Source organism: Tiliqua scincoides, chromosome 2, assembly GCF_035046505.1.
Source record: "Tiliqua scincoides isolate rTilSci1 chromosome 2, rTilSci1.hap2, whole genome shotgun sequence".
NCBI classification, from domain to species: Eukaryota; Metazoa; Chordata; class Lepidosauria; order Squamata; family Scincidae; genus Tiliqua; species Tiliqua scincoides.
In genome coordinates, this window is record NC_089822.1 from 108,054,062 (window position 1) to 108,194,798 (window position 140,737).

General features: G+C 43.8%; 1 protein-coding gene and 2 pseudogenes across 7 annotated transcripts; 2 read left to right on the forward strand and 1 right to left on the reverse strand.

Annotated features, from left to right (window-relative positions):
- The first annotated feature begins 20,894 nt into the window (after positions 1 to 20,894).
- On the forward strand, positions 20,895 to 87,575 carry RIMKLB (ribosomal modification protein rimK like family member B). Of its 7 annotated transcripts, none has more exons than XM_066614440.1 (12): positions 20,895 to 21,641; positions 22,333 to 22,760; positions 25,077 to 25,123; positions 30,770 to 30,989; positions 63,107 to 63,337; positions 67,154 to 67,240; positions 70,327 to 70,530; positions 73,240 to 78,184; positions 80,296 to 80,454; positions 84,770 to 84,799; positions 87,082 to 87,137; positions 87,420 to 87,575. In XM_066614440.1, the coding sequence occupies exons 4-8, from the start codon at positions 30,815 to 30,817 to the stop codon at positions 73,701 to 73,703; spliced, it is 1,161 nt and encodes a 386-aa protein (XP_066470537.1). In that variant the 5' UTR covers positions 20,895 to 21,641; positions 22,333 to 22,760; positions 25,077 to 25,123; positions 30,770 to 30,814; the 3' UTR covers positions 73,704 to 78,184; positions 80,296 to 80,454; positions 84,770 to 84,799; positions 87,082 to 87,137; positions 87,420 to 87,575. The 7 variants fall into 7 exon arrangements, with proteins under 7 accessions (XP_066470537.1, XP_066470542.1, XP_066470536.1 ...); XM_066614445.1 differs by lacking the exon at positions 25,077 to 25,123 and having other exon boundaries at positions 73,240 to 73,385; positions 78,014 to 78,184; XM_066614439.1 differs by lacking the exon at positions 25,077 to 25,123 and having other exon boundaries at positions 80,255 to 80,454.
- A 36,214-nt stretch (positions 87,576 to 123,789) lies between these two features.
- LOC136643064 (5S ribosomal RNA) lies at positions 123,790 to 123,906 on the forward strand (annotated as a pseudogene).
- Positions 123,907 to 124,125: 219 nt separating this feature from the next.
- LOC136642352 (5S ribosomal RNA) lies at positions 124,126 to 124,242 on the reverse strand (annotated as a pseudogene).
- Positions 124,243 to 140,737: the final 16,495 nt, after the last annotated feature.

The window sequence follows — 140,737 nt, forward strand, 5'->3', positions numbered from 1 at the left end:
TTTCTCTCGATACCGAGCTAAACAAGCGCATCGGTAAAGCAGCTACCACGTTTTCCAGACTCACAAAGAGAGTCTGGTCCAACAAGAAGCTGACGGAACATACCAAGATCCAGGTCTACAGAGCTTGCGTCCTGAGTACACTTCTGTACTGCAGCGAGTCATGGACTCTTCGCTCACAACAGGAGAGGAAACTGAATGCTTTCCACATGCACTGCCTCCGACACATTCTCAGCATCACCTGGCAGGACAAAGTTCCTAACAACACAGTCCTGGAACGTGCTGGAATCCCTAGCATGTATGCACTGCTGAAACAGAGACGCCTGCGTTGGCTCGGTCATGTTGTGAGAATGGATGATGGCCGGATCCCAAAGGATCTTCTCTATGGAGAACTCGTGCAAGGAATGCACCCTACAGGTAGACCACAGCTGCGATACAAGGACATCTGCAAGAGGGATCTGAAGGCCTTAGGAGTGGACCTCAACAGGTGGGAAACCCTGGCCTCTGAGCAGCCTGCTTGGAGGCAGGCTGTGCAGTATGGCCTTTCCCAGTTTGAAGAGACACTTGGCCAACAGTCTGAGCCAAAGTGGCAAAGAAGGAAGGCCCATAGCCAGAGAGACAGACCAGGGACACACTACACTTGCTCCCAGTGTGGAAGGGATTGTCACTCCCGAATCGGCCTTTTCAGCCACACTAGACGCTGTGCCAGAACCACCATCCAGAGCGCGATACCATAGTCTTTCGAGACTGAAGGTTGCCAACACCTTCCATCTTGACTGCAGGGAGGGGCAACATGCAGTTTCACCCCTCCCCTGGCTGTTACCCCTCCTCCAGTGCCTGGCACTGACAGGGCTGCCAGCAGCAGCCCAATTGTTACGCACAGGTGCTGTTGCCTACAAGTTGTTGCCCCCTCAGCCATGTTGTTACCCCCACCCACCCTGTAGCCCAGGGCACCTGCCACCCCCTGCACCCCCCTAGCTATGGTACTGCATGTCAATAATCTAAATATTCTTCTGGCACATGCCTTCCAGGCCTGTCCCATTCTCATTCTGCCCTCCCCCTGCCCAGAAACTCCTCAGACTGCCCTTCTGCCACCCTCCCCATGTATAGAATGACCCTGTACAGAATGACCCCATGACCTTGGCTCTGCTGGTGGTGGTCCAATGGTGGCGTCGAAGGGGCGACACAGGCCTCCCCACCAGCACCACTTACTTTTTGGGTACCGCAAACATGTTTTACTGCTCTTTTGTGACACCCAGCACCAGCACTGAGCAGTGTTAGATCAGGTTGCCAGAGTCCACTGGATTAAAACATGTTCACTGTGAGTAAATATATTTAAGAATTAAAATGCTTCTTAAATATTGTGGCTCTCAGACATCTGAAGTGTATCACATCAGCAAGTTTGGTCACCCCTGGTACATACTGAGACACCATGGAGGAGAAGCAGGTACCACCCTAGGATTTCAGTGCTTTCGGTTGTATGAGAGAAGACTTCTTTTGTACAGGAAAGTGGTTTTTGTTTTTTAATCCTATCTAGAATAAAAATGTGGAGAATGATGCTACTGCATAAGGCAGGCACTGGAGGGAGCTGCAACACAGCAACACACCAAGCTTTTGCTCAGCTCTCTTTGCACTGCCTGGGTTTTCAAAAGAGATGGGTCTGTATTGGATGAAGATCCAGACTCAGCTGAATTTGTTCAAGGTCTTACTTCCGAAGTGACCACTGTCATTTCTATAGCCAGAAGGCCCTTCTTGTGAGGCTATTGTTGAAGCTTCAGCTGCCTCCTTTTTATAATTTTTTTTTTCTTATGTGAGTTTTAAAGATATGAATTTTCAGAACAGAATACTTACAAGGGATTTTAAGACACAAATGCTTCCTTCCCCACTCAAACCAACCATGACTGCATTGCAGGAGATCCCATTCCATTTTCAGTGAGTTGGGTTTATGTTGCTTAAAGTGCATTTGCCTTGCATCACCTGCTCCTTTCTGAACATCAAATGCACATTTTCATTCCTATGTCAACACATTTTAGTTGTGCAACAGTACCTGGTCACCCCTTGAGAAATGTGAGGGGCTTAACATTCTCCATTAACTTTCCAGATTTAGCTTTATCATTAATGTGTGCAGTTGGAGGTGAGTGGTTAGTAAGCTGGCCTTTGAAAGAAGCACTACTCCCTGTGCCTTCTGGATGGATTAATTCTGGGTGGATCCAGGGAACGGCTGTCGCTCTGTTCAATCTTTGGCATCTCCAATGCAGGGACCTGTGAGTCGCTGAGGGTCTTAGATGACCCAGCTCACCTGAGGCTCATTCAGAGCTTCTGTGAAGGTGCTCAGTGATGATGTCATTGTTCTGTGCTGCTGCAGCTCAGTTGATCAGCAGTGAGTTGGCTCAGCAGCCCCCAGCAACAGCAGCTGGCACTAACTCACAAAAGGGCTGCCCAAGCAAGTGGAGAAGGAAGATAGCAGAGAAAACAGTACAAGCTGGAGACGGGGAAGGAGTGCAAGGAGTGCAAGGACAATGGAGAGCAGGAAAGGGGGTTGGAACCGAGCTGGAGGAGGCAGAAGTGGACAAAAGTGGTGGTTAGAAGGGATAGTTAGAAGGGCAAAGGAGCCAGAGAGAGACTGAGAGGAAAGAGAGGAGGCAGCTGACCAGTCTCGGGAGGAACCAGAGTGGGGGCAAACCTGACAGGCTAGACCCCCACAACAAAATCACCAGGGACCCACCCTCACATGGGTAGCACCCCAGAAGGACTGCACAGAGTGAGTGGAAGACTTTGGGGCTGCAGTGATCCAACTTGCCAGTTTGGAACGTCAAGTTCTCTTACTCCACCTCCGATTCCTCTGGGCCCACGAGACCTCCCTCCCAGCTCCCAACAAGTACTCCCAGCCAAGAGGAAGGAGGGGGAAGGAAAGCATCCTACTGTTTGTGTTTGAACTTTTAGTTCCTCAGTTGGATTCTGTATTAAAGGGCGCAATCCTATTCTGCTAACCCCTGCTAATTGGGTAAGAGGCACTTTTTCAAGTGGGTGCTCCTCTTTTTAGCAGGGGGAGAGTAACTGGCCCACCTCACCCCAGCACTGTCTGTTCTAGTGGCTGTCTGCTGGTATTCATTTGCATCTTTTTAGATTGTGAACCCTTTTGGGACAGGGAGCCATTTAGTTATTTGATTTTTCTCTGTAAACCGCTTTGTGAACTTTTAGTTGAAAAGCGGTATATAAATACTGTTGATTGATTGATTGATTGATTGATTCTGCACTGGAACAGGCAAGTCGAAAGGCTTGCGCTGTATCTAGTGCAGGATAGGGGCCATAAGCAGCTCAACCAGAGGCAAAGGGAAACATTTCCCCTTACCTCCAGGTAAGGGGCTGGCCCCTATGGGTCTCCTCAGACTTGCGCTACCTCTTGAGGTGGCACAAGTCAGAGGAGAGCAGAGCGGCTTGGAGCATAACTACCGGATCCCAGCCCTGCTTGCCGCTCCCTGCCCGCCCAACCCCAGAGCTGCCCACTGCCCACCCAGGAATGCCTCCCTCCCACCTCCTCTACGCCTCCCCCCTCCTACCTGTGCTCCTTGCATCGGCACAGGTGGGCCAATGCAACCTGCGCGGAGGAAGCCGGCGCAGAGGCTTGCGTCTGCCTCCACAGGCTGGAGCTTCTCTGAGCGCCGGCTTGGCTTCCTCCTGAGGAGGTGCGGCATGTTTGTGACCCTTGCGGCATGTTTGCAACCCTCCTGGGCCGGCACAGGGGACTTGCGCTGGCCCAAGTCAAAGGTTGGATTGTGCCCAAAGTTTTGCAAAAGGCTGCATTATTGAGATATTGGCTATATCAATTTTGGACCTGCCCCCTTGGAACAAGAGGATGGGTGGGGCAACTGTCACAGGCAGACAAAAATTACCATATTGTCTAAAAAACCCTGGAGAGATGCTATCAGTCATTCTTAACAATACTGAGCTAGACAGACCAGAAATCTGACTCCACATAAGGCAGTTTCCTATTTAAAAAAATTATACTATTTTGTACTTCTGCGTACCAGAACAGGCTGCACTAAAGAGAACCAGAATCCAGGCCGATTCTTTATCCCTTTGAATCTTGGCAGGATCTGATAAGCCGCCTTGCGTTTGTTTTGTTTTTTTAACCCAAGCAGGATATAATTTAAATAATAGTAATAACAAAGTCTCTGGAGATCCAGAGTCCAGTTTTCTGGAATACCTGGTACTGAGCCAATGTTGTCCAAGGATGCTTTATTGTTGACTGTACCAATCTCGTGATGTGATCCAAGTTCAAATTAGAAAGTTTCCGCCTTGCCCATGTGACTTCAGAGTTAAATGTTGTCCAGGTGCCAGCTAACTGCATATTCCCTCTCTTTGGCCTCTCTTCTGTCATTCGCTAATATAGTAACCTGCATTGTAACAAGTCAGTAAGTAGACAACGAACTGCTGTGCAACATCTCAATGCACTAGTGTGAATATAACAACAATGTATTCCGCTAAGTCAGCATAGGCAAAGGGACTTGGGGGGGTCACAAAATGCACTTAACTGAATCCCATAAGACATGGGCCCCAACAGTTCCACCTGCTCCGTTCTTAAAATATAGCACTTGTTCCTGAAGGGCCCCAGCTCCCGGTTCAGCTTTCGGGGGGGGGGGGGAGGATAGGGGCTACTGCACAAGAGGAGTACTATTCTGTGAGCAGCGTTCCATTACTGGTTTGTGTGACCAACATATAGTTAAGTGGCAATCCTTATGTAGGTAGTTTAGTAAGGTGGGTAAGTAGTGTCATTTGCATATTGCAGAAGGGGGGCTGTACCTGAGAGAGGGTAACTTACTGAGGGGTATCTAGTGAGTTTGAGGCAGACAAAATTCAAAGAGGAAATGGCTCTTCCTGTTTGGTCACTATGCCAAACAGCCAGCTCTCTATTTACTATGTTTATAAACTACTTTTCAACCGTAGTAGTTCCTGAGGTAGCGTACAGTAAAAACAAGGTAAACTAACAGTTTTAGTTTAACTAAAACTAAATCTAAAAAAAAATATGCAAACGGTCTAGCAAAACCGCAACAACAGCAAAGGACAATCAAAACAATGCATCAGAATAAGCAAAGCAACAAAAATAAACAGCCCAGTCCACGCCCTGATACGGCACCGATGAAATGGCCGCTGGTGTATTCTGCGCAGGCAGAGGCGGCTGGAGGTTGATTCACAGTAGCTGCTATGGGTCTACTCAGTGGCACAGAACTGAGTAGCCCCATGTAGGGTTTTCAGGCCTGGAGGGCAGCCTCTACCACCTTCCCCACCCCCCTACTGGACCTGGTCCACCCACCTCCCACCCCTTTGACACCCTTCCCTTGCCCAGTTTCACCCCCTCCCTGCATTCCCCCACCCTCCCCATGTCCCAGAATACTTCCATGCCACTTGGTAGCAAACTCACTGCCAACAACTGCCAGGGCCCACAAATTTCACCCACTAGTGAAGTGCACTAGTAAGTGTATGTTAACCATGAGAGCCAGTACTGAATCCTGAGGAATCCCACAGAATTCCCCAGGGGAGCAACAATAATCTCTGCACATCCCTATGTGGAATCTACCTGCCAAATAGGAATGAAGCCATCACAAGGTAGATTTCCTAACCCACACAACTGACCTGGAAGGATGCCTTTGTCAATAGTACTGTATATTAAAAGCTGGTGAGAGAGCTGGACAAATTAACAGGGACACATTCCTCCTCTCCTCCTGACTTAAATCATCCAAAGAGTGACGTTCCAAAACCAGACATGAAGTCAAACTTTAGAGCACTTGATTACAGTTGGAGGGAAGCTTTTCTCAGATCCTGTGGGGCTTGGATTTCACCACCCTCATCATTTGTCTCTTTGCACTCTCAGTTATTTGGGGGGGGGGGCAGGAATGGATGGGTGGACTTCTGCTTGCACTGATAACTTTTGGATCCCAAATTGAAAAAAGACCTTGATGAGTTTCAGAAAAGTAACTGTCTTTAAGGTGGCCCAGAATTCTGTTTTTTTTTTTTCCCCTGCAAATGACTAACAGCCCAACCCTATTCCCCACACCACTGCCAAGTGCAGTGGTGTCAAAATGGCTACTACTGTCTCTGCTGGGGCCTCTGCTGGGTATACCACTGGGGCCTCCAGAGGTCTCCTTGGGGAAAGGGAACTTTCAACCCCTTCGCTCAGGGAAAGCCGGGCCCAGCAATGGGCCCAACAATTGCTGGGCAATCGCTCAGGGTCCAGCCGGGTCCAGCAATGGGTCTTCTCAAGTCTGCACTGGCTATTTTGCCAGCAGAGACTTGAGAGCCTCCGTGTCGGGTTTAGCAGCCTGGCACGGAGGATAGAATACAGTGAAGTAGGGCTCCACCAGTCTTACCCCCATCCTGCTCCGGTTCCTCCCCCTGCACCACCCCCTGCCTACCCTACTCCCCAGAATGCCTCCCCCTGCCCCCAAGTCCCTGAGCTCTGGGAGGCATCCGTTCAGCGCTGGGTCCAGCACCAGCCCTCCTTACACTCCATTTGTTGCCGGTGTGCCTTATGGTGCATTTACAACACCCAGCACCAGCGCTCAGAGCCAATAGGATTGGGCTCTAAGTGGCCTGTTGTGGGAAAAGATGGAATTCTAACCTCTGCATTAAAATCTTTAAACCCATCATGTTACCAACAAAGATATAGTTACACTTCCAGGAATCCTTAACTGCGCCCTTGATGTGCAGCTTCAGCCATACCCAAACCAATGTCATGTCCTGCTTTTTCCTTTCATCGCCTTTTGATCTTTACCCTTTCATTTAAATGTTACAAAAAATATAGGCTACAATAACTTTCCTTGTCAGTAAAATATGTCATACACCTGAATTGCACACTTACAATAGAAAATTCAATGTTGGGCTTCTCAGTTAGGGAGTTTCTGTACTAGATAGCAACAATCTTTCATGATCTAATCAGGTATAACTTCATAAATGAACACAGTTCTTCCAAGATGATGATCCCTGGGCTCCAACAGGTTGACATGCTGTCTATGGATGAAAGGTATTAACCTGCACCTAGCAACGCAGCTGAAACTTGGATAGAGGCTTATCTGTGCCTCAAGTTTTTCAGACTATTCTGTTTCTGAGTTGGCAGGGAATTTAGCACAGGGCAACACTCATGCCTCATCATCATGAATTATGCCTCTATTTTGGATCATTCTTCTCAGAGAAATATTTGGTGCAACTGAATAGAAACTTTGCCATTTTCATCTGATAAAAGAGGAGAAACTATGAAAAAGTCATAGCATATTGTTCATATGGCCAGTCACTGCTTCGTCATTGCACTGCACTAGGGTGGCAGAGTGTGTGTGTGTTAATTTCTCTGCTTATACTGGGCACAGTAATCATACAAACTCTCCTTGGAACTGAAGCCTTAGACATCAGATGATGCTTTAATCATTTAATATCTGCTACCCATCGCTGCTGCTGTCTTTGAAGTGCCCCAAATCTCTTCTAGGATTTGGCACAGAACTGGCTCGGTGAAACAGAACTGGTTTCCTTTTAAATGGCTTTCTAGGGATTCCTCTGTCTGACTTCTGTATTTGGCTTTTCAAGGCAGCAGAACCATTTTTGCAGGGGTTGCAGCAAAGTGCTGGTTGGTGAAAACACCCAAAAGTTCCAATTGTCTGCTCATCCATCTTGTCCCTTTTCTTCTTCTCTTTTGGCTGCTTTCCCTCTTACGTTCATCATTCTCTAGATCATCCTTTGATAATTTGCAGGTTTTACTCATACTTCCTTTCCGTTGCTCTCCATTTTGCTGCCTTTTGAGACCACTTGCCCCTCTTTACATCCCCATTCCCTATTTTTTGTTTGCCTCTGTTCGTCTTTCTCACAAATTCCATCTGTGTTCCTTGCTGCCTCTCGCTCTCTCTGTCTCCTTGGTTTCCTTTCAGTCATCTTCACTGGAATGTTGGCAGCGACATTTTCCCCCCCTGAAAACAAAGGAACAAAATAAATTAAATATCTAAAAAGCCTGCTGGCTGGCAGGCGTGTTCTGTTCCTGAAGGTTCTGCATTCTGAAAGTCTTTCTTCCCCTTTGTAAGTGAATAGTTCTGCTCTCTAGCCACCCCACCCCTCCAGACCCTGTGAGTGATGGATTACACTGCAGTAGAGGCTGGGAGCACTGCAGAAAGAAAAGGCTGGGGAGAGGAGGAGCAGAAGAAAGGCTGTCAGCATCAGGGCGGGAAGAAGAGGGACAGTGTGTGAGACAGCACCATTCTGCTTTTGGCTGAGAGGATGGAGCTGGAGAAGGGAGCCAAAGGAAGAGAGACTCTTACAACTGGCTGCTGCTCGGGCATCGAGAGAGAAGGCACAGCAACCCAAGAAGCAGGGGGAAAAGGAGAGTCTGAAGAACTAGGGAAGGCAGGCAAAAGAGAGAATGCATAGCAGGATATTAAGGGGAGACACACAAAATGTAGGCAATGAATTGGCATGCAAAATAAATGTGTTCTCCTTGTGGTATGACTCTTGCCTGCCTGCTCCCCTACCACCCGCCACTTTGTGCTAGCTAGTCCTTCAGCAAAGGAGGTAGCAATGTTAAGAAAATGTTCAAAAGTGTGAAGGGATGACCGTTGCCAGTCATCTTGATGCACAGGGCCATTGTGTAACAAAGTTTTATGACAGCATGACCTTTGCAGCAGAACCAGCCCAGCCGGCTCAGCCAAGCGAACCTCAAGTCGCAGAAGGAAGTGTTAGAAGGACTGTGTTGGATAAGGAAGGTGTCCTACTCAGAATTCAAAGAGCAGAGAGTGTTCTCCACCGCAACTGGCCAAACCATTTCCAGGCATGCAGTGATTATTCGGGAATTACCTGATTGTGAGAATGTGCATTATAGCAGTGAGCTCCATGTGACACATTTGGAAATATCAGGGTATTTTACCCCACTGAAGGGTGATCACTAGCATAGCACTGATTCAGACGGTTTGCACAAACCATTCCTTTGTATTCTGTATCCTCCATGTTGTCTTCCCTTGCACACTCCAGCTTTTCTTCCAAGAGCTTGATTCCTTTCTGAGGTTCCTAAAAATACCATTTTTCCTCACTACCATGCTTCTGCTCGTCTTCATAATTTTTCAAATCCATGCCTGCAGTTCTCGCTCTCATTCCCCATGATCTTCACCTCCTGTCCCTCATTTGTTCCAGCCCTGGTTCATGCTGATTCCTCCGTGTTTAGTGTTCATGCAGAAAAATGAGCTGCACCCTACACTCTTCTATTGTGCATAGTTTTGATCTAGGCAGACAATAGTCAAGCAGGCTTGGAACTGTAACAGGCTTTCAGACAGTATATCACCCAGAAGGAGGAAGCAAGCAATGGAGAGGGAAGAAAGTGGGGGAGGATAGAGGGGTGTGCACCTGACGTTCCTGCAATCAGCCTTCAAGTAGGGTGCCCACCCTGCAACTGCTACCAGTAACTCCCACACTATTGTCTCCTCCTCTACTACTACTGGAGCCTCTCCTGCAAGCCGGCTTTTCATCCCTTCCCTTCTTCCCCCTCAGCACTACTACGCCCCCCCCCCCAGCATCACAGGCAGCTGCTATCTACACACTGACCTACTTCTTTCCACAAGGCATCTCCTCCTCCTCCTCTGCTTCCAGCAATGGCACACTGTCTGAAACAGAAGGAAGGTGGGGAGAGGGATTATCAGCTTGTCTTCCCAGTAAACCCAACACGCTTATGTAAGGCTACACCACACAGAAAACGGGACGACAAAAGAGGCTCTCTTGTACTCTTCCAGTACCAGTGGAGAGTATATGGGACTAAGATTGTATTTGGTTGAAGGAAACAATTGAGTGAAAGGATCCCTCTTCCAAAACAAGACTGATCTAGAGTGATCACTCTTCCTCCATCTCCCTTCAGCAATTTTACCATTTCAGTACATGGGTGCACAGTTTCGTGAGTGCCAGGATTTGAACAGACTCTCTCTAAAATTGAAACAGAAGCCTTTGGATTGCAAATGATGAAAACTTCTTGAAAGTGATAAGCACGAAGAGCCCTGCAGTTGACTATCCACAGGAGTACCCGGTGGTACTCCATGATCCTCTCCACATTCCCAAGCTTCCTTCTTAGGGGACGTTGAGCTTCTCAGGATGACAGCTAGAGGTGCAGACGCCTCCAGGAGCAGTGGAGATGCAGTGCAGATGGCCCCCAAGAGCACAGCAATGGCCTCCAGGTTCATCCTTGCATCTCAGCAGCTGTTTTGCATACTGGTGCATTGGGAGGGGCTATGCAATGCCCATGGCCAGCTGATCCAGGCAGCACCATCACTTGGACTATGGTGGTCCAGCACTGTGAGTGGTGGTGCAGCTCCATCTGGTCCTGCAAATATGCCTCCATGAGGGAAAGGCATAGCAGTCCCTGCATGAGTTAGGGGGCTGGGGAGAAGGCATTAAAGTAGGCTTGTGAGTGCGGGGGGGGGAGGGGAGCAGTCAGTGGTCAGTCTTTTGTAGTGAGTTCCACCGTGTGGAAATGATGAGGTGGTATTAGGCTTGGGTAAGGGCTACAGTGCTTGGCATGTAGCATGATTTGTCACAGTGGGGGAGTGCATTGCGGCCTTGGACTGCCATCCTTGAGATGGCTGTGCCTGCTTAAAGTGTCTAAACCAGTGGTTTTCACACATTTAGCACCGGGACCCACTTTTTAGAATGAGAATCTGTCAGGACCCGCCGGAAGTGATGTCATGACTGGAAGTGACGTCATCAAGCAGGAAAATTTTTAACAATCCTAGGCTGCAATCCTAGGGGTAAGTCCAATTGACTATCATTGTTAAAAGAATATACATAGTAGCTTGTTAAAAGTACAGGTCTGTAACATTTCCCCAAATGCAGTCACATACCATGGTAGCATCAAGTCTAATAGATTAAAAATAAAATATTGAAATGAATGGGGACCCACCTGAAATTGGCTCACGACCCACAGTTTGAGAAACACTGGTCTAAACAATATACTTGGTCTCATCAGGGCTATGGGCCAGATCATCCTGGGCACTAGAATTGGTTTTCAGGAGGCACTTGACAAGATCCTGGCACTGGAGGTGGCCCTCTGACACCATACATAGCAGGACCTTGTCCAGAGCAGGTGTGTGGTGAAACTATGGGTTTTTGGGTGAGCCAGTGTTCAGAGGACTGGGGTCTGCCCTGAGCATATGCTTCATTCCATAACAGCCCTGTTCAGCCATCAGGGGCCAGTGAGGAAGATACAGGGAGTTCTTCCCCCCTTCTGTTTCACCAGCAGAGGACTTGCTGACACAGATTAGACCTAGTCAGAAAGCGCAGCTGGCATTGTAGTGCAAACAGTCCTTGAGGACAATGGACAACACTGAAGACAGTAGGGGCTGTCCCCTGGGTGGCACCTATGTCCAGCCAAAGCTGGTCTTCTGGACAGGGAACACAGTGCTCGGCCTTCCACCCTTCCTTTCTCCATAAATCCCATGCCTCACCAGGGCAAGGGGTGGCAATGCATGCTACCAGTGTTTTGGCTGTGCATCGGCAATGCCAGGGCAAGAGCATGCACCTGCTGCACAAGGAGTCTTGATGATGGGAATGCAGGGCTGCTCCTGGCACCTGTGCCATGCTCAGGAGTCAATATTCTGCTCCTTGTACCCCTGTGGTTTCCCCTTTTCTTTGGACAAGGATGCCTCTCCTCCTTCCTCTCCCTAGCTTTTGCCCGGCCATCACTTGTCATGTGTCTAGGCATGTTGGCAATGCATCTCCAGAAATTTTGCTTCCAGTTTTTCACATGGATAGCAGTCTGCTGCCCACTTGTCGTTTGCACCAGGTGGCTGCCATTCACTGGCAGTGGCCACTGGTATGCTTTGTATTCCAGCAAGCTTGGGGGGGGGGGGGGAGAGGGTCAGTCTGTTGACTGCTGTGTGTTCTTGTTTCTGGGGAGCTATATTGGGAGGTTATCTCCTCATCACCATGGTTTGATTGGCTCCTTGTCCATCTGTCCCTCAAGGGGTCATTGTTGGGATGCTTCCCTGTGGCTGGTGTGAGGCATCTGTGCTTCCTCTGATGCTGGGAAGATTGCTGAGGGACTGGCAAAGAGGGTTGCACATCTCTGTGGGGTAGTTTGGTTGCTTGTTTTTCCTTCCCAGGTTAGGATTTGTTGGGCATCAGTGTAACGAGAATGCTAGCATCTATTTACATATGCACTGCACTGCACTGCATACATACTCGCTGCACTCAGAGCCCCACTCTGCAGATGGGAAACGCAAGGCTTTAGCCAGTTATTCTCAACCAATGTGCCATGGCATATTAAGGTGTGCCGAAAAGGGTCCACAGGTGTGCCACGGGAGCTTAGGGGGGTCATTTATTGGTAGGGCCATGGGGGCGGGGTGAGCCTGTCTCCAGCAGCATGGTGTGCCTTGTCAATTGTCAAAACACTGATGGTGCAACCTTGACAATTTTAGTGCCTTGTCAGTGTGCAGAGAGATGAAAAAGGTTGAAAACCACAGGCACATGACTTGGAAGCGGAACATTGATCTGATGGATCAGTAGATCCCATGGATCCACATTCACCTCGCTGCCTACTGAACTGCAGGTGTCTGGCATGCAAAGCTTTCCTCCCATCATCTGGGGTCGAAAAAAACGGGCCGATAAAGGGTCAGAAAAAGCAGGGGTGACGATCATAACCCGCACCTCAGCTACGCCCCCTCCCCATCTCAGGGGTTCGATTCACGGGGGAACAAAGAGACGAATGGGGAAGCGCCATCTAGTCGAGCCCCACCTCTTAGAGCTTCGCCTTCCTCCTCCCGCGGAGTCAGTCTCGGGTGCTGCAGCTGCAGAGCAGCAGCCTTTGATCGGAAGGGGCGGGGTGGGAAGGGAGGCGAAACGAGCGGGCACTTAGTCATTCTGAGAACAGCAGCAACAGCAGCCGACACCTCGCTGCTGCTGCTGCAGCCGGTTTCAGCCGGCTTGCACCGGGAGAAGAGAAAGCTGAGCAAGGCTGCAACGCCATCTTGCTCCAGCTGGCGCTCGAGGGCGAGAAGAGGCGCCGCGTTCTCCTGCACGCCCGGCACGCCACGTTCGCTCGGGCGCCCGGCGGCCCCTCCCCTCCCCTCCGGCCCTCCTGCTGCTGCTGCTCTTGAGGCGCAAAGAGCCACTGCGAAGCTCCTGTTGCGCTCTTGGCTGGTGCGTCCTGCTGGCCTGATCGCCTTTCAAAGAGGAGGCTGATCGTCCGGAACACCCCAGAACTACAGACCCTGCTGGGCTACCGCTGTTTTCTGCCCTCCAGAACAGAACAGTGTTAGCCCACGTGCACCAGACAGCTTCTGCAAAGGGGACGAAGGGGGAAGAGAGACAGGGTCGCTTAATTTATTGCTTTATTAATTTATTGCTGCTGCAGGACACTTTTTTGGTTATATATAAAAACATAAATAATCCCGTTTCCAAACTTGGCCTAGAGAACTCATGCCCACTTGAAGCTAATTCGTTCCCTTTCCCCAACAATGGCCCTAGTTCTGCACTGCAGGGTGGCTTGCCTGTTCAACCTGCAGAGGTCTTCCTTCCACCAGCAGCTTTCTTGGCCACCACAGCAAGCCCTTGGTTCTCAGCAGCTCTGGGGCATGGCAGCCACACACCAGTCTCCAGCAGTCTCTGTTGAGCAGTTTTCTGCACTCGACATTAAGTCCATCAGTTAGCCCATCCATCCATCCATCCTCTTTCCTCCAAGTTCCTTCCTCTTGCTCTCTCAGCTCTCTAAGCTCCTTCTTTCTATGATTAGCAGAAAGGTTTCATTCTAAATAAGAAAAGCATTAAAAAGTCATCTTTTAAAAGCCTGGTTTTAGCTTGGTATTTGAAATGGCACAGTGTTATTGGCTACACAAAAAGTATCTATTTGTGAGACCTATTGTGAGACCCCCATAGCCATGTCTCTTTGTGAGACAGCCATGTCTTTGTGAGATAGCCATGTCTATTCTAGCTTTCCAACATTCAACAGGTCATGAGTTGAGTAACATACAAAAATAATAAAGGGCTTAAACAAGATCTCCTAAAAAGGCAAGTGCACCCCATCCACTCAAAACCAAAAAGCTCCCTGAAGATATATACTCTTCTTAAGTTATGTGGTCTTGCATACCCTTCAGAACTCAGGAATTCTTGCTGGCCCTAAAGGCACCAAATATTTGATTTTTAGGGACAATCTCTTCATAGCCCAATCACCTACAGTTGCTTACTAGCAAGCAAGCTTCACTGCATTCAGTGGAGCTTACTCCCAAATGAACATGCCTAAGATTGTAGCCTTATTTGCAAGATAAGATGCAAGAGAATGCATGAGAAGGAGAGACCATGTGTCTCATAGTGAGATAGCTACTTACCAAGAAGGGGTACCAAGTATAACCCCCCTGGTTTCCCCAACCCAGACACCACTACAGCTTGCCCCTCCTTTAAACCATCCCTTTCTCTACCTTCTTCTCTTGGCCACCATCACCCACCTTCTCCCATCACTCCACTTTTCAGAAAAACTAATCCAGAAGGAATAATTTGAAGTGGGGTGGCCAGGACAGAGGAAGAGGAGGTAAGGGGGTAAATTGCCCACACCCCCCATTTAGAAATGACAATGTATTTGAGAGGGGTGTCTTCTCATGTTCTGTAGCCACACTGTGCTTAGTGCTGCTTTGGGGGCTTTTCTTGCCCCAAAGCAACTATTTAACTTTGCCATGGCACTTTAAGATTTAAATAGACACTTTAGACGTACATATTTTAGTGGAAATAACTTGCTCTCCCCCCTTCTACCTTTCTGTGTTTGGCCCCTCTGCTTTGCGTTCCTTTTCAAATTACTTTATTTTTCTCTTTCTTTCCCCATGGCGCTCTATTAGTGATTTGTTCACACTGGAATGCATCTGAATTTGTTCATACTGGAATGCAGCTGGATTTGTTCACACTGGAATGCAGCTGTTAACTGTAGGGCTGATTCAGATGTAAAGCTTCTGACATCATATAGCCCCCTCTCATGTGACTGCACCACCAGAGTTCATGTGGGAAATCAGATAGCCAATGCTTAGCTTTTACACTGCCAGACAAGTGGGGTTGCAGGTTGAGGTGAAACTACATGTTAACATGTAGTAGCATCAAACATCTGTGTTTCCTTTTACTAGAGAAAAACAGTTGTGGGGGATTTGGATCAGAGAAGCTCTGTGTGCATATCCCTCTCTTCAACCGCCACTGCTCTGCCCTAAATTGTTCCCTCAGCTGCTTTCCCCCTTGGAGTTCTAAATGCCAGGTTTGGAGAGGCAGGGATGTCTGGAATTCTGCAAGGAGAAAAGCGGTTGTGGGGAGAGGAGAATTTTCCCCAGGAAAAGCAGCCACTGATTACACATTTGTTATATTTGCTTTCCTGTACAGTAGTTAAATGTCCATAGAATATTGACCATATATTTTTAGATCGATGTTTGTACGTTGAATGAATTTAATGTACTCAGTTTCAGGATTGTGAACAAGAGAGTAGCAACTTAATGAATACAAGATGTGGAATTGCAGGATGAACACACAGCAAAAAAGGGTTGTTATTCAAATAGTGATGAACACCTTGGCATGCTTTTAAATGGGAGCCAGGAGGAAAGATGCATCATTAAACCTGAACTGGTTGGATAACTGTTGGTTTGAAGGAGTGTCCCATGTCCAACATGTACTGAAGAATACTAGACATGACCCATTCCTGTTATAGCAAGGATTCTTTGGAGAAATCCTGTATAAATTGCATTAGAAAGTATGCTTCCAAACCTGGTACAGATAATAAAATTTTCATTTGTAGCAATGTGCATTCTTCACAACACATAATATATACAGCAGTTTGATTTTAAGGGTGAAAGCCTGGGCTGCATTAAAGGCTGGCTGCATACAGAGGCAAAAACAATTCAATGGCAAAACGGTTGTCACCATGGATTTAATTCTGGAGAAACAAGCTGATCTTGTACTATGCACTATGGAGTTTGAATGGAAGAAGCAAGTGGGGTAAACATCTCTCAGTGTTGTCTTCTAAATACAGCAACAGCCAAGAGGTGGAGGTGCACTGAGTGTACCCTGTCTCATGTATTGAAGGCAAGATGGCTCCCTAGGTTTCTGGAGAACTACTCGCAGTGAAGTGCGTAGGGAGTTGACAAGTGGAACTGTGGAGGAAGACTCATGATGAATTTGAACAAGCATGAGCTAGAGCAGGGGTGTCCAGACTTTTCAGTAGGAGGGCCACATCATCTCTCTGTCACTGTGTTGGGGGCTGGGGAAAAAATTAATTTACATTTCAATTTTGAATAAATTTACACAAATGAATACATTAGAGATGGAACTTGGGAATCCCTGAGGACTGCAAGTGGCCCCCGGGCCGGGGTTTGGGCACCCCTGAGCTAGATCCCATGTTAGGATGTACTCTGTGGCAATGATGGTGGCCAAAGAATGTACAGGTCCAACCTTGTTATACACCGACATGGATCTGACTCAATGCGAATGGCCACTGCAAATGAGAAGGAATATGCTGATCCCTGGAGAAGGGGAAAAATGCACCCCTTTAAAATCAGTTTTAAAAACTCTGTTTTAGAGTGAGTCATGCAAGTGATCATTCCATTCTTCAGCTGAGCCAGGCAAAGGCAAGAGCTCCTTTGCATTTCTAATTGCTGACTGCTTCTCTACAACAATAAAAAAAAACTGTTTTTAAACCACAATTGTAAAGGGACACACTTTTTAATTTTTTAAAAATTGCTTTTATTTAACACATTTTATGGTATCAGCAGGGAGTCCCAGAATCAAACCCCTGTGAATGTCAAGACACAACCTTATTAGGAGCAATGGAGTGGCAAGAAACTTGGAAGTGGGTCTTTAAATCTATTTTTCCATGGTTTTTAATCCACTGATTTTTTTATCCACTAGGGATTCTGGAATGGAACCCTAGCAGATAACGAGACACAACCTGTATTGTAGTTTTGTGTCACCATTATGCCCATGATACAGAGAAACCCCAGTTGGGTTTACATGCAGGTAAACATGCATGGGATTACAGCCTCAGGCTGCAATTGTATGCATACCTGAGACTAGCTCCACTGAGTTCAGTGGGACATTATCCAGTAAATTGTACTACTATTAACATAATTAGCAAATAGTAGCAAATATCTGAACAATTAGCAGATACTGATGAAGATATGATAGAAAAGGTAGGTACAGAACAGTTTATACCTGTTTCACTAACTTTTACAGAAAAAAGATGGCAGATTCTGAAGGCATAACCTTTTAAGTGAATTGTCTATTTTTTACAGTTATGAAGGCTATAAACTCAGCATACAGTACAAGAATATTGCTGTATCTGCCTTTCCACATTTTCAACAATGCAGAACAGTGATGAAATTACTATTTTGTTTTCTTATTGAAAGTTAGCCAAGAATGTCAGCTGCCTGTGGGCACAAATCTATGTTCTTACATGAGTAAAGACATTTATTCAAACAAGAGGCTTTGACTTGTGTTTATGAAATTATTCTTCAGCTACCCATGCACAGAACTGAAACAGTACTAAGAGATTCAAAGGACCAATTGAGCAGCTGGCACAAATATTTCACAAGAAATCAAATGATTAGAAGTTACTAGTATGGTACAAATTGCTTGTTCTCCATATTCTTCCTTCTGTTAGAACTATGGGCTGGGTTACCTTCTTTCTGTAAACTCTATGGGCTCAGATCCATACTCAGGAAATCTGGGACCCCATTTATATACTTGGATAAATGCTACCCCATTCACAAACATATATATCAAAAACCAATTCATCTATTCAAATACAAAGAAAGAAACAATTACATATCAGACACTAGTAGTGATACCCCAGAAGTTCATGGAAACTTTACAAACCCAAAAAAGTTTCACACCTATGTCTATGTACTTGGTTGAACAATCCCTGTGTCTGAGCCCTACTCACCATTCTGCTGAGACTGCAGTTGTTGCCAAATATCCTCTCCACCCCATATCTGGAGTGCCCTCCAAACTAAAACCTTTGCTCTTCATAAGATGGAGTTGTTTTGGAATCCTCTCCTCACTTCTTAGCCATGATCCAACCTCTCTTCTGGATCTGTTGTAACATAAGGTTTCATATAATAGAGTCCATTCCATCTGATGTATGAAAAGGTGTGTAACCCATGTGCTACAATAAACTCATTAGTTTTTAAGGTGCAACAAGACTTGTTTTGACTACAACAGACTAACAGCCCAATCCTATCCATGTCTACTCAGAAGTTAGTCCCATTAAATTCAATGGGGCTTACTCCCAAGAAAGTGTGGATAGGATTGGGCTGTAAGACAGCTACCCTTGTGCAAGTTGTTTCTTCCTAAATAAATGGCCTTAGCAAAAGGTGCTAGGGAAGAGGAGCCACACCAGATCAGTTATTTCAACTGAAGAGCCTGCCTCCAGCATTGATACAGCAGATGCCACAGTAGTATCTTTGTCTTCAGGAATTAGCCCTACTGAATAAGGCCCCAATCCTATCCAACTTTCCAGTGCTGGTGCAACTGCAATGCAGCCCTGAGGAAACAGAATGAATGTTCCCTTACCTGGAGGAGGCCATCATGATGGTTCCCCTACTGCAGGGTACAGTGCATGCCCCATTGGCACGACTGCACCAGCGCTGGAAAATGGAATAGGATTTGGCCCTAAGACCAATTACTTAGGAATTACTTAGTGTAGGAATTACTAAGGCTACAATCCGATGCACTTTCTTGGGAATAAGCCCCATTTAAGAACTTGAACTTACTTTTGAGTAGAATATATATAGGATTTGGCTGTGTGTACAAGAAAAGCACTATATGAGTATTAACTGTAGTCATGCATGTGTACTCAGCCCTATTAAGTTCTACGAGACTTACAGCCCAATCCTATGCATGTCTACTCAGAAGTAAGCCCCATTAGAGCCAATGGGGTTTACTCCCAGGAAAGTGTGGGTAGGATTGGGCTGTCACTCTTGTGTGTAGGATTCCAGCTTGAATATTATGAAAGTTACTTGTGCAATCAAGTTTAACAAGTGAGTGATGTGGTGGGAATGTGTCCATAAATTCTTGGGATTTGCCCCTTAGGTTAAAGAAAGGTTGTGTTATGCATACAAATGACATGGTAGGACGGGGAGACCTGGCAATTAGGGAGGATGAAAATCCAAAGCATCGATTTCCAACCTTTTTCATCTTATGGAACATTGACAATGCATTAAAATTGTCAAGGCACACCACTATGCTGCTAGTGGGGGACTCACATCCCCCAATTATTTTAATAATAAATGACCTTCCCTTAAACTCCCACAGCACACCTGCAGACCATTCACAGCACACCAATGTGCCCTGGCACACTGGTTGAAAATCACAAGTGAAAAGGAACAAGTGGCTCCCCCAACAGTCTGCAATAATACAGGTCTGCTTTCTAAGACTCAATGTAGAAAATTGTTCACCCTGCTTTTCTCACAGCAGCTCACAATGAACAACATGGCATGGTACAAACAATGCATTGCGAGCATTGTGCCAAATGCTTTGAGTGTTTAGATACTAAAACACCAAATCTTTTTTAGTGCAAGCACCAAATCTTCATTTGTGCAAGCCCTTTATAGCAGTGCCTGCATATGCGTGGTGGGCATGGGCTTATAGTGGGGCAGGGACTTGCGGTGGTTGGCGAGGCCCGTGAGGCACAGCCTCCCAACTGGAGTCCTTCAAAAAGTGCTTGCTGCCATGTGAGGCGCACAAGCACTCACAACTGGAGTCCTTCGAAAAGCGCCACTGCCTGGTGAGTTGCCCAAGTACCACAACAACACACTCTGCTTGGGGAGGCAGGTGAGACAGAGCCTCCCACCAGAGTCCTTCAAAAAGCATCACTACCTTGTAAGGTGCCTAAGCACCCACAACCAACACACTCTAAATGGGCAGGCAGGTGAGACAGAGCCTCCCCACCAGAGACCTTCGAAAAGCACCACTGCTGTGTGAGGTGCCTAACAACCCACAATCAACACTCTGCATAGGGAGGCAGGTGAGGCAGAACCCCTCCCCCCAGAATCCTTCGAAAAGCACCGCCACTGTGAGGCACGCACTCACAACCCACACACTCTGCACATGGGTTGTGAGCACCTGTGCTCATGGTGGCAGAGCTTTTCGAAGGACTCCGGTGTGGAGGCTCAGCCTCCCCTGTCTCCCCACACAGAGCCTTTGGGTGCTTGGGCACCTCACATGTTGGCAGTGCTTTTTGAAGAACTCAAGTGGGGAGGCTCTACCTCACCTGCCTCCCCACACAGAGGCTGGGCCTGTGGGTGCTTGGGCACCTCACACTGTGATGGCTCTTTTCGAAGGACTCCAGTGGGGAGGCTCTGCCTCACCTGCCTCCTTACCTCCCACACGTCCCAGAACGAGGATGCCACCACCGTCTCGCAGAGGACTACAAAGAGGGTGGGGTGGTGGGTGACACTGACAGGCAAGTGCCTCCCTGAGGGAAACGAAGGCAGCCCCCAGTTCTCTGGAGGGGGAGGAGGAAGCCGTCAATTTCACCGGGGGGGGGCAAAGAGAGAGCTTCTGAAGACGAAGGAAGCGGAAGGAAGGCGTCGACTTGCTAGGCTGTCGCTTCCCTCAGCCCCTCACAGACGCCCCCTCCTCTTAACTGACGCTGCCTCGTAGGCAGCAACGACCAAGCGGTGGGTGGGTGGGTGATGGGGGCGGGGTAAGATTTGCGCGCCTTTCCGGCTTATCGAGCCGGATTGGCTGAGAGTAGACGGTGAGGAGGGGGGGGGCTTCCAGACAGCGACTGTGGGCGCGCGCGAGCTAGCGAGAGGGAGGGGTCGCAGCCCTCAACGTCCTCGTGTGCGCGAGGCAGGCGACCACACCCCCTCCTGCCCAGTCCTCGCGAGCGCGCGCCGGTGGCGTCTTTCGAGTCCTCCCCTCCCCATCCCACCCACCCAGCCAGCCAGCGAGCGAACGAAGACAGGCTGGCTGGCTGCGGCGGTTGTCTGTAGCGGTGGCGTTCTGTGCGCGACCCAGGCAGCTGCAGAGGCCGTGAGGGGGAGGGAGGGTGGAGGCTCGCTCTGCTGAACAGCCTCGAGGCTGGCTGGCTGCCTGCCTCGCCTCCTCGCCTTCCTCCCTCAGCCGAAGAGGGGCATTCATTACGCGCCCCTTCGGCTCGCTGGTGCCTGTAGGGAGGGCGGCTCGCCCCTCCCTCCCCCCCAAGTAGGCTTGTGCTCGTGGTCTTGTGGGGGGGCCCGAGGCGCGTGAGGAGGAGGAAGGCAGGGCGGGTGGGGTTTCGCCCCCTTCTTGTGTTCTGCCTCAAGGACTGCGCTTTTCCTGTATGTGGGTTTTTTTTTTCATATATGGTGAGCGTTGGGGGAAGCCACTGAGCAGGCTTGCTCAGGAAGGGCTCCAAGTAGCCCCACATCTGTGGGGCTCCAAGAGCACTTGGGGGGGTGTCTTAAAGTGACTGAGCCTCCCCCTCTCAGCTTCTCCCCCCCATCCCTTTGTGGTCTGTATATGGTCTATAGGGGGCCTCCTCTTTTTATGTTATTAACCCTCTTTATATATATAATTTGGGGTGTTATTGGAGGCCCTGCCAAGCCTCCCCCATCCTAAATCCAAAGTCTTGCTCAGGAACAGCGGCAGCAGGAGGAAGAGGAGGAGGAAACCCCAGAAGCAGCAACCAGGTTAGTGACTGACTCTCCTGAAGCCCTGCTGCCTCCCAAATTGTATTGTCTTCCTCGGTTCTCTGTGTCTGCCTCTGATTGAGAACACTGCACACGTGCGTGTTTTATTTTAGGATTCTTTGTCTGGGTGTTTGTGGTGACGTGCATGAGCCACCTTGTGGGAAGCGTTTCTCCTGCCTGCTCTTGAAACAAAAAACCTTTTCCACTGGATGTTTTTATTAGTATTTTGGAGAGGGAGAGAGAGCTGCATAAAAAATATTGCCATCTCTGTAGGATGCAGTGTAAACCTGTGTTTTTGGAGCAGTTAAACTCCTATAAGCCTAAACAGTGTGGCTGCAACAATGACTTCCTTAGGCATTGTGGATTTTGCACGTGGTTAATCTGATGTCATTTTTTCATTTAGGTTCTGTGTATAATAACCGATTCTGTTTAACTTGCACTGTCTTCTAGTAAAACTCAGATGCAGGTTTTGTTCTTTTAATCACTTTTCTGTTATACTGTACGTACGTCCGAATATTTAAAGCTGCATTCCGTTTGGTTTCTTAACCTTTCCAAGGTGCCTTAGGTTGTGCAGTGGTCTGGTAATTTTGAGACTTAATTTTTGGTGGTTCTGTTATGCATCATTTGGACTTCTCTCAGCAGGGCTGTAAGTGCAGTAAACTAAACTAGATATTTTTCTTTCTCTTTCTAGGTGTTGGTGATGCCACATTCTGCCTTTTTAGCCACCCAGCTCTGAGGGAGCAGAAAAATACAAGTTTTATGTACTTTGAACACTTAATTTTCTGACTTGAAAGGTCTTTATTTTTTTCTCTTGTTCTGCCTCAGAGGTAGCAGAAGTATTAAGTCTTTCCCCTTGCCCCATTTAGTTTTCAGAGCAGCAGTTAAGCATCATCCTTTTGGGTAACAGAAGAATACAGTTCACATGACACCTTTTTTTGTTTTGGAGACTTCCTGACCAAACCACTATCCAAGAGTCTAAAGACACTGAGAGGGCTTGATTACCTCCCTGAGGGGCCCTAAAGGTGGAAAACAAAGACAGTCCCAGAAAAACCTCTCCTAGCTAAGAGGAATTGAAGCAACGGTCTCTTGATATTGCTGTTTCCCACCCCTGAACCTCTGGTAAGTCACAGGACCATGATTTATTCATTCACTCACTCACTCACTTCTCCCCCCTCTGCCCCCCCATCTGGTGGAGAGACATACTGTGGTGGGGGAAAGGGAGCAAAGATTGCTCTGTGCATACAAGTAATATGCACTGAGACTGTCTCCTGTGCATTATCAGTTTGGGGTTAAAGATATGTGTGGCGATTGATGGCACCAGCAAAAAGGATGTATGTAAGGAAAATGATGCAGGTTAATTGGGTGTAGAGAGTAGTATCTCAAAGAAATAAGACTGAGAGGCTTTCTCTAGCTTAGGGGAATTGTGCTATAAGATTCATTGATGTGTTTAAATGCAGTGAATTGCGTAAACAGCAAAGAGGTGGGGGAGTCAATCCGGTGTTTTCCCATATATATTAAATAACACAACAGAGGAGGAGTGAGGAAGGTTAAGGGAGTGTTCAACATTTCTGCAGTTGGCCAAACATAGTAGCTGAAATATTCCTTTCTCTCCAGGCTGTGGCGTCCTTTGCATATAAAGGGAAAGCAGAGGGGTGTGTTTACAGTATTGATGCTTTCAAAGAAGTATGTGGTTGGTCACCTGGCTGCAGTGATGATTCTGTAATGGAGGCAGAGAGAAAATGAACAGACTTAGATGTAATAAAGTTACTTTATTGATTTATGTATTTTTTGTGTTACGAACCCCAAACAGTTTTTCTCATAAAGATCAAAGAACAAAATCTTGAACAAATAACACAATTAAAGGTTGGATGAAATTGTATCAGCTGAAGTGTGATTTTGGGATATAGATATTACATCCTTTTGGTAGTTTAGACATAATACCAAACTTGATGGGACCCCCAAGCTAATTTACTCCCTCTCCCTTTTATATGGGTATGCTGCAGTTCTGTAGTAGTAGTAGTAACTTTATTGTCATTGTGCTACAGCACAACGAAATTTATGCACCTTTGAGATACAAGCATAAATATATACAACAATTCCAATAATAATAATAATAATAATAGCAGTATTTATATACCGCTTTTCAACTAAATGTTCACAAAGCGGTTTACAGAGAAAAATCAAATAACTAAATGGCTCCCTGTCCCAAATGGGCTCACAATTTAAAAAGATGCAAAAAGAATACCAGCAGACAGCCACTAAAACAGACAGTGCTGGGGTGAGGTGGGCCAGTTACTCTCCCCCTGCTAAAAAAAGGAGCACCCACTTGAAAAAGTGCCTCTTACCCAATTAGCAGGAGTAATTCCAACAATCGCACTCTACACACTCACCCACACATTCTATACAACATGCATCATAATATAAAAACAGTATAACAGACCATAATGCCCAAGAGCATGGTAACTGTATCACCTTATTCAATGTAATTATGACTGTGGGATAAAAACTGTTCAGGAATCTTGTGGTGTGTGCTCTAATAGTTCTGTATTGTCTACCCGAAGGCAACAGTTCAAAGAACTTATGAGCCGAATGGAAGGGGTCTCTCAGAATACTATGTGACTTCTGCAGACAGCAAGCTGTATAGATGTCCTCCAAAGCTGGTAGATGAAGGTTGATGATGTGCTGCGCAATCTTAATAATTCTCTGCAGAGCTTTTTTGTCCCCTGCAGAGCTGTCTCTATGCTCTCTTCTATGTTGTCTTACCTGGTTTGATTCAAACTGTGGCTTGTTGTTTTGTCAGAACTGGCAGATTATTAGTCCGTTCTATAAACCAGGATTGGGTTTTTGATCCTGATGTGCTAGCAGATGCAAACCATAGTGTCAGTTTTGACAAAATAGCAAGCTATAGTTTGACTCAAGGGAGGCAGGTAATTCCTCTCAGGGTACACAAGTGTCTGTCTAATGGCTGAGTCTCTAGCCAACCTCTTGCACATACAAAGTCAGGCTGTTGGAGTCCGACTTTTTATTCTTTCATTGTTTAAAAAGGATTGCACTTGACTAATTGTTCCTCATGTTCCCTCATGGCTAATAATTCTCTGATCAGAATATTTCAGTGACAGAGTAGAGAAGTTTATTGAATTACCTGAATCTGTTCATGGGTTTGTCCCAAGAATCAGAATTAGTGAGCCTTTTGTCTGGAGGTAGACAGAAGAAAAAGCAAGTACTGTACAAAGTATAGGCATTTATCTTTTCAAAGTACTATATTATAATCTTAAAGCACCCAGTTCTTGGGGTTCTGACACACTCTTGTACTAAGAAACAGAGCATTGGGTTAGGCCTGCATGTCACAAAGTTCCCTGACCTGTGACCCCCCCCCCCCATGCTGCAAACATGATGTGTGGCTCCCGGAAGTAATATTAATATTATTCCTTCCAGGTTTGGAGACTGTGATGTTACAAACAGCAATAAGAGGTTCAGGACAGGTGGGCAGTCTTTTTTAAGCACACAAAAATTGTGCACAGGAGTTTAGCTTGTTGAACCACCTAATGTCGCTTGTCCTGTCACAATCTTGCTGCCAGCCCGTGGGTGTCCCACCACGCTTCTGCATGTTCGCCATGCTGCCCCGGGAGCTGTGCCTCACAGATGGGGGACTTTTGGGTTAAGCTATGCAGCATTAGGGGTGGGGCCTCATAGACAAGAGCTGGCTCAGTTCTACCATTGAATTACTTTAATAAAAAAAAACATTTTTACTAAAATAAGACAAACTCTGCTCACCAAGAGGATATAACAGTCCAAAGCATTACAATACACAAACATATCAAAAATGTGTTATTTATTTAGTAAGTCCAGTGGCAGTTTTGTAATGGAAGTGATCTCAATCAATTTATAATACGCTAACCAGTATTTAATGCTTTTACAACAAAATTAGTTCTAACCTGGTTTACTTATGATATGACAACCAGTATCATTTGAAAGGGACTCTGTATCAGAAATGATATTCTTAATTTTTGGTATAGTGTTTGTCATTTCACTGTCCCTATGCACCTTAAGTTAACTGCTCCATCTTTTGAATGCATTTTTTCTTAACTTTCTGTTTAGCTGCAGAAATGGTAATGGATCCAACAATAAAATATCTGACTCTATTTTATTTGATGGATTTTTTTTTACTGCCCCTTGTTTCTCATGATAAGGCACTTAAGGAGGTTTAAAATAGTGATAAAAATACAATAATAAGATAAAAAGTAGTAAAAGACCCCATTCTTCTGTCTTCCTATTGTGCGCAGGAGTTTGTGTCACAGATAAGTATTGCATGGTAAAGCAAGAAGTTCTTTATATTTAAAACGAGAGGTGGAGCCTGTTTATCCATGGATTTTTCATCCACTGATCTGGCTCAGTGCGGGTCCGTTGGACTCGCATTAAGCCAGTCTTGGGTCCACCTGGACCCTCCAAAGGAGACCAGATCTGTGCTCCGGTCCCCTGCGGAGGGCTTTCTGAAGCCTGCAGAGGCAGCGCACATCTGCCCCCGCCTCTGTGGGCTTCATAACGGCCCTTAGAGGCGAAGAAATGCCACTTACAATTTCCTGAGGGAAACCAGAAGTTACTTTTTTACCATATAAGGCATTTGGAGGCCTGGGGAACCCCTGAAGGCTTTCCCAGGCCTCAGAATGCCTTAAAAGGCATAAATACATCACTTCTGGTTTCCATTGGGAAACTGGAAGTGGCATTTTTTCACTTCTATGGCCCATTCTGAAACCTGCAGAGGCAGCAAGCTGTTTCCCCTTTCTGTATTCTTCTTGATAGGTTTCCTTTTGTTCTTGTGAACTGGTTGAGCAATCTTCCCACTTTTGGCATAGCTGTGTTGTGCACAAATTTGACCTTCTTCATTAACATGAAGTGTTGCAATTGTATTTTTCACTGCATGATGTACTTTAAAAATATATTAATTCCCTCGCAGATGTTTCTAGTATTATGAAACATCTAGTATTATGTGCTGAGAAAGTAAAACATGTTGTTCTTAAAATACTATGATGTGTATGGGAATTAATGTTGCAGTTTCTTCTGTCAGTACCTTTTCTTGTTAGCTCAAATAACGTATTTTAAAGGAGGTAAGTGAGAACTTTCAGTATTGCCCTGTGCGCTTTGACAAGTTAAAAGAAAGTAGAATGAAAGAAATTGCAATTGTTTACTGTAGAATGCGCCTGGGAATTGAATTCCTATTTTTAGACTTGCATTCTCTACCTATATATTCTTAATCTTAAATGGTGCACTGAGCTCTTTAAGGAAAATCTTTATAAACATCTGTATTTTGCCCTTTAACTTTTTACAGGAATATCACTCAGAATATTCTAAAATCTATATAAAATGTATTTCCTGTATACTAATTTAATGTACAGTGGACACCTGGTTTCTGCGGTTTCGTCATCTGTGGATTTGTCCCAGATGCTACTGGATACGGGGAATTTAAAGGGCTTTTTATTTAAAAAGTGCCAAAATTGAGTTTCCTATCTTTGTGCGCCAAGACCGCACCATGTCTAAGCCTGTGCCGCTATTTTTAGAGCTGAAAGACCAATTTCCCAGTAGGGTGGAGGTTCCTGGCTCCTCCCATTCTCACCCCAGAATGGATCATGATGCATTCTGGGGCAAACCTGAGAGGAGCCAGGAATCTTCACGCAACCCAGAAATGGGTCTTTCAGCTCCAAAAATATCTGCAAAGGCTTGGACATGATGCAGTTTTGCTGCACAAAGGTAGGAAACTCTATTTGGGCACATCTTTTAAAAAATGCCCTTTAAATTTGGTCCCCTGGTATCCGTTGATTTCTGTTTCTGTGGGAGTTTCTGGAATGGAATGCCTGCAGATACAGCAGGTGGACCAGTATAAAATTTATTTGCACTTGCAATCTGCGAAGTCCTAGAGTTGTTATAAGGCAAGGCTCATTGATGCAGAGTGGAGGTGGTGGATAAAGAACTTTAGTGAGGACAAGTAAGCACAGTCAGTTCTCTTTATATGCAAATTCACTATCTGCAAATTTGCTTATAAACTTTGAGGGACAAAATTGCCACCTGCTCTGTGCTGGTGCCGGGGGCGGGGGGCGGGAGTGAACTTAGCACAGCTAAGAGCTGGAAGGGGTGACAGAAGTTGCAGGAGGAGAAGAGACAGTAGCCTCCCATAGAGCAGAAGGCAGCGCTGGCACTGCAGGGGTGAGAGAAATAGGTACCTATATAGTATACAGCCAGCAGGGGGTATTGGCCCATGGAGAATTGGACACATTTGTGTCAACTTCCAGACTTGCCCTACTATCTTGGTTTCCAGCTGAACCTTCAGAACTCTGGTAATGTTGAGAGGCCTCTGGAATGCTGCCTGAGGGCTGCTCTGGGGCTTGTGCAAGCCCAGGGAAAGTGCCAAGAGACAGGTGGAGGAGCAAGATGGGTGAAGTAAACCCCCCCCCCACTGCTGAACTCTGACACCTTGTTGGGCCAGCAACCTTCAACACATTAAGGGATATCCAGTATGGAGGAGGAAGCGTTAGATGTTGGAGATGTTGTTGAGCCCTCACTGTTACCCAGCCCCATAGACTTCAAGTTAAGATTTAGGTTCATAGAATATATGGTGAAGAGGGTCCCCTGGAACTTTACCCCGTTTTCCCCATAGGCTCCGTGATTCAGTATCAAACAACTTGAAGGATGACTTGTTTAATGGATTGCTGAATATTCATGGAAACAATAACTAGAATAAAGGAGAGGAAAATAGAGCTTATTGGGGAAGAAAAAGTAGCAGTAGATGTCTGTGATTAAGAATTAAATGGGATCATCCTTACAGTCCAGGTTATTTATTGGATATAATGTATGTTCTGGGATCTTAAAACCTCAAAAGAATTTGTAATATAACTCACAGGTCCCTCAAATATGTGAAAACTGTACATTAAAGCTCACACTTTAATCTGCATTCCAAGTAAGTAGTGAAGACATCAGGCAGTCTCATGTTGTGCTCACATAATTGTGGCTTGATGTACCACACTTTATAGTAACTTTTCACCCTGAATCTTCTTCAGGTTGAGGTCTCATAGTTTTAGGTATGCATAATAGATTTTTACCAAAACAGTAAAAGGGAGACCCTGAAATATACTTGAATTTTTAGATCTTTTCAACCACCAGAATATTTTTTTTTTACTGAAGGTATATTTTGAGTAGACAAATGGTCTCAAGTATGATAATCTGATCTTATGTTAAATTTATATAATTCAGCATTATGTCACTAGACTTTCCTGAAACTTGACTTATACTCTCACCATGTAGATTTTTCGTACTAAATTTTTACTAAGTATGATTTTATGATTTTGCAGAATTTTCTGGCTTTATAATGGTAAATGTGAAAAACCAAGTTTCAGAGTTCTTCTGCAACTCCATAACAAAAGCTAGGGTCAGGTTATTTTAGTGGTACACTAGCATAGGGTTCCACTAGCAAGGAATGAAACCAAGGGTCGTAGTTTGTTCATTCTTGATGACTTCCACTGAAATCTTTGGGAGAAAATAAGCTATAATATGTGACACTGAGTTCAGGGTTCATTGTACTATATGGGATCTCTCCCACTGGGCCAACCGTCATAGTTTACCAAGGGAGCTGGGAGGGAAATTAGTTTGCTCCCTGATAAGAAATATTTTAACTGGTTACAAGCATGTGCAGTAGAGAGAGAGAGAGAGAGAGAGAGAGAGAGAGAGAGAGAGCAAGTTTAAGGAAAATAAACTGAGGGCTTCCAGTTGAACAATAAAGTTTATCGTAAAAGAACAGACATCAAAACTACAGCAAGGAATATTATTAGGTTTGATTAATGTGCATGAAGCTGGGTTGTGGTATGAGTATATATGCATTAGTATTGGGTTCACCAATATAAAGGGAAGTGGGATAAGTATTAAGGGGGGGGAGAAAGGGAGATTAGGGATGCTTTTCTCTTTGATCTTTTTCCCTAGGGTAATGAGATGGGATGGAAACTTGTAAAAGGGAAAAAGTGAAGGATGCAATAATAACTACCTTCTTATAGATAACTGGACCAATTCCTTGTGTAGAATATCATGTGGTACTCCCAAAGATGTTGCCAGGGAGTCTGTCTAGATGTAACCCTCCCTCCTAATCTTAGGGCAGTCCTTGAATGTATAAATCAGATTGCAGCTGGGCGGGTTGAATAGTCCTAGCTAGTTCTGTGTCAGCTGTTCTTTTTGGGTAGCAGGGGACATGTTTAACTTTCCAAATGGTTAAGAGGCAGAATAGCAAACTCTACCTAAGAATGCTCTCACCCCCCATTTCTTCCAGCGATATACAACTTTTAACAGGCATCGTTGTGGCCTAGAACATTAGGGCTCATGTTTCACACTAACAGTGGCCATTGATTCAACTAGTCTGGAATTAGCGCTGGGTTGGCATAAGGAAGCAGTTTGACGTGAGTGATGCGGCCTTGCATCAGAGCATATGCAAATTGCAGTTACGATTTATAACCACATTCTATATTAAAAGCAATACAAATAATAACATTGAAGAAAACCATCATGTGTAACAATACTGGTGGACATTTGGGTACTGAATGTCCAAATTCATTGGGTACTGTACTATGAAATAAAATTTTTTTGGGTACTGAAAAAATTCAGTACATTTTTTTCTGGGTTCTGGGTATAGTTTTTTCTGGGTACTGAAAAAATTCAGTACATTTTTTTCAATTCAGTTTTTTTCAAAAAATTTTCAAATTTTTTTTCAAATTTTTTTTCCAAAAATTCAGTACCAAATTCAGTACATAGTACAGTACTGTACTATGAAATAAAAATTTTTAGGTGTTTCATACCCCATGTACCATGCATGTTTAATAATTTATAAACAGTCTCATCAAGGAATTGGATTCCTTCCCCCTAGCCACATTTGTTCTACTATTCTTGCCAAAAATAGGGTTTTTGAGACTGTCTTCTGTCCCAGAGAACATCAGCAGAGAGAACCTTTTAATAGTAGTGCTCATCTTTTGATGCCTGCAGTTCTTGAAGAGAAACTATGTCAACGTCCATTGCTAGTTTCATACAAATGGAAAATTGTAGATACAAAAAGATGGGAACCTTTTATGTGTTCTAAGTTTCTTTCCTTAATATTCTAGACATTCCTTTCAAAGGAGATCTAAAGTCTGTGGGACTTGACGAAGATGTGTAGCTCTGTTGCTCCCAGGCTGTGGTTTTTAACGGATCGTCGTATCAAGGAAGACTATCCTCAGCAAGAAATCCTGAGGGCGCTCAAAGCCAAGTGTTGTGAAGAGGATTTCAGCTTCCGGGCCTTGTTAATGGATGAAGTGGTCCTGACCATTGAGCAAGGAAATCTGGGTAAGAATAAGGATGGTATAAAAGGGTACCAATGGGAGGGTGTGGCATTCTCTGAATTTAATTGTAGCCTAGATTGTAAAAAGTACCTTCTTATTGGAACCAATGAACAAAATTGTTGAGAGGCCTGAAAGAAAAAGCAGCAAAAATATTTGGGAATCTTGAGAGGTTGTGTTAAGATAAGCATATTATGCTGGGTCTGAGATTGTATTGTACCATATTGAGCAAAAGATATAAGCACCAAAAATGAAAGCTAGGCTTAGGTGATGAGTAGCTAGGTTTGGCAATTCCTGGCAGTTTTAGATAGAATGAAATGGGTTAAAGCTGCAGAAAGAAAGAGAACTAAATCACAGGGGTTAAGAATTTCTAAGGCATTTCAAATCCCTTTCTTAGTACAAGTATGTTAGGTTTCTTCATTTGGTTCTGGTTTATACCTTGTTGATTGGAAATGTAATAAGAGTCTTTTTCTGTTAAAATTAACAATGCGACTGTACTTTGGGGCTTCTAAGATACCTTTTTAAAACACAGAGTTCTTTGTGGTTTCCATGGAGTCTCATGTAGTAGTAGAGTTGTGCACATGCACATAACTTATCTTGGAAGCTTCCGAGCTGCTTTGAGCATGTTGTCCTATGCTCAAGTGGGGACATACCACACAAATTTGTATGCCTCAAGCATGGGATGAATACCCAATCCCTCAGTTCCTTTTCAGCTGCCACAGAAATGGCATCACTGGGAATGCTTTCTGTCATCGCTCATGAACAAAAATACAGACTTCCTTCAGTAGATAATATATTCAAACACCAAATAAAATACAGCCATCCTTTTTGCCTTATATCTTTTCATTGTCTGTTTTCTGACATCTTTTTGTCTAATTCTATGTAGCATAAATGTTTTAGGTAACATTTAATTTTTCCCTGTATGATTATTTCTATCTCCATGTGACCATTTGAGTAACTTGTTGTTTTACCAGTCTTATAGTAAGTCCACAAAAATTATTAGCCTGCCTCTGCAAACGTTTATGGTGCATCAGTAGCCTAAAAGCACAACCCTGCATGTCTACCCAGAAGTCTCATTATATTCAGTGGAACTTATTCCAAGGAAGAATACTATCAGTCTAAAAATGAATTCTCATTTAGTTTACAAAAATGTTCCTATTGCCTCACCTGGAGGCGATTCTTACTTACAGGTTAGTGACTGTCCTACTTAATGACAGTTGTACTGCCTCTTAAGATATCAGAGTAGTGCACTGAAGTGTCTTCAGTATCCTATTTCAACAACTTAATAAGTTAGCTGTCCAGTTGGATCTTTACAGGGGAAAACGTCTGTCTTATTTGGAAAACTAACTCAATGTATTAACTTCATGTCTTATTCTGTTATCTCTTAATCTTGATTATCTAAAGCATTGCCAAAGTGATTCAGGCTAAACTTCATTTGATTCCTTAACAGATTAATACTTAAGACTTAATGACACTATTGCAAGAGGGATTGTAGCATTCATATCTGTGGAGAAAACATGATTCCTTGACCCTGGGCATAAGCTTTCTGTATCATGACCACTTAAAGGAACTTGGTCATGGAAGGGATTTTGAGCTCTTGTACTAGCACAATGCTGTCAAGTCAGTTTTTCACTGTCATTGCAGACTTAAATATCTGCTTGTAAAGCACAGTATTGTCAAGGTGGAAACAAGCATATTTTTAAAAGCCTCATTTTATGAGCAGTCTGGTTTTGATACTGGGCTACATATTCTTTCAACAGCTTACTACCTTGGTAAGCTTGGTACCCAGTCCTTGATTCAGAGACACTCTCAACCTCTGTTCGGAGCAGTAGTCTCTACACTGAGATTCCTTGGCATAGACTGCTCAGTCTCTGGTACTTGGCATAGTAGCTACATCATGTGTTATCATGTTTTAATTGTTTTTAAGTGTTTTGTATTTTTAATGTTTATTTGTATTTTAGTTTTTTTTTGTATTTTAAATGGATTGTTAGCTGCCTTGGGTGCCCTTTGGGGAGAAAGGTGGAATACAGATCTAATAAATAGATAAATAAATAAATTAATTAATGTGTTATAAGTGGTCCAAGCTATGATACCAAGCTACAGCCTCTGTACTGAGCCTTTTGGACTTTATACAGTAGTTTGGCAGTTAGATACCTGGCTTAGTCTTGATGATTAGCTTCCTATTCATGAATAATTGTAGCTTTGATACCCAGCAGTGATCTCCATATTGTGCATCTTTGAAATGGACAGCTCCAAAAACTTGGGCATTTAGCTAACTGACCTACAGTCTCCACATTTAGCTCTTTTGGTATGGGCAATGTAATGCTTAAGCCTCAGTAATTGGCTCATGGTTTACTGGCATAAAAAAAATCAGGGCTTGAGGCAATTAGTTATCTGATCTTTCCATTACCTGTATTTTCATTGGAGGTGCTACCACCAGAAATCAGGTCCCAACCCACAGTTGCACTTCCCTACTGCGTTCTGGAGGCTTTCTGAAATAAGAACATCTTCAGGCCTTAATGGAAGTCGTCTCACGAGAGAGCTGTTCTCAATTCAAAGGGGAGGGAATTCCATAGAACAGATGCTACTACTGAGAAGGCCCTTGAGCCTATGCCTTCTTTGTTCATATAACTGCATCAGTCTGAGCAGACAACACTTCTCAACTGTTCCATGACTCGGTGCAATTAACAAAAAACACATTGTGCTAAATTCCATAGAGTTACGCAAATACACTGCAGCCTGACACTTCTGGATGGAAGAAAACTAAGGCAGCTGTTATCAGTTCCCTCCCCTACGTACTCAGCCCTCCCCATTGCCAGCTCCCCAGCTTCTTTCACATGGGTTGCTGGTCTTTTAAGAGTCCAGCCCTATGCATTTCTACTCAGAAGTAAGCCCCATTCCAGTCAATACTTACTCCCAGGAAAGTGTGGAGAGGATTGTAGGCTATATCACATGCTTTGCTTGGTGGGAAGGCTTGCTTGTGTCGGTGATTGCCTGCACCATCTGAATGGGGGGGGGGAATTTGGCGAACACTCCCTGGGTTTTTTAAAGCAGCCCCCTCTGTTGCTACCACACCTGCCCGTGTGTGAGTGAGTGAGTGAGAGAGAGAGAGAGAGAGAGAGAGAGCGCGCTCCACGTGTTCTGGCTACAGAGATTTTCAGCCCCCCCTTCCCCTCTTCAGCCTCTTTGCTGGTTCAGAGGCTCCAGGAGTGTTACTGTTCCTTTGCAAGGGAAACCTCTTCCAGGGCTTTTTCCCTGCCTGGGTGAGGCAGAGCCTTTTTGCAGTGTTTTGGGCTGCCTGGAAATGGAGCGAGATGCCATCGCAGGGCAAAGGAGGCAAAGGTGTGTGTGACTTTCGGTTCCCCCACCCCATTCTCATTGAGACAAATCCACAGATAAAAATTCTGTGGATGCACCTGTACCACTAAAAATCTGTATAGGCTGCACCTGTACCACTAAAAACCTGAGAGGTGTTCATTTTTAGAATGTTGCAGTGCAGCACCATCAACCTTTACTGAGGTTACACTACAACCTGGATTTGGTCAGAAGCTGGTGACTTGTCTGGGTGCACTGATGCAGAACATCCCCTCATGATTGATGTGCACCCCCCCTTCAGGTAAGGGATTGATACTAGCTAGTCTCCACTACATGTGACTGCACAGAGACTATAAAAGAGGATGATAGATTAATTGTAGCTTTGGTTCTTTGAATGGTCATTGGTGCTTACACATGACCTACACAACCATCCTCTCTGCACGTCTTGGCTCCCAGCAGTTACAGCTTAAGTCTGTGTCATTTGGACAAGAGGGCAGTCTTCAAACTAAAGTATTTGGCATTCTACCTGCACTTGAAGTATGCAGCCATGCATGGGATCTCCGCACTTGAGCACAATGGCAGAACACTTGACAAAGCTCTGAAAGCTTCAGAGTGGCACTGTGCACATATATAACTCTGCTATGGGTATGTGTGCAGATGACATCTCAAAGAACTACTGTTTCAAGAACATAAGAAGAGCCCTGCTGGATCAGGCCCAGGGCCCATCTAGTCCAGCTTCCTGTATTTCACAGATGCCTCAGGGAGCACAAACAAGACCACAAGATACTTGCATCTTGCTGCTACCTCCCTGCATCTAGCTTTCTATTTACACTCACACTCCCCCAGCAAAGGCATCAGATCGCAATTGGATTTAACTTGTGCTATGTAAACACAGTGACCAATTTTTAATTCATGAAATCTACTGAATATACCTTCCCTCCCTCGCCAGTCTGCAGTAGGTGAAAATACTGCTATGCATGGCCAGTTCAGATGACAGCAAAAAAAATTCCTAATCAGCTCTCATAATGAGCGATCAGCTAATCTCAGACTGTACAAACCCATAATGGCTTGTTATCTATGATGGAGTTTTCCTCCAGAAATCTGTCCAATCCTGATTTAAAAGCATCTAGGTAGGATGCCATCACCACATCCTGTGGCAAGGAGTTCCACAGACTAATTCCACAGGTAAGTAACTGGTCCTATTTTATGCTGCCCTAAGTCCATGTTTTGGAGCATCAGATCCAATTCATACATGTTCCAATACCCCTTGCTTTTAGGTTGCTACTATTGCACTATTTAAAGCACCAGGGAGGGAGACCGCATATAGAGGCCTCCAAATGGCCTTGCTGCTGTGGGAAACCATGAAGGTGCAGGATCCAGTACTCATGGGTGTACTGTGCTACGAACTGTGATTGATAGGAGCATGATGATGGCCACATTTTTGAAATTGAGTTAGTGCGGTGCTTGGAATAGGAAGAAGCACCTTCCGAATTTGGGATGGGGGAAATAATGTTTCCCGAATCCAATTCTAATCAAGGTGAGGAAATTATTGCATTGCTCCTATTTTGTATTGTATTGCTACATAACAGAAAAGGGACTCGCTGGATCATATGAAAATGTTGTGAAATGGCATTGTTTGCTTGTTCTTCTGACTTCTTGAGATTGTTGCATTATCTAGACCAGGGGTGCCCAAACCCCGGTCCTGGGGCCACTTGCAGCCCTCGAGGACTCCCAATGCGGCCCTCAGGGAGCCCCCAGTCTCCAATGAGCTTCTGGCCCTCTGCAGATGTGCTGGAGCCCTCACTGGCCCGACGCAACTGCTCTCAGCGTGAGGGCGACTGTTTGACCTCTTGCACGAGCTGTGGGATGAGGGCTCCCTCCACTGCTTGCTATTTCACATTTGTGATGCAGTAGCGGCAGCGAAGGAAGGGCCAGTCTTGCTTTGTGCAAGGCCTTTTATAGGCCTTGAGCTATTGCAAGACCTTCATTCATTCATATAAGTTCATCTTTAATATACACATTTATGTAAATATATGTAAATTCATTCAAATTTTAAATATAAATTCTTTTTTTCCCTGGCCCCCGACCCAGTGTCAGAGAGATGATGTGGCCCTCCTGCCAAAAACTTTGGACACCCCTGATCTAGACTGCTGTAACAGGAAGTTTTTGCTACTGATGAATAGTAACTAACTTCTTACCTAGGTTGTGTTCTAAATCCATAACTGTGTAGACTTACAGTAATGATTGTAATGATTTAGGTTGTGATTGTGGTGATTTAGATTGTGAACCCTTTTGGGAGAGGAAGCCATTTAGTCATGTTTCTCTGTAAACAACTTTGAACTTATTTGTTGAAAATAGGTGTATAAATATTTTTAATAATGCATTTTCATCATATGGAATCCTTGTTCTGTGTTATCGCTATGTCAAACCACATATAGAAAATGTGGATAGCCAAAAAAAAAAAAATACTACAAAAAAGAGTTCTTCCTGCTGTGCTTATTTTGCTGTTTTAAGTATTACCTTGCTTTTTCTCTGCTATACACATAGCTTTATGATCATTCTCTCCTTTCCTACTTGCCCTATGTCTAGGCTGCTGTCAAGTAGCTGCTGCTTCAGCACCATCAAGATCTAGTCATCTCCGTCACTACACTGGTTTCCTGTTGCTTCCCTCACAGACTTACCTCTCCTCTCCTGTTTTTTTCTCATAAAACCCTTTTTTCCTCTTTTCTACTTGGGTTTGTATGCTGTGATGCTTTCTATTTCCAGCCAATTTTCTTAGAATTGGAAGTAAGAGATGTGCCCAATGTGGTGGACAGGATGATATCCACATTGTAAGCTCCTCGCTTATGCAGCCTGTTCTTGAGCAATTTCAGGGCGATTCAGGAATATGGCAGTTAAAGTATGCCTTCTTGGAAGTTCCTCTCCAATATGCGTGATTGTTGTGTCAGGGCTGTTAACTTTGTCCAGTGGTTTATAGCACACTTCCTATCACTGATTAGACATGGTATGCTCAAAGAAGCAGATCTCCAGAACCATAATGGCAGCTGGAGCATCTCCAGAGGCCCCTATCTCTCCATCCATGCTTCCCTTCTGTCCTTGGGATGATGAAATTTGTATAATTTTTAAACGTTTTAGAAGATGTCCTCAATCAAAACTGTTTTCCACACTTCAGTGGAAGATGGAGCAACTGGAAGAGAGGGTGGACATGGTAGAAGACTACATTTCAGAGGTTGAAGATCAAAGACCATCTTCTGTGGTTGCCATTACAAAACTACGTAGAGAGCTTGGAAGCTCAAAATGGCTTGCCTAGAAGGACATGCCTGTTGAAACTTGGGGGCTGTGGGGTTCCAGAGAAAGCAAAGCAATCCTATGACATTTATTTCATTGTTTCTAATGAATTTGCTAGCATTGCCTGCTCACTGTGTTAGAGGTCCACTGAGATCCAGCACCTCCTTGGTTATAAACTTTTTAAGCAGGACCCCTGAACAGCGGGCACTGTTTTGGGGTGACCCACAAGTTTGCATTGTGATAGTTCATGATTTTTCCAAGACAGTGGATGAGCAGAGGAATCAATTCTCCATTGCATGCTAACTGGCATGGTAATAAAACTTGCCTTCCCACTTCGTTGTCCAGTGACTTTTGCAATCACAGAAATGGACATGGTCACATGTTTGGAGAAGCTAAGGTGACTGAGGCTTATCTGATTTAATTTGAACTTTACTACCTGTTCACCATTTCAGCTGTTCTGATAGCTGTAAGTTGAGTAACATCATTTCTGTTCATGCTTGCAAGAGATATGGCTCTGAGGTCATGCACAGAATACTGTAGACCAGAGATTCTCAAATTGTTCAGTCTCTGGAGCCCTTTCTACTCCCAAAAAGTCTCAGGGAGTCCAGTGCATGCACAGAGTGGTTCAGGTTCAAGCCCAACACCGAATACCTGCAACAGCCTGAACAGGAAGGGAACAAGGAAGGAGAGCGACAAATGAGCGGCGGGAGGGATGGATGAGCAAATCGGCTAGGAGGCACATAGTGGCCATTTATGGACTATTTCTAGAGCCCCTGAAAGAGTCTTGGGAAGCCTCAGAGCTCCTAGGAGCACACTTTGATAAACACTGCTGTAGACATTAAGGGAAGACCAATTCTATCTCATTTGGACTGTCTGTGGTGTTTTCTCCTTAACTGATTTTTGTAATGCCTATGGCTATCCTGTTACCAAAATTGTATGGATTGGTACATGCTATCCTTTTTTAGTATATGTATTTTTATATTCAATTGTAAATGTGTTCAAAATTGGAATTTGTACCTTATTGTAGTTGATACTAGAAGTAGCAGCAGCCTGATGGCATATAGAGTAGTCTTTCTATTAGTGACATGAGAACCTCTTCTCGTATCTTTTCAGCAGTTAAGAGTGGTCTGTGCCAGTGTTTCTCGAGGTGGTGTCTGCTAGTATGCATGGGATCCCCAGACCCTGCCACCTTTCATTGTGATTAAAATGCAATCTTTCATGCAGCTGTAGGGGGTTTCGGCAGGAGAGCTCCAGCATCTGCTTTTTGCATGCTCACAAATTCCCTCCTTTTCACCCTGAGTCTCTTACGAATGTTTGTCAAATCACATCTGGCCCTCCAATTCAGTATTTCTGGTGGTAGTTCCAGTAGTGGAACATGTGAAGTGCTACATCAGGGGACAAACGTTGAGAAACACTGGTCTATGTATATCAGAAATTATGCACCTTCCAAGCTAAGGTGCATGAGTTGTTTATTAGACTTGTCTGCATTGTATATTTGAAATCATGTGAATGGGAAAAGAATATATATAAGTTGTAAAATAAAAATACTTTGTCAAACTAATTGCTGGAAAAGTTCTGAAAACAGATTTAGTTGGATAATTCTGTGCGGCCTTCTACAACCTAAGAAATACCCAGGGCAACTTATTTGGTTAAAAATGCAGTTCACATAGTTAAATATTTAAAATTGCAGCAGGTGGAGGGAGGCAATAGTGAATTCTGCCTTGCTGGCTTTTCACCTAGTTTTGGCTACCTCGTTTGAATAATAGCAAATCCTAGTATACTAATTTATTCTAATAGCTTGGCAGAACACTGCCCTTGTGAGAATATGAGACAGCTTGAAGAAGTGATGCTTTTCTTTTTATTTTAGGTTTGGGCAGAATTTCAAGAGCTTTAAACTGAGGCAGAACACTAAAGAATACAGCATCATAGGCAAAATTACTCATATTCTTTTTTGTTCCCGTGTAACTTGCTCTAACAAGACTTATACTATCTGTAATTTTAATGCCCAATGAAGTTCTACATAACTGTAAAATTGACAATTCATTCTTGTTCAAATGCTTGCAATCTAGAAGACATAGGTAAGTACAGAAGTACAAAAAAAATTATTGTGCATATTGTAGTCATAATACAAACTTCAAATCCAGTATGCATTCTGCATTGAGACTGCTTCTGTCTTCATGAGAGGTGCATACAGGGCATTGCTTGTAGATGGCTGCTTACTGCTTTCTGATGGCTGTTCTACTCTGGCGAGTTTAGTCCTCCTGACCTTTAGACATGGCCCTAGTCAGCCTTTTCATCTCTCCCTTCAAACGTCTGACATAGACATTTCAATACAAACTGGGAAACAAACATCTTGTTCCCCTTGCCTAGCTAGGGACTAAAAAGGCCAGGTGAGCTAGAAATTGTTAGGAATTGTTGTGGCCTCAGAGGAATAAACCGAGTGAGAACAAAACTCTAATCAGTCCCAGCTATAATAGGGTTTGGCTGTTTGCAGCTCTCTTGTAGGGATATTTGCAATTATGCACATAGAAAGTTAAGGCTTTTATATCTTTAAATTTCATATAGAGTAGAATCCTGCTTATGTGATCTCCTGTTTTCTGACTTTCCATTGTATTCAGTGTGTTACCTATAGAGGTTACAGAAGCACTTTCTTTTAGCTCTCTAGTATTAAGAACATAAGAACAGCCCCACTGGATCAGGCCATAGGCCCATCTAGTCCAGCTTCCTGTATCTCACAGTGGCCCACCAAATGCCCCAGGGAGCAAACCAGATAACAAGAGACATTCTGGTGCCCTCCCTTGCATCTAGCATTCTGACATAGCCCATTTCTAAAATCAGGAGGTTGCACATACAAATCATGGCTTGTAACCCGTAATGGATTTTTCTTCCAGCAACCTGTCCAATCTCCTTTTAAAGGTGTCCAGGCCAGAAGCCATCACCACATCCTGTGGCAAGGAGTTCCAAAGACCAACCACACACTGAGTAAAGAAATATTTTCTTTTGTCTGTTCTAACTTTCCCAGCACTCAATTTTAGTGGATGTCCCCTGGTTCTGGTGTTATGTGAGAGTGTAAAGAGCGCATCTCTATCCACTCCCTGCATAATTTTGTATGTCTCAATCATATAATCAGGTGCCTCTTTTCTAGGCTGAAGAGGCCCAAGTGCCGTAGCCTTTCCTCATAAGGAAGGTGTCCCAGCCCCGTAATCATCTTAGTCGCTCTCTTTTGCACCTTTTCCCTTTCCACTATGTCTTTTTTGAGATGCGGCGACCAGAACTGGACACAATACTCCAGGTGTGACCTTACCATCGATTTGTACAACGGCATTATAATATTAGCTGTTTTGTTCTCAATACCTTTTCTAATGATCCCAAGCATAGAATTGGTCTTCTTTACTGCCGCCGCACATTGGGTTGACACTTTCATCGACCTGTCCACCACCACTCCAAGACCTCTCTCCTGATCTGTCACGGACAGCTCAGAACCCATCAGCCTATATGTGAAGTTTTGATTTTTTGCCCCAATGTGCATGACCTTACACTTACTGACATTAAAGCGCATCTGCCATTTTGCTGTCCATTCTGCCAGTCTGGAGAGATCCTTCTGGAGCTCCTCACCATCATTTCTGGTCTTCACCACTTGGAAAAGTTTGGTGTCGTCTGCAAACTTTGCCACCTCACTGCTCAACCCTATCTCCAGGTCATTTATGAAGAGGTTGGAAAGCACCGGTCGCTGGACAGATCCTTGGGGCACACCACTTTTCACTTCTCTCCATTGTGAAAATTGCCCATTGACACCCACTCTCTGTTTCCTGGTCTTCAATCAGTTCTCAATCCATGAGAGGACCTGTTAGGGAGGACCTGTTAGGGAATTAGAGAATTCCCTGACTGTGGAGGTTTTTCAGTAGCCTCTGTTGAGGGACCGTGTTGAACGCCTTCTGAAAGTCCAGATATATAATGTCTACGGGTTCTCCCGCATCCACATGCTTGTTGACCTTTTCAAAGAATTCTATAAGGTTCGTGAGGCAAGGTCTGTTTGTCTATGTGTTTTGAGATTCTATCTTTGATGAGACATTCCACCATCTTAGTATAGATGTTAGGCTGATATTTAAAGTGACAGAGCTCTTACTCCTAGAAGAGCAGGAAATGTAGGGAAGGGGGCATCATTAGCAAAGGTATCTTCCTGTTCTGCCTCTTTCTGCAAAGTGGAGTTTTTTAATTTCCTTTGGAAGCAGCTGATAGCATTTGGTGCCTGATAGCATTTGGGACTGGTAAATTTAAAAGTACAGATCCAGCCTATTTATACACAGATTTGATTCAACATGAATGGTCCCTGCAAATGCGAAGGAATTTGCTGATCCCTGGAGAAGGGAAAAATGCACCCCTTTAAAATTAGTTTAAAAAACTGAACAGTCCTTTAACAATAGCCTCCTTAATGAGAGGGGGGGCAGCTGGCTGACAATCCATCAATCCTTCTCTCTCCAGCGGACCCCTCCTTCCCCCTGAGCACGTGAAAGAAAGGTGCTCATTTTGCATTGGTGAAGTGAGGGGCTGAGTGAAGCTCCTTTGTAAGCTCTTGGAGGATGACTGATTGATGGATTGTCTTCTTTTTTCTTCCTTTTTCTTTTTTATTTATAATAAACATAAAATACATAAACAAATACATAAACAATACTCTAATACTCTTCGCAAGAGCGAAGCCAAAAAAATTCCTACTACTTATATTTTAGATACATAAAGTCTAAACAGAGTCTAAACAGACTTTAGTACATCAACTAAACTTTAGCACATAAAGTCTAACAGAGCTTGCATCCTGAGTACACTTCTGTACTGCAGCGAGTCATGGACTCTTCGCTCACAACAGGAGAGGAAACTGAACGCTTTCCACATGCGCTGCCTCATTCTCGGCATCACCTGGCAGGACAAAGTTCCTAACAACACAGTCCTGGAACGTGCTGGAATCCCTAGCATGAATGCACTGCTGAAACAGAGACACCTGCATTGGCTCAGTCATGTCATGAGAATGGATGATGGCCGGATCCCAAAGGATCTCCTCTATGGAGAACTCGTGCAAGGAAAGTGCCCTACAGGTAGACCACAGCTGCGATACAAGGACATCTGCAAGAGGGATCTGAAGGCCTTAGGAATGGACTTCAACAAGTGGGAAACCCTGGTCTCTGAGCGGCCTGCTTGGAGGCAGGCTGTGCAGCATGGCCTTTCCCAGTTTGAAGAGACACTTGGCCAACAGTCTGAGGCAAATAGGCAAAGAAGGAAGGCCCATAGCCAGGGAGACAGACCAGGGACAGACTGCACTTGCTCCCAGTGTGGAAGGGATTGTCACTCCCAGATTGGCCTTTTCAGCCACACTAGACACTGTTCCAGAACCACCTTTCAGAGCGCGATACCATAGTCTTTCGAGACTGAAGGTTGCCAATACAAAAGTCTAAACATTAACAAATGTTAGTCTATATTATCTAATCCTTTAAAATCAATCTTCAAATCCATAATACATTCAATTATTGTTTTTTCTCTGTTTCAAAAATTCAATAATTGGTTTCCAATTTTTCAAGAAGTTTTTTGTTGAGTTCTCCTTAAGTAAAGTTGTGAGTTTATCCATCTCTGCAAAGTTCATAAGTTTTGTCCACCATTCTTCTATAGAGGGTATGTTTATAGTCTTCCAATTTTGAGCATAAAGTATTCTGGCAGCGCTTATCATATACAAAAATAAAATTTCATTTTTTCTTTCCACATATTCATCTGTCATACCTAATAAAAATACTTCTGGCTTCAACTGTATATTTATTTTTAAGATCAACTGTATCTGTGCATGAATTTGTAACCAATATTTTTTTACTTTTGAACACGTCCACCACATGTGGTAAAAGATTCCCTCTTGTTTCTTACATTTCCAACAACTATTGGACATACTTTCATACATTTTGGCTAATTTAGTTGGTGTCACATACCATCGATAAATCATCTTATATATATTTTCCTTAATGTTAACATTCAGAATAAATTTTATCTGTTTTATCCATAGTTTCTCCCATCTGTCCATTGAGAGTTCATAGCCCACATTTTTCGCCCACTGGATCATGCATTCTTTGACCTGTTCATGTTCTGTTTCAAATTTCAAAAGCAATTTATATATTTTAGATATTACTTGCTCATCTGATCTTAGTTGTTTCTCCAATATTAACTCTCCGTCTTCAAAGCCATATAATTTTTTATCAGTTTTAAATCTTTCTAATAATTGTAAATACATAAACCATTGGCAGTCAAAACCCTCTGCAATCAATTCTTCACTAGACTTCAACATACATTGACCTTGGTTAAATTTCAATATATTCTTATACAATAACCATTTGTCTCTTTGTGCTATTCCCAAACCAAAATGTGCTTCTTGTGGTGAGGTTGAGAGTGGAATTTTGTTATAAAACCTTTTCTTATAACGATTCCATATCTTCCACAGTGCATGTCTAACATAATGATTCTTAAATTCCATATTCACTTTCAACTTATCGTACCAAAGATATCCATGCCAACCAAATCTTAAATCATATCCTTCTAACTTCAACAATTTTTTTATTTCGCAGCAATATCCATTCTTGAAGCAACAGAAAACATGATGCATGATAAGTCTTCAGGTCTGGCAGTCCTAAACCTCCTCTTTTGCATCTTGCAAAATCTTAAATTTCACTCTCGGTTTTTTCCCTTGCCATATAAAACCTGTCACATCTTTCTGCCACTCTTTAAAAGGTTTATCAGAGAGTAATATTGGTATATTCTGGAAAAGAAAAAGCATTTTCGGTAATACATTCATTTTGTTTACGGATATCCTTCCCAAAAAAGATAATTTCAACCTTTCCCATCTTGCGAAATCTTTTTTGATTTCACACCAAACTTTAACATAACATAATTATTTGAAATAACATACAATTCATGTTTGTCAAAATAATACCTAAATACTTAATCTTTTTCTCCACTTTGAACCCGGTCTTATTCATCAACTTCTATTGGTCTTGTATATTCATATTTTTAGATAAAATTTTAGTTTTCTGTTTATCTTAAATCCTGCTAATGATTCAAATTTCTTCAAGTTAACCATCAACAACTCGATGTCTTTTAAAGGTTTTTCTAAGATCAAAACCATATCATCTGCAAATGCTCTTAATGTAAAGCATTCATTTTTAATCTTTGCACCTTGTAGTCTTTCATCTTGTCTGATATCTCTACACAACACTTCTAGGGCAAGTATAAATAAAAGTGGTGACAGTGGACATCCTTGTTGTGTTCCCTTTTGGATCTCAAACACTGTTGATAGTTCTCCATTTACCACTACCTGCACAATTTTTGATCTGTAAACTGACTTTATCCATTGAATAAAATTCCCTCCAAAATTCATCTTCTCTAAGACAGTAATCAAGAAAGTCCAACTCAAATTGTCAAACGCCTTCTCAAAGTCTAAAAAAATCAATGCTAATTGTTTCTCTATTTTTTTTATCATAGTACTCCAACAAATCCAATACTATTCTGATATTATCACTCATGTGTCTTTTCGGTAAAAACCCACACTGATCTTCATGTATAAGATTTTGTAATATCTTCTTCATTCTAGTTGCTAAAATTGCTATAAATATTTAACAGTCATTATTCAACAAGGAAATAGGTCTGTAATTTTTTATGTCTATCAAATCCTGTCCTTCTTTAGGAATCAGTTATATTTGCTGCTTTCCATGAATCTGGCATTTTCCCGGTCTGCAAAATATCATTCATCGTGTTAAGCAATGGTAGACATACTTCTTCTTCTAAACATTTATAAAATCTACCTGCTAGACCATCTGGACCCGGAGCTTTATCTGTATTAATCTTCTTTATTGCCTCTACAACTTCACATGGAGTTATTCTATTATTTAGAATTTTCCTTTGTTCTTCAGACATTTTTGGTAAGTTTTGTTTATCCAAGTAGTTCTTTACTTCTACTTGATCTATTTTCTGACTTTTGTATAAATTAGCATAATAATTTGTAATTATTTTTTTATATCCTCCTGATCAGTATACATTTTTCCTGCCTCCTGCAATTTTAAAATTACTCTCTTCTCTCTCTCCTTCCTCAGTCTGTAGGCCAACCATTTTCCTGGTTTGTTGGCATGCTCAAAATATCTTTGTTTCACAAACTTTAATTTAATTTCCATTTGATTCACCATCATCAAAGATAGTTGATGCTGTAAATCTTTTATTTTATTTTTTTTTATCTCTTGGGACTTCTATTAGCTCATATTCTTTCTTTTTAATTTCCTCCTCAATTTTCTGAAACCTACTTTGTCTCTCTCTTTTCCATTCTATACTTTTCTGAATAAAGTATCCTCTCATAAAGGCTTTACTAGCGTCCCAAACTGTCCTCATTTCTGTTCCCTTATTTAAATTCAGATTAAAAAATTCCCTTAATTTCTGCTTAGCATCATTTATTATAACCTCTTTTTGTAACAACAATTCATTCAGTCTCCATCTATACGTTGTAGGTTTCTTCCAGTTAGGGAGACATGGCGAGCTGACGGCTGCTGGAAGCTCTGCTTATCAGCAGATACGTCTGTCAGATTTAATCTAAACACCCCTGGATTGAAAGGGGCTATGGCGTGAGATTAACCACAATTGACTCCAGAACGTTCCTGTTTTATCTTCCTGGGGCGAAGGTTCTGGGTGTAAAACAGTTTCAGAGCGAAGGAGTTGGAGACTATCGAGCTCAGCCACGGACTTAAATGTAAGCCTGACCCCCCCCCCCCCTTCCTACAGCTTTATTTTTCTGGGGCACAGCAGAGAACAGAGTCTGGAAAGAGAAAGAAATATTTGGACTTGAAAGATAGAGGGACATTTAAAAAGGTCATACAAATTACTTAATACAGAAAAAGTTAGGACAAGAATTTTTTTCAACAAATTCAAAGAAGAAAAATGGAGTGGTTATGTATGTTAAAGATTATTTAAAACCAAAATTTGTGTTTGCAGATGAAAAAGGCAGGTGGTTGGCTGTGGAAGTTATAATTTCAGGAGTAAGAACTTTACCTTTGGGTTTGTATGCTCCAAATCAAGAAAGAGGAGTTTTTTTTAGGCAACTATTGACAGATCCCAGAAGGCGGTGCTGGGGGATGCCTGTTTGGCAGCCCGACCTCTTAGGTTTGGGGTGCCGCAGGGTTCCATCTTATCCCCCATGCTTTTTAACATCTACATGAAGCCGCTGGGAGAGGTCATCTGGGGATTTGGAGTGGGTTGCCATCAGTATGCTGATGACACCCAGCTTTATCTCTCCTTTCCCCCTGATTCTGAGGAGGCTGTTGGGGTCCTGGATCACTGTCTGGAGGCGGTTAGGGGCTGGATGTGGGCGAACAAGCTGAAATTAAATCCGGATAAGACAGAGGTGCTCTTGGTTCAGAAATCCACAGCTCGGGTGCTGGACTATCGTCCTGCTATGAATGGGGTTGCACTCCCTCTGAAGGAGCAGGTCCGCAGCTTGGGGGTTCTCCTGGATCCACAGCTGCACCTGGAGTCCCAGGTGGCGGCGGTGGCCAGGGGAGCCTTTGCTCAGCTTCGGCTGATTCGCCAGCTGCGACCGTACCTGAGCTGCGCAGACCTGGCCACAGTAACCCATGCCCTAGTGACATCTAGATTAGATTATTGCAATGCGCTCTACATGGGCTGCCTTTGAAGATGGTCCAGAAATTACAACTAGTACAGGACGCGGCTGCTCGTGTGGTTGCTGGGCCACGTCAGTATGACTCTGTTGAGCCGTTGCTCCGGCGGCTACACTGGCTATCTGTTCTGTTCCGGGCCCAATTCAAGGTGCTAGTTTTGACTTTTAAAACCCTTTACGGCTCGGGTCCGGGGTATTTGAGGGACCGCCTCCTTCCCTATAATCCTGCCCGTGCTCTTAGATCATCTGGGGGGGCCCTTTTGACTGTGCCGCCACTAAGAGATGTGAGAGGGGTGGCGGCCAGGAAGAGGGCCTTCTTGGTGGTGGCCCCCGAGATGTGGAATACCCTCCTCTTAGGACTGAGAACTGCTCCCTCGTTGCTAATGTTTCGGCATGGACTGAAGACCTTTTTATTTCAAAAAGCTTTAATTGTTGACAGGCTGGCTGGCATTCTTGCTTCTTGCTTTTTATATGAAAATCCACAGGGTTTGTTTGTTTTTAGATTTTTTAATTATTGTAAGTTGTTTTTAATTGTTTTTCATGTTGTATTTTTTAAATTGTTTGTAAGCCGCCTTGTGTGCCCATTGGGCAAAAAGGCGGGGTATAAATTAATAAAATAATAATAATAATAATTAATATTGGATGTACTCCTAAATTACTCATACCCAAGTTATTGTTTGATGGGAGATTGGAATGCAGTTGTGTCACCACAAAGGGACAAAAAAATCTGAGAAAGAGATTAAGATTTCTCAAGGGAAATTACCAAAAACTTTTTTTGATTTGGTAGAAGTTTTAGGGGTTTTAGGGGAAGTTTTAGGGGTAGACATTTAGCGACAAATGAATGGAAATACTAAAGATTATTCAGAAAGACACAGATCATTTTCAAGAATAGATATGTTTTGGGTGATGAAGGACACTGCAGTAAAAACTTCTAAGACAAATTACATCAAAGACTTTTTCAGATGGATTGTCTTCTTAATGACTTATCTTGCATCACAAAGGTCTGCAGGGCTCTTTTTAAATCACTGGAGCAAAGAGACTTTGTTTTTTAAATTGATTTGCTATAGTGTGTTTTTTGCCATCCACATGAGTGCTTGGAACTGAACTCACGTGAATGAGGCTCAACCTGTACATCTTAGAGGAATGTCATGGATTGAGGGAGAGAACTTTGATAGTTGGTTTTTCAGTTGTATTCTTTACTCCAGTAATCTTTATGCCAAGTATTCCCTAGGCCAGTGTTTCTCAGACGGTGGGTTCCCATTCATTTCAATGTTTTATTTCTAATCTATTAGACTTGATGCTGCCGTGGTATATATGACTGCATTTGGGGAAATGTTACAGACCTGTACTTTTAACAAGCAACTATGTATCTTTTTACCAATGATAGTAAATGAGATTTACTCCTGGGTAAGTGTGGGTAGGATTGCAGCCTAGGATTGTTAAAAAATTTTCCTGCTTGATGTCACTTCTGGTCATGACATCACTTCTGGTCATGACAACACTTCTGGTGGGTCCTGACAGATTCTCATTCTAAAAAGTGGGTCATGGTGCTAAATGTGTGGGAACCCTTGCCCTATGCCAGGGGTCTCCAAACCCTGGCCCGGGGGCCAGATGTGGCTCTTGGCCAGACTCTTGTCCCCTGAAAGCCCCTGGCCCACTTTGCCAAACATGACTGGAACTATGCTCTGGTTGCATCTGGAGGGTGTTCTAAGGGCCAGAGAGGTTGAATGAATGAGCCCATTCATTCATTTATTCACACATCTAAGTTCCATCTCTAATTTTTTTATATATAATTTTTTTTCCGGCCCTCAAAACCATGTCAGACATTTGATGCAGCCTTCTGGTCAAAAGTTTTGGAGACCCTTGCTATAGGTATGGCTTCCTATAGGCACAGCACTATAGGTATGGCTTCCTACAGCACAGTCTCTTTTCAAGGAAGGGTGAAGGCTCTGTTCTTGCTAAGATTCAGGCTCTACCTTTGCTGCCTCTGTCTGATAGAGCATCCAGGTCCTTACTACTTTCTACTACAGATGATCCTGGGCAAGCTTTACCCAAGTGACATTTTTAGACAACAGGTTATCCCTTGTTATCCACTGGATAAAAACTTCTGTGGATAAAAACACCAATGGAAAAATAGAAAGACCAACTGCCAGGTTTCTTGCCTCTGCATTGCTCCTAATGGAACAAGGTCGTGTTATGACATCCGCAGGGGTTTGATTATGGAACTCCCTGCTGATACCATAAAATGTGTTAAATAAAAGCAGTAAAAAAAAAATTAAAAAGTGCATTCCTTTACAATTGTGATTTAAAAACAGCTTTTCTTACTGTTGGAGAGAGGCAGTCAGCAATTAGAAATATAAAGGATCCCCAACCTGAAGATTGGAATAATCCCTTGCATGATTATCTCTACAACAGAAAGAAAAGCAGTTTTTTAAAGCTGATTTTAAAGAGTTGCATTTTCTCTTTCTCCAGGGATCAGCACATTCCTTCTCATTTGCAGTGGCCATTCATGTTGAGTCAAATCCATGTATAAAAAGTCAACGTATAGCAAGATTGGACCTGTATAAGTAGTCTGTGTAGGGCTGATTAGATGACCTTGTGCATGGAAATGCAACCTATGGTGTCAACTGAATCCTCTGTTAATAATACTGGTTTCCCTTCCAGCCTACATGAATATATGCATTGAAGCTAGCAAGAAGGATGGTTTTATGTGTTGTTTTTTTAGATTATCATCCGACTCCTTGGTAGTCAGAACTTTGCTTGATAATCTGAGTCCTGTATTCAACACTGTTGGGTTATGAAGGTTGCAAGCTGAATATGTGCCAGAAATTGTTATGCAGTGTGGTGGTATTGTTTTTATATTGTGCCATCTGTGTACTGTACATAGTGCTTTATGTAGTGTGAAAAGACAGGTTCTTGTCCCAAACACACATAATCTAAGAGAGAAAATGGGGGACAGAATATAGATGCAAGAAAGGATTTGGGGAATTTCTAATTACCAAGCTTGTGTGATGCAATACTGTTAAGGAAGCCAGAAATCAACCAAGGGGGGTAAAATGATGCTTAAGGTTCCCTTTCTGCTCTTGGTTTTACTGTTTTAATGGGATTGAATGGGGGAGGGAGAATCCCCTGCCAGTTCTCAACATCTCAGGCAACCATGTGGGGGGGGGGAGAGTTATTTGGCAAAATGTCCCAGAAGAGCACAGAATTCAGTGGCTCTTGTTTAAAATTAAATCATTGACACACCCATGAGCGATCAGATACGATAATCCACTGAATTCCAGTGAGCATGGACTAGGCTGGCAAATTTAACTATTGTATTCAAAATCCAAAAGAGAAAAGGTATTAAAGAGATGGGGAAAGGGTGGTGAGAAATGCCTTTGTTAGACTGGGTGGTCTCCAAGAGCCTTCCAATTAAAGGGAGGAATTTGGAATTTCTAGAGAGGTCACTGTATACTGGAATACAAATCTCTTTATCTGGGAGGGGGGAATGCAGTACTTTCAACTTCAACCTAACTATAATAAAACATTTGAATTGCAGTGTATGGCTTCAGAATATGAAAGTGTGGGTATGGGAAATGATATATTAAGAACCAAAAACTGGGAAATTTTAAAATGAGTGAGTGTATATGAGAAAAGTGAGGCTGGCTATTCCTTGAGGAAGACTCCCATCCAAGTCCTGCAGCCAAAGCATGTGGTCCAAGGCTTGATTATTTCAAAGTAAGCTGCATGGGATTTAATCCCAGGAAGCTATCCATGTTGCATCATTTTATTGCAGGACTCCATTGATTGCACTGAGTATGTGAAAGAGAGCCACCTACAGGCAGGATAGTGGTTTGGGGTGGGGGATTAGATATGCAGAAGTAGATAAATTTGTAAACTAAAAAAAATAAAGTAGCCTGATGTGGACAGTATGCCCTGTGGTCCCCTAGGAGCCATGACATGTTGAGGTGTCATTTGAAAGAAAACAGAATATGGGACAGAGAGAGGGAATTGGCCTACTTGTTCTAGTTGGGGGTTTGGGAGCCGTAACAATTTGTTGTCGGTTCCAGTTGTCATACTCCCTCTGATGTGAGGTCCCCCAAAACATGTGACTTGTCAATTTTGTTTAGAGCCAAGAAGTCATCCCAGGCTGTAGTAATATGGAATGGTCCATCTGCTACAAAGATAATGGGAAATGTAATGCATGCAGTTTTTTTTCCTGAAAAGATGCATCTTGACTTAGAAGAGAGGAAGATGCTGAGTTAGTATGCTTTTATGCCCAGATTCCAAAAATTTTGACTAGTCATGGACTGACAACCCATGACTAGAGGTGTTTGAAATGCTGTTATTTACTCAGAAGCAAGCCCATTGTGTTCAGTAAGACTTAGGCTGTAATCCTATCTTACCGGAAATGAACATGACTCTCCTTCGCGTGGGAGAGAAGTGGCATCTTGTCCCTGTCACCCTGAGCTTTGGAGTTGAGCTCAGAAATGACACCTCTTGCTCCAAACTCAGAAATAGGTCAGGGACTTGTCATACTCTCAAGAGCAGTGTGGATTGCTGAAATTGAGGAGTAACTCTGTCAGCCTTTTCTTTGTGTGACTTAAGATTGGGAGTGTGTATCTGCATAATTGAAAATCTAACATATTGTAGGGGCCCTTCCTGTAGGACCCATTAGCTCTGAGTATGCACTCACCTTATTTAGTTTCTGAAAATGGTTTTGAGCATGAGGTGTCATCATTGGGAAATGGAAGTGCAGTCAGTTGTAGTCAGGGGCTTTCACATACATATACGTATGTGAAAGGTGCCCCACTGTGGCAGCTGCATTTTAATAGTGGCTTAAAGTTGCATGGCAAATTGTCGCCACCTGGAGATTTGTGAATCACTGTGATGGAGAACATGCTTGTGGCAAGGTTGCTTAGATGGAAGGGCACATGGCATATGGAGAAAGAGAGAAGAATCTGTTGTGACAGGCTGGCCTGGCTACAAAATGGATGCATGGCTAATAAAATGGACAAGCAGCTCTAGAATGAAGAGACGTGTAGAAGACTACTTTATGTGCATTCTTCCAATCTATAAAATGAATAAATCTATTTTTACATCATTTCTTATATTGATATGTATAACAAAAGTATATTAGTATGCTTTGTAATAAAATAATTATAATTAAAATATTAGTAATTTTTATAGAGCCTTTTGCATGGCACTCTACAGCAAAGAGACAAACCCTTGTCTCAAGGCCTTACATTCGCCTGTTTTCAACCACTGTGCTGCAGCACATTGGTGTGCTGTGGGAATTTGGGATCATTTATTAATAGGGCCATTGGGGAATATGAAATGAAAAAGGTTGAAAATTGCTGATCTAGTTATTGATAAGGGAGAGATGATCGTGGTGGGGAATATGGAGCTGGGGTAAATAAAGTATATGTTTATGTGGAGTAGGGTGGGCCTTCATGTCCACATCATTAGGGACTGAGAAGGTTTTGAGACTCATTATAAATTATAATTCAGGTAATTCTGTCTTATCCAGGAGTAACATGAGGTTAAGGGATCCATGGATCCCTAAGGATCCATGGATGGATCCATGGATCCATGGATGGGCTTCAGAGGTTTGATGAACCAGGCATAAAAAAATGTGTTATGTCCATTTTTCTGAGGTCTGAAACTCTTCCCTCAGACATCCCTGCTGAGGTTCCAGAGTGATTTGGTCAGAAAGCACCAATGGTAGAATTATGTCATGAATTAATGTATTATGAAATTATACCATGTGAATTCTAAGAATATAGTCTTATAGTGAACTTGAAATAAACTGAAACTCTTACATTTCAATAATAATAATAATAATAATAATAATAATAATAATAATAATAATAATAATAATAATAATAATAAGCACAGCTAGATATAGTTTACTTATATCTGTGTGTATTGTGAACTGGTTTCAGATTGTTCCTCAGCAGTTTTGATACTCACAGAAGTTGCAGTTTCTGCTTCATATCCTTCTGGCCTTTTTAACCCCCAGCAAGGCAGGGCTATAAGACATTTGTTTCCCAGTTTGTAGTACAGTGTCAGTATGTGGCACCCAACCCCACAGAGTCAAAAGCCTCACATATGGCTGTTCTGACCTCCTGCCCTACTCCAACAAAATTGGTTTTGCAGGTGTTGATTTTGTTTCGCATTCTATTCAATAGACCACTAAGATAGCCCTAAGAAAGTTGAAAAGCTTCAATGAGTGCACATTATTGTGGCTCACTTCTTAGGAGCAATCAGCTGTCACAAGTATGCCTACACATCAAAGTTTACATTAACTGCTAGTGTACTTTTGAGGTGCAATTCAAGGTGCTAGTTCTTACCAATATGCATAAACATAATGGATAATATATCCATTATGATATGGTATTCTCCCTTAGACAACTGCAGGAGAAATGCAGGGAACAATGACAGCCACTTTTTATAGCCTTCATAGATCTCACGAAGGCTTTCGACCTGGTCAGCAGAGATGGCCTCTTCAAGATTCTCCTCAAGATCGGATGTCCACCCAGGCTCCTCAGCATCATCAGATCTTTCCACAAGGACATGAAGGGCACTGTTGTCTTCGATGGCTCCACATCAGACCCCTTTGACATCCGAAGTGGAGTGAAGCAGGGCTGTGTTCTTGCGCCAACCTTGTTTGGGATAAACAAGCGCATCGGTAAAGCAGCTACCACATTTTCCAGACTCACAAAGAGAGTCTGGTCCAACAAGAAGCTGACGGAACATACCAAGATCCAGGTCTACAGAGCTTGCATCCTGAGTACACTTCTGTACTGCAGCGAGTCATGGACTCTTCGCTCACAACAGGAGAGGAAAGTGAATGCTTTCCACATGCGCTGCATCTGGCGCATCCTCGGCATCACCTGGCAGGACAAAGTTCCAAACAACACAGTCCTGGAACAAGCTGGAATCCCTAGCATGTATGCACTGATGAAACAGAGACGCCTGCGTTGGCTCGGTCATGTCGTGAGAATGGATGATGGCCGGATCCCAAAGGATCTCCTCTATGGAGAACTTGTGCAGGGAAAGCGCCCTACAGGTAGACCACAGCTGCGATACAAGGACATCTGCAAGAGGGATCTGAAGGCCTTAGGAGTGGACCTCAACAAGTGGGAAACCCTGGCCTCTGAGCGGCCCACTTGGAGGCAGGCTGTGCCACTTGGAGGCAAACTGTGCCTTACCCAGTTTGAAGAGAAACTTGGTCAACAGACTGAGGCAAAGAGGCAAAGAAGGAAGGCCCATAGCCAAGGAGACAGACCAGGGACAGACTGCACTTGCTCCCAGTGTGGAAGGGATTGTCACTCCCGGATTGGCCTTTTCAGCCACAAGGTTTCCAACTACTACTACTACTACTACTACTACTAATAATAATAATAATAAATAATAATAATGGATAAGCATGGAAAATGGTATTTGGTAGTTGAGGATTGTGGTTTTCAGTTAGCATGTGGAAGATAATATTAGTATATAAATGTTGCTTGTTGATACCATGGAAGAAGCAACTGACAGTAATTATAAAGACATACAAAGTGCATAATTAAAAAAACATTGATTCTGTACAAATTAAGGCTGCATTCCTAACCACACTTTCCTGAGAGTAAGCCCCATTGAACAAAATAGAACTTACCTGGTTAGGGTTGTGCCCTAAGTCAACTTCATAAAATGTGTACCTGACTAAAAAGCATAGGTGCTAACCCATAATATTTAAGGGTTTTATGGAAGTATGCCAGGGCATATAACCTGAAAGGAAGAACTAGGAGCCCCCTGAATTATATCTGTAAAGTGCAGGGCATATTTTGAACTGCACAAAATCTTGTTTTAACGTACATTGTGTGAGTTTTATTAAAGGAAATTTAAATAACTTGATAAATACTCATTATACTATAGGACCAGTTGTGTCTGATTGAACCTTAGTTTTGAGACAGGCATACTGATTGCCTGCTACTACTGCAGTGAGCAAGCAAGGTTTCCTCTGTGCTGCGACGAAGTAGCCAACTAATGAAGAATAACTAGAATTGTCTGCAGTTAATTATTTGTGTAGTGAAAAATTGAGTGTATTTTATATGTTCTTTCTGGTCAGTGGCTCTGAGTTAGCTACACTGAGTGGTAGACTAGCAACAAATAGCTTCATTTCATGGGCAAACAAAAAAATGTTCATTTTTCAAAGTGGCATTCTGCTTCTTCCTTGTTTGCTGTGATTATTCTGTCTTTTGTTTTAGACTCTTGTTGCTGGAAATAACCACTAATCTCTATGGGGCACCTCAGTGGTGGTGATTCAAATTATACATCTTAGCGATTGCCTTTTTATATACTATATTTGTAAATTAATTTCAGAGGAGTTTTTCGTCTGTGCTCTTAATTTTGTTAACTCTAGATTCACATCAAGCTATAGATGTGGCCCGACACTGAAGAAATACAGTAATGAGGAATTTCCTAAATATGAGTACGTTGCATGTGATTTTGCAGTGACCTTTCAGTTTAATATTATGCAAAATTTCACAGTGCTTCATAATATTCATTTTAAAGAGCTATTCAAAACAGCATCAAGAGGCTGTTCCTAGCTGAGAACCACACAGACAAGTACAGAGACAAATCTTATTTAACACAGAGGGATAATTTTTTATGGATCATCTTGTAGAATGGTCTTGTAGTGAGTGTAAGTGGAGATTTAGGACTGATTTACTGTTCTGGCAGTACTCAAATCACCTATCTGACAAGTTAGATTAAGCATATTGGACCTCCAGCATATGGAAGAAGTGGTAATCTTCTTGCCAATGTGTAAATATGCTGTCTGAGTTTGTGGCAATACTTAAAAATTTGCTCTGAAATTGAGTGTGTGTGTCTCTCTCTCCCTTTAGCAATGCTTGCTTATAAGCACGTCAGCTGCATTGCGGCAGCACTTGCTTGCACTAATGAAGTGCACTGCAGCAATGGCTGTCTTCTAGTGCTCTTTCCATGAAATTATGGGAGGTGAAGATTGAGAAAGGGACTGGCATAGTGTTCTTCTTTAAGCGTATAGACAGAAAGCCTCAGACACTGTGAATAATAGGTTGCTCAGGCCTTTTATCCCCACTGCAAAGTGAGTTCTGAAATATATTTTGGGTGGGAAGAGAACAGGAGGAACAGAGATAAATTATTCTCCTTAGTTGTGTCAGCAGGAGGCAGTTGTGGCATCTCCTCTTGTCTACAGATTTGTGTATGTTGCTAGGATACGGAGGGGGGCTGTACAGCTTCCCAGACTCTCCCTGTGTCTTTAGGAGGTAACAGACTTTACAGGAGTTCACAGTTCAGCTTACCAAAAATATTTTGTAGTATTTAATTTACGACTTATGAAAAATGTAATTCTTTGCCCTGCCCTTACCCATTCATCACCCCCCCCCCCACTTCTCCAGACCTTGATGTTTGTAAACAAGCTAAGGATCCAGATTTTTGAATGCTCAGATTCTGTGCTTGGTTTATTAATTAAGAATTGGTCCACTCTCTGGTCAGTTAACAAACACATTGAGAAAATTCTCTTCATGTGTTCTGGAATTTGTCATTGATCTCTCACTGTTAGGTCTTACAAATCAGTTGCCTATTGGTATGTGTCAGGTGGGGTGCTGGAGCACCATCTTTTTAGCAGTTAATGAGCCTCTCAATGAGATAAAAAGCAAGCACTCTTCTATTTCTGAAATTGTTTTTAATTTTCTTACCCTTTCCTAAATTCCAACAAACCTAAGAGAGATTCTTCACAGGAAAGAGAAGCAGAATGCCTTGCATGGCACCACTGCTCTGTCTTCTTGCGTCCCCCCCATGACTGGAGAAAGAGTTGCTTGCGGTATTGCAGAATGCCAAGTCAGCCACAATTCACAGTATTTTTCTTCCTTAAAGAACACACTTCTGTCAAAGTCCAAGCAGCTTTCTTTCTTTCTGCTCCCTCTTTCCTGCGTTAGGTAACAGGCTAGCCCCAGTTCAAAATGACAGACTGACTTCTTTTCCTTCCCCAGGGAAGGAGAGGAGCAAGTTGACAAAGCATTGGGGGGACAGGGCTTTCCCATCCTCCTGGCAGGTATAGAATGTCAGCAAGCAGGAACTAGATCCCTTAGGTTCTACCTTAATTATATTCGGGACCCATAGTCTATATTTCCTACCTCTTTTCTCATGCTGCTGCCACCAGTGCAGTTCCTCCTGTCCAGGTGACCAGATGTCATAATGGCAAGAGGACAAGGCACTCCAAAATGTAGGACTTTCAAGAAAAGTTTAGGACATGATAAAATAAAAGCTAAAAACACCCATATATTGATTTCATATATTTTAAAACTATTACTTATTATAGTTTTGATTTAAATTTAAATTTAAAGCTACATATAATTCATTACACGTAATGCATTAATTACATAAATTACACTGTCCGTGTAATGTTTTTCAACCAAATCAGACTATGCTATCAACATGCCAACTTATTGTAGTTTAATAGAGAACTAATTGTTGAATCAGAGTTTGGGCTAATCAGGAATTTTCTCTACTCAACTGTATTTTTTCTGACAAACTTATCTTTTTTAAAATTTATTTAAATTGATTTAATTCCTTTTCTTTTTCAGGTTTTTCAACAAAAGAACCAGTACTTTTAGGTGTATCAGAAAATTAGCCAGGTTCTAACAAGTTATTCATCACTTGATCCATCAAGTTCACAGATTTCTAAGTACAGCTATTTCTTTTATTTATATGTATTTTTTAGAGTTACAATCAGTTCGCTACTGATTTCAGTTAGTAAATCATTGAGACTATGGGGAAAATGGGGTTAGGGGTAAGAGAGCCTGCAAGACTGCAGTTCAGTAGGACTCTTCCCCCAATGATTTCCTGCCCTCTCAGCACCTTATTACCTCTTTGCAGAACCTAGGCATCATTTTTAAACTATGATCCTATTTTCCCTTTTCTGGTTGTGTGTATCTTTTCCTCCACTTTTTTCTAAACTAAAATGCCTCAAATGCTTTCCTTGTAGGAAGGTGCCATCCAGTAGCCAGGAGCGCAGGGCAATGCCTGGTAAAACTTTGCAAGATTAGATAAGCAATCTTTTGAATGTGTAGCTATTCTCCCCCTGCCAGGACCAGTTCTCCCAGCTGGTTGAAAGCTGTCTTATCTGAGATTTAATTAGATTCTTCCTGGGTTTGACTGACTCACAAACACATCCTTGATAGCCTGTCTCAGAGTAGCATTCTGCAGGGCTTTGCACATTCACCACTCCCCCATCCACTTGCCCCTGGGATGCCTCTGCTCACTTCCTCAATGCATCTGAAATCTTTGGGTAATTCAAAAACTGAAATTTGTGAACCAGTAAAACTAGTGAGTACTTAGACTGGAATGAACGCAAGAAGTAAAGATGTACTTCTTTAAAGATATGGGCTCGCCTATGCACTGGCCTACCTGGAGGGGGGCAAGCGGGGCAAAAGCTCCGTGCGCCGACCCTCCAGGGGCAGTGCCTCAAACCTCACCTGCCCCACCGCCCATCCACCTTTTTCTTTAAAGGGAGAGAAGCCAGAAGCTCCACCGGCTTCTGTCCCTTTAAAAAAAAATGCCTCCTCCTAACGGAGGAGGGGTGCCCAGGGTCACTGTGGAGAGACAGCAAGAAGCTGCCTCTCCGCCAGCGACTCAGCACTGGACTGGGCTGCCCCCGCACCCTCCTCCTTTATAGGAGGAGAGGAAAGGGGCACCCTAGAGAAGCAGCACAACAAGAGTCATGACTTTGTGTTGCCTGCAGAGCCGCTCACAGGGAAAAGAAGCTTGGAGGACTTTAACGCTCTTCTCCTGGACGAACAGACATTTGGCTGAAAAAGAGGACAGGTCTGGGAAATTCTGGATGTCTGGTCACCCTGCTTCTATTTTCTTTTCAGTTATTCACATTGACAATGCAGACATGTTGGAGATGGATTGACTTGGCCTACAAGTCCTTGGAGAACATTTCCCCACTTAGAACTGCAACTCACTCACACTGGGGGCTGCCACTTTGGCAGCTTTCACTGGTAGCTCTTCGGGAAAAATATTGCTCTTGGGCTTCTGTCCATACACTTGCCAAGCATTACAAGAGTGATTCTTTCTTTTATGCGAGGTGGCCTTTGGCAGGATGGTCCTACAGAAGGTATTGTAGTCAGGGAAGCATTGCATCACCTGGATCCCACCCTGAATGTTTCTGCTTTGTTAAATCCCTAGGAGGAAGGAATGTCCCCCTTCCTCTGAGCAAGAGAATGGGAATTTCTTACATATAAATTCCTGTTCTAAGAAGAGGAAGGTGGTGATTCCACCTATCACCTAACCCAGGTTCAGAGCCTCCTCCTGGAGGATGAGCTATACCTTGGCTGTCTCTGTAGGATGTTCTTGATGTGGTTTGATGTTGGTCTTAAGGTTTGATGATGTTCTATACTCTGGTTCCATATCTTTCTTTAACCAGGAAGTTGTGTAATCTAGCTAGTACAGGAGATTTTCTATTTTCAGTCTGGGAGGTTGGATTCCCCTCCAGTCCAGAGGTGTCAAAACAGCTTGCTGGCTCTGCCTCCAACAATGTGAAAAAGGCAGTAGTGGGATTCAGCCGGTTCGCGCCTATTCTGTAGAACCGTTTCTTATTGTAGGTCTTGGTTCTGCGAACCGTTTGTTAAACAGCGCCGGCTGCGCTGCTCACAGGGGCTGGAGCGGCCACCGGCAGCTGCGCACCATGTGGCCTCGTGCCGCAGCTGAGCGCCTGGCGCCGGGGAGCTCGCGCCTTGACAGGTCCCTGTGAGAGCCTCGCTGCACCTGCCCACGGCGCAGGCTCCGGAGCACCTCTCAAGCCCCGCCCGCCAGCCTGTAGGGCTGTTGGCGGGCGCCAGCACTGCAGCGCGGGATTGCCCCTGGCTTGAGCTGGACGGGACACACACACACACACACACACACAACATACAGCGTGGCTGCTCCTGCGCCCCCTCCGAAGCGCCACCCTCTCCATTCGCTCTCCAGCCTGCTGCTCCGGCAGCCACTCACCCTGGGCAGAGGTGGGTCTCTCGGCTCCCCCTGGGCTGGGGCAGCCCCGGGGGATGCTGCGCCCCCGGCCCACTCTGCCCCGCGCCACCCAAGGCTGCTGCCGCGCGCCCCTGCGCCTCCCACGCTGTACTCCTCGCAGAGGCGCCTGCAGCCTGCGCGGGGTCCGGCTGGAGGCAGCCACGGCTCCCCCCACGCCAGAGGGACCCCCGCGAGCAGCTGTGTCTGGGTCCCAGTGGTGGGAGGGAGGCAGGCAGGCTGACTGGCCTGCCGGCTGGCGGAGGTGGGCAAAGGAAGTGGCTCTGGGGACTGGGGGCGCCTGGGGGGGCTGCTGAGGGGGGGAGGGCTGGGAGCGGGAGAGGCAAACTTCCCACCAGTGCATCTTCTCAGGCTTCTTCCCAGGGAGAAGTGAGAGCCCTAGCTTAGGCATACCTACTCAGAAGTAAGCCCCCTTATAGTCAGTGGGGCTTACTCCCAGGTAAGTGTAGACAGGATTGCAGCCTGAGATGCACACCATCGGGGTCAGCACGCACACAGCTGCCCAGGGGAGGATGCTATGGGGTGGAAAGCCCCATTGAGCAGAATGGGACTGACTTCTGAGGAGACTCGCATAGGCTGGGGCTGTGAGGCTACCAATCCTGTCCACACTTCCCTGGGAGTAAGCCCCATTGAGTAGAATGGGACTGACTTCTGAAACCCTCTGGCGAAGGGGAGCCCTGCCTGCTCCCTCAGGGGACTGCAGCTTCCCCCACTCTGCTCTGCTTTGCGTTGCCCGCCTAGCCGGCTCCTCTCCTAGGAGAAGGAGGAGGGGAAGCCATGGCAGTTGGGAAGGGCGGGCGCCTCACACGGCGCCTCACACGGGCAGCCGCCTTCCTCCTCCTCACTAGGGCAATGCGCTGAGGAGAGGAGCAGAGTCCCTACTTGTTGCTACTTCTTCTGCAGTAGGCAGGTAGCAGCACCCCGCAGGCTCCTCTTGGGCTTCCTCCCCCACCCCTGCTCCTGTCAGCTCTTGGGGTGGGCTCCATTAGTCCCATTTAAGCCCCCCCCATTGATTTGCAGAAGGGCTGAGCAGTGGGAGGGAGACTGCTTCTTGTGCCTCACTCTAGGTGACTGACCCACACACACACACCACCCAGTCCTGTTACTATTGCAGGCATCTTCCTTCTCCAGCAATAGCTGTGGGGGAGAGTTTTGTTAATGAAATGCAGAAGGGGATTGGCTCCTTTGAGCATCCTTGAATTATACTCAGAGTTGCCTCAGGGTGTTAATTATATTTTTATGCATCTGGTGGTAGGCACAGTATTTTTCCTCATTTTTTAAAATCTGGGGTGTCCCTTAATCTATGGTTAAAGGGGCATTTGTATTCTGATTTTAACTATATAGACAACATGTGAAGCAAACTCGGATTAACCATGTGAGTAGCGTCGTGCCTCTTTACAGCATAATAACTTATACAGATGAAGTTGGTTTCATCTCACAGAGTCCTCAGGAGTTCGGTTCATGCTAATTGGAGGAGAATGTTTTGAGTAGTTACACCATTTCTGCCCAGTGTTTACAGTGTTGACCAATCCCAGGATGCCCAGGGTGAGGGGCACACTGGGAAATGTAGTCCTTGGGGTGAGGTTGCACATGGAGAGAGCTCCATGATAAGATGCAGCACCTCCACAGCTACCCAGCCAGCCTTCTCTCCCACCTCCCCCCACCATGTTTCACACTGCCCCACCCACCTCACCTCACAATGCCCCACCCACCTCTTTCTCAGGCTCGGAAAAGCAGCAAATCAGGAGGCAGCACCTGCAGCTGAGCAGGGCAGCTGTGGCTACCTCTCTCTCCCCAGATGCCTCAGGACACCCCTGTCGGCTAGCCATGCCTCCCTAGGGAGGTGGGACACCCAGATTGAATACTTCAGCTTTATATGATTATCGCCTCCCCTACTATCCCAGGAGAAAAGGAATTTTTTTGTAAATTACTATTTTTCAGGTGGCAAGGTTTAGTTCTGAGATCTTGATAGGTTACAAAGTGCAGAAGAACTCATTGGCTGTCCTCGTTGACAGAGAGTAAAAGGCAATTTCTGGGAGCTGAAACTTTCTGAATAAAACTGCATTACATTAAACCAGGGGTGGTCAATTCATGGCATGTGTGCTGTTAGTGGCACACGAGTGCTTTCTAAATGGCATGCATAGCAGAGCTAAGCTCCCCCCATTGGCGACCTGGGCAAAGCCTCCATGCCCTTCCCCATCTGAAGGCTGCCACCGAGCCAGAGCTAACGCAGGCTACTCAGCTGCTCATTGGCTATGTGCAAGACATGCTGGGGCACTACCTTCCTGAACTGGCATTTGGCGCAGGCAATCAGTGGCCAATTGACCTGCACTATCCCTGGTTTGGTGGTGGCCTTTGCACTGAGCCAGTCTGAGTGCAGAGACTTCATCCAGGTCACTGCCAGGGCATTTGTTATGGCAGGACAGGATGAAGCACAGCAGGCACAACCACAACCACAGCCAAGTTGGACCAGGCTCCGCCCCCTCTAAATAGCATGGGATAGCGAGAACACCAGCCCAAAGCCACTAGGAGAGACACTGCTGGGGTGAGGCGGGCCAATTACACTCCCCCTGCTAAATCAAAGAGGAACACCCACTTGAAAAAGTACCTCTTACCCAGTTAGCAGGGGCTGACATACTGCACTGTATGAATGGTGAGTAAATAGTATGTAAATATGGCTGTCATATAATTGGAAGATGGCTTAGCTACCAAACCTAGCTCTGTTCTTTGCTTTGCTGTTCATATCTGATTCTTAGATTTTGGTCAGATTCCTTACCATCTTTTTCTATTTGCTGCAGGTCTCCGGGTCAATGGGGAGCTCATCACTGCGTATCCACAGGTAGTGGTAGTTCGTGTGCCAACACCATGGGTTCAGAGTGACAGTGACATTACGGTTCTTCGTCATCTGGAGAAGATGGGTTGTCGGTTAATGAACCGCCCTCAAGCCATACTTAATTGTGTCAACAAGTTCTGGACTTTCCAGGAACTGGCTGGTCATGGTATACCTCTTCCAGACACGTTCTCCTACGGTAAGTCACAGGCTGAAATAATGTTGTTATTCATAGTGAGTGTACATCTGCAGCCAGTGAGATGTCACCTAAAATGTTGAAAGATTTTAGGAAAATGCTACCTGAATGAATGAAATCATAATTAAGATAAGAATCTCCAACTCAGCTAGTGAGATTCCAGAAGAGTAACCGTATCAGTCTGTTGATTTAAAAAACTTAAGGGATGGATAAAATACCCCCTTTCTCTCACACCATTCCATGAGTTCGGAAGCTTAGTATCTGGTGGCTACTAGCTGTATATTCTTGTAATGGGGACCACAATTCTACATTTTCTGTTTGACAAAAATATAGCTAAACAGATAAGAACATAAGAACAGCCCCACTGGATCAGGCCATAGGCCCATCTAGTCCAGCTTCCTGTATCTCACAGCGGCCCACCATAGCTGTCAGAATCCCCATATGTTGCATCATCTTGTATGGCAAGATGAGGCACTGGTCTGTCAGTAGTGGTAAATTATGTAGATCCTCTTCTTTTATTATCTTGGCCCTCAGCATCACAGCTACTGCTTTTCTAGGTCTGAGAAAATAAAAGAGAGGTAATACTCAGGAGAATTGGATTCTTAAATTCACCCATATATGGAGGGATAGAAATTATTTCTTAAGTATATATAAGCACTTTCTTGATGTATGTATAAGGAGCTGGGCTCGCCTCTGCCTCAAGTACCATATGATTACATGTGGTCCTGCCAACAAAAGCAGAATCTGCTGAAATGCACATATTTCTATGAGCAGCTAGAGTGCAGAGCTGCACTATAAACTTTTACTCAGGCTTTCAGTGCTTTCAGTGCCTGTTCCTCTACTCCCTTTACTATCCTGTTGATAGTATCCTCTATCCCATTTACTATCCTGTTGATACTTAAAATACTTTGATTCCTCAACTCTGATCGTACAGAGGAATGGAAGCACTAACTGAAGAGCATGAGGCAACTTGAGTTATGTCTCCCTTTTTTTTTGAGTGGCTTTTCTGATGTGGCCATTGTTTTTTGAGGGCAGCTACTAAAACAAGGTACTACTTTTCACCTACTAAACATTCAAGTTCTGGCTTAGAAAGAAGACTGATGTCTCTGTTTCCTCTGAATCCTCAATAAAAAAGGGAAATAGGAGAAGGCAGTATAACATAGCATTAAAATTTTGGGAATTGATTTAGCTTCTACCTAGAAGTTTAGAATTCATGATAAGGAAGTGATGTACTTTATATTTTAAGTCAGAGAGAAAACTGAGTAACAGTTACCTGACAATCAAGGGCTCGGGTGACATTTTGTACTTAAATATCAGCATGACATACTTGGGCAGCTGCCATGAATCATCATCTCAGTGAACCCATTGCTGATGCCTATCCTGGCTCCCTTAGGAGAATTGGAACCAGCTAGCCCAGCTGGGTGGGTCTCCCTCCCTTGCCATGGTGGCAGATAACAGGTTTATTTCATCCTTGTCTGTTACAAAGCCCCATGTAAGAACATAAGAAGAGCCCCTCTAGATCAGGCCAAGGGCCCATCTAGTCCAACTTCCTGTATCAGACAGTGGCCCACCAAATGCCCAAGGGAGCACACAAGACAACAGACACAACCTATGTCCTGGTGCCCTCCCCTTCAACTGGCAATCAGAGGCAGCCTACCTCTACCTTGCACATACCTACCGTGATTTGTTCACCCATAGTGAACTTTTCCTCCAGAAATTTGTTCAATCCACTCTTAAAGGTATCCAGGCAAGATGCCATCACTACATCCTGTGGCAAGGAGTTCCACAAACTAATTAACATGCTGGGTGAAAAAATATTTTCTTCTGTCCATCCTAACAGCCCCAACACTCAACTTTTGTGGATGTCCCCTGGTTCTGGTATTATGTGAGAGGGAAAAGAGCATCTCTCTATCCACTCTGTCCATTCCCTGCATGATTTTGTATGTCTCAATCATGTCCCTCTCAGGTGCCTCTTTTCCAGACTGAAGATGCCCAGACATTGTAGCCTTTCCTCATAGGGAAGGTGCCCCAGCCCAGTAATCATTTTGGTTGCTCTTTTCTGCACTTTTTCCATCTCCACTATATCCTTTTTGAGATGCGGCAACCAGAACTGGACACAATACTCCAGGTGTGGCCTTACCATCAATTTGTACAACGGCATTACAATATTAGCTGTCTTATTCTCAATGCATTTCCTAATTATCCCAAGCATGGAATTAGCCCTCTTCAATGCCACTGTACATTAGGTTGACACTTTCATCAAGCTGTCCACCAGCACCCCAAGATCTCTTTCCTGATCTGTCTCAGACAGCTCAAAACCCATTAGCCTATATGTGAAGTTTTGATTCTTTGCCCCAATGTGCATGACTTTACACTTACTTACATTGAAACGCATCTACCATTTTGCTGCCCAGTATCCCAGTTTGGAGAGATCCTTCTGGAGCTCTTCAAAATCTCTTCTGGTCTTCACCCCTCAGAAGCACTGCATGTAGCGCTACAGGATGGGGAAAGGGGAGAAGCATGGTTTGCAGCAGCCATCTACACCAAAAACAGTGTTTTTGGCCCATCAAGACTGGAAAAAAACTGCATCCATCATGGACATCCAAGTAAGAGGGGGCCACAAGAGGTCAAAATGGCAATCCTGCTCAAATATGGAGCCATCCCCAAGTATTACTGTACAAAACACTTGAACTTTGCATCTGCATGTACAGATCTGTAATGCATATGTTGTATTTGGTTATCAACACATAAGTGCAAAACGTCAAGTGAAAAACAGTCCTCAGTCAACTAAGCTTCCAGAGATTTTAAATAATCAGATACCACTGGTGACACCAGGTTGCTGGTAGCCCTTTGGCAAAGTACTATACCCACCGCAATACCCTGATTATATTTTAGGCTCTAACATTGCCACTGCTATTGATGGTTCAGGACTTGGCCCAGTCAGGTGCAGTGTTCCCTCTAAGCTGCATGGCCATGCAGCTCATAACCAAGCTCAGAGCTTGGCTTTCCTGGAAGTCCGGTCATGAGATACGAGATCTGGTGAGTTGCAGTTCCCCATTGGCTTACCCTTTACTACACCAACTCTGTCATTAGCATAATATTTTTCAGGTCTTGGGAACATGCCCATTGTCTGGAGGCATTCAAGATATGGCATACATTGACGACTCCTCTTCTGTGCCACATTACACCCCAATCTCTTCTCAATCTCCGTTTTGGGCTTCACCACCACAGTTGGCCCATTATCTGAGTTAACACCAGTTCAGTTGCACCCACGTCCAGGGCCCCTCTGTCAGTGAGCAAACTTCTGCACCAATGGGGCTGTTGTCGCACCTGTGTTTGTGGGCATATGCTAGCTTATGTTTATAGGATTGAACTGTAAATCTAATCTTGTTAGTCTGGTACCAGTGCTGGGTGAAAGAAATACAAAACTGAAATATTTGTTACCCCAGAGGTTTAGCCTAATCATTTACAACATTCACTTTGTACTGGGATTAACAGTTAAATGAAGAACACTCTTTAAAGTTGTTTGCCATGAAAGTTGTATAGAATTTAGGTTTGTATTTCTATGTACAAGCGTTGCCATTTAAAGATCGCAGTGAACACAGGATAGTTTCATATGCACTACTAGTTCCTTGGAAACTGAGAAAGGAAAAGTTTAACACTACAACAGTATAAAATGGGATAATTTCATATTAGATATGAATATTACTCATATCAGTCATTATATTGCAATTTTGGAATGTGCTATTGCAGAGAAGAGGCAAGAGGATATCCTGAGATTCTTCACTGGCAACATGTAGCTATTATTTTTCTTACCAGGAGGTCATGAAAATTTTGCCAAAATGATTGATGAGGCAGAAGTGCTGGAGTTCCCCATGGTTGTGAAGAACACACGTGGTCACAGAGGTGGGTGCAAATAGCTATGGAGTTTTTAATGAGAATTGTGTTGTGTCCAATGTCTTCTCAATGCTTCTGAGTGTAAAATAGCCTGAAAAAAAGGGGACTAGCTACATTCAATTTTAGGAAGGAAAAAAAATACATTGTTACAGTGTTTGGAATATTAAACCTTTGTCTCATAATGAACTGATTTGCTTCCTCAAGAAATTGGTATGCATTCATCAACATATATATGACCAAGTTTGTTTAGTTAATCACAAAAAGTACATAACTATATTTTTATTTGCATAGAATCATTACAGGTTGAGTCTCGGTATACATGAGGGTTCAGTTCCCAGCACCCACGTGGATACCAAAAATCACATTGAAGGAAATCCATTTAAAAAACAATGTCCCTTTGCTCAGTGATTTAAAAACAGCCTTGCTGACGTTTGTAATGCACAGGTCAGGCAGGCATGCTTCTCTGTCTCTAGATCAGGGGTGTCCAAACTTTTCGACAGGAGGGCCACATCATCTCTCTGACACTGTGTCGGGGGCTGGAGAAAAAATTAATTTGCATTTAAAATTTGAATAAATGTACATAAATGTACATAAATGATTATATTAGGGATGGAATTTATATGAATGAATGATGGTCTCACAATAGCTCAAGGCCTATTAAAGGCCTTGCACAAAGCAAGGCTGGCCTTTCCTTCACTGCTGGTGCTGCATTATAGACATGAAACAGCAAGCAGTGGAGGGAGCCCTTGGCCAGCAGCTCATGTGAGAGGTCAAACAGTCGCCCTCACGGTGAGAGCAGTTGTATCATGAAAAAATGCAGATAATCAATTTCATTCTTTCATGTGCTCAGAGGGAAGGGAAGGGTTGCTTGCCTCAGAGTGAAGCTGTTCTAAGAGAATGATTGATGGATTGTCTGTCAGCTGGCCTCTCCCGCATGAACAAGGCTATTGTTAAATGCCTTTTTTCCTTTAAACTGAAGGCCCTTCACATTGCATTGAGATAAAACCGCAGATGAAAAATCCATGGATAATTAGGTTATACCTGTCCTTTGGCCTATGGCCTTCTGGTAGAAAGCAAAGCAGAATAATATCTTATGTTTTCCCTTTTCCAAATCTCACAAAATTGAACCATACTTACTATCTTATTAATAGTATCTTATTAAAACCTATTTAATATTAGATGTTTCCTAATTATTCCTCAATTGGTCACAACTGTTCTAGCAACTAGGAAAAGATTCTCTCTTATTTCTACTACTAGTTCTGGGTAGCATCTGCATTGGCATTTGTGGAAAGAGTTTTAACAGTGGTGGTATTCTGCAGTGTTCAACCACGAGTGGAAGAACCAATCTGAACTAGAGTAGCATTTCCACTAGCAGATAATGTCTGCGGATGCTCCCCTCTATTTATTCCCCTCCTCCTTTGAATTATCCTGAAAAATTGATCAAGGATCAGTAGCACAGAGTAAGTTGCAATTTCTTCCTCCTCCATAAATGTGAATGAAACATCAAAAATGCCACATCCTCTTTGACTTTTGATTTCAAGGCTGTCATACAAGCAAGGGCATATTAAGGTCTCATTGTATAGAGGTCTACCAACTTCAATGTAACATTGGCATAATGTAGTTGGGATGTTATTCGCTCCAAGGGCTAAATTGGAAAAGCAAACATCATACCACAGACAATATGATTACACCAGCAGACTCTCTCACAGTACCTATGGCAACACTGCTGATACCGAACAATCATGATACATTGCATTGCAGCAATGCACTCCCTCCACTGCTTGCATGCATTGCATGCATGGTTACTATGGTGCCCACATAGTAACCATGCATGAAAGAACCAGTCATTATTATTATTATTATTATTATTATTATTATTATTATTATTATGAATATTTATATACTGCTTTTCGACAAATAAGTTCACAAAACATTTTACAAAAGAGAATCAGGTAACTAAATGGCTTCCTGTCCCCAAAAAGACAATCTTTTAAGTCATCAGAAACAGCCACTAGAAAAGGCATTGCTCTGCAGTGAAATGGGACAGTTGCTCTCCCATTGCTAAATATTAGAGGGGCACCACTTACAAAAATGCCTCTTTGCCCTGACAGTGTGTCCCTACCAAATCTGGTAGGGGTACAGAGCTTTCTGATAATCTGGAAGAATACAGAAAAAGAAATGAACAAATAATAGCCCCACAGAAGAACCACTTGATCCACATTAGTCACTGCCGCTGGTGTTTCTGTTGGCCCCACTTATAGTCTGCAACATGCTGGAAGTGGGGAATGTCTTTGTAATTTTTGGTTGGGTTTTTTGTTTGTACTTGAAGCAGTGTTAGCTTCACTGTAATGATATAATTATTTTCTTAATCATGGTTGTTAGTATCCTCATACTGTAAGATTGTAAAGAATATAAATGTTGATGATTATTCATGTTTCTCATCATATTTTTTCTAAATATGCTTATGTTTGTTTAAATAAATTTAGCACTTTAATGGTGGAATGAAGAATTTGTATTATATTGATACCAGGGATATTGTATATGGCAGTAATTGTTTAAATTGTTTTTGTATGTTTCCATTGTTGCATTATTATAATTGACTTAGCTGGGCCTGATTTATTTTTGGAGCCCATTGATTTTAATCATATAGATGCATATACAGCACCGTGGGGTCTCCCTCATCTTTGGACTGTGATTGGTGCAGCCCTCTGTTTTGTGTGTCTAGAGAACCCAAAACCTGTTGCAAAATGCTCTTGCAACCTAGTGCTTCTAGAATAGCATGGAATGGTACAGGCCAAGATTGAAGGAAACTGGCAGACCTATACTGAGGGAGTTGAGAACAGGAATATACCCTGGAAATTGTGAGTTTGCCTTAAGGTAATTTAATTTTTTTTCTATTTTTATAGAAATAAACACTTTACAATTCTTATTTGTTTTCATTCATAACCAGTCCTGCCAGGAAAGTCTTTACAGTAAAGTCTTTACAGGAAAGTCTTTACAGATTGGGGGTATATAGACACACTTGCCTTTTCCCACTCTTTAGTATGCAGAGATTTCCCTGACCCTTTTTCATCCTCTCGCCTCTCTTGATGCAGGTAAAGCTGTATTTCTGGCAAGAGACAAGCATCATTTGGCAGACTTGAGCCACCTAATTCGTCATGAGGCCCCTTATCTATTCCAAAAATACGTCCAAGAGTCACATGGCAAAGATGTACGTGTCATCGTGGTGGGAGGCCGTGTAGTGGGCACTATGCTGCGTTGCTCAACAGATGGTAGAATGCAGAGCAATTGCTCACTTGGTAAGAATGGTAGAATGCTTATCTTTTGTTGGATTTTGTGGTGCCCGCAAAACAGAGTTTAGACCCAAACTTGAAAGATGGGTATTTCATGTGCAGTGTTCTTAAGATTGATTCAGATGTTGAGGTAAAGAGGAAGAGGTAAAAATATCATAATTTGGGACATGTCCTAGTTTGAAAAAAAGGGTGATGTTTAGGATAGAATCTTTGTGAATGACCTTCAGTTTATATGTTTATAATGCGTTATTCAACAGTCGTTTTTCAGTCTGGTGCAAACTTTGCTGGCCATTAACTATGGTTAAATTCTTGGGAACAGACTGCATAGTCTTCCATTGTATCTAGAAATTTTGTCTCTTGAAATGATCCATATTCTTGCCCATTTATTAGTCTACTTGTCTTCTACCTTAATTTTTTTATTTGAATGTCACAATAAGAATTTTATTCATGAAGTTAATAATATGTCCTTGTACAGCAGTGTTATTCAAACTGTGAGGCGCAGCTCCCTGGGGAGGCACCACGAATACACGGGAGGCGCAGGTTGTCCTCTCGCAGCGACACAGTTACACCACCGTTCCTGGGCCGAGCCTCTCCGTCTGAGAGACTGTGAGAGTGGCTGCGGCGGCGGCCCACCCTCTTCTCCCTCCTCTCCTTCTGTGTCCTCTTCGACTCCAACCCTCCAGCTGGCAAATACCGAGTATGCTTAGTTTGCAGTCCTTGCCCTTGCTGACACCCTCGTGATCCTTGTCTGGTTGGTTCCTAGTTCCCAGCCTGGGATCACTTCTTACCAAAGTGAAATCTCTCTTTTCAACCCCCTCCCTCTTCCACACTGCCCTTTCAATTTCCAAACCTTTCTGCTTTCCTCCCCCTCCCCAAATAAAACGCTTCCTATTTTACCAGTGACCAGGGCTCTTAAAGGTGTTTCCATGCAGTTGGCAATGGGGGGGAGGGGGAGAGAGACAAGCACACACTTTACTTGGCCAAGAGCAGAAAAAGGGTACTGTTTTTAAAGTGATTTATTAATCTTGTTGTTTGACTGAAGAGGAGAGGCTGTATTTTTAAAGTGATGAATCTTGCTGTTTGAAGGGAATACTTATCAGCCATTGATGAAGATTGCCAGCCCAATCCTATCCACGCTTTCCTGGGAGTAAGCTCCATTGACTCTAATGGGACTTACTTCTGAGTAGTCATGCATAGGATTGAGCTGTGCATCTCCTAGTATAGAAGACAAATCAGCCTCCTAACCAAACCCTTATCAACTGTGATATATTGTCATGGTTTACTTTTGTTTTCCCCACCAGCTGCTAGAAAAATTTCATTTCATTAAATTAATAAAGAGTTCAATCCTATCCAAGGAGAATGGGAGAAATGACTAGTTGGATTGGGGTCCACAGGGTGTGTGTGTAATGTTGGTCAGACTGGTTGTTCACAAACTTCATTTGATAAAACAATTCTATTGGTATGCTTACAAAGTTAAAAAAAAAAAAAAAAGAGTCCTACTGGACCAGACAAAATCTACCTATTCCAGCATCCTGTCTCCAACAGTGATCAGCAGCTGATCATTTATAAAGCATGTATATTGCTGAGTATTAATAATAATTAATATAATTTTCATATCTGCATTTAATTAATGATATGATTAATATAATTAATATTAATATAGTTAATAGTTCTGGCCACTTCCTGTTTACTGATGTCACTTCCAGCCCTCAGGAACATGATGGGGAGTCATGGCCAACAGCTATGGGGGTCAAGGGAGCCTCGGGCTGGAATAGTACGAGTACCACTGCTGTACAGCATCAGGTGCTATATCCAGGGATGTCAAACATAAGGCCCAGGGGCCGAATACGGCCCGCAGAAGCTTTTTATACAGCCCTTAGGCTTTCAGCTGCTGAGTAGTTCTGAGGTGTTACTGCTGAAAGGGCAGCCCATGTGAAAATTGGGCTCTCCCATATCTTGAAATATGATCAAGATTCGTATATTTTCTCTTTTGTCATTTGCAGCTAATGAGTTCCTAAGTGAGAAAAAAGTGTTTATTTTTTAATGACGTCACTTCCTGCCTAATGACGTCACTTCCGGCCCTCAGCAGGCATCATGAATGCTATGTGACTCTCCATATGAAATGAGTTTGACACCCCTGGATATATCCTTTCATGGTCCATATTGAATCTATGGATAAATATCATGTTAAAATTCTAAAGCAATCTGTGTAATCTTTGATTTATAGTACACCCTGGTCTCTAACAGATCCACCTCTATTTTTTTTATTTAACTAAACATTCAGGTTTAACTGGTCTTGCTGGTTTTTCTTATCATACAAGGCTTTTTACAGTAGATGCCTACTCTGTTTAATTCACCTCTGTTTCATCTTCACAAAGTTCCTAAACCAGATACTCCTTAGTATATTTGGTGGCAATCCTGCAGAAGTCTTTATACAGCCAGTATCTGCACCAGTATATTTTCCTGTCCAAGCAGAGCTAATCTTTTCAGTACATGCTTTCCTTAACCCCTGAAGCATTCTCCAGTGCTTAGCATCTAAACCCTCTTCTCATACCATGATCTCATTTAGTAATGAGAACACTACAGCTCTGCATGTCTGCCTCATGGGTTTTCATGAAAGTTCCTTAGCTGAAAAATAGGTAGCCCTCATCCAGTTGAGCTAGTGAAATTTAGGAAGACCATGTACCAAAGACTGATTCTTCTCTCTTTTGCCAGGTGGCATAGGAATGATGTGCTCTCTGAGTGAACAAGGCAAACAGCTGGCCATTCAAGTGTCTAACATCTTGGGGATGGATGTCTGTGGCATCGACCTCCTAATGAAGGATGATGGCTCATTCTACATCTGCGAGGCCAATGCAAATGTAGGTTTCATTGCCTTTGACAAGGCTTGTAATCTAGACGTAGCTGGTATCATAGCGGACTATGCCGCTTCTCTCCTTCCCCCCGGTCGCTTGACACGACGCATGTCCTTGCTCTCTGTGGTGTCCACGGCTAGCGAGACTAGCGAGCCAGAGCTGGGTCCTCCGGCTAGCGCCACTGTCGACAATATGAGTGCCAGCTCCAGCTCTGTCGACAGCGACCCTGAAACCACAGAGAGAGAGTTGCTCACCAAGCTCCCGGGGGCTCTATTCAACATGAACCAGCTAATAGCCAATGAGATTAAGCTTCTGGTGGAGTGATGCCACATGTAAATAAATATGACCAACTTTCTTGTACATTTTTTTTTTAAACCAACCAACTTGTTGTGCTGTTTATCAGAAGAAGCTCATGGAGGTGAGGGGAGGATTTTAGCCTGGGGAGCAAGATCAAAACACGCATGTTCTGTGAATGCTGCTTTTGCTACTTGTTAATCTTACAGAACATACATTTAACTGATTTTTTTTTGGGGGGGGGGAAACCAGTTTCTATTTGGTAGTGCCCAGTTAAAAGCCTACATATGTATCTGGGGACAGGTGGAAGGATTTAAAACCTCTTTTTTTCCTTTATTAGCAAGGCCACTGTCATCTTCAAACTCGTTGCAGAGCATGTGTGTTCATATGGAATCGTTTCTGCTTGATCTGTGTTTGGAAAGTTAACTCTCCAAAAGCATCTGTGAACTAATATGTCTGCAAACCATCCCCTCACCTCATAGGTGCTAAATTCTATTGGTTGCTTTATGCCCCTTATTTTATGTCCCATAGAAGTTGAGTGGGTAGGCAGCGAGTTTTTATTCAAAGATTTTAAATATTGGAATATTCCATCTAACATTGGAAGGATCTGTGGGAACTCCCATTTTTAACAAATAGTCCACAACAGTCTTAGGGAGGTCTGACCATTAAGCGGTTTAACAGCGTGCAGCATTTATTGGTTCAACATGAGCATTTGAAACAAACCTGCAACTTCTGCCATTTCAGTATTAACAGATGGGTTTGTGTCTATACGTTTATATTGGTGGAACAGGGGAGAAACCTTCCTTGGATGAAAGATTTTAGCATATGTGAAGATTTTAAAATCAATTTAATTCTTGGATTGGGGGAGGCATCAGAGAGACGATGTGAATAAATTAACGTCATGCTCATTCATGGCAGAAGTGGCATGTTTACTTTTGCACAAAAGGCAAAGATAAACAGCACTGTTAACTTTTGGTGTACAAAATAATGTTTAATCCAATGTGAAAAAGAATAACACTAGTTTAAAACAAATGTGCATTGACTTGTATTTGTTAGTGTGTTAGTCCTTTTTGCAAGATATATTCTATGTTTGTTTCATTTTTAATACATGCTCGTCTAACACTCCTTCTCAATGCCTGCATCTTTAACAGTGGCAAAACTTTAAAATACCCATTCTGTTTAACACCACCACACTCTTTAACGGGGGAGGGGGGACTTTAGGCACATGTGTACATCTCTCTCCTTTTTAAAAATCTATTGCGCAGAAAAATGTGGGAGGGGATGTGGAGGAGGGTTGACATGGTTTCAGATTTTCAAAACTACTTTGAAGTAAATTTAATGTGTTACTACTATTGCTAGTAACTTTCTAGAAAGCATTAAAATCTAAAGTAACCTGACTTCTAATGATGAATCCTGAAAAGACGTAGGCAGGTTTTGGGAAACAATAGAGGACACTTTGGCAGCAAGGCCCAGCCAGAATGGGAGTATGATTTAAAGATCACAGAAACGTGGATCTCAGGCCCCTATATGTGTCTGTATTTTGCTTTGTTTTGTCTTTGGTTTTTGTCTGTCCAGTTCGTTACTCTCTTCCAGAATGCCTGATGATCTCTCCCAACCCCCACACAACCCTGATTCTTCTGGCTGTGCATTTTCTTATTAAATTTGATAAAAGAACCAAAACAACAGCTTTGGGTCTGTTTTAATGGCCTTCCCTTCCTCCTCCTCACCCACTTCTCACTTGTTTATTTTCCTTGGGGTACACATAGGATTGATTGTATGTGTGTGTATGTGTGCATGTCAATGTGCAAGTGCACATACACATACACAAACCTTTTATTTAAAGAAAACCACTAAGTAAAATGATTACAACAGAAATATGGTTCAATGAAGGTGAGCAGCATATGTGTACAATGCTGCTTTTTATCTGGATGCTTCAAAAAAGCATGCCTTCAGAGGCTCTGAGCTTCATCCCTCTGGCCCAACCTCTACTTGGCATTCACTTGGACATTAAATATACACAAGTTGTGGACACTACGCAGAGAGACAACAGGAGGTAATAAACAGAACAGTGCTAACCTGCTTTCATGGAGGTTTGATCATGCCTGTTTGTACAGTTTTTTGTTTTTTATTTTTTTAATGTAATAATTTTTTGTAGAATTAAATATTATTATTATTATTATTATTATTATTATTATTATTATTATTATTATTATTATTATTAACAACATGAAGTGGAAGATTGACTGTTGACATTAGATGGTAAAGCAAGCCTTTAGAGAGCCCAGGTTGGAATGAAAGATAAAAGGTTCGTAAAGGATCAAATACCCAGCAGAGCTATAATGAACACCCAATAGCAAAGTGAGTAGGCCGAGAGGTATTTCATCCTAGAGGTTCTTCTACCACCTGCCAACTGAATGTGTACATTCTAAAATATAAATCCCCATGGAAACCCAGCTGAGTAATCTCTTTCTCTGACCTTGGTTTAAAGCTGAACATCTTTCAGAAATATGAGCAGGGAATTAATCCCCTGTTAGTTCATGGAACTTTAGAAATCTCCTCATCACTCACAAGAAGCAAGTGGAGTGAGCCCAGAAAGGAGTTGGTAACTGATGGATCTAACATGGGTTTTATTGAGTTCCTACATTGCTTGGGCAAAACAGGTTGTGGCTACTGTGATTTTCACACCTCACACACTTTTTTACAATGTCCTAGACCTAATTTACAGCAATACAAATGCAATGCAACAAAGCAAATGTTTCATTTTGGAATGCACACAGACAAAACACAAAAGGTTTTTTGTACTTTGAATTATCCATTTGTCGTGAGCTCGTCGTGGGTACATTGTGCTTGCACTGTAAGACTGAAGAAGAGTCTGGATAATCTGACAGAGGAAAGGCCTCAAAGTTCATTTAGGCAGAAGATGAGATTGCTCACCAAAGCTTCAGAGGAAATTCTGTATTTAAAAAAAACAAGTAGATCTCTCTTCCACCCTGCCCATTACAGCTGCATCAAGAACATATCTAGACTGGGGAAGAAGTTAAAAACCTGACCTGTCATACATACAGAAAATAAATTGGATTCTTGCTAACCAGGGTGTAGCTTCCACACGTTAGTGCTGCACGTTGCACTTTCCTAAAGAATATTTGCTTTTATTCCACTAAAGAGCATCAACATGGTTTATCATAGTTTGAAAGTTTTAAGACATCAGTAAGACAGGAGCCATAGTGCCAGTGCAGGCAATTACTGTACACGCTTATAATGGAAATAGAGTTACTGGAAGGTGGGTGGGGGAGGCGGGGGTGATGTTTGTTGAAATGCAGTGTTTTATCTTCATTTTATATACATATTTAGAGCATTTTGCAGATAATTGTTACATTTGTACATTTTGTACTGTATAGAATTGTAGATCTGTGCTTATAGCTGTGTATATTTTCAGATCTTTAGTGGTTTCATATTTTGGTATACTTTATAAACCCTCCTCTTACTCTGGAACACTGTGATAGATCATCAGTAATACATGATGGAAGGACATCACATTTATGGACTACCTTTGTTGTTGGATCACACTCACCTGTCAAACTGTGATCATACCTTTGACTTTACCCAGCAATGCATCATATAGAAGATCTACTAAGAAAAGTGCTGCGGACCTGCACATAAAATAAAGACACTACACAAGATGCTGCATTGGACACTTAATTAGATTCGACAAGAGGAATAAATTACTTTAAACTTCTAATAATCTCCCAATTTAGGTGGGGGGAAGGCCAAGTTGCTAAAATATGTGAGGGCTTAAACTTTGTAAGAGCAATCAACATGTACAATTCTTTCTCATGGCTCACTCTTTTTGAGAAGGTTTATGAGCTATTTGGCTGGTGTGAGACTCACGACCCACTCCTGTTCTCTCTATGGAATTGTAGGTGCTCGGACAGGTAACCTCTGCTGCTACTGTCTTTTATTTTTTAATTTTCACTGTTCTAGGAATTTCTATATTGCAAATTATTGTAAGATTTATAACCAAATGTTGCCTTTTTCCTTTGTTTTTATTTTTTCATTTGAGTGTTTCTGGCTTTGGAGGAGTGACTTCTGGAACATTCCGATGGTGGTTTTAAACCATGGTTGGAAATTTCCATACCCCTCATGTTCCTATTTTCAGTTGAATGTCTTTTATTTGCTTAATGCAGTTGTCAAGAAATGAATGTTTTGGGGTGGGAATTTGTAATTCTTAATGAGCTTTATTCTGCTATGTAAACACACACCCCCACACACTTATATTTGTGGGTTTTTTTAAAAGTTTCTAACAGTTCAACTTTCTTACTGTTCTTTGCAAAACTTTTCAGGAACCAAAAAAGTCAAACAATCCAGAGAAAAACTTCCCTTCTCCCCTTTCTGATGGCAAGAGAGAGAGCTTGTGAAAAATCCTTGAGAATGTTCCTCCCTAAACTTTTCCCCCCTGTGGTAAAACAGTAAACACAGCAGTTTGGTGGCATCCAGTACCGACCTGTTGGCAGGTAACTTTCAGCTCTTTTGATCATCCCATGTTTGCTAACCTTGTTTTCCTTTTTCCTCCCCCTCCCCCTTTACAGTTTTAATATTCTGACTCTCCTGAAAGAATGAGGCTTAGGGAGCACACTGAGCTTTTTGCTATGTTTTTGTGGAGCCAGATTTTAATAAACCTTTTCAGGTTTCATGTGTTCTGAAGTAGGATCATGGCAAGGATGAATCTAAACAACATGCACTGTGTCTAAAGGAGTGACGGGATGGTGTGTAATTCCATAAATTCTACCATCCCCACCCTCCTACTTCCTTTGTCTCCTCCTCACCCCCACCCCACCCCACCATCCATGTACATTCTTGGCTTAAGTTTTACAGGGCTTTGGTGCTTTCCAGGGGCACAGTCAGCACAAACTAATCGGCATCCGTTAATAACAGGTATGAAAAACTAGGCTGTGAATGGTTACATTATAAAAAAAAAAATCAACTTCTTATAGCAGGTGGGAGGGTGATAATATTCCTTGCTTATGGTTTACTTTGGGGATTGGCTTTATTTAAGGCATTTTTAGTATATGCTGTTCAGTATGATGCTCATGTCAATAATAGTGATTCTAATGATGTCTCAGTGTTTTTGCAAACCACCTTAACAGCTCAAGACCTGTATGGAAATAGAACTCCTTGCAAATTTGCGAGGAGTATTGAAGGAGTTCTGACACTTTGTAATTAGGAACAGCAGAAAGCCTCAGATAAAACACTCTCCAGTGTCATTTTTGAGAACACATGTTGCAAAAAAGTGGTGTTCTTCCTTTTTTTTTTCCACACCACCTAGGAAAAAATGTTTCTTTGCCAATGCAACTTCACACCATATACTTAAGTTAGTAACTGACTTGTCTTTTTAAAAATTGTTCTTCTGCTGTGGTATTGTATCTGAAGATTTTTTTCAGCAACAAACCAAGTACAGAATGTTTCTCTTCACAAATAAAATGTAACACATCTACTGCTTCTCCTTTTCAGAAACAACCATGTCTCATCACTGGCAAGGGTTTTCTCCCTTATGTATCTGTCATTTGATGATTTTTCAGTAGCCATTGCAAAATAGAGCAAAACTACTTGCCTAGAGTTTGAGCTAGTGGGGCAGCTGTTTCTGCAATTTGGTCCCAAATGTTGTGCCCATTTGCAAGGACTTTAGAGGAGGCATATGCACCACATGATGTGCACAACCATCCTTTGCATTTTTGCAGAATGCCCTCAGATGTACTTGTTAAATTGGCAGAACACTTGCAAATTGACAGTTTAAGCCATTTCTGCCCAATTTTGCATATAAGCAACAGGGATCGCATGTGTACCCCTGTAAGCTGGGCAAAAATGGGTTGAGACAATCCTCAGAATAATCTCCTTTTCCTATCAGTTTGCAAGCACTTTGTAGCTTGTAGAAGCAATTTACTTCTGATTGGTTAAAATAATCAGTATGACTAGCCCTGAGTCTTAAGGGGGATCTGTTTTTCCTAAGTGATACGCTCACTGTACGCTCACTGTCAATATGTGGGCCCTGATTCACTCCTCAGAGGAAATAAAGTGATGAGACAGAAACATCTGTAATAGGGCAGACAGTGATTGTGAATAGAACTTGACAATTTGTGTCCAGAGAACACTTTGTTGCCCCCCCCCCCCAAAAGGTATTTTTGCCTTTTGGACACTAAGTGTAGCCCTAATGTTGTATCATTCTAGAATTGTTCTTTGTATTGTTCCATTTGGCTCAGGCCTATAAGTTTCAGATCTGCAGCTAGTAGTATACTGAGTAAATTAATAAATTAGAAAGTAAATTAATTCAGCCAGCCATGCAGCTGAACACATCTTAACAATGTTTGGAGATCGACCAGCTCTAACACCTGGTAGTATTTGAATCTCCTCTTCAAATCTGCCCTTTATCCAAATAGTTCCATCTGCAGAGATGGCTTCCAGATCCTGTTACTGAGTTCACTTCTGTCCAGTGCTTTTATAAAGGGTGTGGGGTGGATGTTGGGGGAGGAGCTTGGAATAAGCCTTGGTGCCTTAAAAGGACCCTCATTGTATGATTTTTCTGCAAGCTGAACAAGAACTTCTTCTATATACCCTTGTGCTGCAACAGAGTAATAAAACTGGTAGGTGGCAGCAGAAGAAGAAACTAATGAGGATGGCACCTGTGAACTGAGAATGCTGCCATGTGGGGAGAGATGGATTCGAAAACATTAGCTGATGTTAACGTGCAAAGATGCGAGGCAGCTTCCCTGAGTTGTCAATCTTCATGGTGAGTCTGACTATTGGTCAATTCTTATCCACCATAATGGATGTTTTAACTGCACATTTTTAAATCTGGAATGCCATCGTAAGAGTTTTTCATGACTAGAAGTCACTGTGGAGGCCTGTGTGAGCTCTGTGCTTTATTTATAATCTACTCAGTGGCACCCTTTCGTGATATGTAATTATTGAAGTTTCTTTCTGAGCATTTGATCGTAGGATTGCTCTGTGGTTGTAACTCTCTTGTGTTAATCCTTGTAGTTGCTTCCCAAAATTTTTGCTTTATATATGTGCTTGTCAGTTCCATTTCTAAGGAAGTTTCCTCCAGTATTGACACTTCTCATATACTTTGAGTTGGAGGAAATGAGACTGAGACAGTTTTCTTACAACATAAAGGGAACATGAAATTTAATCTGTGATCTTGTGAATCTGTGACCCAGCTTCTTGACTCTTGAGGAAGGTAATAGCATTGACTCTTTGGCCTCACAGTCCTGTATGTAATAGGAAAAATCAAAATAATGATCATTAGGATATCAGTAACTGAATAAGATGAGAAGCAAGCGAATGTAATATTGAAACAAATTGATAAGATTTCTGTGGTATTAAGCATTTTCCTTACAGAAGGCCAATTCTATGCTTGGGATCATTAGAAAAGGTATTGAGAACAAAACGGCTAATATTATAATGCCGTTGTACAAATCGATGGTAAGGCCACACCTGGATTATTGTGTCCAGTTCTGGTCGCCACATCTCAAAAAGGAAATAGTGGAAATGGAAAAGGTGCAAAAGAGAGCGACTAAGATGATTACGGGGCTGGGGCACCTTCCTTATGAGGAAAGGCTATGGCGTTTGGACCTCTTCAGCCTAGAAAAGAGATGCCTGAGGGGGGACATGATTGAGACATACAAAATTATGCATGGGAAGGATAAAGTGGATAGAGAGATGCTCTTTACACTCTCACATAACACCAGAACCAGGGGACATCCACTAAAATTGAGTGTTGGGAGGGATAGGACAGACAAAAGAAAATATTTCTTTACTCAGCGTGTGGTCAGTCTGTGGAACTCCTTGCCGCAGGATGTGGTGATGGCGTCTGGCCTGGACGCCTTTAAAAGGGGATTGGACAAGTTTCTGGAGGAAAAATCCATTACAGGGTACAAGCCATGATGTGTATGCGCAACCTCCTGATTTTAGAAATGGGCTATGTCAGAAGGCCAGATGCAAGGGAGGGCACCAGGATGAGGTCTCTTGTTATCTGGTGTGCTCCCTGGGGCATTTGGTGGGCCTCTGTGAGATACAGGAAGCTGGACTAGATGGGCCTATGGCCTGATCCAGTGGGGCTGTTCTTAAGTTCCTACAAGTCTTTGCAACATCCATTTTGAAACTCAGTAGTGAAGTAGGTAGGAAATCAGTTCTATTTGCACACACAATTCCTTTAAGAGAATTTTTTTAAAAAACTTCTTCATGGTTATTGTTGCATGACAGTTAAGTTACAGATAATTTGAGAGTTAAACAAGAGAGTTAACAATGTGCAGTAAATACAACCTCTCAGCTCAATACAAACGTCTCTGATCTTTTCATGAACATGGTTTCTGCAGTTGCTGCTAGTATTCATATGGTTCCATGAAGCAAATTTTGTTCATGCTAAACGTGTGTGTATCTGATCTGTATATGGTTAAAATGCGGTCCCTTGCTCTTCAAGAGTTCTTTGCTTGTCTAAAATAAATTGGGGTAAAATTGATGCTTCTCTGCTCAAGAGCAGAGTTGACTTGGCCATTAGCAGACCCTGTGTTTCAGGAAAGGAAGTATATAAAAACGGTGAATCTGTTTACAGGGACTACGCTTCAGGTAATATAGAGGGGTCCTGTATCTGTTGATCCGGTATCTGTGGCTTCATTTAACCGTGGATTGGATCCATGGGGCCCCCCATGTACCCCTTCTGGAGGCCCGCAGCCACTGTGGACCTCAGAAAGCCTCCAGAGACAAGGGAAGCACAGCTCCCCTTGCTTTTGGAGGGTGGGGGAGCCTCCCCTCATCCATGGATTTGGATATCCACCAGGGGTTCCATAACGGAACCCCTATGCATACAGGGGCATGCCTGTATTTATCTTACGCTGCTGAAAAAGTAAGCCTACAATAAGGAGGGCACCCTAAAATCAATAACCACATGCTCTTGTGCTGCAACACATATGTGAGCTTTCTTTCTGTGCTCAGTGTGCAAACTGACTCCTGTGTCAGTGCAGAACAAAAACTGAACTTGGACAAAAGAGAATAGTGTTGTGCTGAAATGGAGCATTGTCAAAAGTATTTTGCCATTCCTGTTATCTACAAGCATGCTTTTCCTCCTCACTCTTATCTACAGAATGCAAACAAAAAAAGTATACCAGGGAATTTTGGGTAATTGAAGAAGCAGACATATTAACTAAAATGTAAGTAGAGAAAAATTTAGGATGAACGTAACCACAGAGCATATCATAGAGTGATGGTGACATAAAGAAGTAACATTTTTTGCTTCATTTTTATATAATCTATAAATTGTAAGCTGCCTTGGGCATCTGCTTCAGCAGAGAAAAGGCAGGGTAGAAATCTTTTAAATAAATAAAATAAACTGAAAGATCAGTGAAAGAGCTACTTAATATAGATCCCCGAAGGCCAAATGAATTCTCAGCCACTCACTGTATTAGTAGTATTTGCCAGGCATTTTGAGAGTAAAATCACTCATCCTTTCTCACTTCAAGGCTGTATTTGGAAGAGCAGAAACACTGGGCATTCATTTTTTGCCACAGTTGCTTGGATGAGATCCATTGATTGCAGCCTGAGGATGTCAGTGGGGTGCTTTGAAGAGGAGCAACCTGTTTACCTGATCCTTGTTCCTTTGCTGAAGGGAAGTGATGGTCTGGATGTGGGAGGTGATAAGTGGCTCACTGAATAGGGGAGCAGCATGCTATATCACTCCTAAACTTATTTTCCTAGGAGCATATTGATTTTGTCTGTTGTAAAAAGGACTTTTGGGATAATGCGTTCGAGTGGGTGGTGGCAGTTCATCATTTACATGAAACTGCTGAATGAGGTCATCCAGTGTGCTGATGACATCCAACTCGTTTTCATCTAATCCAGATGCAGCAGTAGATGTAGCAGAAAGAATGCTAGTAATGGACTGAATGAGATCTAAGAAACTGAGGCTTAATCCAGACAAGAAGGAGATACTGTTGGTGGGTAGTAAGGCTGATCAGGGAGGTGTCATGCAACCTGTACAGTATGGAGTTGTACGCCATTTTAAAGAACTGGATTGCAGTGTTGGATCTGACCTTGAACCAGCCTCATGTAACATCCATGGAATAGAGCAGTTTTCAACTAGTCTCATGAGTATACCAGATGCATCTCTTCCTAGAAATGGATGATCTGACAAGTTATCCAGGTTATGGTAACAACATCCAGGTTAACGTAATGTAATTATGTATGACACTCTTTGAAAAACATTCAGGAACTTCAACTGGTTCAGAATGTGGCAACTAGTTTATTAATCAGGGATCTGCCATAATAAATATCTTTGCCAGTGTTTGAAAGAATTGTCCTGACTTCCAACTTGTTTCAGGTGCAATTCAGAGTGCTGATTTTTTACCTTCTAAAGATTTATATTTCCTGGGACCAGGATATTGGAAGGACCATCTTCTGTAGAAACCTGCCCATTTCTTAAGTAACTCTGACCTGCTCTTGCCTCAAATAGTAGGCCTATAGTAGTGCCTCTATTTGTGGAATACTTTCCCAGAAATAGTTACTTGTCCTCTCTCTCTCTCTCTCTCTCTCTCTCTCTCTCTCTCTCTCTCTCTCTCTAGACATCATGACCTTTTATTTGCTGCTGGTTGTTTTTATTTGGCTGGTTGTTTTTATTAATAGTTTAATTGGCTAAAATTGTATTTCAATCAATATCTAACAAGTGCACTAATGTAAGTTGCCTTAGGCACATTTTGTGGAAAGACTTGATCTACATTCTTTACCTAATAAAAATTAGTCGTGAGAGGTTTTCATAGTAGGAGAGCACACATTTGAGGGCTCTGTGGTGGAATAACTCAGCAAGCAAAAGTTCATCAGTCCAGGAGCGAGCTTCATAACAAAGAGGCTTTACTTCCTATCTTCGCCTGCTATTCGAACCATTTCTGATGTGATGGCAGAATTCTCTTTTCTCTTTCCAGCCTGTATTGTTGATAAAGGTGCTTTTACTTACTTCTAACAAGTTTTTTAAAGCAATATTTCTTAAGTTGTTGTTTAGGAGGGTTTTATTTAATTGTTCACTTTTAACTTGGGATTTTGTATTTCTTCTGCAGGTGGTTCTTGAATCTCAACCTAATCTTGAAGTGAGTGAACTTACTAGGAGGGGTTGGGAGTCTAAAGCTAAGCTGAAGGGGGGAGGGGCACCTGGATGTACTGAAATGGCTGTCTTGAATATCTGCATCCTTTTGTTGGCTTTTCAAAGTTTATGTGCACTAAAGGTATGTGTACCTGAAAAGTTCCTCCCATGCCACTTTTCTACTACAGATTGCAGCATCATGCTGCTGTGCAGCTATTTGGCATAAGTGCAGGTTTCCAAGTTTACTTTATTTAAACAATTTATACCCTGCTGGAGCACATGCCCAAGGCAGCTCATAGGTAGCTTTATCCTAAGTACTATGTATCAAGCCCTAGGTTGACCTTTGCAATAAAGGCTGACTTGTTCTTTTTCATGTCTTTTAAGAGAAAAGGGTAGGGAAAGAGTCAGGGACTCTCTATCCTCAGGCAAATGTTTATCTTTGAAATTACAGGTGTGTACCCTTATCCATGAGAGTTCTATTCCAGAACCGCCTGTGGATAGTTGAAACTGCAGATATGAGCGAACACCCGTCCCCGCAGCCTGGACCCTCCAGAGAGGAGGGGAGCTGGGCTCCTCTCCCCTTCAGAAGGGCTCCTGAGCTTCAGAAGGGCACACATCCATCCACAGCCTCTACCAGGATCAGACTGAGCTTGGGAGTTGAAATAGCACAACTTCCATTTCTCCGTGAAACCAGAAGTTGCAATATTTCAACTCCTGGGCTCAGTCTGAGCCCGGCAGAGTCCGCAGACAGATGTTCACAGCCTCTCCTGAGCTCAGAGGGGGCTTGTACAGTGGGCTCCGTGACCCTAATCTGCAAATAACTGATTCTGTGAATAAAGGCCCCCCCGGCCCGTATAGCTACAATATGTAGAGCACCACAGTTCTGCAACCTGACATTTTACTGGTTGATTTAATATGTGAAGTTCAACCCTTCCCCACATTGTCACTTTGCTCCTCTTCCTCACAGTTTCTCCAGTATCTAGAGCTCCTTGCCAACAGCATACAGCTTCTCCTATCTCTCAGTGCTTTTCTGCTTTGCTTAACCTGATTTTCCTCCTTTTCACATGCCAATATTTCCTTTTGCTCCACTTTGTATCAAACCTCCTCATTTTCCACCCATTACTTTTGCAGGGACTCTAGGCAGTCTAAAGACATGATATAGTAACCTTGCTGCAGTTAAGCAATTGGTTTTGGTTAATGCCTGCATGGGAGACTGCCCAAGATTCCTTTGTATGCTACCTTGAGTTCCACCACAGAAAAAAAGCAGGATATAAACAATCCAAATTCTTACGCTTTCACCTTCCTTCAACCATCTTGAGACCATGTCCTCTTGCTACCCTGCCTCTTAGGCCCTCTTCTCAGCCTTTCACCACTTTGTTTGCCAACTACCCCTGTTTCTTTTCAAAGTGTACTTTGCCCAGCCCTTGCTACTGGCATGTAGCCTCTTATGTTCCTACCTTCTGTGTGAAAGTTACTCTTCCATTCAGACTGACCTTTCTGTGACAAGGCCAAATGAGATGTGATGTAGCAGCCATTTGTATTTTATTGACATGTATATAGTAGTTGTGTTTAAATTTGGGGTTGGGTTAGAGCACAAATGCAGAGATCCAAAAATTCTAGCCTGATAAGTTTATCACAAGGTAAATAAACTGTGCAATCTGCGTAAATTCAGCATTGACATAAAACTGTATGTGTGGGTGAGAGAATGAAATACTCCCTTTCCCCATCTAATTTTACTTACTCTGTTATTTCAAGCACTTTCTCTTAGTTCAGAAGGTAGGGTACAGTGCTTTAGCTCCCCTCATATACAAGAAAAAAAATTGCAGACTGCATAATTTGTGTAATCTGCATAATTTATTCCACTCATGAGATGTTTATTAAACTTGGATTTGGAATTTTTACTTAAAGAGATGTCAGATCATATAGCCAATCTGCAAAGATTAGCAAACACTGCAAGTTCATTTGATACAAGAACGGACAATCCCTTCCAAGGTGTTTTCACTTTTCAGATTCCACATAGCCCCACCTTTCCCACAAATAAATGGGTAACAGAAACCACACCAGCACTGTAACCATGTCCTGATGACCAACTTTTGGAAAGGTGTGAGCAAAATGTCAGAAGGGTGAGGTATGGGAGACAAAGCCGTCTTACCCTGAATTCCAGAAATGTTTCTGTTCCAAATGGCAATTTCAGAGCCAAGCTTTGGGAATAGCAAAGGAATAGAGAACTGTTAAGATCCTGTGAAACCGCTTATGGACATATATCCTTTCTATTAAATGTTTTCACAGAATTTGGATGTTAGAAGAACAGCTTTGGAGACCAAAATCCTCTCACCACAGGACAGGTAACACACAGGGAGGGCAGTGGTAGCTGCATGCTTTCAATCTCAGCTCATATTCTCTACTGTGCCTCTTTCTTCTCCCCTCCCTTCACTGATGATGATGAAGACCTATCTCGAAGGCTAGTCAGTATTCCTGATGAGGCTCTGGTGGCTACCAACAAAGAAGCCTACTACTGTGATGGTGGTTTTGTGATACTTGTCTCTCCATTTCTCCTTTCCCTCCCCCCCTCCAGTTCCTGAGCCACATAATATGGTAACCCTCTATCTCTCTGACTTAATCTGTAGGATCTTTGAAGCATCAAGAAGCCTTCCTTTCCCTTCTTATGGGTTTTGTTCCTTGCCCTTTGAGTTCTGAGAGTCATAATATCCGGAGACTGAATGGCAGCAGTGGTGGTAATGCACTCTTCACATAATGGAAGTCAATAAAATGTTAATTTTTAATTTGTGTGGTGCATCTTTTCTATACCTATGTTCATTAAAATACAGCTGATTTTATCCTATAGTAGGATTAAACTGCAAGCAGCAAAACACTGGTGCTAACTTGCATCTTTGTTTTACTGCTTCACTAAGACTTTTTAAAATGCCAAAACATTCAAAAATAGAAAATCCGCTACATAATCAAACCCACTGCTGAAAAGATAAATTGGATCTATATTTTAAATACATATTTTAAGAATTTTAAGCATATTTAAAAGATCTATATTTTAAATATGTTTATATTACATATTTCCCTTTCTTCCCTGGGGGGTGGAATTAAAGTTTGGGCATTTATGTTGACTCCTCAGTCAAGTTCATTCCTTTGTATTATCAAGCCTGTACCCAGATGTAACCATGCATGTGTATTGGTACTGCAAGTACCACCATCAGGTCTTCCCAACTGCTACTATGTCCTGAGAGGTGGCTCATGTTGATTTCATGGATGTAAACTCTAGAGTGGCCCAGAATTTATTTGGAGGCACAGAATGAATCAAATCCCTTTGAGTTGCCACTGAATGATTTGTCTGAGGACACCATACTTGAGAATGCCTACTTGTCCAAACAAAACTTGAGATTGAACCTAATGACTTGCTGGGGTGACAGCTGTATCTCAGAACTGAGTAAAGAAGTAGGAGCTGAAGACAGGAGACCATGAGCCAGTCTCATGTTTTCACAGATTTGAAAAATCCTATGAGGCAACCAGAGTACTTAGAGGAAAGGACACCAACATAAGCACACATTTGTTCCTTTTTGTATGCAGTAATCCTATTTCCAGTTGCCTCAGCAAAGGCTTCTTTTTGGGGGGCGGGGAGGATGAATCTTTGGTGAAACTGTTCACAAAGGGTGCTCATTTTCTTTTTTACTTTTATTGCTGAAATGCTAATGGGGGGGGTAGGAGTGAGATGAAACATACTGATATGTATGTTATTTATCTTTCCCTGCAAGAGATAAAGCTCTTTGTGCTGGCAAGCATACTTTTGGTATCAAATTGATCAAGTAGGGCTCTTACATTCTTTATCTTTCCCTGTTGTCTTTCCCTTCAACATATGCGAGTTCCAGCTTGTGGAAGGCTAACAATGTTGAGAGGTCAGGTGCTGACTGCAGTTTGAGGTCTGTTAGCTGTGGAACTACTGAAGCTGTATGATCCCAAGTCCTTCATCCTTTCTGGCACCTTGTTTTACTCACTGCTTCTGTTACATAACATACCTTGTTGCTTTATACCAACTCCAAGCTCGTTGTCCAGCTTCTGTCTTGTTGACCTGAAAATGGGTCCTTATGATTTGTTTCTGCCTCCTTGTCTCTTTCTGCTGTCTAATTACTTGTTTTCCCACATTTTCTAATCACTTTCTCTAGCAATGACTCAGTTAGAACAGTTTTCAGATTATTTAAGTTATATCTTGCTTTTCATTTACAAAAAAACTGCTTACAAAGTATGAGAACAAAAATATTTTAGGACAGTAGCCTAACCAGCTCTATCAGAAGTAAGTCCTGTTTTGTTCAATGGGGCTTACTCTCAGGAAAGTATGGTTAGGATTGCAGCCTTAAGCTAACAACAAAATTAAGAACCAACAGAACAAAGCAGTAGCACATGAAACAAGCAAAGTTTAAAATCAAAATTCTAGAGAGAGGAGAGAATAATGTTTCCAGAAGATGCTGCTCCCAGCATGAAGTGGTTGGACATGCCGACAGTGTATGTTTCTTGTGAGGAGAGGGCACAGTAATTTAGGCTGCAATCTTATATGCTATTATCTGGAAGTAAGCCCCATTGAACTAAATGGAACCTATTTCTGAGCAATTGTGTAGTATCCTTGGTATAATTGTGCTGTCCTGATCAGTAGCTGTTATCCTGGAATGCTTCCCTGAAATTATTTTAATTCATTGCCATGGGGATACACACCACAGCATGGCATAGCTGACAGATCATTGGGAGAGGTTGCTTGCCTTCACCATTTGGGTCAAGTTATGACAAAAGAACCAGTGCTTCTGGATTGGCATGCAGCAGTTAATTGGGTATCCCAACCCACTGGATCGAGTCAAGGGACAGGTAAGGCCTATGGCATGATCAACCCAAGATTTTTTAAGGTCATACACTTAAAAACAGCTGCTACTTTTTGAAAGGGGCACCCACTCACCATGCAATGATGAAACCAGACTCCAGGAAAACATAGCTTTTACACACATCAGGGAAATTGCTTTATTTGCTACTTGTGGCAAATCAAGCCTTGGTAGTGGCAACAGAAGACCACCAATCTCCCAGTAAATCTCAGACTGACCAGTAAGAAAAGTGAAACAGAGAACAAGGGAGGGAGGACTAATCTCTAGGTGCCTTGACTATTTCCCCTCTACCCCACCTTGCTTCCAAGCTAATCTTTATAGCAGCATCTGTTTTCCAAAAGAACAATAAATGCTTGTTCCCTCCAACACTTTCAGCTTTCCAGCTGCAAAACCTTTTTTTAGATCTTTGATGAAATTTGTCTCATCTTTGAGATGTGTGGAAAAAAACATGTCGCACAGGGGAAAAAAACGGAGCATGCCACACTGTTCATTCAAACAACCTTTCAATTATCTGGAGTCGTCTTCGGCTACCTCTACTGACCATCACTATCACTCATCCTCTGTAAAGTTGTACAACGTTTTCATTTTATCGTTGTAAACTGTAATGCAACATGGAGAGTTAAAATCATACTGAACTATTTTTCTTGCCAAGACTAACTGTTAATCAGCTATGGGCAGACACAGAAGTCAATTCTCCAGGTTTAATCTGTTCAATGTTTAATCTGTTCAGTGTTTATGTAAACACTGCTTTTTTGTCTACTCTTTCTAGATTAGTCTGGCATTAATATCATCGCTACCTCTGTTCTACTCAAAGGATTTACAGTAAAAAATTCCATTTTTAGGGATATCTCCCCAAGTTTTGTTTACTTAGATTAATTACTGCCTAACACTTCTTGCACAGTGGTTCCCAAACTTTTTACTTGCAGCTCCCTTGACCTACTGGGCCATTGGTTGCAGCTCCCTATTAGGGCTACAATCCTATACATTGTATAGGGTGGTGGGTTTTTCACAAGGATTCCAAGGCTTCCCAGGCTGATTCCTACAGCTCCTTGGGGAGCCAAAGCTGACAGATTGGGAAACACCGCTCTTGCACAATTAAGATGTTTAAGGTAGTGGTTTATAAGCAGCTTGTCTCTTCATTCAATAGCTGTTTGTTTTCACAGTCCTTTTGTTAATGACCAACTAATTGAACCTGAGTACTCATAGCCACTAATACTTTTCAAATCAGCATAGGGAAATAAAACCAACAATGTTGAAAGACATGCTGTAATCATGAAGGAGCTTCAGAGATAACTGAGGCTTGGTCTACTTACATGTAGAATGATGCATTGGAATACTTCAATACTATTCAACTAAATGGTATTTACTAGAGAATACTAGGTTCCTGAAATGTTTTCCTTGTTTGTTCAATAAAGGGCTATCGCACTTGTTGATCATTCCTAATGAGGAGCTACCTCCTAGCCTTCCACTGCTGTTAGTTAATAAGGTACCTATCTGAGAACAGTTAGTCTTGTAGGTTCCTGTTCTCAATCTGTGCTGGGCCCTCTCTTCCATTAAGGAGGAGGGAGAATGAGGAAATATGATATATCAGGAGTGGAATCAGCACAGATTCTGGGAATGCTCTGAGTGGAGCCCATCAAAACATTATGGGTGGAGGCACTTCTCAGAAGCTATTTGGTCATGTGCAGAGCCTGCCAGCATCTGAATTTTGCTGGACTTTTCAGCCCCCTACCCCTGAGATTTGAAAAGAGAACATGGTTTGAATGAGCAAATTATTAATATGCTGGCTGACTGCCACTGTGAAAGGTGGGATTGCAAATGCTGGGTCTCTGATTGGTGTACTGGTTCTGGAAGACAAGAAGTGATAGACTGCCTTGTCTTTGTTCTCGCTTTCTGGAACCTACAGGGATGACTGCAAACAGCTGCTGAAGGAAAAAGCTGCTTGGTTTCTACCCTTCAGAGCCAAACTAGACTTTATGTTAAACCTGTGGCAAGGGCTGATGGCCTTATAACTTAAATAGCAACCAAGGGGAAGGGAGATCAGGGCTGGATTTTACTCTTTACCCTGTCTTGCTCCTGATCTGGATTCCCCCCTCTGAACTTCTGGGTGGATTGAACATCTGGAAAGAGATGTCACCATGCCATCTGCTCACCCCTTCAATCTCCACATGTTAATCAGAACCTCTGCACTGAGCCTAGGCCTGTACCTGTGGCAGCCAGGGGCAGACTTTTGCACATTGAGTTCTACACAGATATGTCAATGGAATAGGGCTGTGTCTGTGCAGGGTTTAGGGATGGGGAGTCCTGAAAGATGGAATGATTTTGGAAATGGGATGAACTCTTAAGTCTGAGATAGTTCAAAGTGCAGACAATAAATTAGGAAGCAAAGGCCAATGCTCACAATTATGTATGAGTCAGGAACCCTAGGAAAATGCAGCTGCTCCAACATATGTGTGTGTATATATGGGTTTTAATATTTATAAAACCTTTGTAGTCATGCATTAAAAAGACAATAAAAATCAAACAAAAGTAATTTGACATCTTAAAGACTATCAGAAGTATAAACTTTTGTGAGCTAGAGCCTACCATATTGGGTGTGTGACAGACAGGTGGATGCTCATGTTTACAGGTACAGAGTAAAAAATGTTGAAAGTGGGGTGAAAAGAACGTGAATTGAGAGATGTTGCCTGTGGCACTCGTATGTGATCCTCCACAAAATAAATAAGCGACCCTTCTGCAATTTGCCTCTTTTGACAGTCATGTTGGGCAACCCATGGCAATTTGTGATGATAATGCCACTGGAGGCCAGAGTCCACAGGACATTGTTACTCCTGTCCATGGGGGAAGTCCAACCTCTTTGAGATCATCATTACCACAGCCTCAATTGTAAATGAAGACTGCAATTTGATGCACACTTCCCTGGGAGCCCCACTGAATTCTATGGAGCTTCTGTCTGACATGCACAGGATTGCAGTGAGAATATCTGAGAAGCCAAGGCCCTGTTTGATTCAGTCAAGCTCTGGAAAATTGTTGTGACTTGGCCAAACAGAGGCATCTGTGGCATGTGCTGTGACCAGACAGCTGCACTAAAATCATAATCCTCTGCTTCTTTAGCTCATGTCCCCTCCAGCACAGTTTGAACTTTCACCTTTGTTGTTTATCCCTACTGTATCTTGGACAAAATGTCATGGGGTCCAGGGGTGGAGTTTTTCCCAAATATCCTGGGCACATTTTTTCCTTCCCGCCACTGCTGTTCACACACTGGGATCTCATATAAGATGTTAGATACTGAATCTTACATCCGCATGTGTTTCTTTGCTGTTTGTTTCATATGGAATGCTTTCCTATGGATCTTTCAAGAGTCAGTAAAAGTGAGACCTGCAATAAATTTCACTGCCACCATTAGGGACCTGTACCAAACCTGTGTTGGCCAAACGTACATTCAGCAGGGAACTGCAGCCAGTCCTTTGTAACTGCAAACCTGTGTTTGTCTCATTCACACATGACATTTTTAGGTGTAATGGGTGAAGTGGCTCTAAGGGGGACGGGATGGACAACAGTGAGAGCCCAATAGAAAGTCTGTCACAGCTGACCCACAGACTGGAGGGTTCTTGTGTCTGATCTTATTTTGGGTGAACATACAACCTGCACTGCAGTTGTGTAGTGACTCTGCTGCCTGTCAATACAGATGACAATTTGCTAAGTGGTGAATCATGACTATAATTATAGTTATAACCACTTGCTCACCTGGTCATCAACCTGTCAAATGAGAAGGAGATTCTTGCCGCTCTCTGCTGCATCCTCTGGATTTCTGTTCAAGTGTAAACATGTGGTAAGTCTCCTCTTGGCAGACAATATAGATGAGACCGGCTCACCAAGTGGTTATACCATCTTTGCTACTACCTGAGAGCAGTGACCTGTATCCACCCTGTACCTACCTGTTTTCAGTAATGATTTGACAGATGCCCTAAGAAAACAAGACACTGCAGGTTGTTTGGGCTGGTGATGGTGTGCATGGGATGCAGGCTTGCCTTACTTGTCACTGCTATTTTCTCTCTCCTGCAAACCACCCTCCATGTACAATTTGTTGCTTTCCTTTATAGGCAGAAGTAAGTGATAATGATCAGTTAAACAAGTAAATCCACTATAAATTTGACCCTGCTTGTGGAAACAGAAGCAAAAACTTCTACTCCCATAGTGTATGAACAGTTTGTGGTGAGCTCAGCTAGCTGTAACAGTCAACCCTGGGGCTGCCAGGTGGCACCCTGGAGATGTGCTCTGCCCCTTTCAAATGGCTAAGAAAGCAGTCACAGGTCATTGTGTTTCTCCACAGTCCTTTCATCCATTATCTTCTCCAGATGTGCTACAAAGCAGGTGGGGGGGGGGGAGAAACATGAAAGCACCGAGGGAGAGGGATAGGCACAAGATGCAGCAGTTCTTTTTAATCACCTGGTTCATCAGTACTTTCCAAGGAACAAGGCAGACCTCCATGTTGCAATCCACCACCTTGAAAGCACTGTGGAAAGAAAGCACCTTGAACTTTCTGGGGAGGAAGGAGGATAAAAGGAGAGTAATTCCAGGGGAGTGGGAAATTGGCAGCATTTTGCAGAACACAGAGAACGTCTGGCTTTTCTTTCTAGCACTCAGAGCCATGAATATTTCTTGCTCATTCATTTAGGGGGGGGGGGGACCACCAGGAGGTGTTTATTTGTCAGCATTAATTACAAAGATCAAATGTCTCTGCTCTGAATGCTTGCACATGGTGCTGCTGCTCATCAGGGAGAATGAGAGCCCCTGCAGGTTTAAAGGGGCCTTTCACACAACCATTAACATAAGAACATAAGAACAGCCCCACTGGATCAGGCCATAGGCCCATCTAGTCCAGCTTCCTGTATCTCACAGCGGCCCACCAAATGCCCCAGGGAGCACACCAGATAACAAGAGACCTCGTCCTGGTGCTCTCCCCTACATCTGGCATTCTGACTTAACCCATTCCTAAAATCAGGAGGTTGCGCATACACATCATGGCTTGTACCCCATAATGGATTTTTCCTCCAGAAACTCGTCCAATCCCCTTTTAAAGGCGTCTAGGCTAGACGCCAGCACCACATCCTGTGGCAAGGAGTTCCACAGACTGACCACGCGCTGAGTAAAGAAATATTTTCTTTTGTCTGTCCTAACCCGCCCAACACTCAATTTTAGTGGATGTCCCCTGGTTCTGGTATTATGTGAGAGTGTAAAGAGCATCTCCCTATCCACTCTGTCCATCCCCTGCATAATTTTATATGTCTCAATCATGTCCCCCCTCAAGCGTCTCTTTTCTAGGCTGAAGAGGCCCAAACGCCGTAGCCTTTCCTCATAAGGAAGGTGCCTCAGCCCCGTAATCAGCTTAGTCGCTCTCTTTTGCACCTTTTTTGCACCTTTTCCATTTCCACTATGTCTTTTTTGAGATGCGGCGACCAGAACTGGACACAATACTCCAGGTGTGGCCTTACCATCGATTTGTACAACGGCATTATAATATTAGCCGTTTTGTTCTCAATACCCTTCCTAATGATCCCAAGCATAGAATTGGCTTTTACCTGCCGAGAGCCACATCTCCATAATTCCACCTTTCACATTTTTCTACTACCCTTTGTCCTAGGTTCTCAGGGTGGTGTACCTGCTTTCTTCCCTCCTTTTGTCCTCACAACAACCCTGTGAGGTTGGTTAGGCTAAGATACAATGACTGGCCCAAGCTCACCCAAGAAGCTTCATAGCTGAGCAGGGAAATGAACATGGATCTTTTAGACCCAAATCTAACACCAGAACCTCCTCTACATCTCCCTCACTCATTTCAGTGCACCCAGCTTGCACTATATATATATATATTTTCAGGTGAGCTCTCTTGCCCTTGAAAATAGTCTTTTGCTCATAATTTAAATTAAGAATATTATGAGTTTGTTGCCTATTTGGCACTTGCAGTCTCTCTCCCTCAAAGTAAGCACTCAAAGAATCAGCCACTGCACCAGTGATAGGATTGCTATCACTATAGGGTTAATATAGGGTTGTGTTCCTTGGTTGCTGAAATGGGCCAGCTAATATATGCATGTCAATACCCTGTGGTCTAGAGTCCTCACTTGAGCAATCAATTTGGCTAAGAATTTCTAAGTTAGAAGAACCCAAGAACAGGACACACACCATTTAAATGTGACCTTTACAGAAACAAGTCACCATCTGGCAGCTGGGAACATAAAAACCCAAGTCTGAACATTTGCAAACAACCCTTGTCTTGTGAAAAACACAAAGCAATTTCATTTTCAATTGCAAGCAAACCCAGTGTTTAAAAAAGTATCTGGCCATCTGGTACTGGTGACTAGCAAAAACTAATTAGTTGAGGGGTATTGAAACAAAAATGTAAATGTCACAACCCAGCAAATTTAGACTTTTATGTGACTTTCATTTAAGAAATGTAGTATAGTGTGTGTCCACTCTTCCCCACATTTATATCCCTCATTTGACTTGGATAATGCTTTTATTCCTCCATTGCAGCTGTGTTTTTTTGTTTGCTTTTTTTTTGGGGGGGGGGGGAAGGCTGAAATATACTTGCCAGCACATCAACCATGCTACAAGGTAGTCCACAAACTTTCTTTCCATTCATATCCACCCCATTTTAATGTGACTGCACCAATCCCATTATCTTTTCAAATCCCTGTCTTCAAGGATCCCTCTCCCCTGACTTCTGTTCTGCCAGAAGCCCACACTTACAAGAATCTGGCTCCACGTCCACTGGGGATGGGAATTGGTGGGGGGGGGGGAGTGCACAAGAACAGCAACATGTGCTTTTGCTCTGGCAGCAGCTGCTCACTATCTGATGGGTGACACTGCCACTGACCCCCAAGCCACTGTCATTGATGCTGCCTGAGAAGCTCTTCCTTCTTCAGCTGGACCTCCATCTTTGTTGCCACGTAGGACATGCTGCCAGTGAACATGGTGAAAGGCACTGAGGTGCATGGAAGGAAAAGGAATGCTGCACTGGGATGTAAGGAATGTGCTTCCTTTCCCCACCCCAGTGCTACAATTCCAAGCAGCAGTGGGCAAATATCATCATCATTAACCTTTATTAGGTATAGACATAAATACAAGTAAGCAAACAAAGAACAGAAATGGTCTGCCCCTGACAAGGGGGTTTCCACAGCTCATATATTAACAGCTCTAAGAGGAACAGCAGATTTAACTTTGCATCTCTGCAATATAAAGATAATCAGAAAATTGAGTAATAATTGACTTAACAGAAGTAGAAAGAAGGAATGCAAAGTTGCATCATTGTGGGTGGATCCACCTTTTGGAGTACCTTCGCACTTAATTAAGTTGTGAACTGGGCTCCAGTGCCAGTAAAGATTTCAATCTCTAGATAATTTATTCATACGGGGACCAGAAATTGTTTCCCCCAGAATTATTCATAATGGCACATTATTTGACATGCTACCATACTCTCATCCTCCAGAAAAGCCTTTGCCTTTTGATCAAGCCAGGAGGTACACTTAACACGTCATCCCTCATGTTTTGAGGGCTTAATAGATGTTATGCACAGATCTTAGAAGTGAACTGATTGGGATGGCAAAGCCAACCTCAGTAAAAGGGGTAGATGGTTACTATCTAAATCAGGGAATACTTGAAGGCTTTCCACCCAGGGAAGTAAATCATTGCAGACCAAGATGTAATAAATAGTGCTACACCTTGCTCATGCCATAAAAGTAAATTCCCCTGGGTGATCTCCAGGCATGGCCCCATTCACAATACTGAGGCTGAATCTTTTAGCCATAGCTAGCAGTCAAGAACCAGCAAAGCTTGCTTTACACTCCTTAGAAAGACGTGGGAAGTGCAAGTTAATTTGTTCATCGACCTGGTCCACCACATGCCTGTCGGCATTCTCTTTTGAGGGATGTCAATTTGAGCCAGTACAGGTGTTAGAATCTGCCCCAAAAGAACCTTATCTGCCAGATTATCTAAGATTAATTCTTCAACAGACTGTTTCAAGTCAGCCCAAGTCTTATTAATACAGACGTTTGTTGACCGCCAAGACTATTTGAGCTCCTAATTCAAAGCAAACAGCCATGGCTTGACTGCCCAAGGGATGTATCTCTTTGCATCTAATGCATAAAGACCAAGATACCCAAACCCCCTTCAGCCTCCCTAACCCTGCCCCTGGGATTGCCCCATTGCTGAAGGAATGGTAACCATCAACACTAAGTTCACTGGCTGTCCAAGTTTCCTGAAGCAGGATTATATCATAATTCCGGTGGAAAAAGGAAGAACCCTGACTTTTGCAACAGGCCCAGCCTGCAATATTCCAGGATGCATTTTCCAAAGGTTTCCCTAAATTCAATTCAGACTTTTCTTCTCCCTGCTGTTGATTAGTGTGGTTTTCTTCAGTTATCATAGAAAGTTCAGGGTCATCTGACGAAACAATCACATTGGACCTTAATGCTCTTCTGTTGATTATAACAGTTGGTTCCAACTGGGGTTGAGGCTCCTCCACAGAGGACAGTCCCTTATTCTTTAGGGTCTCCTTTGACAGATTGTAAACAGAAGAACTGGGAGCAGGCAGGTGAACATTGGCAGTAGATGACTGTTTGATACTTTTAGGGAAGAAAACCAATGATACCGGTCGTGTGGTCATAGTGTCATGTTCTTCAGGAGATAGGGAACCAAAAGAAGACAGAAGTTTAGCATCCATCTCATCTTCTGTCAGGCCAGGTTTAAAGTCAGTCTTATCAAGTTCATCATTATAGATTAGGGGGGATGGCTTAATCGGAGTAACAGGAGGGTTTGAGAGTTTTGCATTAGTCAGCTCCATTTGCAAAGATGGATCTAATAGTGCAGATTGATCTAATAGGCTTCGTAGGGCTCCAGATTTCTCATTTGAAGTCCACATCAGATCTTCTGTTATCTCCTTATGGCCCTTTTGAAATTTGGAAGAGCAAGCGTCTGTAATGAGGAATCATAGAAGTGTCGTCGTAGCCTGATCCCAAAGCCAGTAAACTCAGGAGCCTGCGGAAAAAGCAATCTTGGAACACTATTGTGTTCACTATTGTGAACACTATTGTGTGAAAATAAAGGAGAAAATGGTCCTGGCTTCCCACACTGGGCAGCCTTTCCAGCTTTTGGAGATCTGTCACTGAAGGAGCCTTCCTGAGGAGAAATACCAGATGTTGTCTAGCCCTCCATTTGGTGGACCAATCAATGTGTCTCCCCATAAAGGGGGAGATATTGATGGCTAGGCTCTTTGTATCATAAACGAGAGCAACAGAATCTATCCCAGAAGTTGTCTGTAAGATATTACCAACTGGCTGCACATCAGGAGTAACCCTTCTGTTTGTAGATCCGTTCTCCCTATCACATGCCAAAGGTTTCTACAAGTTGTCTGGCTGACTGTTTTTATCCTTCTCCTGGAGCAAGTCTGTAATACACTCAAGCTGAGTAGTTATTACTTGAAGTATCTCAGCCACAAGGAAAGTCTGATGTATTAAAAAATCAATGTCCTTATTTTCTCTGGGTTTATTAACGCTTTTCGAGCTTGATAAGCCACTAGCCACCTGGGTAACCTTAGGGGAAGTTTGCCTTAAAGAGCCCGGAGTCTCTGTGAGAACAGCCTCCAGGTGGTCGAAACTGTTCTGCTTTTTTAGTGACGACTTCGTTGGTGAAAAAAAATAATCAAGCTTGGATTGCTTGCTTGCTGGAAATAACTTTTCACCCTCCTCACCCTCCTGAAGATATGTCCTTTTCCGTCCATGGCACTTCTATCTCTTTATTTTCGGTTGGAATAACTTACAATTGATTGTTTCTCACCTGCCGCAGAGTCTTCAGACAAAGATTGTAGCCAGCCACAAACTCTTATCACTATTTTCCTGTGTTGAGGTCATTTTGGTTTTTTTCTATTCCTCTGTGCTATTCTTATTAGACAGTACCTGGCAGCAGATGAAAGAAACTTCTTCTGCTCTTGTTAAAGAGGAAAATAATATTTAAAAGGCCTTATTGCTCTCGGAGCTCCTCATACACCCTCATGCCTGGGCTGCTGCCTAACTGGAAGTCCCAGTGGGCAAATATGTACAATATATGCAAAAAAAAAATGTGCAAGCTACATTAGAATGCTTGCAAAAAATATCCTTTCGTGCTCCCAGAGTAGTGTTATGATTATGATGTTAGACCAGGAGAGTCTGCACATCACTATGCTTTTTTTTTTTTTTTTTAAATCTGGAAATCGGAAATGCTTTAAGTGCAACATATTTTTGAGACAGGCAGCCTCCGGTTTCAGTTTCTGAAATCGACCAAAGACACCTCAGGGTCAGTCAACAAGAGCCTGAAGAGACTCTTATCTCAGTGGGTGCCCTTGATAGATTTCTTGCATTCTTATCCTGCCTTTGGTGCTGGCACCAAGCTGCTGGAGGTCCTGGGTCAGATCCCTGCACTAATTCCCCCCCCCTCCCATGGGTGCTCCTGCCTGCTTTCTGAATACACATTGGACCCTATTGAGGGAGTGGCCTCCCTAGCCGGTTGAGCCCTCTAGCAGACTTGGTACCTCAACTGGATGGATTACACAGGCCTACGAAATTGAGGGTCAGAAAAGCTTTTCCCAAACTATGGTGGTTTCATATCAAACCGTTTCATTTGGGGTGCCGATGGGGTTGCCGTTTTGCCCTATCACGTCTAGTTTTGGAGATATAGTATAGCCCCTTTAGTGAATGGTTCAAGCAGCTTCCTCATAAGGAAGCCATGGTGTAGGCTTCCTCATGAGGAAGCTGCTTGAACCATTCACTAAAGAGGCTATGCTGTGTCTCCAAAACTAGACGTGATAGGGCAAAACGGATGCCATTTTTGGAATCAGCACCCCAAATATACCCAGGAATTGGTGCAACGTTTCAGGAAGCAAAATGTGTGTTGGCCTGTGTTATTATTGCTTTTCTTCCAGCATTGACCTTGGCGGTTAATGTTTGGTTCCCAGGCTGAAACTCCTGCAGGTCACTGATCAAAGCTGGCCTGCTTGGCTCCAGCAGCTTGGCTGTATTGTAGTATCACACCTGCATCTGAGTGCCAGCACTGGGCCCAGGACAAGATGCCTGTTTGGGGCCTCCCTTCCTAGTTGCATTGGGGTATTAGAAGTACATTGGAAGTAAATTAAAGCTGTAGTGGAAGCACAGCCCTGGATAGGCTGCAACTGTAATAAATTTGTTTTGTACTGTATAGTTTGTTTTGTCACGGCCAGGCTTTTGGGATTTTCTCCTCCCTGCCTCCCTTTCCTTAACTTAACCACTCTCTCTCCTAAGACCTGGTTAAGTTCCCCTTTCTGTCTGGAAGTTCTGCAAATGCCCCCCCCCCCACACACACACACACATTAGGCTTCCAAGAGAAGGATGGACTTAGAGACACCATTGTGTTTGCTGTGCACCATGTTTTTCAGCCTGTACTTCCCCTTTTCATATGCTGCAAGCAGTGTGGTTGCTGCCACTTCAGTCCCTTCGAGTCTTCCACTCATGTGGTTCCTAGCACAGCGTGTTCGGCACACCACGTAAGTGACACTCATCCTGAGGGACAGAATGATGAATCACGGAAGGAGGGCAGGCATGCCACTGGGATGCGTGTCAAGGGTGATCTTAGCAAACCAATCATGTCAACTGTCCTGCCAAACTGTCAGGAGAATTTCATCACACTTCAGAAATCTGGAGACATAGCAGGGCAGCAGACAGCTAGCTATTTGCAGACAGCTAATTTGACCAGGACAAGTAAAATTGCCTTCACCACTCAGCAGAATAATTTGGCTGATTTGCCTACTGAATAGTTACAGGCATGAATTGGGATGTAAGAACTTGCTCAATATCTGTCTGTTACCAAAGCAGTTACCAAATATTGTAAAAAAATAATATTCATTATTAATAAATATTTCCCTCTAAAAAACACAGGAGGGACCAGACCTCACTGTAGCTTTCAGAGAGAATATGCCCTGAAATAAATATAGGTGTGTGCCACTTAACGATGGGTGACTGCTGTCTACCGCCAAAGATTACTGATTTACTGTAAAAGAACAGATATTAAAAATACACCAAAGAAATACTTACATCCCAAATGGCAATAAAGAAATGACAATTAGCCCTAACAGATGTGTATATGTGCCTAATTGTGCTTGTGGTTGGTGCATTAGGACAATGTTAAATGGAAGGTATTCAAGGAAGCCCTTGATTATTCATCATAGACCCTAAGCTAAGATGGGGAAAAGGGGGAGGATCTTTGAAGAGAAACACTTTCAAGTGCAAGTCATAAGAACATAAGAAGAGCCCTTCTGGATCAGGGCCAAGGCCCATCTAGTCCAGTTTCCTTTATCTCACAGTGGTCCACCATATGCCTCAGGGAGCACTCAAAACAACAAGAGACCTGCATCATGACACAACGTACACAAAGGGTTGAGTAGCAGTTTGTTGTTCAAAATGCTGGTTAATTAGTTAATTAGTTGACTCATTAGTTAATGAGTTTTGGAAAGCTACATACACGCAGCCCCAGCTGCAATTCTAAACATCCATATCTGAGAGTAAGCCCCACTGAACGCCATCAGACTTCCATGTGACCCAATGGAAACACTCCAAACGCACAAGGCACATTACTCAATGTGCACACCTATTCAGGCAGGATACAAAAATTACAAACATGAGATACACTGGAAGCCTGCATTGAGGCATGACACTGCATTATATTGCTTGACAATACAGTACAAACAGGAGGTACATTGGAAAGGTTACGCAATTACATTCCATGGAAACAGGAGGTTGCATGAATGGGCTTATCTTCTTTTCCCAGTATGGATGACATGAAATAGCAAACAGAGTTCAAGATGGAGTTTTGAGGCTGAACCTGAGGAAAAGCAGTGACCAGAGCTCATATTACCCATTTGAGGTACAGGATATGGATCCGCAGCACATATGGATCCATGTTGAAATGCAAGCCTGGTATGGGAAGGCAGGATTGGCTTAAGTGGTGCTGCCTGGCATATGCTGTCCATGGTTAAATATAAAGGCATAATACAATAGCAAATAAGGAAAAATAATACAAGGGAAACGCCACATGTAACACTCTGAGGTTTTTTTTAAAATTACTTTTATTTTTCATTTAGTGAAGAAAACAATAGAATTACACTAACAGTTAAAAAAACTGGGAAAAACTATATCAGATAAGGAGGATAGAAAATAAACAAAACTTATGAAAGAAGATTTAAGCAATCCGTGTTAGTACCCTTCCTTCTCTCTCAGAGAACACACACCACAGAGAGAGAGAGAGAGAGAGAGAGAGAGAGAGAGAGAGAGAGAGATTTCTGACATAGCAGATAGTACATACACATAGTGACCTGGTAAGTTGTGAACAGTGATAGCAAAAGCTGCAGCCTCTGCCAGCCACATTACTTCAGACTGAAAACAAGGAAACCCTGAAACACAAGGAGCAAAGAGGCACCATGAAAGGGGGAAAGAGAAAGAAAGTGAGCACATTTTTTCAGCTATCAGGCTTTAGAATCTAGTGTATGGGTGTGCATAGTCTGCACATGTCAGAAATACCCACTTCCCTGGCCATATATTAATACAGTATTATTAATTAAAGTTATGGAGGGGTGGTCCATATTGGTATTTATAATAGAGACATTCTAAAGAGGGAATATTAAATATATTTATATGTCAATCTTGTCTATAGGATTTTACTTTTTTAGTTGGAATGAATAGCTGAATTTGAGTCAAAAAGATGTGCTGTAAAATAGGAATATTGTTCTGAAATTGCAGGGGCTGGGAACCTAACTAAAATCCACAATGACGTGGTCAAATTCTTCTCACATTCATCCAGAAAGTGTTTCCGCTTGTTTTTTTAACAGCACAGTGTGGAGTTTGCTGCATTCTTTTGATTAAAATCTGTAGGTTCAAGTTCTGTTGGGTTTCTCAGCCTGTTCTGTTACATCTTTGATGGGCCAAATTAAACCTCGGAACACACACACAGCAGTATCCACTTCATTGTGTGGCACTCAAGTCTTTATGCCTTTTGGGGGGGGGGTCATCTGTACATGTGCACAAAGGCCTAGTGCAGGGGTGTCAGCCATAGGACCTGTAGGCCAGATGTGGCCCATGGAAGCTGTTTAACTGGCCTGCATGATTGTTGGGCTCTTCCAGCACTTCCATCAGCTGCTAAGTGATGCATTAGCAAAAGCAACACTGCCATAAGGGCAGCCCCCATGATTTTTGGGCTCTTCCATATCATGAAGATATGATCAAGGTTTGCATATTTTCTCTTCTGTCATTTTCAGCTTATGAATTCTTAGATGAGAAAAAAGTGTTTATTTCTGGTCATCACCTACTTAATGATGCCACTTCCTGCTTAATGACACTTCATTATTAATGACACTTAATAATCACTTCTGGCCCTCAGCAGATGCAATGAATGCTATTTGGCCCACTGTATAAAATGAATTTGACACATCTGGTCTAGCGCATCCTGGGATGTCAGCTCTCAATACATATATTCATGTAAGCCTCTGGCATGGTGCATATTTGCGGGTTTGCTGCATGTACACAGAGGCCTCTTGTGGGGCATGGTGTTTATGACATCACTGACTATATGTCCCATGGAAGGCCATCCTGTCCAGTCCATGATACATCCTATGGAGGCCTCTGGTACATCATGCACTATTGTAGTATAATGACACTACTGTTCAGCTATATTTTATTTTTTTATTTTACAGCCTACTTTTTTATCTAAAAGATCACAGACTGACTCACAAAAGTACCTAAAAATGCAATACAATAATTGAAACATATTGTCACCATAAAAAGTAACAAGCCATCAAAATCAGCAAGAATCATGCAAATTAAAATACAAACAGTAGAATGCAAATTATTTTAAGCAGCAGAATAAAACACCTAGCTCTTTCACCCTACCTAAAAATGAGGATGGAGGGAGCAAGCCTCATCTCTCTAAGAAGTAACAGCCCAATCCTATCCAGTTTCCTGGGAGTAAGCCCCATTAACTGCAATGGAACTTACTTCTGAGTAGACATACATAGGATTGGGCTCTGAGTTCTGAAACTTTGGTGCTGCTATCAAAAAAGCTGTCTCCCTGGTACCCACCTGGTACCCTGCCTTTGCTCATGGCAGGCTGGAGAATGAGGTCTCTTCAGCGTATCTCAAAGCTCAAGCTGGGATATAAGACATTTTAAAAGCCTTCACATGTGTGAATGATAAATCATAGATTTAACATAACCTACTAGACTGAGGGCCCAATCCTATCCAATTTTCCAGCATCGGTACAGCTGCAATACAGCCCCATGGTATGGGAACAATACCTTAAGGAGGCCTCTGAGACTGCCTCTCCACCACAGGATGCAGTGCATACCCATTGGTACGGCAGCAGCCCAATCCTATCAAATACCTCCCCACACGCACTGATGCAGCCATGCCACTAGAGTGAATGCTGCATCTTGCGAGAGGAGGCAGTCCTAGAGGTCTCCTCTTTGTAGGGCAACATTTGTCTCCTTGTCTGAGGGTAAACCTCTACCACCTGTATGGGTCTACTTGGACCTGTGCCAATACAACTCTGAGTAAACCCAGGATGGCAGATTGAAGAGGAGAGGAGGAGAGGATATTAGTGGCACTGCAGCCGCCAGTGCTGCCCCCTTCCCAGCCTAGATCGCCCTCCTCCCAACCCTGATCTGCTGCCAGTTCCTTCCCACCCTCATCCCATCTGCCTATTCTGCCTTCTTTTCACACACACCCCACACTGACTTACCAGCACCAGAGGAAGCAGGTAAAGTGCTGGCATGCCGCTGAGGCCACTCAACACTTCCTGCAGTGGCCCAGGTGCATAAAACAGTGTGTCGCATTTCACAACAGCTCTAAAGGACCTTATACTGCCGGAGCACAAATTCTGCCAGTGTGCGGCCCTGTTAGAATTTGGGCATGAATGATAAAACCTGGTAAGCCTTACTTCTGTATCAGACCAATCTTTCATCATCCTTCCCCACCCAGAACCATCCATTCCCACATAGCTTCTGCTTGGGATGGAATTCTACACAATTCTTCCATTCTTAGTCAGGGTCAGTAGGAGTGTGATCTGTTCAAGTGGCACTGATCAGTCCTGGAAACCCTTAGGAATGTCACACTGTGCACTTGCATTCGTTTTGACTCCTGGCCTGAATGTTTATGCTTCTCCAAATACTTGGATACAGTACAGCCATTAAGCAAAACCACCTGCCTCAACAGCTGGAGACTACATGAAATCAAACAATGGAGAGGACCATGAACAACAGGAGTGCTCCTGGGACTGTAGATTTAGCCAGTAGATTTTCTGTTAAAATCTCTTGCTTGGAAGTTTGTTTAGTGCTGAGCAAATAAAACAGAATGAAACCTCTTCTGTAGACTTGACACATCTCTTCCAGCTGTGGTTGACAACTCTGACTGAAGCGATTTGTGAAGCATTTTTCCCCTAGCATGACGTAATGTCACAAAACCAAGGAGGCCCTGTTAAAATCCCCAGGATTGCTTTCAATAATGACTTGGAACATTAATGCTGATTCCTGGAGATTCCAGGTCAATCCTGAAGGTTTGGTAATCCTACAACTAAATCAGTGACTTTCAACCTGGTGGCACACTGACAAGGCGCTGAAACCGTCAAGGTACACCATTGGTTTTTTTGAACAATTTTTTTTTTTTTTTGAGAGAGAGAGGAACACTATGCTGCCGGTTTACATCCCCCAATGGCCCTGCTAATAAATGACCCTCTCACAGACATACCTGTGGACCGTCTGCAGCACACCAATGTGCCACAGCACACTGGTTGGAAATTGCTCCACTAGATAGTCCTCAGACACAAAGGCTCATAATTAAAAAATATGTGAAGTTCTAACCACACCCATGCCTGCCACATATGCTCCCTATTCTCCCAGCTGACTGAACTGCCCACTATTGTTTGCAGATTTGATCCCAAATCAAGCAGAAGCCCCCTGGGTTGATCGCTGTGGGACCTTAGCTGTTTCTTCTGCATTGGGAAGGGAATTGAGTATTTAAAATGCTCTCCCTTGTCATACCCTGCCTACATATATAAAACAAACATGTCAGGGAGGAAATGCTGTTTGTTTATTTACTGCCCTTCCACTAATTTCTCGGGGCGCTTTTATAATTTCTCAGGGCACTTTTATAACAATTCTAATAAAAATATAAAATAATTACAATAATTAAAACAGCTTTTAAAACCAGCAGCTAAAATGAATAAGCAATTAAAAAGCCTGAGGGAATCAGGGTGCCTTTGATGGGTGCCAATAATGTACACAAATGTGCGTAAATCCATTGCAGATGCTACCTAAATGAATCTGTTATAATGGTTGGCGACCTTCAGTCTCGAAAGACTCTGGTATAAGCCTACAGCACCCAGTATTCCCAGGTAGTCTCCCATCCAAGTACTAACCAGACCTGCCCCTGCTTAGCTTCTAAGATCAGACAAGATCAGGCATGTACAGGGTAACAGTTGAATCTGTTATAGTGTGGTAGGAAACTGCTGGTCCCTAGGCTGTAGTACAGGTACTTAGTGATGTTTCTTTGGGGGGAGGATCTCACAGAAGGGGCCACCACTGAGAAGGATTCTCTCTTGTTGCCCCCTGCCTCATTTCAGGTGGTTGGGTGCTCAAAGAGAAAGCTCCAAAGTATCTTACTGTCATGGCATGGCCAGCCTTTGGAGCTGAGGGGCTCAATGGAAAACACTTGGGGGGACCCACCCCCATGCCCTCCTACTCACCAGCATGAGTGGCAGCAGTGAGGCATCTTGCAGCAGCGTCACCATGAACAGATTCAGGGGGCAATTTCAAGCCAATTGGACCCCAGGGTGGCCAGAAGGGAGCAACGTGCTGCTCGCTGCGCTATCCTTACAACACCTTGGCATGGAAGATTCCATGCTGGAGTGTCAGCTACAGAGTGAGGTGCTGGCTGCAGCTGTGGGTGCTCCACTCACTGACCCAGTGTGGGGCCCCTCCAGGCGCGGGGCCCAATTTGGCCAAGTTGGTCAAATTGCCCAAAGGCAGGCCTTGTGTCATGGGCAGGTTAAAGTGGACACAGGTCCTTTTGCAAGTGCTGAAGTTCCAAGCAATACAGGACTTGAAAAGTCAGCAACAGGACTCTGAATTGTGCTTGAAAATGGGCTGGAAGCTAAAAGGTTCTCTTGGTATTGGTGAAATGTGACCCCGGTGTCTGGTCTCTGTATTCGGAACTAACTTTCCAAACAGTCTTCAAGGGTAGCCCCAAGGGTAGCCACAAGCACAACAGTCAATCCTGAAAGTGAAAAGAGCGTGCACAGCTGTGGCCGAACTTTCTCACCCTAGGCCAGACATCTCCCTGGCATGTTAACATTTTGTGTAGGGATAGCATTTCAAGCATTTGATCTCTCCCAATCTGAAACAGTGTGTACAAATCACATCAGGGCTTCTGCTCATCTCTTTTAGGCTAAGGGGGAGTGTTTGGTTGCCTGGCTGGTCTACTGTAGTCACTTCAGAAGTACTCCACATTCCTCTTTTCCCATGGAACCAGAAGTTTCCTACTTCACTGTGACAGATTCATCTGGGCAGCATTTGCATCATATTTGCGCACATTTTCCCCTGGTTGGACAGGTAAAACTTCTGGAGAAAGGACAAATTGGGGGGGGGGGAGAGAGAGAGTGAGACACAGAGAGTTTCACTCAGCTGAAGCAATAAGGAAATAAGAGGAAGTCAGTTGATTCAGCAACCCCAGTTCTTGTGGCACTGCAAACCACTGGCTCCTGGGCCTGGAGACTTGGAAATGCTGCAAGAAAGGGGCGGGAAGGAGGCTGCCCTACTTGTGGAGGCCAAATTGCATCAGCCCAGCCATCTCCTTTGAATTATATTTCCATCCCTCCCCTTTGGCAAGCCTCTATCTATAATCTCAATGTTTTTCGGCTCCCGCAGGCAATAAATGTCCTTGCAGTCTTATTCTTTCCTTCATATAGAACATGCACACAGTACGCCTTTTTCTTTTCTCAGGCCTGTTGTGGATGAATTTTGCCACAACTGCCTGGAGTTCAGGTTTTTTTTTTTCCTTTTTTTAATGTACAGGTTTGTGTAATTCCCCCTGGAATTGATGACAGCTCTTGGGAGCTGGAGTTTCCAAGGCAGCCATGGGAGCGGCAGCAGCCTTGAGAAAATAGGTTAGGGATATTTTTGAAAGTTAGGGGTGCTCCCTGTTTCCAGCCAGTCCTTCCACCACCCTCCCAGCTTCTCCTTCCTAATGTTTGGAGGCTCCTCAGATCCCCTGAATGTGTGCATTTAAATGCAGCCAGATCTCTCTTGCCAGCTGAGCTAAGCTGGGGGCCTCCCTCTTTAGATAGATTTTGCTGTTGGTCAGAAGTAGTGTGCCTTGGGGGGGGGGATAGGAATGGCTCTGTATCCAGGTGCACCCAAATGTATCTCCTTCCAAATCCTACCAAAATGCTTTCTGTCTGAGTGTTGGCGTGATTTCAGCAGTTGGGATGTTACCTGAGTTTGCAATTCATAGCATCCCATTTGCAGAGGTGTCTAGTGGGACAAGGTGAGGTGGCTGCCTCCGGGCCAAACTACACCTGACATTAAACCCATCATTTATTACTGAGTACAAGAGGAAGTGAGTTCAGGAGAAAACAGGAAAGAGTGACCTTTGCTTTACGGAATAGCCGCAGGGGGACCCAACTCAACACATGGGAAGGAGAGTTTACACTTTCCCCCATACCACCTTCCCACTGAAAATCACCCTTGAAAGCTTCAGGGTAACTGGCACAGGAACATTGGCACAGAGGAAACTATTCACCTTTGTTCCATGTGCTGTGTTCCAAAGCCAGACTGAGTCCCCACAGCATTTCGGGGGGGGGGTACTAAAAAGGGGCACTTTCAGCCTTTTCCAGAGTTCCTAACCATCAGTTCAACTTGCACATCCCTGATCTTGTCTGATCTCAGAAGCTAAGCAGGGTCAGGCCTGGTTAGTACTTGGATGGGAGACCGCCTGGGAATACTGGGTGCTGCAGGCTTATACCATAGTCTTGCGAGACTGAAGGTTGCCAAGCACAAAATCAGGGCTGGCTGATGGAGGTGGTGCCTCAAGAAGCAACTTGGTGATAGAAGCACACTTGTGTCCATCTGCTCATCTCCACTGCTTATCCTCTTCCTCCCACTCCTTGGATTGGAAAAGGGAGAAGGGGACAAAGCAGAAAAACAAGGGTGCAGTACTGGGCTAGAGTGTCAGAGATGCTCTGGTCCACCAGTCTCCTCTCCTCCCTGCATCCTCACTCACTCTGTTTTCACCTTTTTTCTCTAGTCCATGGAGCGGGATTTGCAGAGGCTGGCATGTCACCAGATGGGAGGCAGCATCTGACCTGCTGCCTTGGGCACTGAGAGGTCTTAGATCAGCCCTGCATGAAGTGTGGTTTGGCCCTCAGTCAGCAGATCTGGGGGGTGGCATTAAGAGCAATAACAGAATGGAGGACAGAGGAGCCCAGCCATCCAATCCTGCACAAGCCCCACGGAAATTATTGGGTACTGCGCGAGACCACAGTAAAGCTTTCTTGTGCAACTCTCATTCATTTCAATGAGCATATGCAGGAACATCTCAGTGGATTATTGTGCCCCATATTAATGTGGAGGGGGGGGGGTGAACTACCAGTTGGGACTTCCTCTCTGCAGACACCCCAATTTCTCGGGCAACGCAGCTAATTCGGGATGTGGGTCATCTTATTATAGCCAAGAAGACCACATCATAGCTATGCCTGGAGCTTCCACAGCAGCATGTCAGGTTTTGTACTCCAGCAGCCCCTTTTCTCTTCACATCTGTGAAAGCACTGCACTGGGGAGCAGAGCATGACGGGATGCAAGCAAAACACAGGCTGGACTGCCACATCTGCACTCTTGCTAAATATAGCCCTGGAATGGAGCCACCCATTTCCACGCTCACTCTGCCACACAGGCGATCTCCAGCACAAACAGCGCCCTTGCCTGTTTTCCAAGGCTCTGTCGCCCCCTGGTGGTGCATTGCGAGAACCGCGCTCCTCGTCCCCACCCCGCCTAAAGGAGCTTGCGAGACATTTCTCTCTGCGTTTTAAAATGCAACATTAAAGCTTCCTAAAATGGAGTTGCTGCTTCTTTTGAATCCAAAATGAAGGCGCTTGGGTAGCAGAACCAGTAGAATTTTTTTTTTTTTTAAAGTGGTGGGAGGAGGCAGGAAAGACATGTTTTTGAAATAAATAAATAAATAAGTAAATAAGTAAGTAAGTAAATAAATAAATAAATACGCAAGCAAGCCAGCAAGCAAGCCACAATTCACAATGTGGACAAATTTTACGAATTAAACACACACACACACACACACACACACACACATTGAACAGAGCAGGCAGAAGGGGCAGCATCAAAGCACTGCAAGAGAGTCTGTTGCAGGGGAAAAAAACCAGTGATCACTGAAAATCAGTGATGACTACAATCACTGCTCAGGCTGAAGGAGGGGGGGGGGGACCTGGAAAAAAAAAAGGCTCCTGGAGATTTGCAACTGTTTTGTCAATAAGGATTACCTGCAGCAGAGATTATTTGCGCACTCTCATGGAGTGCCTGTTCTAATGGAATCTGGACAAACCTGAGACCCAGCTGAGAAGGGTTTGGTGCGCATAGGAAGAGATTGTGATCTGTTAACAAATGCTTTGCAAACCAGAGCTGTGTGAAAGCAGCTGATCGAGTATGGCCATTGGTTTTCTCAGTGCTATGGTGGAAATGGAGAACCGATGTCCGCACCTAGCGCAGTCGATCCAGTCAGTCATCAAAACTGCTGGGCATGTTTGGATTTCAAGAGCTGTAGCCAGAGGCCTGGACTGGATCACATATAAAAAGATGCTGCTTGGCCCTACTCTCCTACAAACTCAGGCTGCAAGACTGCAACACTTTTCTGGGAATAAGCTCCATTGAGCACAGCAGGTCTTACTTCTGAGTAGACACGCCTAAGACTGTGCTCTCAGTGCGTGCCTCCAGACACTAGCAGCTAGGCACCTCTCTCACTGATAGGCTGTTAGGGGCAATAGGACCCAATCCTGTCCAACAGTCCACTGCCAATGCAGCCTTGCCAATGGAGCATGCACTGCATCCTGTGGTGGGGTACAAGTTATGGAGGCCTCCTCAAGATACGGGAATGTTTGTTCCCTTATCTTGGGGCTGCATTACAGGTGTATCAGCACTGGAAAGTTGGTTAGGATTGGGTTCTTAGTCTTTCCATCGCTCTCCTAAAGATCAAGATGGTTGCGGGAGCTCTAGGAAACTAGAGGTTGCCTGGGAGGCCTCTGTGGCATGCACAGGCATAAGAAAACACCAGATGTAGAAGAAAATGGAAATTCCATTCAAATGCTGCAGGGTTTCTCAAACTGTGGGTCGCAGCCTGATTGTTAGTGGTTCGTGAAGCTGTAACTGACAAACTAATAGCAGAAGAGGAAAACACATCGAACCCTATGAAAAGTGAAACTTGCAAGTAGACAACCACGCCTTGGTCCATTGTGAAGGACAGGCCAAGAGGAATCCAGTGCCACCAGAATGGTCCTGATCCGATGAACGCAGCCCCCCCAAAAAACAACCAAGAAGGAAGTCCCTCCCTTCAAGTTCACAAACGTACTGAGCCCAATGGAAAGCAAAACTAAGCCACGTGGTCACATTTATGAGTAATCAAGCAGGCCTTGGCTTGTGTGGAAGGTCAGGCAAAGGGAAGTGCAAGGCTTCCACAAAGGTCCCAATCCAATGAATGTGGAGAGCAACTGCCCTTCTTTACCGCAGCAGGGCATCTTTTCCAGTGGCTATTGCATGGCCCTTTTCTGTATTTTTTTTTTTTTTTTTTAAGATTGTGAGCCCCTTGGGGACAGGGAACCATTTCTTCATTTATTTTGCCACTTTGTGAACTACTGCTATTGAAAAGCAGCATATAAGTATTCTTAACTGATTGATTATCTGTTTCTTGCCATCGTCTGCCAAGAATGGAATCCACTGGCTGGCCAAACTATAACATGATTTTAAAATATTAGATAGGACTATAGAGGAAAGAGTCATCAATGGTTAAATTGGCTTTACTGTGTCTCCGAAAGCAAGGCAACTTTCCATATACTCCCTGGCAACCTGGGAGGGGTTCTGCATTTCTAAGGGAAGTTTGTGCTCCCAGCCCTGTGTTAAGGGTTGCTCTCCTTCTGATGAACCACATGCAACCAGAGTGAGGTTTTTGGTTTTTCAGGTGGATGCCCTTAGAGGTGAAAGGCACTCTGCTTATACTCAGAAGCATTTTGCTTGAGTGCTTTAATTTCTGAAAACAAACATGTGGAAACCCGAGTAAGAATATCTCATAACTGGCAGTTTATTTGGAGAAGTAGCATATGATTTAGCAGAGGGCACATGTCTTTCACATTTTAAAATCTATAACATTTGATTTTATTCATATCTATGCAATTAAATAACTTTCAACACGTCAAGCTACCTATGCTTGTGTTTTGGTTATTATCCTACAAACCCTATTGAAAAATACTTGAGTTGTTCAGGAGCCCTTCAATGTGCAGAAGAACTTCCCAGCGCCCCATATTAATTAGTGGGATGGGGATAGTGCCATAGCTCTGTGATAGATAGGTGCAGCCTCCTCTCCCGAGCACTTGGGGAAAATGCCACTTCCTTTCCTCCCCCACTGCTCCATGTAAAGTGGCTGGGTAGGGAGGATGCTGGGAGCAGAGAGGTCTTGCTCACAGGATCCTCCCATCCTGGCTCTCTCAAAGAAGGTAGGACAGCTGAGGAAGAGATGGTGATGACAATGAGGTAGGTAGGTAGGGTGCATGCTGGAGCAGGGTCATGTGGTGGCATGCATGCTGGTGTGAGGTGCTGTCGCATAGGCTGGCAAGGGGTGCTGAATTTGTGGTGGGTAAAGGAATTTGCTACTGTTTTGGGCAAAGAATTGGCACAGCTGCGGGCCACCCTTAATGGTAACTGCCCAACCTGTATAAGAACATAAGATGAGCCCTGATTGATCAGGCCAAAGCCTCATCTAGTCCAGTTTTCTGTACCTTACAGTGGCCCACCAGATGCCTCTGTATAGATACCTGTATAGTGTTGCTACTTCCTTTCATCTGACATTCAGAGAAAGCCTACTTCTAAGACTTCTAGGTTGCACATCTTCTACTTCTAGGTTGCACATACCTATCATGGCTTGTAATTTGTGACAGATGTTTTCCCCGTCAGTCTGTCCAATCCCCCTTTAAAAGCATCTAGGCCAAGTGTCATCATCACATCCTGTGGCAAGGAGTTTCACAGTAATTCTACATGCAGAAGATCCCAGGTTCAGTTCCTGGCAGCTCTAGGTAGGGATAGGAAAAGACCCTATGTCTGAAACTCTGTAGAGCTGCTGACAGGCAGTGGTCAGTACTGACCTACATGGATCAGTAGTCTGACTCAATGAGGGCAGCTTCCTTTTTCTGTCTGGACTTTCCTTCTCCTACCCCCACTGGTCTTGGGCCAGCCCTGTCACCAAGTGAATTGTTAAGAGAAGATTTTGTGCTGAGTAAGATTTTAAAAATATCTGAAAGTTCCTTGCTGTAGCAGAACAACATTAAATATTGAAACAGTGGTTATATTGGGTCTGATTCAACCCCCAAAAAGCTGGCTTGCACAGTGGAAACAGATGCTTGGGCTGCTTTTTTTTCTCTCCCCCCCCCCCTTTTAGAGCACACACTTTTAAAGTAAGAGATCAGCGTTTTGCAACTGGTAAATGTTGTGCATTGGAAAGCGTTCAAAATGTGTGCACCAGGATGGGCTGAGGGTGCAGTTCTGCTAATGCAACCAAGAAAAAAGAGACATTTGGGCATTCAGCAAAAACACAACAGGACATGCCTGTGGGGAGTGTTCCATAAAGGCAGAGCCCACAGGATTGTGGGTAAACTGGTTGCAAAACCTTCTCATCCCAAGAGCAAACTGTTTAATTATGAAACGTCTGCTTTTAGTAAACTGGGCCAAAGTGCTAAAGAGAGGTTCCTCTTTCCACAGCCCACTCCAGATCTGTCGACACCTCTGTAGGTTTTTCAGTCCCCCTCCTCCTCCTGAAGTGGGTACTTGCTGGAGAAATGCAACAAGAAAGCAAAGAGGGAAGGGAAGACCCTGGGCCCAAGCTGAGTCATGAAAGGAAACCTTCCGCTGCTCACAACTTCTCAGGGCTACAGTGAAGACTCTGCAGGCTCAGGGCACAATCCTAACCAGGTCTGTTCAGAAGTAAGTCCTATTTTGTTAAATGGGGCTTACTTTCAGGAAAGTGTGGTTAGGATGGCAGCCTTAATGGGACTGAGGGTGGCCAACAGAGCAAAGACTACATGTTGCGGTGCTGATCCCTCCCTTGCCCACCAAAACAAAGTACTGATATGGAACCACTGTTATGCACCAGTGATGGGCAAGATCTCCCAGCTCACCTCAGAACTGAGTGAACTTTCCTGAGCTTTTTTTGAGAGAGATATAAACTGAGAAGGGCCATAGGGAGGCCTAGACCAGTGATTTTCAGCCACTGGCATATTGGTGTGCCACTAATGGTCCACAAGTATGCCATGGGTGGTTGGGGAAACGTCATTTCTTAGTAGGGCCGTTGGGGGATGTGAGACCCCCACCGGCAGCGTGGTGTGCCTTGACAATTTTAGCACCTTGTCAGTTTGCAGTGATATGAAAAATTGATGGTCACTTATGAACAAGTGCTAGTCCCAGTGCAGAACTTTAGGGGCACTCTCTTCATATTTTTCTTCATTTTTTCAGCTCTCCATTTATTCCTCCTCTTTGCTTCCTGTTCTTTAACCAGTGACCCATCCACAAGGAGACCTGAGCTTCAAATACTGATGAAGAAAGCCTCCCTGGCAGCTCTTAACCACTAGGCTGGTCCGGACAAGAGCAGGCAGGTCCTTCAGGCAACACAGTCATTCACTGTTCAGGGCTCAAAAGGTCAGCACCAGCAGTTTGAAATGAATTTAGAAACAACCAGTAATCAGTGGAGGAGCTGTTGTAACAACAACACTTGATACCCACCACCCAAGGCATCCCACGTAGAGCGCATTATACTAATCTCATCTTGATGTCACCAAGGCATTTATCGCTATGGCCATATCTGGTATCTCCAGAAACAGGTGCGGTTGGCACACCAAACAGTTTGGGACAAAAGTGCTCCTGGCAGCAGTTAATACATGAGTCTCCAGGCTGAAATCATATCTAGGCCCTGTGAATCTAGGAGTGCTGCCCAGTCTGGCACAAACTGAATCCCTGTGTCTGTAACTGCAGGTTTACTGTCCAGTGGTACTGCAGTATTGTCTGAACTGTGCATCGTTTGTCCTCCCCATCTGAAAATGATGCAATAACAGGGGAGGGGAATATTCAGGAATCACTCACACCTCTAGGCGAAGAATTATACACTACCATACATGGCGCACTCACACAAAGGAGGAAAGACAACATGAAACATGTCATCAATTTGGCTGCACGTGATGAGACACAGAAAATCAAGAGGGGTTGTGGGCAGGGTTACAGCCATAGGAGAATTTGTAGTAATGCTGAGATCATGGGGATAGGTTGCGAAGATCCAGCATTTCAAAACTGGGGAGGAACACAGGAAGGAGCTGGAAAAGAAAACCCAGATTTCATGTCTGAAATCAGTGGGTGATAAAATGGATGTGTTTGGGACGCCTGATCTCAAAGGGGAAGGGACCAAGCAAAAATCCCCCAGTGCCATCTTCTGAAACCACCCTTCCAAGGCAGACGGGAATGTTTTTTGGTAGTTGTGTGCTGGCACCAGGATGCCAGGTTGCTTGCATTTGAGTAAGCGCCTACTTGGGGCCACCCATGTCAACCTCTTGCTGCCTCCTAGTGCTGCTTCAGGCATTGCAACTGCTGATGGTATTGAGGATTCAGGAGTTCACCCATCTGGGTGGGCCCTCTAATGGGGAAAAGCCCTTAGCCAGGGCCTAATCTGGGCCACCCTCAGTGCCACCTAAGTTCTATAGTTAAGCTTTGGGAATTAGCAAATAGGCCTGACTAACTTATGTGTAAATAGCTTTTTCCTTAATGCTTCTGTCCTTTACAGCTTTGAAGACAAACTTGAAATTAGGAGATGATTATTTCAACCTGCAAAATTCACAGAACCCAAAAGGATTCATGAATAAAGTGTACGAGTCAGTTTTGCAGTGACTGGAGGTCAGGGAGGCTTCAGTGCCCTGTATATTTTCTTGCCCTTCCTGAAGACTAACAGAAGCAGAATAAATGATGCAGATTGAGAAGTAGGCATACCTTGAATAATTGATATACGTAGGTTGCAGAATGCAGTTTTTTGTGACCCAGTATTTGGGTTAGTCAAGGAAAACTTTTGCTCCCCCCCTTTTCATGTTGTTGGAAACCTTCAGTCTCGAAAGACTATGGTATCGCGCTCTGAATGGTGGTTCTGGAACAGCGTCTAGTGTGGCTGAAAAGGCCAATCCGGGAGTGACAATCCCTTCCACACTGGGAGCAAGTGCAGTCTGTCCCTGGTCTGTCTCCCTGGCTATGGGCCTTCCTTCTTTGCCTCTTTGCCTCAGTCTGTTGGCCAAGTGTCTCTTAAACTGGAAGAGGCCATGCTGCACAGCCTGCCTCCAAGCGGCCAGGGTTTCCCACCTGTTGAGGTCCATTCCTAAGGTCTTCAGATCCCTCTTGCAGATGTCCTTGTATCGCAGCTGTGGTCTACCTGTAGGGTGCTTTCCTTGCACGAGTTCTCCATAGAAGAGATCCTTTGGGATCCGGCCATCATCCATTCTCACAACATGACCGAGCCAACACAGGCGTCTCTGTTTCAGCAGTGCATACATGCTAGGGATTCCAGCTTGTTCCAGGACTGTGTTGTTTGGAACTTTGTCCTGCCAGGTGATGCCGAGGATGCATTGGAGCCAGCGCATGTAGAAAGCGTTCAGTTTCTTTGTTGTGAGCGAAGAGTCCATGACTCACTGCAGTACAGAAGTGTACTCAGGACGCAAGCTCTGTAGACCTGGACAGCTTCCTGTTGGACCAGACTCTCTTTGCGAGTCTGGAAAACATGGTAGCTGCTTTACTGATGCATTTGTTTAGCTCGGTATTGAGAGAAAGAGTATCGGAGATCGTTGAGCCAAGGTACACAAAGTCATGGACAACCTCCAGTTCATGCGCAGAGATTGTAATGCAGGGAGGTGAGTCCACATCCTGAACCATGACCTGTGTTTTCTTCAGGCTGATTGTCAGTCCAAAATCTTGGCAGGCCTTGCTAAAACATTTCATGAGCTGCTGGAGATCTTTGGCAGAGTGGGTAGTGACAGCTGCATCATCGGCAAAGAGGAAGTCACGCAGACATTTCAGCTGAACTTTGGACTTTGCTGTCAGTCTGGAGAGGTTGAAGAGCTTTCCGGAGATAGATGCCTTCTGTTGCAGTTCCAAACGCATGCTTCAGCAGGACAGTGAAGAAAATCCCAAACAAGGTCGGTGCAAGAACACAGCCCTGCTTCACTCCGCTTCGGATGTCAAAGAGGTCTGATGTGGAGCCATCGAAGACAACAGTGCCCTTCATGCCCTTGTGGAAAGACCTGATGATGCTGAGGAGCCTGAGTGGACATCAGATCTTGGGGAGAATCTTGAAGAGGCCGTCTCTGCTGACCAGGTTGAAAGCCTTCGTGAGATCTATGAAGGCTATAAAGAGTGGCTGTCGTTGTTCCCTGCATTTCTCCTGCAGTTGTCTAAGGGAGAATACCATATCAGTGGTGGACCTGTTGGCTCGGAATCCACACTGTGATTCTGGATAGACGCTCTCTGCAAGTACCTGGAGCCTCTTTAGTGCAACTCGGGCAAACAGCTTTCTTACAACACTAAGGAGAGAGATGCCGTGGTAGTTGTTGCAGTCACCCCTGTCGCCTTTGTTCTTGTACAGCATGATGATGTTTGCATCCCTCATGTCTTGAGGTACTCCACCTTCTCTCCAGCAGAGACAGAGGATTTCATGCAGCTCAGTGACGATTATATCTTTGCAGCACTTTAGGACTTCAGCAGGGATGCTGTCTTTTCCAGGTGCCTTGCCAAAGGCAAGGGAGTCCAGGGCCACGTGAATTTCTGCTAGGGTTGGTTCACTGTCAAGCTCCTCCAGCACACGCAGGCACTCAATGTTGTTCAGCGCATCTTCAGTGACTACATTTTCTCTGGAATATAGCTCAGAGTAGTGCTGCACCCAGTGTTCCATCTGCTGCGCCCAATCCTGGATGACTTCACCTGCAGCAGACTTCAGAGGGGCATTTTCTTCTGTGTTGGACCTAGGGCCTGCTTGATCATACATCCCCTTGATGTTGCCCGTGTCAGCTGCTATCTGTATCTGGGAACAGAGCTGGAGCCAGTAGTCGTTAGCACATCTCCTGGCAGTCTGCTGAACTTTGCTGCGAGCAGCTCGGAAGACCTGCAGGTTGTGCTCACTAGGGCAGGTCTTGTATGCTGCTTGAGCTCTCCTCTTTTCCTCAATGACTGGTGCCAACTCCTCAGAGTGTGCTTCAAACCAGTCTGCTGCCTTGTTGGTCTTCTTGCGATAATGGCCTTCTAGAGTTTTGCTGTCATCACGGTCTCTGTGTCAGCAACACGTTCTTCAACACAAAGCCCCATAGAGTCTCTTGGAGACACCCAAGATCAAAGCACTGGCACCAGCTTGACCTGATTCTCACCAAACGCTCCAGCCTTCCCAGCATCAAGATCACACGTGGTTATCAGGGTGCTGACACTGACCACTCCCTGGTGTGCAGCAGAGTGATGTGCAGAGTGGTGTGCAGAGTGATGTGCAGAGTGGTGTGCAGCAGAATGACTGCAAACTAAGCCACTGTATCATACGAAAAAGGAAGGAAGACCTCACATTGATACCAGCAAGACCCGGGATCAGAGAAAAGTGGAGGAATTTGCACAAGCGCTGGAGGAATCTCTTCCAGGCCCGGCCGACGCAAAAGCATCCAACAGATGGGAACATTTCAAGAATGCCGTTTACAACACCGCCTTGCCCCCCTTTTCAGTACAAAGTATATTTTGACCCTGGTTATATCTGCTCACACACTGGGTTAAGCTTCATGCCAGTTTCTCTCACTAACTCGTGCCTTCTTGCCATCTCAAAGCCTTCGTGGAGAAATCTTTCAGCTCATGGTAAACTGAAGAGAGATTCATTCACAGACAAATCTGCAGGTGGCCTTGGATAAGTTTGCAGAAAGACAGCAAGGAGACATTCTCCCCCCTCTGGCATTTCTTGCAAAAGGTTTATGGAGCTCAAAGTAGCTTTTCTTGTATTGCCTTGTAGTTACACGCAAGATGGAAAAACCAGTTCAACTATGACGATGTTCTGGTGAGCCTTTTTCTAAAACCAGTGCAACTTGTCCAGGATGTCAGCTCTTCAAGTTTGATGCAGCCCAAAGTTAATTATCCCCTGGAGAAAAATCTGCAGGGGGAGAAGGGGACTGAGGAAGGCGGAAACCTGTAGCAAACAGAGGGGAGAATATGTAAAAGGGCCTATATGTAAAAGAGAAGCTGTGTTCAAAGTAATTTCCAACCTCCCTCCCCCCATTCCTTTATCTTTGAGATGTCTTGTACTCGGTGCTTTAATGTTTATTTTCCTTGTTCTGAAGCTAAAATTGCATCTTAAGCATGGGCTATGCAGATGTACGCTTGTTTTTTCATTGTTCAATAGCAAGTGGAGATCAGGACTGTGTTGGGGTTTTTGTATAAGCCCCTTGCAAAATTGAACTATTTCATACTTGCTTGACGTCTCCATCTAAGTAGTGATATCCATGTGATGGCTGCATTTTTGCACAACATGCATTCTTTTTAATGGACAGGCCTTCCTGGGATTCACTCAGGGAAGCTTTCCACTGGGATTGTGTCTCCTGGACTGAATCTCTGTGTCCCCCTTTGCTGCCTTTTAACAGCACCTTCAGTGTGTGACCTGGGGCAGCTCTCTTACCCTGTTTTAGGGCCATAGGCTTGTCCTCTTCTATAATGCAGGAGTGGGAATGAGGCAGATGGTAACACTAGCATGTGGGAGCAGCTCCCCCATCTGTAGCAGCAGCAGCAGCTTCTGTACATGAAGCCAAGCAGAGAGGCATGGACCGTGCACATAGCAACCATGTAACACCAATCAGCTTTTTCTGTGTATGACCATTCCTCAGACCTGAAGATTCTGCTGCTTCTCCCCCATTCACCTTCTGCAAGCATAACAGTCAACAGTCAACAAAACCCTTATTAGGCATAAAGTAAGCATAACTGTCTAGCTGCCAGACAGGATTTCCTTTTCCCATCAAGGAAAAAGTAGATGTGCAAATGATTCTGAAAAAAAAGATGCACAACAATGCCTTGACTTTCATCCACTTTCATGGCTTCGCCCTCTCAGCTGTTTACAATTCAGATCCAGAGCCCCACTGGATCAGCCCAGAGGCACATCTAGTCCAGCTTCCTGTACCTCACAGTGGCCCACCGGATACCCAAGACAAGATACCTTTGTCCTGCATCTGAAGTAGCCTATTTCTAAAACCAGGAGGTTGCAAGTACCCATCATAGCTTGTAACCTTTGATGCGCTTTTCCTCCAGAAATCTGTCCAGTTCCCCTTTTAAAGGCATCTAGGCCACGCACCATCACCACATCCTCTGGCAAGGAGTTCCACAGACTAATTACACGCAGGGTAAAGAAATGTTTTCTTTATATATAACCACATGTTATAACATTACTGCATTCCAAATTTCATCCCCATGCTTCCTCTTTCGTCCAGTTTGAGCCAACCTTCCAGAGTGTTGGCAACCTTCAGTCCCGAAAGACTATGGTATCACGCTCTGAATGGTGATTCTGGAACAGCGTCTAGTGTGGCTGAAAAGGCCAATCCGGGAGTGACAATCCCTTCCACACTGGGAGCAAGTGCAGTCTGTCCCTGGTCTGTCTCCCTGGCTATGGGCCTTCCTTCTTTGCCTCAGACTGTTGGCCAAGTGTCTCTTCAAACTGAGCCAACCTTCCATGATGTTCGTATGTTTATTTTTCTTTTATTTCTCTTTATTTAGGTAAGTTTTGCCTACCTATTTAGGTAGGCCTATTTAGGTAGACCAAGTGTCTCTTCAAACTGAGCCAAACTTCCATGATGTTCATATGTTTATTTTTCTTTTATTTCTCTTTATTTAGGTAGGTTTTGCATGCACTCATGTGTTATATAGTTATTTATGTTTTACACCAACCAAAATTAATGCGCAGGCGAAATGCTTTGACATTCATCCATTGTTGGTTTTTGCCCATGCTCTGGTCCCTAACCAGATGAAAGCGCACAATATGGCCACCTGGGTCCTCTTTCCTCAGTGTAGACAGCCACTCTTGAACACTTTCACGAGGATGGGGGTTGAAGAGATGAGGACTTGAGGAGGAGCGTGCAGCTTCATGCTTTCCTTCATGAAATGGAAAGGAGAAGACACTGATGTCCTACAGCCTCACTGATGAGCCAAAGATGAAAGTGTCGGAATCAGAGCCAGCACTGGAGAGGAAGGAAGGTTGAGAAGCAGGAAGTTTTGTGAGGCAAAACTCAAAAGAACAGTTGGTTCTGAATCTGCATGTGTAACAGTGCCTTGGAGAACAATAATATTTGCCTGGCTACCTTTCCTGTGAAGAACCTGTTGGCCTGTTTCTGTGTGTATTTGAACTCCCTGGAATGCACAGGGTTCCCCGTGGTTCAATAGAAGGTGTTGTTCACAAAGCCAAGGCACTTGAAGCCTCCTGTGCAGGATATTTCCTGTTGGACCAAGCAGCGACCTAAGTTTTATCACAGCTATAAGCTGAGAACAAGTTCAAGTCCTTGAATTCAGTGCCAGAAAAAAGACAAGAAATCATGTTTGGCAACAGGGATTATCAGAGAGAAGGAAAGGGCGTTTGAAGCTATCCATGGTTCACCTCAATTAAAAAAAAATTGGGGTTAAGGGATTTTGCTGGATGAAATTATTTCCAGAATTGCTGGGCAGTAAACTACAGAATATGATAGAGCAGAGGCATAGCTGGTGATGGGGGCACTCTGGGAACCACCCCAGAGAGTCACATGAAGGGGTGCCACTGTGAGGCCAGCCAAGATTTGGCTTGCCACTATCTCTAAGTGTTTCTTCAAACACTTAGAAGTGGCAGCAGGTGTGCTCTTGCTGTGCCGCTCCCCGTTTCTTTGGAAGGAACCGGGGGGGGGGGTGGCACAGCGAGATTGCACCCACAGCATTTTTCGAACATGAGTCAGCTAGTCAGCCGAGCTGCTAATTCAGCCATTTTCTCACTCTGCTTTTGGAGTGCAGTGAGAAAGCAGCCGACACACCAAGAAGCACTAGTGGTGGCATAGTAATGTCATCACACCATTGCCAATTACTTCCACTTCTGTGCACTCGGGGGCGAGGTTGACGCCAGGAGTCTTCGCCCTGGGCGGCAGATGCGGTTGCTACACCACTGATAGAGCAGGCAGTTTTCAATATTCCAGTGAATAAGAGCCAAGCTACACATTACATGGGTGCAGTGGCGTTGTTAGGGGGTGCAGGGGTGTGCACTGCACCTGGTGATGTGAACACCACTGAGTGACACCACTACTCACCAAAAAATTTTAAATCTTGGTATTTTCAAATAATGCCATAACGTTATATATCAATCAATGTGCATTTTCATGCAGAACGCAATGGAACAAACAGCATTGAAATATCTCCCTTCTATCAAAAGTTGCAGCCAAAAAACCCATGAGAGCAGGGTGATGGCACATCACCATGCCCACTGCCCGGGGCATTGCCCTGCCAACTGCATGGGAAGAGGTTCATCACAGAGGGGAGGTGCTGGTCTCCTGCACCCAGTGACACCATTGTGTGGGTGATCTATGATTGGCTCTCCCAAATATTTTTCTTTTGCTAAAAGCAGCCCTGTGAAGCCCTGATTGGGCATAAGGTCCAGATCCCAATGCCAATTCCCCGTTGCAGACCACCCCTGAGCTGCTATTGGAGCCATAGAAGGAAAGACATGAGGCACTCATAACATAAGACACTGTTGCCATTTTTAGAAAAACCTGACCTAATCACCATTACCCTGCACATGCCCGATCTCATCTGATCTCGGAAGCTAAGCAGGGTCAGGCCTGGTTAGTACTTGGATGGGAGACCGCCTGGGAATACCGGGTGCTGTAGGCTTATACCATAGTCTTCCGAGACTGAAGGTTGCCAACCACCCAACCATACCTTGATCACGTCCAGATTGCATACCTCCACTCTAACTGCACCTGAAGAGCATCCAGAAATGATAATGGGTACAATCTGTTAACTGGGGCAGCATATTGAGAGCACATTAGGCCAGGCCTATGGGATCTGCATTATGGTTGGCAACCTTCAGTCTCGAAAGACTATGGTATAAGCCTACAGCACCCGGTATTCCCAGGCGGTCTCCCATCCAAGTACTAACCAGGCCTGACCCTGCTTAGCTTCTGAGATCAGACGAGATCGGGCACGTGCAGGGCAACCATTGCTGCCTCATGGGATCTGCATTAAAACAACCTCTTTGTTTCCAGGCTCAGTTCAAGGTGTAGGTTTACAAATGGCCTGGGACTTGGATGCCTTATGTCCCTAAAGAAAGAAAGATTTTCAGAGACCTAGCCTGCTGAATGTGTAAATGGCTGAAGCTGTCTACCCAGACTGTTTAATGGCAGCCTTCAGCATCCAGATGATTGTGGCTGGTTGGATCAGAGGCATTGCTAGAGGCAGCAGAGCCCAGGGTAGTGATGTTGTGACATCATTTCCGGGTTCTCCCAGAGGAGGAGGGGATGGCGGCGTTTTGGCAATCTGGCTGCCACCCCCATTCCTTCTCCTTTGGAGGCTCCTGTTGAACCTGTAAAAGAGGAGGAATGGGGCAGCAGCCAGACTGTCAAGCCACCAAAAGCATGAAGAGGTAGCAACAGCCTCTACATATCTGTGACCTTGACTGCTGCTGCTATTTCTCTTGCTGCCATTGTCTCGGCTGGGCCTCATGCGGCACCCACTTTCTCCAATCTGTTACATAGGGCAAACCACCACCACCCCATCTCCCACTTGCTATGCCTCTGGGTTGGATTATTTTAATCTAGCATCAGCAGAAATGACCTAGCCGAAAGGCCACAGATACACTGATCTTTACCTGGGAATAAACAAACAATGGCTCTAAAATCCCCAGCCACCAAAACCTTGAAATAATATCCTGTAAATCACCTGCAGAAACAAATCCCTGGCATTAAAAAATTAGATTTGCTGCAGGGCACAAGCCCTGTGCAAATTCTTGGGCAATATTTCACCTCTTTGCGTCAACTAGTATTTTCCTTTCCATAGAAGGAGTGAAGACTCATCAGTCTCTCCCATTGTGTCATCACTGAAACCATCAAGGCCAGTCATTCACAGAATTCTCTCAAGTGCCACATACCCTTTTCAGCCCCACTCCAGAGCTATGTAGGAGAGCAACCAGTCCATACCAGACAAACGAAGTGAACACAAACCCTGCGACCCTTCCCAATCTCCATAATCCAGTGCCTATTTGTAGCCATGTCATTTTTTAATAGTAGAGGGTTGAGCCTCCATTTGCCTAAAGAGAACATCCGAAGGTCGCCAGTTCAAGGCCACCAGCACCGTGCGACCTTGAAGCAGCTGACAAGCTGAGCCGAGCTATTCCATCTGCTCTGAGCGTGGGAGGATGGAGGCCAGAATGTGCGACCAGATCAAGAAAGAAACACCTGAATGTTGTAGTTTCTTGAAAGATAGAAACCTTCTTTCAAATTGTAAAAATCCCTACAGGGATTTAATTTGCCTGCCTATGTAAACTGCCTTGAATAAAGTCTAAGGAGAAATCTGAGGACCAAGAAAGGTGGTATAGAAATACCTTTATTATTATTATTATTATTATTATTATTATTATTATTATTATTATTATTATTATTATTATTATTAGGCTGATGCCTGGAGAACTTGAACCTGTTTATAAAAAAAAATTCCTGAAATACACAAGACTTTTTTTCCCATTCAAATTCACATATCTTGAGAATGCTGACAAAAATCAAAAGATTTTTTTTTTAATACTTCAGTTGACTTGTGAGTTGTCCAAGTGGTTTGGCCTGTTTGAGCACAATCCCGTGCATGTCTGCTCAGAAGTATGGCCCATTGATGTCAATGGGACTTACTCCTAGGTAAGTGTGTATAGGATTGCAGCCTGTATCAAGCGTTTAATCCAAAACCTGTGATACCTTGTGAGTCACATGTTTTCATGCAAAACGCTCCTTGGTTTAAATGGATTCAGACTAGACACAAAAGGTTCATCTCTCTGAATGCCAGTGTGGTGGTGTGGCCGGCAGGGCAGACCAGGGCACAGGTTCAGATCCTCCCTTAACTAGCATTCATGCATACAGTTTTTGCTGTTCATTAGCACAGCAATATGATCGCCTTGATGACCAGAACATGGGGTATTTGTTTTATTTATCTAGAAATGTATACGTGGACAGTTTTGTTAATTGTGAAGGCCATGTTGGGTACAGTCCAGCAACTGTTTGTTGTGAGTATTGATAGGGAGCTAGCTAGGGTTACCGAAAGCCGCAAAACCAAACGAAAACAGCCTGACCTACATTTATGCTGTTAAGGGCAACTTGATCTGCAGAAATCAGCAAGAGACATTTTTCACATCATGGGGATGACCATAACCCACTGCTAACGTCAACAGAGCAAGCTGCTTTAAAAGCACAAGAGTTGGCAATCCTCAATAGGACTTCAGAACCACGGATCTCCACAGAATTTAGTTGGGAATCCTTTTGCTGGATGACATCCAATGCAAGTTAGTGTGATAACCCATAATTTTAATAAGATTGGTGATCATACCTACAGGAAGCTTCCAGAGAGCATTCAGCACACAGTTTGGTGGCAGCTTGTACACATCATAGAGATGCTGTGCAGTGGTTCTCACACATTTAGCACTGGGACCCACTTTTTAGAATGAGAATCTGTCAGGACCCACCGAAAGTGATGTCATGACCAGAAATGACATCATCAAGCAGAAAATTTTTTAACAATTCTAGGCTGCAATCCTACCCACACTTACCCAGGAATAAGTCCCACTTACTATCATTGTTACAAGAACATACATAGTAGCTTGTTAAAAGTCCAGGTCTATAACATTTCCCCAAATGCAGTCACATACCATGGTAGCATCAAGTCTAATATATTAAAAACAAAACACTGAAATGAATGGGGACCCACCTAGTGGGTCCTGACCTGCAGTTTGAGAAACACTGTTGTAGTGAATAAAGAAGCTCTTGTGTTTGAGGGAGCTTCATCTGTACCCCAGTGATTCTGCTCACATGCAGTTGCTGGATAAATGCCTGGTTCAACTATCGGATGCACTAATATGAAGATGAGGGGAAAGGGATGTGTGTTGTGAAACACCCTGACCATGCAAAATCTAGGCACGGAATTGCCATATTTTCAGAAAACCTTTCAGCATCTTAATTCATGAAAACGACTCTGTTCCAAGTTTTGTGCTTATTACCCAAGTGTATTATTAAATGCTTCCAAGGCACCTGGATACTCTGTATTGATAAGTGAAAATTGCAAAAGCAGTGTCATCATAAGGCAAGAATCACAGTCATGAAGCAGCTGACCACATCACACGAATGTTAGAAATAGCATTGGAACTGAAACCCACGTTCTCCACATGTCCAATGACAGTGATAGATGTAGTCACTTATAAGTACCAAATAACTCTACAGCAGTGTTTCTCAACATTTGTCCTAATCTGTACCCCTTCACAGGGTCCACCTTTTTGAAGTACCACTGGATTTACATCATTGCCAGTTACTTCTGGGTTGGGAGGCCAGATGTGACATTGGGGATTGGACAAGTTTCTGGAGGAAAAATCCATTATGGGTTACAAGCCATGATGTGTATGTGCAACCTCCTGATTTTAGAAATGGGCTATGTCACAATGCCAATGCAAGGGAGGGCACCAGGAGGCAGGTCTCTTGTTATCTGGTGTGCTCCCTGGGGCATTTGATGGGCCTCTGTGAGATACAGGAAGCCTATGGCCTGATCCAGTGGGCTGTTCTTAGGTTCTTATGTTCTTATGACATGACAAATGTCAGTAAGAGGCTCAGGGTGGACGGGAAGGTTTTTTCAAGCGCAGAAAAGCATGCTTGGCAGCTCTGTCTGCTGAAGTGAGCCTCTTACCGCATTTGTTGCACCATGCTCCTGGTCTCACTGCTGGGCACCAGGTGTCTAGGGGTCCCAAGAGTAGCACCAGACACCACCTCAAGTACCACTGGTGGTACTCATACGACTAGTAGAGAAACACTACTCTAGGGTTAAAATACATGTATAAACATGTGGAAATAAAATATTATTAGCAGTATTTATATACCATTTTTCAACAAAGTAAATGAAATAATTAAATAACTGTAAAAATAAATAAATAAGTGTGTGTGTGTGTGTGTGTGTGTGTGTGTGTGTGTGTGTGTGTGAAGTACTGTTGTCCTTACAACAACCCTGCAGGGTAAGTATTATTACTCCGCTATTGCAGCTGGGGAGCTAAGGCCAAGAGCCAGCAGGTTGCTTCAGGTCACCTAAATGAGTTCATGGCAGAGGCAAGAGTCAATGAGAACAGGCCTGACTTGCAACTCAATCTCTTTAGCTGCCACCTCACACAACTTCTTTTGGCATGGTTAGGTCTGGATCGAGGCACCGATACATGTTTATACTAGATCCCCCCCCCCCAAAAAAGAAACTATTATATTCATCTAAAATGTATATTCTGCCTTCCATCCCTGTCAGGAAGTGCCCAAGGCAACTCACCAGTATTTGCTTTCTTAGATTTAGTAAAATGAAATATTAAGGGTCAGCAGTTTTTCTCTTTAAGTTCTACTTCTCCTCCTCCACCTAAGACAGTTGGTGTTTCCCTCTGAATGAAGGGAGGCACAGGTCAGCTTCAAAAAGCACCAGCAGTGAAGGGGGTGATGGGGACTCTTTGCCTTGCTGGCTTCTCCTTCTCTAGTGTTTCTCTCTGGGGGCAAGGCTGACTTTAAGCCAATTGGATCAATAGCTTCCATTTGGGCCGCACACCTAAGAGAGCCCTGCGCTAGGGTAACCTAGGCTGCAATCCTATCTACACTTACGTGGGAGTTAGCCCCATTGACTGTAATGGGAGTTACTTCTGGGTAGACATGCATAGGATTTTGCTTGCAATTTTATATGAAAATGTGCTTAGATCCATTTGGTCCATTTACTCACACGCACTTCTGAATTGCATGTTTTGATTGCTTTCCATTCTACCACAGAGATACAAAGTCTATAATCAATTTTATTTATACCTCTAACATTCTGCAGTCCTTGGCTGTGAACCTAGGGCTCCCCCAAAAATAATGTTTCCATTTGAGCCCCGCAGCTCCTAAGGCAGGTGCTGGTGAGGGACACTTCACTTTCTACACGCTTATGTCCATGTGAATACTGTGTGGTGTCGCAGATACCAGTACCGTACGCCACATGAATTGACTGTTGTTTATTATGTGATTTTACTACATTTATATTCTGCCTTTCGGCCAAGGCTTTCAAGGCAGTTTACAACTTCAAAATACAGCAATAGTTGCAAAGAATGAAAGAGAGTTGTCTTAGCCAGTATGGGCTGCTCTTTAGAAGCTTATGGCATGAGCTCCTGAGCCTAAGCCTCATGACTTCTACCTTCTCAGGTTACGCAAGTTTTGAGATGCCACCAGGAAGGTGTGAGAGGAACTGAACTCTCGCAGGCCAGTGCTGGACTCCTTTCAGGAGCTGATGGCATGAGTAGCCTGTCCTAGGCCTGTTGACTTCCATTAATGTCATGTTCATGGACATCTCTAAGAAGCATGGTTGTATCCATGCTGTTTGTATTTTATGTCTTGCATGAACAGAATGTGGTATTTGTGGCAGAATTCAGCTTCTGAGAAAGGGCAATCTCAGATGTGCTATGGTGGTGAAGACATGCGTGCAAGTGTTGGGCATTGTCTGGGAGAATCCACAGACATGGGAGGGGTTGCTGAATAAAATTTTCCCCAGAGACTGAGGCTGGGGCTTCAGTGCCGTCTCTTGTTCCTTGTCCCACAAGCGGCAACAGAGGTGGAGAAAACAGTTGCCAAGACTTGTGCAACAGCAAGCATTGCCACCCTTGACCCTATCACCCAAGAGCTCCCAAACACCTGGAGCAAGTGCTGCTGTGCCTTTCCATTACTAGCAGAAACAGAATATAGTATGCATAGTAGGTAAAATGTATGTTTGGCCTATTTGCCTAACGTACGATGGCTGCAGGGTTCATTGATACAGAATTTGGGTTACTTTGGAGAAGAATTTTATTTTATTTGTTCTCGCAGCATAGGACGTTCCTAGTCCAGTGCTTATGTTTTTACATTGTGCAGCCATACATTGCACACATACCCTCTTAACAAGATGCACATACGTCCCTGGCTCTCCTAGTCCCATTCATTCGTAGTATTCTGTGACAGGCTTTGAGAGGAATTTTATAAGGGGGTACAATGTGTCTTTGGGGCCCCTTCCCTTCTCCACTGGATCATAATTTCATACAATTATTGGTTCCTAACTTTTACGAATTGCGATATATGAAACGATGTAGGCGTACACAAGATGTACAACATATGCAAACATTTTCTGAGATCCCAGGAAATTTCCGGCTCTCTGCCTTTGGCTCCCCTTTCTGACCCTGGACAGTTTACCCCCTGCACCCCCTCCAGTGGGCCCCAATCTGTGACTTTGCACACATAGTCAAATGGTGCATCCTCAAATACAGGACACAGACAGGCTCTCCACCGTGCCTCCATGCACACTGTACAGGCATTTAAAATGCCAGAGATTATATTTGCTCACACGTCCATGGTTATGCACCATGGGGAGAGCAGGAGGGAGAATCTGTTGCAAGTGGTCTGGTCAGTTTTTCAGAACACACCTGCCTCTGTTCCAAAGCCAGCTCCTTTCACACCTGCTGGAGCTGACTTTTCTTTCCTGCTCCCTTTTCGGGCCTCAGGTGGTGGATCGTATTTCATAAGTGATTGGGCAGGAAGTCCACTCAGAGTCACACCTCTAGAATGAGACTATAAAATTGCCATCAGATAACCAGAGGAGAACACAAGTGAGGGGTGACACAGCAATTGCTTTCCCCCTCCCTCTCCAAGTGCCTGCTCAGACCTTTGTGGGCCCCAAAATTTAGGGTGCTCCTGCTGACAGGTCTCCACAAGGATGTGGGTCTGCCTCCTCCTCAGCGGTCTTGCTTCCTTCCTCCAGTTAGCTGGTGCGGATGGCTCCGATTTGTAAGTTCTTGTATGCCTGGAAAGTCTGTGATCCTGGGGGAAGATAGTGCAGAGACCATGGATGGGAGGGAGAGGCTCCCTTGAGGAAAGCAAAGGCGCTGTCTTGTGAGAGCCATGAAGAAGGGGGACGGATGGAAGGGAAAAGATCAACTGGAAAGATGAGCCAAAGGCTCGTTAGAGAAATCTCGAGGGGTTGGAGCAGGCCATTTGCTATGCAGGAGCATGAGGTAGATGGCAGGAGGTGAAGGAAAGGTAACTGAGAATATAGGCATTGTGAGCCGTTCAGATTGTGAGCCCATTCGGGACAGGGAGCCATTAGTTATTCGATTTTTTCTATAAACCGCTTTGAGAACTTTTTGTTGAAAAGCGGTATATAAGTAATAATAATAATAATAATAATAATAATAATAATAATAATAATACTTATATACCGCTTTTCAACAAAAAGTTCCCAAAGCGGTTTATAGAATAAATTATATATATATATATATATATATATATATATATATATATATATATATATATATATATATATATATATAAAATTATAATTATAATTATAATTATAATAGGCAGGTGGTGCTGGGAAATAGGTGCCCCATGAAAGGTGGCAACTTTCAGACTTTTCTGAGGGGAAAGCCCCAAGCAGATCCCGATGAGCAAGGAAAGCAGAGTAGCTGCTACATTTCAACTTTTGAGGCAAACTTGCACATTTCTGCTTGAATAAAAAGTTGAAAGGAAGTTAGCAAAATGTCTCAAGGAGGTGGGCTGCCAGCAAAGACTTAGGAGACAGACTAAAGGTGTGTTACATAGGACCGAAACCCATGGCAGGCAGGCAGGCAGGATGGGTGACCAGAACAAGTTTGGGGCCCTGAGCCAGCTTTCCTAGGCAAAGGGGCCTTGCAGTCAAACCACCAGATCATTGAGCTCAGAGCTGCCTGCTCTGACTGATGGTGGCTTTCTGAGATCTTAGGCACTCCAGTTTCCCTTGAGCCAGCCAACCCTCCCACCCAGTGGCATATCTAAGATATGGCAGGCAGGGCACATGTCCTGGGTGCTGCTTGAAGGGAATACCACTTAGCCCCAGCTTCCAGGCTGACACTTGGCTTCTGCTGAGCCACTGCAAACATCCAAGCACAGCTCTGTGCTCGGGGGGCTGCAGCAGCTCAGCAGAATCCAAAAGTCAGCTGGGAAGCTGCTGGAGAAGCAACGAGGTGTGACAGTCACATTGCAAAGCTGCTGCTGCCCTCCTCCAAACCCGGAAGTGACATCACAACATTGCATGATGTCACGACGTCGCTGCCATGACTGCCTCTGCCTCTGCTCCCACCCCAAGCTCTTTATCACTGAGAAAGGCAATGGTGTTGGCAGGAGAAGAAGATATGCCCACTGAGAAGAGTGAGCAAAGGCTGGTGTCCCCTTTGCGAAACAGCCCATTAGTAGCTAGGAGGATAGTATTGTCATAAAAGAGAAGGGGAACTCTTAGAGAGGTGCAGTGAAAAGAAAGGTTGTAAGCAACAGCTTGATTCAAGACTTTTCTCTTTTCTCATCAATCCCCACCAGAAGGTTTGGACCCAGATTTCACAATAGTCCGGATGAGTCTGTGGAGACCATGATAAAAAGATAGAGCTGCCTTCATTGGCTCAGTGGAAGAGCACCTGCTCTGCGTGCAGAAGGAGCCACCCCTAGTGAAATGGTCTAAGGTAGCAGGGTTGGGTAATGTCCTTGCCTGAAACCTCGGAGAGGGAGTTACTGCTAGCCAGAGCAGGTGACACTGGGCTAGACAGGAACCAACAGTTTGGCAGCATAAAGAAGCACCCTATGTTCATGACCCTCCCAGTCCATCAGACATTAAATAATAAAAAAATAAGGGTATATGTGTGTCAGCCTGTGTACCTGGTACATGTGAAATAGAGGATGCTTTAAAATGTTACATTGTGCAAAGTATGTGATTGATTGCCTGTGAATCATTTCATGCGCATGTGCATGCACGCATGTATATGTGTGTGTGTGCGTGCAAAAATATATACGAGACACACATAAAATCCCCTCATTCCTTCTCTCTCCCCCCTCTCTCTGCATTCAGGTCATATATGTTGGTCTTTCCTGCCCGCCTGCGTTATCCATCCAATGAGAAGCTGTGTATGGACTTGGGTAAAGTCACAAAGTCTGTCATACTCAACATTACCTTGGAGAGTAACACCATGACCCTCCCTCTGCTGGATGGATTCATCTGGCATGAGGAACAGTTCAAGTGCATCACCTTCCCAGTGAGTCTCTGTGTATCAATGGTAGACCTGGCTTGAATAGAAGAAAAATAGACAAATATACGTGATTAAGACTTATCTGAGCATATGAAAGTCCTTTGATCTATACTGCATTGTATGTGGCAGTGATGCCCCCAATACTAATTAATTGAGCTGGTCAGATGTCATGGAATGTTCATGAACATTCCAGTTTCTCAAGGACCAATGCTGCTAGAATGTTTTCAGTCTGATTGCTATGTAGGAAGAGAAGAAAGCTGTCAGCGTAGCAATGTGTGGTAGTGGAAACACTGAGTAGGAGAAAGGAAGAGTCAACAAAAAACCAAAAAGGGACGTTTTCAGGTGGGTGATGACCAGCACTGCTCATCCTATCACTGTCACCTTGTTTTCACAGACCTACAGACTGACTCTGTATTTAGTTGACAGCATATTCATGCTCATACTCAGATAACAATAAAGAGCAAGTTGAAGATTTGTATGTGTGTGAGGGTGTGAGGCTGAATGAATGCGCAAGTGAAAAAGAAAGGTCAAAAGATGAATGGTGTTGGAGCAAACATGAATGATGGCCTAATCCTAATATTTGATTTATGGCAGTGGGACACTATCCCACTGTTGCAAATAGGCTACCGGTAACATATGCAACATTCTGCTGGTGGTCATTTCTGAGCCACTACTGCAAAGCAGGTAAGCCAGCATGGGGTGGAGGTGTTTATGGGTGGGGAGAAGGTGTAATGGAACACCAGGGGGAGGAACTGGGGGTGGGGAGATAGAGGGAGTGGATCTGGTGGCACTCATGCATGCTGGATGTTATCCCCGCTCTTCAAAGCCTCCCCACTTTTTTCTCTCTTGGACACATGCCAATAAAATGACTGGCGTATGCCCAAGGAGACCCATAGGCAGCCCGTAGGCTTATGCAGTGATAAGTAAAAATGTTTTTTACTTACCTGCTGTTTGACTTCAGGTCTCCTACCCCCCACCATAGCATGTAGCCTGCACCTTTGTGGCCTGACTGCATGCTATAGTATGGCGGGGAATAGGATTGGCCTTTGAATAAATGTGTGCATATATTTCTCCATTGTGTAGCAAAATCTCAAAATGTCATCCTTAACATGCTTGCATTTGAACATCAAAAGCCACGAAAGTCTGATCTCTTTGGTCTGCGTGTGCTGGGAAGGACGTAAGTTCCAGTGTTTGACTTGTTTTCAGTGCCAGAATTAGAGTCCAGAAAATTTGAAGTGGAAATTAGTTCATCTACTTGTATGTTACTTGCTAGAAGAGGACAAAGCCTCCCCACCAGCACTGGAGAAACACCTTCCTTTCTATGGGGTATTCCCTTCATGGAGACTCCTAAGGGGTTCCTGCTATAAATGATCATCCTTCTTCAGAGGGTGCACACTTGCCTTTTCATGCCCAACCACGTAAGAAAACAGCAGTAGGCAAGAAAATCTTTCACTTCAGTGCCAAACTAAGCCGATGGTTCATGATTCACCTTCTGGCACCTAGGAAAAGGCTCCTAGATCAAAGAAGCAGGAGCAAGCCAGAAGTGGAGGGGCCAAGGAGCCTTCCTTTAATTGAGCAGAAACATTGTCACTCTAAAATTAATTACACTGACAAGTCTTTTCATGCTTTGAGCCCAACCAGCCTCGCCACCAGCTCACTTACACATCTTGCTGGTGGCTTCCATTTTCAGCTATCTTTTATGGCAAAATAGTATTGTTTTGCTATGAAAAGAACAGAAAAGAATGAGTCGGAACTAGTAATTGAAGTCACCTCTGTCCCAGGAAGAGAAGCAGGCATTCAGGGAAGATTGATAGCCCAGTCTTAACTAGGATTTGCGCTATCCTTTATGTCAACAGTTCTATGTTGTAAATGGCCATAACGGCAATGTGCGCAGCTGGCAGCCATTTTAGGTCTGCCGCTGGAAATGATGGCAGTGCTGGAGGCCTGCTGCCACCGCTGGCTACATCTGGCAGCAAAGGTAAGCTGGTGGTGGGGCAGGGAATGGGAGAGGGTAGGCAGAATGGGACAGTGAGAGGGAGGAATAAGGTCGTTTCAGAGCAAGGAGGGAGACAGGTAGGAGGTGAGATGGGAGAGGGATGTGTGGACCCAACAGCACTGGCATGCACCAGATCCTAATCCTGTTCCCTGTCCCAATCCCTCTCCCTTACTGTCCACAGACTTGCATCAGCAAAATGAGCTGACACAGATCCAAGGAGGCCATTGGGGCGTAAAGCCTAGCCATGGGGTAAAGGAATGAAAGTTCCCTTATCTCGAGGAGGTGTCTGGACTGCCCCACAGGATATACCACATACTCCATTGGCATATTTGCATCAGCAGGGGGTGGGGTGGGATTTAGTGTGGGTTAAGCCGTAAAAGAGGTTATTCAAAGGACAATTAACAGGCAGTAAGCATCAGTAATCTCACTGCAGTGTTCAACAAGAAGCTATAAAAAGGATGTACTACCAACCTGGGAGCTTTTAATTAACGGATAAAGGAGCCCTTTAAAGCCTCAATAAAATTTTGCCAGTCCACACTGGAAAGGCTTGCGTTGCAGTTGCATTTTATTGGAAAAACTTGTGACAAATCAGGTCTCAGAAAGGATGGAGAGACAACACAGAAAGGCAATATCATCTGGATTCTCTGAAAAAAGGGAGTGAACAAAGGATGGTAATTCCAGTCTAAATTGCTAGTTGGAAACATTCCCTGGCATAGCCATAATGGCATTCTGATGGAAACACATTTGGTGCCGCAGAATGCCAGGTTGGACAATATTTACCTACCACTTTGACCCATTGCATAGGGGTGTGCACGTGCACTTTTGGCCTCCCCATTGGTCCAGTATGCCAGCTCTGCCTCTACGTGCCCCAAATATCTGTGTAAGGACAAAACATGCACATATGGATGTCATGTCACATCGAAATCTCATCCTTGATTTTCTGGGGAAAAATATGGAAATTGACCTTGGCCTGCCTGCATAGGATTTTACATGAGTTGACTATATGCGCATGTTCTGTCTCTCTGTACATGCTGGGACAGTTGAGATGGGGCTGGTGTACTGGGTGAATGGGAGCAACAATTGCCCTTGTGCTGTTGTCCTCACATAAGCTGGACTGGGAGGACGGGTAACTGTCATCTGATCTGAATGAGAACCATTGCCTACTGTGGGAGTCATGGAATTTTGGTAAATGTGTTGGATATGGACATGGAAGAGACAAGTTCGAATCTCTCTCTACCCATTGAGCTCATTCAGTGACCACGGACCAGTCTCTTCTTCCACCTAAGCTACTCAACAGAGCTATTGCAAGGGTGAGCTCAGTACTGCCTCGACTCTCATTCAGGAAGGGGTGAATAAAGGTGTGATAAATAAATCACACTTAGGGCTTTGAACCCAGTCCCCGCACATGGAGACCCAACATCTGTGTGGTCTTTCCATTTTCAGATACTTCACACATGCTGTCAAGAGTTCATGTTATTAAAAAGAGAACAAACCAAACATGCAGCTGAAGAGGGATGCATTTTTGAGTGCTTGACCATTGAGCCAGGCATGCAAGGAAATCCGGATTATTACGGACAGCACTGTGCTTGAATTAACAGTAACTTGCAAGAAAAAAAAAAACCTTAAAAAACTTTTGTTGATGGGGGAGAAACTCCATGTTTTTCCCCCATCAACAGCCCTCTATGTTGCTACTGTCCCCAGCTAGACAAACCTCTTCTTTCCAGTATGTTAACTACATTAGAAACAGAAGCAGCTATAAGTTCTGTAATAAAGCTTTATCTTGCTATCTCTTGGCTTCACCCCACCCTTTGTTACACTTACGTAAAGGTAAGAGATCACCTGAGTGTTGACAGGAACAGGTATCTGATTGGCAGCCAAAGGGCACCTACTTAGCATGGCACTTTGAGGCACACAGAAAATAAGTGCTTTATATTGATACATAAATATGCATGCACACACAGGAAATACAAGAAATTTCCTCTATCTTCATAGTGTCCTGTTTTGATTTCAACTGAATGATTGTTGATTTTAAATGTGAGTTTAATGAATTTGACTCTTGTGCTATACAAGTGCTTTATTGTGCCTCTTGCCTCTTAAACATATTTGTAGTTCATTGTCTTATACAGCAGATGCTTGATTTAAAGGGCCTTGACTGAACAGGTTTCAGAAATAATGGACATTGTATCTTAAAAAACTAGTCATAGATTTTTTTTTCAATTTCAAAAACCTTTATTAGGCATTAAACTAGTCACAGATGTTTTGCACATCTGCGTGTGTGTTGTCACAAAATGCATTTGGATTCAAAGGACTTTGGGCATTAATGGACACCACTTTCTCCTCATTTGCCCAGTCAGTTAAGGGTCACTATATTTATTGTATCCACGGCCTTGTGAAATTGTATTTGAAAAATGGTATATCAATAAATTCCATGATTGCTCCCAGCTAATTGTCTCTCATCCTCCCAACTCAGAATGTATTGAAAAATGACAGCACTTATAGTGAAAGCAGCGTATGAAATTACTAGAGTAACACCTCGAAACCATAACATTCCTTGAGACTTAGCAATGAAAACTGTTAAGCAAGGGTTAACTAATTTACAACAAAGAAACTGTTTAGATCTAAAATGCCTTGTTTATCCTAAAGGTGCCCTTAGAGATACGTGAACTTAATGCACAACCATAGAAAATACTGTATTTTTGTTTTTTGTGTATGTGTGTGTGTTTTTTTTTTACCTGAGGGGGCCACTCAAAGGTAACATCCTTCCCCCCCCCCCCGGCACTCTCTGGATCGTCTCTCTTTCACTGCTCAGTCACACAAATTGATTTCATCCTCCCTGTGTTCATGTATATGTTGATGTAAGGTGTCAGCGTGTGGTTTTTTTTCTCCTTGTGTAAATCAGGTACCACCTCCCAAAGATGACATTGAAGAAGTTGTTTTCATTCGGATTTCTGATGCTCAGGGGAAAATAAATGAGAGTAAATCAGTTCTAATCCAAAAGGAAGAAAGTGGAACTTTTGTGCAGACAGACAAGCCAATCTACACTCCGGGACAGGACGGTAAGGAGGGGAGAATTCATAGGGCTTGTGTTTGCTGCAGGTGATGTAGGTAGAGCTACTGCAGAGGTGTGCAGAATTGTATATTAGTGTTGCTGAGGTGTGTGTGTGTGTTTGATTCAGAGCAGGTGTGCCCTTGTGCAATTCCCATTGTACAGGAGAACTTCCTTGAGATGGTACCCCAGGAGTCTCTTTTTTCCACGCCATGCTCTTAACAAAAGCCATAACCTACTACTTGAAGTGGCCACCTGACCTTTAGTTTTGGGTGGGTGTTCTGTTTTAATTCTGCTATTTCTTTTATGTGACACTACAAGAGACAAAGTCTGTAGAGGAATGTGCAGAGCCTCCCCGTCCTGTCAGCGCAGCGTCCCGTTTCTGAGTTGTTGTGTGATCACAGCGGAGGCTGAATTGTCATTGCTGCAGCCTCTGAGGACTCTCTGTCTGAGTCTCCCCCTTTGAGAGACTAGAGCTGCAGCAGCAAGAATTCAGCCTCTGCTGTGATTGCACAGGCATTAGGGCTTCTGGGAAGCCCCCAGAATGCCTTGCGACATGACATCACCTGGGAGCTCCGCGCACTGTGCCTCTCCAGCTTTGAACCTCACTGCACAGTACTGACGCTGTCTGGATTTTCTACCAGCCCTCATCAGAATGATCCTCACACCACAATTATCTCTCCCATACTTCATGTCTACTTCTTTGGCACCCCATCATCCCTATAATTCCTAAGGGAAAATGTTTTTTAAAGTAGCTAATGGAGGGCAAGTGGTGGTATAAACTGGAATAATCCCGCTTCTGCTTGTGCTCTTCCAACATGCAATGCTGGCAGAGTGCTGGGAGAAAATAAAGTGGACTTTGAAAGTACTCTGTGCATTTGTTCTGTTGCAGTGAAGTTTCGAATTGTCACCCTGGACTCCACATTTAAGGCCTCGTCTGATGAGGTAAGAAGCATGAATGGCAAAGACTGTGGGGAGAAGGTAAAATAAAGCAAGAGAGCAGAGCTGTATACTTGGCTGGAAGTTTCTTCCCCTGCTTCACCACATTATCACCTCACCTAAAGACAATAGAATTTGCAATACACAAAACTCTCACAGTGATGCTATTAATGAAAATCCACTTTGGAAGTAGATGACTTTCAGGAGAAAAGCAGAGGAGTTTGGGACATGGAGTGCTCTTCGGCTTTTGCTGTAAGAAGTCAGCTGCTGGGGTTTGGTTACCTGCATTTGTGTGTAACATATAATTAGGCCCTGATGCTGCTAAATTTCAAAATCCAGCAGGTTTGGGGAATTTGCTGATATTTATATTTCAGCAAATCCAACTCTTTCCTGCAAATTATCGTTTTGAGACTATAGCTTGCAGTAGTCAGCTGAAAAACGGGCTAATGATGTGCCCATACATACAAGCAACTACCCCGACAGCCTGATCCTGCTTCCACCTTTGCGGGGGGGGGGGGTATTTTCGGCTGCTGAAGGTCTCCTTGGGCTAAGGAGACATTTGTCTCTTTGTCCAGAGGTAAGCCCCTGCAGCCATTGTGGAGTAACTTGGACATGTGTCACTTCAAGGTCTGCTCTGCTCCATGAGGGCGAATCAGGCCCAGGAAGGGGCTCAGTATTCTGCGAGTGCTGCCACTGCCAATCCCGCCACCCTCCGAGGCCTGATCCACTCTCCTCCCTGCCTCCTCCACCGCTCTGTTCTGCCTACCCCGCCCTCTTCAATCCCCTGCACTGGCTCACCTCCTCTGGTGGACATCAGGCATCTGTTGGCATGTGGAGCTGGCCGCTTGCCACTTTCGGTGGCAGCCAGCTCATGCTCACTGGCGTAGTTGGGTTTGCAACTGCCATAAAGGAAGTTATGTGTTCTGCTGGTGTAATCTTTCAGTAGGAGTGGGCCATGAGATGAGTTAGTCTCAGCTGCTGCACCTCCCTGGATAGCTTGTTCCGTTCTCTCAAATTGTAAGGATGATTTTACCACACGCTAGAATCAGATTTATGGGAGAATGTGAAGTGGCTGTCTACATGGGCTCAACCCATTGAGATGGAGTGCAGCAGATCTGCTATGCTAGATTCCCTGAACACCAGGTTGCTTTTGGAGCAACTCAGAAAACTGGACATTTCATTGGCATGACACTTCGTTATGGCAACAGTGTGGGATGTACCTGTTCTGAAAGGCCCAGTGTCTTTGACCATGGGGGCTCTACCCACGTAGGGAGGGGCCCCATTTTACTCCAGATCTTAGGAATAAGGGAGCAGGATTGTAGAGTAACCTGATTCAAGTAGGAGGACAATAGCAGGGAAGGCAGTGCTTGCACTTTTCCTCACCTCCAGACTTGCCAAAACACCCCCTTCCAGATGACTATAAAGGTAC

What these genes read in the sequence shown, in the direction of transcription:
- RIMKLB (XM_066614440.1), top strand. Translation starts at nt 30,815, where the DNA reads ATGTGTAGCTCTGTTGCTCCCAGGCTGTGGTTTTTAACGGATCGTCGT. An exon ending in CATTGAGCAAGGAAATCTGG is followed by an intron (nt 30,990 to 63,106) that starts GTAAGAATAAGG and finishes TATTTGCTGCAG; the next exon opens with GTCTCCGGGTCAATGGGGAG. An exon ending in GCAGAGCAATTGCTCACTTG is followed by an intron (nt 70,531 to 73,239) that starts GTAAGAATGGTA and finishes CTCTTTTGCCAG; the next exon opens with GTGGCATAGGAATGATGTGC.